The 117,624-nt window shown below is 46.2% G+C and overlaps 2 protein-coding genes across 9 annotated transcripts; one reads left to right on the top strand and one right to left on the bottom strand.

The window, feature by feature from the left end:
• Positions 1-23,978: 23,978 nt before the first annotated feature.
• On the bottom strand, positions 23,979-115,629 carry NHSL2 (NHS like 2). Of its 7 annotated transcripts, none has more exons than XM_032619508.1 (8): positions 103,114-103,629; positions 45,122-45,277; positions 42,135-42,262; positions 41,633-41,828; positions 39,647-39,778; positions 36,074-38,401; positions 34,464-34,596; positions 23,979-33,601 (listed from the first exon to the last, which is right to left on the bottom strand). In XM_032619508.1, the coding sequence occupies exons 1-8, from the start codon at positions 103,154-103,156 to the stop codon at positions 33,277-33,279; spliced, it is 3,441 nt and encodes a 1,146-aa protein (XP_032475399.1). In that variant the 5' UTR covers positions 103,157-103,629; the 3' UTR covers positions 23,979-33,276. The 7 variants fall into 7 exon arrangements, with proteins under 7 accessions (XP_032475399.1, XP_032475400.1, XP_032475401.1 ...); XM_032619509.1 differs by lacking the exon at positions 103,114-103,629 and adding an exon at positions 77,086-77,911; XM_032619510.1 differs by lacking the exon at positions 103,114-103,629 and adding an exon at positions 69,289-69,313.
• Positions 45,317-50,336, top strand: RTL5 (retrotransposon Gag like 5). Of its 2 annotated transcripts, none has more exons than XM_032619516.1 (2): positions 45,317-49,072; positions 49,760-50,336. In XM_032619516.1, exon 1 carries the CDS (start codon positions 45,731-45,733, stop codon positions 47,447-47,449), a length of 1,719 nt encoding a protein of 572 aa, XP_032475407.1. In that variant the 5' UTR covers positions 45,317-45,730; the 3' UTR covers positions 47,450-49,072; positions 49,760-50,336. The 2 variants fall into 2 exon arrangements, with proteins under 2 accessions (XP_032475407.1, XP_032475408.1); XM_032619517.1 differs by lacking the exon at positions 49,760-50,336 and adding an exon at positions 49,361-49,418.
• Positions 115,630-117,624: the final 1,995 nt, after the last annotated feature.

Below are 117,624 nucleotides of genomic sequence, written 5' to 3'. Positions count from 1 at the left end.
TTTGGCGGTATGCGGGCCTCTCACTGCTGTGGCCTCTCCCGCTACGGAGCACAGGCTCCGGACGCGCAGGCTCAGTGGCCATGGCTCACGGGCCCAGCCGCTCCACGGCATGTGGGATCTTCCCGGACCGGGGCACGAACCCGTGTCCCCTGCATCGGCAGGCGGACCCTCAACCACTGCGCCACCAGGGAAGCCCAAGAAGCTTTTTGAGAAGAAAAAAAGCTCAAGAGTACCAAGTGCTTCAGAGGTATAAGATAGTACTGAAAGCATCGCTGGATTTAAAAAATTTTTTTGGCTGCATTGGGTCTTTGTTGCTGCACGCAGGCTTTTCTCTAGTTGCGGCAAGCGGGGGCTACTCTTCGTTGCAGTGCACGGGCTTCTCATTGCGGTGGCTTCTCTTGTTGTGGAGCACGGCCTTTAGGTGCGCGGGCTTCAGCAGTTGTGGCACGTGGGCTCAGCAGTTGTGGCTTGCAGGCTCTATAGCACAGCCTCAGTAGTTGTGGCGCACGGGCTTAGTTGCTCTGCAGCATGTGGGATCTTACCAGGTCCCTGTGGGACCAGGGCTTGAACCTGTGTCTTCTGCACTGGCCGGCGGACGCTCAACCACTTGCCACCAGGGAAGTCCCGATTTTTTTTTTTTTGACATGGAGGTCCTTAGTGGTCCTCAGGATGGCGTGTGTACGTGGTAGAGGGAACTCAGATCAGAGAGAGTTGTGAGCGGGTGGCACATGAAGGACAGAGCTGGACAGTGCTGACAATTCTTTCATGATGTTAATTTTTTTTCTTGTTCAATACCTACTGGTCTTATATTTGTTATTTTGGTATTGAGCACAGCCAGAGAATAGATAACTTTCCTTAGGAGAATTTGACTGAGGTATTATAATTTTAAAATATGTAAAAAAAGTGGCTTCTCATAAGTTGCAAATATTCACAAAATATTATTTTACACAGCAGTGCACAGTTGAGACTTTCACTCATGAGAGATCAAAAATCCAAATTTGTTTTCATTATCAACCCTTGAAAGAAATAAATTAGTCATAAATGTAGTTAATATTAAAGATTTTCCTATCCTAACTGATTTTTTAAAAAATCAAAGTATAGTTGATTTACAATGTTGTGTTAGTTTCAGGTGTACAGCACAGTGATTCAGTTATGCATACATACATATATAGATTCTTTTTCAGATTTGTTTCCATTATAGGTTATTACAAGGTATTGAATGCAGTTCCCTGTACTATACAGTAGGACCTTGTTGTTTTATCTATTTTACATATAGTAGTGTGTATCTGTTAATCCCAAACTCCTAATTTATCCCCTCTCCCCCTTTCCCCTTTGGTAGCCATAAGTTTGTATGTCTGAGTCTGTTTCTGTTTTGTAAAAAAGTTCATTTGTATCATGATGTTAATTTTTTTTTTTTTTTTTTTTTCGGTACGTGGGCCTCTCACTGTTGTGGCCTCTCCCGTTGCGGAGCACAGGCTCCGGACGCGCAGGCTCAGCGGCCATGGCTCACGGGCCCAGCCGCTCCGCGGCATGTGGGATCTTCCCGGACCGGGGCACGAACCCGTGTCCCCTGCATCGGCAGGCGGACTCTCAACCACTGCGCCACCAGGGAAGCCCCATGATGTTAATTTTAATGAAAGGAGATGAGGCACAGGATGGTAGCCGGAAAGTGATGTGATGTCCAAGAAGAGTTATTTTTAGGATAGAGAGATGTGGCTGTTTCCATTCCAAACAGAAAGAGTTAGGAGAAAGGGATCCCAGGTCACTGTTTGACCTCCACATTGCCTTGTTATTTCCAGAGAGAGTGACCCCTCCCCTCAAAAGGCCACACCATCTCAGCTGATGGCTCTGCTTCCTATTTCACTGAGAAACTTGAAGCAGCCAAAAATGAACTTCCTCAGGCTCCTATATCCACACCAGTCCGTGCAACCGTGGCTGTGCCCAAATACTCTTCCTTCTGTCCTGTTACTATGGAAGAACTGTCCTCACGCCTATAAAAAGTCAACCAACTCTTCCTCCTGTGTTCAGGGTATTATTCACTCTCACCTTTTCTTTCTTTTTTAAAAACGTAATTGACATATTGTTGATTTACAATGTAGCGTTAGTTTCAGCTGTACAGCAAAGTGATTCAGTTATACTTATATATACGTTCCTTTTTAGATTCTTTTCCATTATAGATTATTACAAGATTAAAAAAAATTTTATTGGAGTATAGTTGCTTTTCAATATTGTGTTAGTTTCTACTGCACAGCAAAGTGAATCAGCTATACATATACATATATCCCCTCTTTTTTGGATTTCCTTCCCTTTTAGGTCACCACAGAGCATTGAGTAGAGTTCCCTGTGCTATACAGTAGGTTCTCATTAGTTATCTATTTAATACATAGTATCAATAGTGTATCTATGTCAATCCCAATCTCCCAATTCATCCCACCCCCCCTCCTTTTCTCCCTTGGTATCCATACGTTTGTTCTCTACGTCTGAGTCTCTATTTCTGCTTTGTAAATAAGATCGTCTATACCAGTGATTCCACATATATGCATTAATATACGATATTGGTTTTTCTCTTTCTGACTTACTTCACTCTGTATGACAGTCTCTAGGTCGATCCACGTCTTTACAAATGACCCAATTTCTTTCCGTTTTAAGGCTGAGTAGGGCTTCCCTGGTGGCGCAGTGCTTAAGAATCCACCTGCCCCTAAGTTCTTCATGACCTTTTTTTTTTTCTTAGATTCCATATATATGTGTTAGCATACGGTATTTGTTTTTCTGTTTCTGACTTACTTCACTCTGTATGACAGACTCTAGGTCCATCCATGAAGAACCTAGGGGTAAGACGGGAATAAAGACACAGACCTGCTAGAGAATGGATTTGAGGATATGCGGAGGGGGAAGGGTAAGCTGTGACAAAGTAAGAGAGTGGCATGGACATATATACCAAATGTAAAATAGATAGCTAGTGGGAATCAGCCGCATAACACAGGGAGATCAGCTCGGTGGTTTGTGACCACCTAGAGGGATGGGGTAGGGAGGGTGGGAGGGAGGGAGAAGCAAAAGGGAAGAGATATGGGAACATATGTATATGTATAACTGATTCACTTTGTTATAAAGCAGAAACTAACACACCATTGTAAAGCAATTATACTCCAATAAAGATGTTAAAAAAAAAGAATCTGCCCGCCAATGCAGGGGACACGGGTTCAAACCCTGGTCCAGGAAGATCCCACATGCCTCAGAGCAACTAAGCCCGTGCGCCACAACTACTGAGCCCATGCGCCACAACTACTGAAGCCAACACACCTAGAGCCTGTACTCCACAACAACAGAAGCCACCGCAATGAGAAGCCTGCACACTGCAATGAAGAGTAGCCCCTGCTCACCACAGCTAAAGAAAGCCCATGTGCAGCAACGAGGACCCAATGCAGCCATAAATAAATAAATAATTTTTTAAAAAAAAAAAAAGCCTGAGTAATATTCCATTGTATATGTGTACTACATCTTCTTTATCCATTTCTCTGTTGATGGACATTTAGATTGTTTCCATGTCCTGACTATTGTAAATAGTGCTGCAGTGAACATTTGTCTTTTTGAATTATGGTTGTATCTTTTTGAATTATGGTTTTCTCTGGGTGTATGCCCAGTAGTGGGATTGCTGGGTCACATGGTAGTTCTATTTTTAGTTTTTTAAGGAACCTCCATACTGTCCTCCATAGTGGCTGTATCAATTTACATTCCAGCCAACAGTGTAAGAGGTTCCCTTTTCTCCACACCTTCTCCAGCATTTATTGTTTATAGATTTTCTGATGATGGCTATTCTGACAGATGTGAGGTGATATCTCATTGTAGTTTTCATTTGCATTTCTCTAATAATTAGTGATGTTGAGCACTTTTTACTGTGTTTGTTGGCCATCTGTATGTCTTCTTTGGAGAAATGTCTGTTTAGGTCTTCTGCCAATTTTTTGATTCGGTTGTCTGTTTTTTTTGATATTGAGCTGCATGAGCCATTTGTGTATTTTGGAGATTAATCCTTTGTTGCTTCGTTTGCAAATATTTTCTCCCATTCTGAGTGTTGTCTTTTCGTCTTGGTTATGGTTTCCTTTGCTATGCAAAAGCTTTTAAATTTAATTAGGTCCCATTTGTTTATTTTTGTTTTTATTCTCATTACACTAGGAGGTGGGTCAAAAGAGATCTTCCTGTGATTTATGTCAAAGAGTGTTCTGCCTATGTTTTCCTCTAAGAGTTTTATAGTGTCTGGCCTTACATTTAGGTCTTTAATCCATTTTGAGTTTATCTTTGTGTATTGTGTTAGGGAGTGTTCTAATTTCATTCTTTTACATGTAGCTGTCCAGTTTTCCCAGCACCACTTATTGAAGAGGCTGTCTTTGCACCATTGTATATTCTGGCCTCCTTTGTCATAGATTAGGTGACCATAGCTGTGTGGGTTTATCTCTGGGATTTCTATCCTGTTCCAGTGATCTATATTTCTGTTTTTGTGCCAGTACCTTACTGTCTTTTTTTTAAACCTTTTTATTTTATATTGGAGAATAGTCAATTAACAATGTTGTAATAGTTTCAGGTGCACAGCAAAGCGACTCAGCCATACATATACATGTATCCATTCTCCCCAGGCTCCCCTCCCATCCAGGCTGCCATATAACATTGAGCAGAGTTCCCTGTGCTATACAGTAGGTTCTTGTTGGTTATCTTTTTGCATACTGTCTTGATTACTCTAGCCCTGTAGTATAGTCTGAATTCAGGGAACCTGATTCCTCCAGCTTCTTTTTTCTTTTTTCCACAAGATTGCTTTTACTATTCGAGGTATTTTCTGTTTCCGTACAAATTGTAAAATTTTTTGTACTAGTTCTGTGAAAAGGGCCATTGGTAATTTGATAGGGATTGCATTGAATCTGTAGATTGCTTTGGGTTGTATAGTCATTTTCACAGTGTTGATTCTTCCAATCCAAGAACATGGTATATCTCTCCATCTGTTTGTGTCATCTTTTATTTCTTTCATCAGTGTCTTACAGTTTTCTGTGTACAGGTCTTTTGCCTTCTTAGCTAGGGTTTATCCCTAGGTATTTTATTCTTTTTGTTGCAATGGTAAATGGGATTGTTTCCCATTTACCACTGAAAGATCAGAAATCTCTTTCTGATCTTTTGTTGTTAGTGTATAGGAATGCAAGAGATTTCTGTGTATTAATTTTGCATCCTGCGACTTTACTAAATTCATCGATTAGCTCTAGTAGCTTTCTGGTGGCATCTTTAGGATTTTCTATGTATAGTATGTCATCTGCAAACAGTGACAGTTTTACTTCTTCTTTGCCAATTTGGATTCTTTTATTTGTTTTTCTTCTCTGATTGCCATGGCTAGGACTTCCAAAACTATGTTGAATAATAGTGGTGAGAGTAGGCACCCTTGTCTTGTTCCTGATTTTAGAGGAAATGGTTTCAGTTTTTCACCATTGAGAATAATGTTTGCTATGGGTTTGTCATATATGGCCTTTATTTTGTTGAGGTAGGTTCCCTCTATGTCCACTTTTTGGAGAGTTTTTATCATAAATCGGTGTTGAATTTTGTCAAAAGCTTTTTCTGCATCTATTGAGTTGATCATATGGTTTTTATTCTTCAGCTTGTTAATGTGGTGTATCACATTGACTGATTTGTGTATACTGAAGAATTCTTTCATCTGTGGGATAAATCCCACTTGATCATGGTGTATGATCCTTTTAATGTGTTGTTGGATTCTGTTTGCTAGTATTTTGTTGAGGATTTTTGCATCTATGTTCATCAGTGATATTGACCTGTAATTTTATTTTCTTGTGATATCTTGGTCTGGTTTTGGTATCAGGGTAATGGTGGCCTCATAGAATGAGTTTGGGGGTGTTCATCCCTCTGCAGTTTTTTGGAAGAATTTGAGAAGGATAGGTGTTAGCTCTTCTCTTAATGTTTGATAGAATTCGCCTGTGAAGCCATTTGGTCCTGGACTTTTTTGTTTGTTGGAAGATTTTTAATCACAGTTCAAATTTCATTACTTGTGACTAGTCTGTTCATATTTTCTGTTTCTTCCTGTTTCAGTCTTAGAAGGTTGTGCATTTCTAAGAATTTGTCCATTTCTTCCAGGTTGTCCATTTTATTGGCATATAGTTGCTTGTAGTAATCTCTTATGATCCTTTGTATTTCTGCAGTATCAGTTGTAACTTCTCCTTTTTCATTTCTAATTTTATTGATTTGAGTCCTCTCCCTTTTCTTCTTGATGAATCTGGCTAAAAGTTTATCAATTTTGTTTATCTTCTCCAAGAACCAGCTTTTAGTTTTATTGATGTTTGCTATTGTTTTTTAAAATTTCTACTTCATTATTTGTGCTCTGATCTTTATGATTTCTTTCCTTCTGCTGACTTTGGGTTTTCTTTGTTCTCCTTTCTCTAGTTGCTTTAGGTGTAAGGTTAGGTTGTTTATCTGAGATTTTTCTTGTTTCCTGAGGTAGGATTGTATTGCTATAAAATTCCCTCTCAGAACTGCTTTTGCTGCAACCCATAGGTTTTGGGTTGTCGTGTTTTCATTGTCATTTGTTTCTAGGTATTGTTTGATTTCTTCAGTGATCACTTGGTAGCATATTGTTTAGCCTCCATGTGTTTGTGTTTTTTACAGTTTTTTTTCCTGTAATTGATTTCTATTCTCATAGCATTGTGGTCAGAAAAGATGCTTGATATGATTTTATTTTTCTTAAATTTACCAAGGCTTGATTTGTGACCCAAGATGTGATCTATCCTGGAGAATGTTCCGTGTGCATTTGAGAAGAAAGTGCATTCTGCTGCTTTCAGATGGAATGTCCTATAAATATTGATTAAGTCTATCTGGTCTGATGTGTCATTTAAGACTTCTGGTTCCTTATTAATTTTCTTCCTGGATGATCTGTCCATTGGTGTAAGTGGAGTGTTAAAGTCCCCCACTATTATTGTGTTACTGTCATCTTCCCCTTTCATGGCTGTTTGAATTTGCCGTATGTATTGAGGTGCTCCTTTGATGGGTGAATAAATATTTACAACTGTTATATCTTCTTTTTCGTTTGATGTCTTTATATATATATATAAATTTATTTATTTTTGCCTGTGTTGCTGTGCGTGCACTTTCTCTAGTTGCGGCGAGCGGGGGCTTATTTATTTTTTGCTGCATTGCTGTGCACGGGCTTTCTCTAGTTGCGGCAATCGAGGGCTACTCTTTGTTGCAGTGTGTGGGCTTCTCATTAAGGTGGCTTCTCTTGTTGCGGAGCACAGGCTCTAGAGTACAGGTTCAGTAGTTGTGGCACACGGGCTTAGTTACTCCGTGGCATGTGGGATCTTCCTGGACCACGGCTCGAACCTGTGTCCCCTGCATTGGCAGGCAGATTCTTAACCACTGTGCCACCCGGGAAGTCCCTTGGCTTGATCTCTTGATCATTTTGTAGTGTCCTTCCTTGTCTCTTATGACAGTCTTTATTTTAAAGTCTGTTTTGTCTGATATGAGTATTGCTACTCCAACTTTCTTTTGATTTCCATTTGCGTGGAATATCTTTTTCCATCCCTCACTTTCAGTCTGTATGTGCCCCTAGGTCTGAAGTGGGTGTCTTGTAGACAACATATATATGGGTCTTGTTTTTGTATCCATTCAGCCAGTCTGTGTCTTTTGGTTAGAGCACTTAATCTTTTTACATTTAAGGTAATTATTGATATGTATGTTCCTATTACCGTTTTCTTAATTGTTTTGGGTTTGTTTTTGTAGGTCTTTTTCTTCTCTTGTGTTTCCTGCCTAGAGAAGTTCTTTTAGCATTTGTTGCAAAGCTGGTCTGGTGGTACTGAATTCTCTTAGCTTTTGCTTGTCTGTAAGGCTTTTGATTTCTCCGTCAAATCTGAATGAGAGCCTTGCTGGGTAGAGTAATCTTGGTTGTAGGTTCTTCCCTTTCATCACTTTGATGCCACTCCCTTCTGGCCTGTAGAGTTTTTGCTGAAAGATCAGCTGATAACCTTATTGGGATTCCCTTTTATGTTATTTGTTGTTTTCCCTTGCTACTTTTAATATTTTTTCTTTGTGTTTAATTTTTTATGGTTTGATTAATATGTGTCTCAGCATGTTTCTCCTTGGGTTTATCCTGTATGGGGCTCTCTGTGCTTCCTGGACTTGGGTGGCTATTTCCTTTCCCATGTTGGGAAGTTTTTGACTATAACCTCTTCAAATATTTTCTCAGGCCCTCTCTCTTTCTCTTCTTCTTCTGGGACCCCTATAATTTAAATGCTGGGGCATTTAATGTTGTCTCAGGGTCTCTGAGACTGTCCTCATTTCTTTTCATTCTTTTTTCTTTATTCTCCTCCTTGGCAGTTATTTCCTCCATTCTGTCTTCCAGCTCATTTATTTGTTCTTCTGCCTCAGTTATTCTGCTATTGATTCCTTCTAGTGTATTTTTTTTTTTTTTTTTTTTTGCGGTACGCGGGCCTCTCACTGTTGTGGCCCCTCCCGCTGCGGAGCACAGGCTCCAGACGCGCAGGCCCAGCGGCCATGGCTCACGGGCCCAGCCGCTCCGCGGCATGTGGGATCCTCCCGGACCGGGGCACGAACCCGTGTCCCCTGCATTGGTAGGCGGGCTCTCAACCACTGCGCCACCAGGGAAGCCCCCTTCTAGTGTATTTTTAAAAATTATTTATTTATTTATTTTGGCTCTGCCCATTCTTAGTTGCTGCATACAGGATCTCCATTGCAGCATGTGGGATCTTTTGGTTGTGGCATGTGGGCTTCTTAGTTGTGGCATGTGGTCTTCTTAGTTGCGGCATGTGGACTTGTTAGTTGTGGTGTGTGGGCTCTTAGTTGTGGCATGCATGCGGGATCTAGTTCCCCGACCAGGGATTGAACCCAGGCCCCCTGCATTGGGAGTGTGGAGTGTTACCCACTGGACCACCAGGGAAGTCCCCCTTCTAGTGTATTTTTAATTTCAGTTATTGTGTTGTTCATCATTGTTTGTTTGTTCTTTTGTTCTTCTAGGTCCTTGTTAAACGTTTCTTGTATTTTCTCCATTCTATTTCTGATATTTGGGATCATCTTTACTATCATTACTCTGAATACTTTTTCAGGTAGATTGCCTATTTCCTCCTCATTTATTTGGCCTTGTGGGTTTTTACCTTGCTCCTTGGTCTGCAACATGTATTTTCATTTTTTCTGACTTACTGTGTTTGAGGTCTCCTTTCTGCAGGCTGCAGGGTCATAGTTCCTCTTGCTTCTGGTGTCTGCCCCCAGTGGGTGAGGTTTCTTCAGTGGCTTGTGTAGGCTTCCTGGTGGGAGGGACTGGTGCCTGCATTCTGGTGGGTGGAGCTGGATCTTTTCCCTCTGATGGGCAGGGCCGCATCAGGTGGTGTGTTTTTGGGTGTCTGTGGGCTTAGTATGACTTTAGGCATCCTGTCTACTGATGGATGGGTTTGTGTTCCTGTCTTGCTTGTTGTTTGGCATGGGGTGTTCAGCACTGGAGCCTGCACGCAGTTGGGTGGAGCCGGGTCTTGGAGTTGAAATGCAGACCTCCAGGAGGCTCACAGATTCTCTGGCGTTCCAGGATCCTGGACTCAGAGCTCCCACCCCAGAGGATCAGGCCCAACTCCCAGCCTGGAAACCAAGACCCCGCAGGGGGAAAAAAAAGAAAAGGAAGAAGAAAGAGCAAAGGAAAAAGGGCGGGAAGAAAACAAATGAAAACAAACAGACATACAAAACCCAAGACAAACAGCAAAGGCAAAAACAAGCAAACAGCAACAGCAACAATTAAAAACAAACAAGCAAACAAATGGACAAACAAAACCACAGACAAATGGTAAAAGCAAAACCAAACAAACAAAAATAAAACAAAACAAAACTCAAAGAAACATACACATACAAAATAAGAAGCATAAAACAGAGAAAACAAAAAAACAAGAGAACAGCCAGACAAAGAAAAGAATCCCAAAATGAAATCAAAGAATTAAAAACAAAACTAACAAAAACAAAAAATAAAAAACAAAACAAAAGCAGAATTCAAACTGAAGGAAAAATCAAACAAAGCAAACACACAAAAATGATAAAAAAAAGATAAGAACAAATAGAACAAAGGAAAAAAGATAAAAACAAAATAGAACAACGGAAAGGAAAAAAGGAAAAAGAAAAAAGTAACAGAAACATTAAAAAAATACATTCAAAAATTTAAAAACTAAATAAAAACATAATAAAAAATAACAGAACAAAACAAAACATTAAGAAAATAGTAATAATTATATTTTCTGGGGTCTCAGCTGTCATTGTCATTGCCCCTACTGTGAGTCACAGCCACCCTCCGCCTCCCCAGGAGGCCCTCTGAGACCTCTAGGTAGGTCTCTGGTCCCTCTGTGGGCACTGTGCGAGCAGCTTAGACTCTGACCTGGCCCAACTCCTACGTGTAGTAGTCCCCAAATCCACAGCTCCTAGAGCTAGGCCACTTTCAGTTTTGGGAACACTCGTCCATTCAGATACTCCATAGATGCAGGGTTTACCAAGCAGATCACGGAGATTTAATCTGTGGTTTGTGCAGCTGCATGGAAAGATTTTTTACCTCTTCCTTAGTTGCCCCACACTTGGGGCTCAGCTGTGGTTTTAGCCCCATCTCTGGTGTGGGCCTCCCACAGGAGGCTGCCCTAGAGCACTCAGGTTTGTCCCCACGGAGACAGGGCGTGGAGATGGCACGACTGCCTGGGTCATGGGGGCCCCAGTGACGACAGGTGTGTGGGAAAGCTGGCGGCCACCAGTGCGAGAGGTCCGGCCCTAGTAGGTGCGTTTCTTAGCACTTGGCGGCTGATGTGCAAAGATCAGTCCTGGTGGGGGCTTTTCCTAATACCTGGTGGCAGTTGCAAAAAGGCCAGACCTGGTGGGGGCTTTTCCTAGCACCTGGCAGGGGAGGGGGCTGGCGTGTGGGGAGAGAGAGGCTGCAATGGTGGCTCTCCCCCATGCATCACTCAGCTGTGGAGCCTTGCTTCTATGGCAGTCTGGGTTTCCTCCACAAGCATTCCTGTATGTGGATTTCCTCCCTCCCATCCCCTCAGGCTGTCTCCTCACAGCCAACAGCAGTCCTCCCACTGGGTTTGCTCTCCAATCCCCACCCCACGTTCCAGCTCTCAGCCTCCGTGTGGGCCGGCGGACACATGTCCCAGTCTGGGGTGCGCAGGGCTGTGGCACAGCCTGTCTGTGTAGGTCTCACTCTCTCCTGTCTGCTACAGACTGGCCGTTTCACCCTCCTCTGACTCCCGTTCTGTCCCAACAGATTTCCCCGTCAGTGACGGGGCTACCCCAGATGTGGGAGCCTCTCCTTTGCTTCAGCTCTCCCGCAGGGGTGCATATCCCATCCCACTTCTTCTCCTCTTCTTTTTCCCTTCTTTCCTTCAGCCTACCCGGTTATGTGGGGATCATTCTTGTCCGTTCTGGTGGCCAAGGTCTTCTGCTAGTGTTCAGGCAGTGTTCTGTGAGAATTGTTCCATCTGTAGATGTATTCTTCTTTTTTAACATCTTTATTGGAGTATAATTACTTTACAATGGTGTGTTCGTTTCTGCTTTATAACAAAGTGAATCAGTTATACATATACATATATCCCCATATCTCTTCCCTCTTCCATCTCCCTCCCTCCCACCCTCCCTAACCCACCACTCTAGTTGGTCACAAAGCACCGAGCTGATCTCCCTGTGCTATGTGGCTGCTTCCCACTACCTATCTATTTTACATTTGGTAGTGTATATATGTCCATGTCACTCTCTCACTTTGTCCCAGCTTACCTTTCGCCTCCCTATATCCTCGAGTCCATTCTCTAGTTGGTCTGCATCTTTGTTCCCGACTTGCCCCTAGGTTCTTCATGACCATTTTTTTTTTAGATTCCATATATATGTGTTAGCATACGGTATTTGTTTTTCTCTTTCTGACTTACTTCACTCTGTATGACAGACTCTAGGTCCATCCACCTCACTACAAATAACTCAATTTCGTTTCTTTATATGGCTGAGTAATATTCCATTGTATATATGTGCCACATCTTATTTATCCATTCATCTGTTAATGGACATTTAGGTTGCTTCCATGTCCTGGCTATTGTAGATAGAACTGCAATGAACATTGTGGTACATGACTCTTTCTTAATTATGGTTTTCTCAGGGTATATGCCCAGTAGTGGGATTGCTGGGTCGTATGGTAGTTCTATTTTTAGTTTTTTAGGGAACCTCCATACTGTTCTCCATAGTGGCTGTATCAGTTTACATTCCCACCAACAGTGTATGAGGGTTCCCTTTTCTTCACACCCTCTCCAGCATTTATTGTTTGTAGATTTTTTGATGATGGCCATTCTGACCGGTGTGAGATGGTATTGCATTGTAGTTTTGATTTACATTTCTCTAATGATTAATGATGTTGAGCGTTCTTTCATGTGTTTGTTGGCAATCTTTATATCTTCTTTGGAGAAATGTCTATTTAGGTCTTTTGCCCATTTTTGGATTAGGTTGTTTGTTTTTTTGATATTGAGCTGCATGAGCTTCATGTAAATTTTGGAGATTAATCCTTTGTCAGTTGCTTCATTTGCAAATATTTTCTCCCATTCTGAGGGTTGTCTTTTCATCTTGTTTATGGTTTCCTTTGCTGTACAAAAGCTTTTAAGCTTCATTAGGTTCCATTTGTTTATTTTTGTTTTATTTCCATTTCTCTAGGAGGTGGGTCAAAAAGGATCTTGCTGTGATTTATGTCATGGAGTGTTCTGCCTATGTTTTCCTCTAAGAGTTTAATAGTGTCTGGCCTTACATTTAGGTCTTTAATCCATTTTGAGTTTATTTTTGTGTATGGTTTTAGGGAGTGTTCTAATTTCATTCTTTTACAGCTGTCCCGTTTTCCCAGCACCACTTACTGAAGAGGCTGTCTTTTCTCCACTGTATATTCTTGCCTCCTTTATCAAAGATAAGATGACCATATGTGCGTGGGTTTATCTCTGGGCTTTCTAACCTGTTCCATTGATCTATATTTCTGTTTTGGTGCCAGTACCGTACTGTCTTGATTACTGTAGCTTTGTAGTATAGTCTGAAGTCAGGGAGCCTGATTCCTCCAGCTCCGTTTTTCGTTCTCAAGATTGCTTTGGCTATTCGGGGTCTTTTGTGTTTCCATACAAATTGTGAGATTTTTTGTTCTAGTTCTGTGATAAATGCCATTGGGAGTTTGGTACGGATTGCACTGAATCTGTAGATTGCTTTGGGTAGTAGAATCATTTTCACAATGTTGATTCTTCCACTCCAAGAACATGGTATATCTCTCCATCTATTTGTATCATCTTTAATTTCTTTCATCAGTGTCTTATAAATGACTGCATACAGGTCTTTTGTCTCCTTAGGTAGGTTTATTCCTAGATATTTTATTCTTTTTGTTGCAATGGTAAATGGGAGTGTTTTCTTGATTTCACTTTCAGATTTTTCATCATGAGTGTATAGGAATGCCAGAGATTTCTGTGCATTAATTTTGTATCCTGCTACTTTACCAAATTCATTGATTAGCTCTAATCGTTTTCTGGTAGCAACTTTAGGATTCTCTATGTATAGTATCATGTCGTCTGCAAACAGTGACAGCTTTGCTTCTTCTTTTCCGATTTGGATTCCTTTTATTTCATTTTCTTCTCTGATTGCTATGGCTAAAACTTCCAAAACTATGTTGAATAATAGTAGTGAGAGTGGGTAACCTTTTCTTGTTCCTGATCTTAGTGGAAATGGTTTCAGTTTTTCACCATTGAATACGATGTTGGCTGTGGGTTTGTCATATATGGCCTTTGTTATGTTGAGGTAAGTTCCCTCTATGCCTACTTTCTGGAAGGTTTTTCTCATAAATGGGTGTTGAATTTTGTGAAAAGCTTTCTCTGCATCTATTGAGATGATTATATGGTTTTTCTCCTTCAATTTGTTAATATGGTGTATCACATTGATTGATTTGCGTATATTTAAGAATCCTTGCATTCCTGGGATAAACCCCACTTGATCATGGTGTATGATCCTTTTAATGTGCTGTTGGATTCTGTTTGCTAGTATTTTGTTGAGGGTTTTCATCTATGTTCATCAGTGATATTGGCCTGTAGTTTTCATTCTTTGTGACATCTTTGTCTGGTTTTGGTATCAGGGTGATGGTGGCTTTGTGGAGTGAGTTTGGGAGTGTTCGTCCCTCTGCTATATTTTGGAAGAGATTGAGAAGGATAGGTGTTAGCTCTTCTCTAAATGTTTGATAGAATTCGCCTGTGAAGCCATCTGGTCCTGGGGTCTTGTTTGTTGGAAGATGTTGTTTTTTAAATAAATGTATTTATTTATTTTTGGCCGCATTGGGTCTTTGTTGCTGCGCATGGGCTTTCCTCTAGTTGCAGTGAGCAGGGGGCAACTCTTCGTTGCGGCGCGCAGTCTTATCCTGGTGGCTTCTCTTGTTGTGGAGCACTGGCTCTAGGTACGCAGGCTCAGTAGTTGTGGTGCGGGCTCTAGAGTGCAAGCTCAGTAGTTGTGGCGCTCAGGCTTAGTTTTTCTGCACCATGTGGTATCTTCCTGGACCAGGGCTTGAATCCGCGACCCCTGCATTGGCAGGCAGATTCTTAACCACTGTGCCACCGGGGAAGCCCTGTTGGAAGTTTTTGGGGTTTTTTTCCCATACGCTGGCCTCTCACTGTTGTGGCCTCTCCCGTTGTGGAGCACAGGCTCCGGACGCGCAGGCTCAGTAGCCATGGCTCACGGGCCCAGCCGCTCCGCGGCATATGGGATCTTCCCGGACCAGCGCACGAACTCGTGTCCCCTGCATTGGCAGGCGGACTCTTAACCACTGCACCACCAGGGAAGCCCCCTGTTGGAAGATTTTTGATCACAGTTTCAGTGTTTGTGATTGGTCTGTTCATATTTTCTATTTCTTCCTGGTTCAGTCTCGGAAGGTTGTGCATTTCTAAGAATTTGTCCATTTCTTCCAGGTTGTCCATTTTATTGGCATAGAGTTGATTGTAGTAATCTCTCATGATCCTTTGTATTTCTGCAGTGTCAGTTGTTACTTCTCCTTTTTCATTTCTAATTCTATTGATTTGAGTCTTCTCCCTTCTTTATGATTTCTTTCCTTCTGCTAACTTTGGGGGGGTTTTTTGGTTCTTCTTTCTCTAAGTGCTTTAGGTGTAAGGTTCGGTTGTTCATTTTAGATGTTTCTTGTTTCTTAAGGTAGGATTGTATTGCTATAAACTTCCCTCTTAGACCTGCTTTTGCTGCATCCCATAGGTTTTGGGTCGTCGTGTTTTTATTGTCATTTGTTTCTAGGTACTTTTTATTTCCTCTGTGATTTCTTCAGTGATCTCTTGGTTATTAAGTAGTGTATTGTTTAGCCTCCATGTGTTTGTATTTTTTACAGTTTTTCCTGTAATTGATATGTAGTCTCATAGCGTTGTGGTCGGAAAAGATTCTTGATACAATTTCCATTTACTTAAATTTACCAAGGCTTGATTTGTAACCCAAGATATGATCTATCCTGGGAAACATTCCACAAGCACTTGAGAAGAAAGTATATTCTGTTGTTTTTGGATGGAATGTCCTATAAATATCAATTAAGTCCATCTTGTTTAATGTATCATTTAAAGCTTGTGTTTCCTTATTTATTTTCATTTTGGATGATCTGTCCATTGGTGAAAGTGGGGTGTTAAAGTCCCCTACTATGATTGTATTACTGTGAATTTCCCCTTCTATGGCTCTTAGTATTTGCCTTATGTATTGAGGTGCTCCTATGTTCGGTGCATAAATATTTACAATTATTATATCTTCTTCTTGTATTGATCCCTTGATCATTATGTAGTGTCCTTCTTTGTCTCTTGTAATAGTCTTTGCTTTAAAGTCTATTTTGTCTGATATGAGAATTGCTACTTCAGCTTTCTTTTGATTTCCATTTGCATGGAATATCTTTTTCCATCCCCTCACTTTTTTTTTTTTTTAAACATCTTTATTGGGGTATAATTGCTTTACAATGGTGTGTTAGTTTCTGCTTTATAACAAAGTGAATCAGCTATACATATACATATGTTCCCATATGTCTTCCCTCTTGCGTCTCCCTCCCTCATCCCCTCACTTTTAGTGTGTATGCGTCCCTAGGCCTGAAATGGGTCTCTTGTAGACCGCATATATACGGGTCTTGTTTCTGTATCCATTCAGCCAGTCTGTGTCTTTTGGTTGGAACATTTAATCCATTTACACTTATGGTAATTATTGATATGTATGTTCCTATTCCCATTTTCTTAATTGTTTTGGATTTGTTATTGTAGGTCTTTTCAGTCTCTTGTGTTTCCTTCCTAGAGAAGTTCCTTTAGCATTTGTTGTAAAGCTGGTTTGGTGGTGCTGAATTCTCTTAGCTTTTGCTTGTCTGTAAAGGTTTTAATTTCTCCATCAAATCTGAATGAGATCCTTGCTGGGTAGAGTAATCTTGGTTGTAGGTTTTTCTCCTTCATCACTTTAAATATGTCCTGCCACTCCCTTCTGGCTTGGAGAGTTTCTGCTGAAAGATCAGCTGTTAACCCTATGGGGATTCCCTTGTATGCTATTTGTTGTTTTTCACTTGCTGCTTTTAATATTTTTTCTTTGTATTTAATTTTTGATAGTTTGATTAATATGTGTCTTGGCATGTTTCTCCTTTGTTTTATCCTGTATGGGACTCTCTGTGCTTCCTGGACTTGACTATTTCCTTTCCCATATTAGGGAAGTTTTCAACTATAATCTCTTCAAATATTTTCTCTATCCCTTTCTTTTTCTCTTCTTCTTCTGGGACCCCTATTTGAATGTTGGTGCATTTAATGTTGTTCCAGAGGTCTCTGAGACTGTCCTCAATTCTTTTCATTTTTATAAAATTCTGCTCTGCAGTAGTTATTTCCACTATTTTATCTTCCAGGTCACTTATCCGTTCTTCTGCCTCAGTTATTATGCTATTGATCCCTTCTAGAGAATTTTAAATTTCATTTATTGTGTTGTTCATCCCTGTTTGCTCTTTAATTCTTCTAGGTCCTTGTTAAACGTTTCTTGTATTTTCTCCATTCTATTTCCAAGATTTTGGATCATCTTTACTATCATTATTCTGAATTCTTTTTCAGGTAGACTGCCTATTTCCTCTTCATTTCTTAGGTCTGGTGGGTTTTTACCTTGCTCCTTCATCTGTTGTGTGTTTCTCTGTCTTCTCATTTTGCTTAACTTACTGTATTTGGGGTCTCCTTTTGTCACGCTGCAGGTTCGTAGTTCCTGTTGTTTTTGGTGTCTGCCCCCAGTGGCTAAGGTTGGTTCAGTGGGTTGTGTAGGCTTCCTGATGGAGGGGACTAGTGCTTGTGTTCTGGTGGATGAGGCTGGATATTGTCTTTCTGGTGGGCAGGTCCATGTCTGGTGGTGTGTTTTGGGGTGTCTGTGGCCTTATTATGATTTTAGGCTGCCTCTCTGCTCTTGGGTGGGGTTGTGATCCTGTCTTGCTAGTTGTTTGGCATAGGGTGTCCAGCACTGGAGCTTGCTGGTCTTTAGTGGAGCTGGTCTTGACGTTGAGATGGAGATCTCTGGGAGCTTTTCACCATTTGATATTACATGGAGCTGGGAGGTCTCTTGTGGACCAATATCCTGAACTTGGCTCTCCCACCTCAGAGGCGGAGCCCTGACGCCTGGCTTGGGCACCAAGAGCCTGTCAACCACACGGCTCAGAATAAAAGGGAGAAAAAAAAAGAAAGAAAGAAAGAAGAAGATAAAGTAAAATAAAATAAAATTAAAAAGTTATTAAAATAAAAAATAATTATTAAAAAATATTTTAAGTCATAAAAGAAGAAAGAAGGAAAGAAGAGAGCAACCAAACCAAAAAACAAATCCACCAATGATAAGAAGACCTAACACCTGTACTAAAACAAGCAAACAAACAAACAAAAATGGAGAGACAGAACCCTAGGACAATTGGTAAAAGCAAAGCTATACAGGTAAAATCACACACAGAAGCATACACATACACACTCACAAAAAAAGAAAAAGGGAAAAAAAATATATATCGTTGCTCCCAAATTCTACCTCCTCAATTTGGGATGATTTGTTGTCTATTCAGGTATTCCACAGATGCAGGGTACATCAAGTTGATTGTGGAGATTTAAGCCGCTGCTCTTGAGGCTGCTGGGAGAGATTTTCCTTTCTCTTCTTTGTATGCACAGCTCCTGGGGTTCACCTTTGGATCTGGCCCTGCCGCTTTGTGTAGGTCACCTGAGGGCATCTGTTCTTCGCTCAGACAGGACGGGGTTAAAGGAGCAGCTGATTCGGGGGCTCTGGCTCACTCAGGCCGGGGAGAGGGAGGGGTACCGAATGCGGGGCATGCCTGCGGTGGCAGAGGCTGGGGTGAAGTTGCACCAGCCTGAGGCGCGCCAGCCATGTGTTCTGCTGGGGAAGCTGTCCCTGGATCACGGGACCCTGGCAGTGGCGGGCTGCACAGGCTCCCGGGAGGGGAGGTGTAGAGAGTGACCTGTGCTTGCACACTGGCTTCTTGGTGGCTGCAGTAGCAGCCTTAGCGTGTCATGCCCATCTCTGGAGTCTGCGCTGATAGCCGCGGTTTGCGCCCGTCTCTGGAGCTCCTTTACGCGGTGCTCTTAATCCCCTCTCCTTGCGCACCAGGAAACAAAGACGCAAGAAAAAGTCTCTTGCCTCTTCAGCAGCTCCAGACATTTTCCCGGACTCCCTCCCGGCTAGCTGTGGCGTACTAGCCCCCTTCAGGCTGTGTTTACACAGCCAACCCCAGTCCTCTCCCTGGGATCTGACCTCCGAAGCCCGAGCCTCAGCTCCCAGACCCCGCCCGTCCCAGCGGGTGAGCAGACAAGCCTCTCAGGCTGGCGAGTGCTGGTCGGTACCGATCCTCTGTGCAGGAATGTCTCCGCTTTGCCCTCTGCACCCCTGTTGCTGCACTCTCCTCCGTGGCTCCGAAGCTTTCCCCCTCCGCCACCTGCAGTCTCTGCCCACGAAGGGGCTTCCAAGCGTGTGGAAACTTTTCCACCTTCACAGCTTCCTCGCACTGGTGCGTGTTCCATCCGTATTCTTTTGTCTCTGTTTTTTTTTTTTTTCTTCTGCCCTACCCAGGTACGTGAGGAGTTTCTTGCCTTTTGGGAGATCTGAGGTCTTCTGCCAACGTTCAGTAGGTGTTCTGTAGGGGTTGTTCCACGTGTGGATGTATTTCTGATGTATTTGTGGGGAGGAAGGTTATCTCCATGTCTTACTCTTCCGCCATCTTGAAGCTCCTCCTGTAGATGTATTCTTTTTATTTATTTATTTATTTATTTATTTATGGCTGCGTTAGATTCTCGTCACTGCATGTGGGCTTTCTCTTGTTTCGGCAAGCAGGGGCTACTCTTTGCGATGCACAGGCTTCTCATTGCTGTGGCTTTTCGTTGGGGAGCATGGGCTCTAGGCGTGCGGGCTCAGTTGCTCCGTGGCATGTGGGATCTTCCCGGACCAGGGCTCGAACCCGTGTCCCCTGCATTGGCAGGCGCACTCTCAACCACTGCGCCACCAGGGGAGTCCCTGTAGATGTATTCTTGATGCATTTGTGGAGAGAGATGAACTCCACGTCCTCCTACTCCTCCGCCATCTTGGTTTTTCCCTATTGCAAGATATTGAATATAGTTCCCTGTGCTATACAGTAGGTCCTTGTTGACATCTATTTTGTATATAGTAGTATGTATCTTTTAATCCCAAACTCTTAATTTATCCCTCCCCCCTTTCCCTTTGGTAACCATAAGTTTGTTTTCTATGTCTATGAGTCTATTTCTGTTTTGTATCATATTACTTGATCTCTCAGCAGCACTCGATGCAGTTGGTCATTCCTTACTTCTTATAAAACCTTCCTTTTTGGCTTTCATGACACCACATTCTCTGGGTTTTCTCCTTCTGCTGCTCTGTCTCAATTTTCTTTGCTGATCTTCTTCTTCCACTCAGTTTCTAAGTATTCGAGGCTTCCCACAGTTCTGTCTTGATTCTCTCCGCTATCTACATTCTCTCCCTATGTCAGCTCATTCAGTACCATGGCACCAAATATACCTATATGTTCATGGCTCCAAATTTATATCTCTTGCCCTGACTTCTCTCCTAAGCTCCAGCTTCACATAATCTGCTCTCTACTTGGTATTTCCACTTGTATAACTAATAAGGATCTCAAACTTCATGTGTTTAAAACACAAATTGTTCCCTTCAGCTCAAACATCACCTCCTGACAAATGCCTTCCCTGACCACCTTATCCAAAATAGTTCTCCCCTATTACTTTCTATCATAACATCCTATTGTATTTCCTTAATAATCTAAAATCATCTCGCTTGTTTGTTTACCAGTGTGTTGTCTGTTCCCTCACACTAGAATGTAAGCTCCTTAAAGACAGGAACCTTGATTGTTTTGCTTACTATTATAGTCCCAGCTCCTAGACGAGTGCCTCTCATATAGTAGGTGCTCAGTTAATATTTGTTGACTGAATGTTCATTGAAAAGGAGATGTTGGAGATACAGGATAGAGGGGGGATAAGGAAGTGAGTGCACACAGGTGGGATTGTGGACTTGATGTTACTAAGGTAGAGGACTTGCCCTCTGATGGCTTCTAATTCCTCTGAGAAGCAGGTGGCAACATCATCTGCTGGAGAGGAAGCAGGGAGGGGAGACTAGTGGAAGGTTTTGACTCTGAGGAAAGTGGATGTTTGAAGTTGTGATGAATAGGAGAGCTGATTATGGAATGAGAGAGATCGATTTTTTTTTTTTTTGAGTAGAGCCAAAGGCCCCTTTTCGGTAAGAGAACACCAGTTTGCATGACTGTGCGTGGTCTTCTCCAGCAGCCTGGGTGTGAGAACAGAGAATGTAGACAGTTGGATTGATCCAGGGGGCTTGTACCTCATGGGTGGGAGGAAGGACAATGGAACTAAGGAAGTCGAGGATGTTTGCAAGAGAGTGGTCAAAATGATAGACCTGAACTAACTGGGGAAGAAGTTAGAAGAGAGGGAAGGGCTATAATATAAGGGAAAAGTACACTGAGCTCCATGAGAGCAGGGATGATGTTTGTCATATTCAAAGCTGTATCTCCAGTACTTAATACAGTGTCGGGTGTGTTAGATGCCTACTAAATATTGGATGAATTAATGTGTTAAGTTATTGGAGGTCTCAATTAACTTGAACAGTGTCATGGAGTAATTGAATGAGAGAGCTGGAAAGCTAGGAGGTTGTGGAAGACTAAAGTTAAGATTTCAGTGATATAGCAATTCTGGAGGATGACAAGATTCATTTGTGACCTTGAGAGTGGGTGACTGGAGCAGGAGAGGAGGCCATAAGAGGAGAGCAGGAAAGGAGGAAGAAGCCAGGGATTTGCAATGGGTCTTCCACAGGAAGGTTGAAGTGACCCCAGATTTTGGCAAGTCTACGGGTGGAGAGGAAGACTGAATGAAGGGGAGTGACTGAGAGGTTCAGCAATCATGGTCTAGAAGGTACAGTGGGGAGTAAGTAAGGGACCCACTCCACCTCCATATGCAGAAGTATTTGGGGAGGGAAGGAATCTCTGGGGAGAGTCCTATAGGAGAAGTGGAGTTCTTAGGGGAGAGTGAGATCTCAGTTAAGGAATGCATAGGGATGCTTTATGTTGGAGCTGTAGGGGTAATTATTAATCCCTAGAATTGAGGTTCCAGTGGGCACAGTTGAAAATGATGGGAGGGAGTGGGGCAATGGAAGGTTGGGTAGGAGAGTGGAAGCTTAGAGCACAGTGAAATCAGTATTGAGAGAAAAGGGATGACCAAGGGAGTTCATATCCAGGGTGGTGACTCCCAGATAACAGGAACGTGTGGCCCATTGGTCCTGGTCCCCAGGGCTGCAGACTGAACTAGTCTCAGCAGTGGCCCCACTCGCCTGTAAGCTCCATGAGGGATGGGCATGGTGTCTGTGTCCGTCACTACTCTACCCTCAGCATCTAGCACCCTGCCAGGCAGGTAGAAGGAGCTTATTACATTTTTGCTGACTGGATGAATAAAAGAAGTGGCTGGAGGAGCACGAAATGCCTGGCCCACTGCAGGTGCTTGATAGATGCTGGCGCCATTTTACTCCTGGTATCTTATGATGGCTCTACTTATCCATTTGCATCTGTGACATGCCCTTGGAGAAGGTTTGTTAATGGGCATGAATGAGGCTTGTGAAACGCCAAAGGCCAATTAAGGCTACTGGTATCTATCCCGACATGGTGACTACAATTTGAGGAAGGTATGAACCTCATCAAACAAACTGTAATCTTTCTGAGGTAAGGAGTAGGAACCAGAAAATAAGAATTTGTAAGTGTTTAACCTGCGCTGTGCTTGGGAGAAAGACACCTGTAATGGACACAAAACTGTGTTGCCCAGATCCCCCTTCAGGGGCAGATATTGCCCCAGCTGCTCGGAGTGCTGTCAGCCGAGAACCGTCTTTAGCTGTCAACTCCTTCGGAGATTGCCTCTGCTGCAGAAAGCCACCTCACCCAGGGACTGACTGAAGCAGGGGTGTGAAAGCCTGCCTTTGGCCCATGCGGGACAACTCTGATGGGTCACGTTAGTGCCTGAGCTCTCTGTTGAGTCAGCTGAGGCTTTGTGGCACCTGCGTTGCTGCCTTTTCCTTCTTCAGCCTAAGCTTATTTCCTTCCCTTCTCTCCCACAGATGTCAATCCCTGAGACATTTCCTAATAAACATCCCGTGCACCAAACTCCATTCCCGAGTCTGCTTCCCAGGGAACCGAACCCACAACAAGGCTCAAATGCCTTCAGGAGCCTGGCACATGATATAAATGAATGAAGCTGGTTGGGCTTCATAAACAGGGAGTGGTGGGAAACTAGGTAAAGTGGAAAGTTTGTGCCCCATCTACATTTTGAAAAATTAAAAACCAATGTTGTGTACTCCTGGCAATGTATGAGAACTCAATTCAGTTTGCAGGCCTCCTGTTTAGGACTTGTGCTTTAAAGGTGTACTCTCTCTTTGGTTAATATACCAGCCCCTGGCTTTGACATGCCTTTTATGAGTTTGGTCAGTGTGGGTCAATCCCTCAAAGCTCCCCCAGCTCATGGTGGGGGGGCACAAGCAGGCCCAGACCCTGCCGGGGTCAACACCAGCCCCTGAACCACAGGGTCTCACTGAGGTACTGCTTGCTGTGAGGCCCACCTCGAGCCAGTCTTCTTCTCTGATCTTGGTCTTAAGTCTTGACACCTGCTATTGTCTGAGAGTAGCCCTGGCCCCTCTCCCTTCCCTTGTAAGCTTTCTAGGTTGTTTCAGGCTCTGTGGTGTCTTTTTGAAAGATCAGCCCAGTGGTGTCAGGGGACGTGAGCTAGCACGGGGCCTGGGGAGACAAGGATACTGGCCGCAAGGGCCTCAGCCTTAGAGGCCTGAGCCAGTTGGCACCAGAGAACAAAGCTCCTTTTGGATGGGACTTGACCCTTGAATATAGCTGTCATCACCTGCATGGTGGGACCATACCCTTCTTGAGGGATGGAAGTGATCTGGGCCACATCTGGTCTGTGTTTTTTGCTCCCAGCCCTGACTCACTCTGGTCTTCCCTGCTGGGTGGCTTCATTGAGCCAGAGAACAAAGAGGGAGTGCATGCCCTGAGCACAGTTGCTATGGCAACCTCCTCTCCTTAGGAGCCTGGTGACCGGTGCCTACTTCACCAGAGCTGTGCCTGTCTGAGGCGCCTTGTTGCTTCTAGGAGCAGTTGAACTAGAATCCCTGAGACAAAGTCCTCAAAGACATATTCCCTGCCCCTATAACTTAGGTTCACAGCTCGGTGGGCCAGGTTTCTGCAAGACACTGTGTCCCGCGTATCTGTTTTGGGCTCTCAGGGGTTTGTGAGAATCAAAGCTCATGTTTGTGGGTCCCACACTTGTGTGGTCTGGAAAACATACTCACAAACTGGGCTTAGTGTCTGGATAAAGTCATCATTGCTACAATGAGAATCAGAGGGTGAAACAAAATGATTTTAACAGAAAAAGTTTATTTTAAGAAGACACAAACAGCTCTAGCTATATAAAGAATACAGTTCAATTGCTGGTAGCAAGCCAGTAAGGAATGCTTTTTCTTTTAAAGAAAAAAAAGAAAAAGAAAGAAAGACAAGAAAAACCTTTGTAATATCACCCCACAGAGGGCTCCCTTCCATTTTGTGTTGGAATTCTAAAAAGACCGGGATGACAATCTCTCTTGCTGCTTCTTGATATTTTTATCCAGGGACACATTCTCATCACTTGAGGGAATTGCCTTATCTCTGCCTTCCAGTTTAGGATCTCGGTCTGCAAATTCCTGTCTCCCTTATTTTTCTTGAGTGCACCGTTGGCATTCAGTAAGCATTGAATGGTGAGCGCTAACATAACAAAAGTCCTTCTCCTGACTATGCAGAGTAGGCCTAGCCAATCCTCCTTCCTCATTTTGCTTTTGGCAAGCGTGGTACTTTTGCTGTTTTAGAGTCCAAGGTGCAAGCCTGGTTTCCTTCTTAAGGCTGGAAATCCTAAACAAAAGGCAGAAAGAAACTGTTTCATGGATGCTTTCAAATAAGGAAATCCTAAAGTTACTCGTGTCTTGAGTTTTTAAAATCTAGATTTCAGTAAGTGGGTAAATCCCTGGGCTCAAATGACAGAAAGCAAACTAAAGGTCCCAAGAAGCAATGTTCTTAGTTTTAAAAAATCCTGCAGCCTGAGAGGTATGTCTAAGTGACAGAGTTCATATGGAATTAAAGTCCTAGCTCTTTGTATGTTGGCCTGTCCAGAATTGCCCCAGAGGAGTTTCTTCAAATGGCTTCCAGCACAAGCCAGTGGAAAGAAGGTTTCAAGAGACAAGAAAAGGGAAATGCCTCAGGAGCCCCACCATCCCTCCTCCTTGACCAGCCCCATCAGACCTGGAACTGGACCAGAGAATTGATGACAGAACTGGATGGGGTGTGTGTGTGTGTTTGTGTGTGTGTGTGTGTGTGTGTGTGTGTGAGATACACGAGTAAATGGGACCTTCATAGTCCAGGTGGAGAAGCCACGCATACACACACAGGCACACACCTTGTCATTCAGCCGTATCCCCCAATATTTATACGATCAAATGTGAAAATGTGAAACTGAGCTTTACACCCCCCAAGTAGCATGAAAGGTAGAGATGGGAGTGAGATGAGAGAGATGTGAAGAAGCTTTAAGGAACCCTCTTAGGGGTTCAGAAAACAGGAGGTGTGGTGTGCTGAATGACCGCTGGCTGAGGTGCTGCATGGAGCATCCCAAGGAGCCGATCCCCAAGGCTGGGGGTCTAGGAGGCCGGGGGTTAAGGTGGGGAAAAACTGTGGGCACAAAACACCTTCCATACCTCATTGATTTCATTGCTGGGGCTGAGTCTAGAACAGGTCCAAATCACATTAAAATGGACACATGGACATTTTGGGTTTTAAAACCAGCCATTGTAACCAAGAGAGCTAGTGATTCCCCTAGGAAACAATAGACTGAACTGGAATTTCATGGCCTGGGCCACCAGACTTTCCAGAGATGGCCCTGAACACGTGATGGCAGTATAGGGCAGAGTGGGACAGATGATCCAGGGCAGGGGTCCCCGACCACAGTTTGGGACAAACGAAATAAGAAACCTCAGATATCCATTCTTTCCTGCCAGCTCACCCCACACTCGAGGAAGCAGAGGCACATTGGATAACCAGTACAGGAGATCTAAAGAAAAGAATGAGGGTTTCTACACCGAGGTAGTTAGAGAGTGAGACACAGAGACAGAGACAGATGAGAGAGTCCATCTATCAGAGAGTACTAGTTGGCAAATGCAGCCCCTTTCCACTCCCCTCTGCACAGGCCGGCCTGATAGCTCGGGAGATAGGAGGGCAGTGAGCCACATCACCCAGCACACAACTCAGTCATCATGTGGGTCACAGAAATGCCCATCCCAGGGGTCAGCAAACTATGACAAGCAGGCAAAATCCAATATGCAGCTTCGTATGGCCCAAGAGCTAGGAATAGTATTTACATTTTTGAAGTGTTGTCAAGCAAGAAAGCAAGCAAGCAAACAGTAACAAAGAAGAAGACCATGCTACAGAGACCATCTGTGGCCCACAAAGCCTAAAAGAGTTACTATCTGGTCCTTTATAGAAAAACTTTGTCAAACCTTGGTCTAGATGATGAGGAAAATCCCACCAATCTCTGAGCGTTCCTGTAAAGGGAAACCAGGGGAGGTCCAGGAGAAGGACTGGAACAATGGGATAATTGGAAATACCACTCCATCTGACGAGCACTGCCTGCAACTCTACTAAACCAGACTAATGAGGTACACAGGAGCTATGGAAGAAAGCCTGAGAATAGCTAAAGAGAGAGTCATACTAAGGAGCATTAGGCAAAGAATGTTCTGGAAATGAAACTGCATGCAGAGCTCAGTACTGATTAGGAAATTTGGTTATCGTTTGATAAGATTGAGATAGAGTTTGAGCCCAGGGATTGTTAAAATATCAAGAAGTTTCTAGAATACAACTAAGTATCTCACGAGCACCTAACAGTCTGAAACTATCTTGTAAAGTTTAAGAAGGGGAGGATAAAGTAGATTCTAGGAAAGCCTACATTGGTTTGCCCTACTTTAAATAAATGCCACTTACAAAAGTTCACACTGAAAAAAAAAAAGTAGAGGCATTAGGGGACATTGACAAGAGGATTTTTCATTTTTCCAAAGAAGTCACCAGAAGACTCCCTTCCATAGGAAACTTCTCTACTAAAAAAATGAAATTTAATCTATAAAAATTCATTTTTCAAATAACTTTTAGGGAAAGCATCCACTGTATAGAGTAGGGCACATACATTGAAATTGGAGGGAAATGAAAGTTTCTAAACTGAAAATCAGATTTGTCTTTGGATTCATCAGCTAAAGAACTCGAACATTTTCCTTAAAGCATATATATTGCTCGCTGAAATACCTGGGAAATTCATGTGTCATAAAAGTAGAAGCCAGCTGTGGCTCTTCCATAAATGCAGTGCTTTGGATGAAAAAACACTGGGCCCAGAGGCAGGAGAACTGGGATTGAGGCTGGGCCCTGCCACTGTGTGACCTTGTGTAAGTTTTTTTTTTTTTGTTTGTTTGTTTGTGGTACGCGGGCCTCTCACCGCTGTGGCCTCTCCCGCTGCGGAGCACAGGCTCCGGACGCGCAGGCTCAGCGGCCATGGCTCACGGGCCCAGCCGCTCTGCTGCATGTGGGATCTTCCTGGACCGGGGCACGAACCCGCGTCCCCTGCGTCGGCAGGCAGACTCCCAACCACTGTGCCACCAGGGAAGTCCTTGTGTAAGTTTTTTGACTTTCTGGGCCTCAGTTTCCTCCTCTGTAAAAGGAGAGGTTGGTCTCTTTCAGCTCTAACATACCATGACTACAGATAAATATAGAAATAAGATCAATACAGCAATCTAGAAATAAGAAATAGTCCCCAAAGTAAGCTCTGGAGTCAGTAGAAAAAAGTAGCAATGAAATATAATAAAAAGAATAAAATTTTAACTACTAGCCAGAGTAAATATATCTCATTTAAAAATTAATGAAAAGATTTGTAATTTACAATTGATTCAGGAGAGGTAAGAACATACATGTTGCTGTTTCTTCACCATCACACATATGGAGGAGGAGATGAGTGTCAGGTGACTTGTACAATGAGCACGATGCTGCGTTTGCATGCAGAACATTTTATAAAATTGAACATTAAAAAGAGCTCAACACCACATAAGGAATACATTTTCATAAAGCTTGGAATTAGAGAGGAGTTAACTGGTTGTTCCAGTTCAGATTTTGTTTACATATTTGTTGATATCAAATTCCACAAATATGCAAAATCTTAAAATCAAATCTATTTCTGCCAGAGCCCTCCTAGAGAACAGCCACCACAGGAAAGACAGACATTTAAGGGTTGGCAATACCAAATGAATGCAACACATTTTCCTCTTTCCTATTTGTGAATTACAAAATTGTTTTTAAACCAAAAACTGGCCAGATGTGCTGGCTAAGTCAAATCAAAGGTTTTTCAGGTTGAGCAAGTAATTGATTCTGATAATTTCTTAACAGCAAATAAAAATGTATCCGAGCAACATGACAATATAAATCACATGGCCAGAGACTGATCACATAATGTAACGAGAGTAGAAAAGATGGGAAAGGCTGGAATCGTTTGGAGAGTCGTGGCTACAGTGACTCAGGGGCTTGAAGAAGTAACGTCACTGGAACGAACACACACACACACACACACACACACACACACACACACACACACTATAGGGATGCTGCTGCTGGTCCTGGGACCACGCTTTGAGAACCACTGGCCTAGGTTTTGGGCTTTACTGAGCAAAAGTAGATACCTATTTCACATAACCCATTACTTATGCAAATTTCTTGTTTTGTTAAACTTATTAAAAGTGCCTTAAATGTGTGCCTATAACCATTTCCTACTGTATTCCTCTACAAATATTTCAGAGTATTCAAAAATTTGTTTATTTCATATCCTTGTTAAAATCCTCATCATTTTTTCTGCCCTTTGACAAATGTAGCTCTTTTGTACCTCTTTCCCAGTCATCCGTTTAAATCCCAAATAGTTTAGTCAAGTACAGCTGAAATACACGCAAAGGCTTTGGAGGGACTGGGTGCTCTGGAATAGATCTGGTCTCATTCTCACACCAAGGGGAAGTAGTAGCACGAAACACAGATAAGCGTTGGGGGGCAGCCAAGGCTGCATGCAGTAAATTTGCGCCTCGAGGAAGTTCAATAATCTGGTACCAGAGATACCAGACAGCTGACATTGATCTGACACTGATTAGACAGTTTCACCTTTCATAGACAGGACACATTTTCACAAACTCTTTAAATCCTTGTGTTCTTTACTCAAATAATAAGTAGTATTAATTCCATTTGTGTAAAAATGTTAAGGTATAATAATTATCTGGGCCTTCTCAGTGGCTTTAGTAGCCATTTCTGAGAGTCCCTTGGTAGTAACCATACTGAACAGCACTGAGAATCAGGAGAATTTAATCGACCATCAGCAATTTACTTAGTTCCAGGAGATTAAGGTTTTTTCTATATTCGGGAGTTAGTCATCAGGGAATTTGACCTTTCCATGGTGAAAAATACACTTCTGCAACTGATTGATGCCTAAAATTCTACAAGTAGAACGTCATTCCTTTGGCTTAAGGCTTTTTCCCTGTTAAAATGCAAGTGACCCTCCAAAGAGGTATCATTAAGCCTTATAATCTCAAAGTAAAGGAATTTATCCCTTTCCTGAGAGCATGCTTTCCTTAGCAAGAAGGAGGACAAACGAGGACGCACTCAGAGTTGGTGCTAAGAAGCAAGGTCGGGGGGAATGGAGCAGACAGAGGAGACGGAGGATCCCAATGACAGACCTCCAACTCATTCACTATTTTGCTGAAGGGCTGTCCCTGTCAGCATCCCTATTGAAATGGGCGCTAACTTGCCACTTGGAGTAGGTTACTTAGAAATCGGCCATGTTTTCTGATAATATTGAAGAGTCTTTGATGTGTAGGCATACAAAGGTTTAGAGCAGTGGAAAAATAGATGGCAATAAAACATTTGGTGCAACAACAGATGGGGAGTTACCCCCCGAAATCGGAAGAACCATACATGTCCATAGAAAGAAGATAAACCAATATTACTTTATAGAGTGCAAATCGCAAGGCCGGGACGAGGGTAAGGCACTAACATGGCCCTGAGAGTGGGTGCCTCCTTAAATTTTGCACCCCAGGCACCTCACTCACCCCACTCTAGTCCTGGCCCTGGCAAATCATATTAAAGTGAAGCCTGGCCATTGTCACAGACTTGATGATAACGGAAGGTTCTCTGGAGGAACAGAGCACTGACTGTGAACTTGTTTTTTTAATAAGTAGTTTGTTGATGAGGAAGAGAGCAGGTGGCATGGACATATCTGCTCAGACTGATGGGTCCAGCGGGATCACAATCTGACCCACGTTGTCGGAGAGTTAAAATGGGTGTCCGGTGACGTGCTTGTTGTGAGAGCCTTGCAGACTCTCCTCTGTCTCTGCACATTCAAAGTAATGATTCCAGATCAACTGGTCAATCTGTGGTCAGTATGCTAATGCAAGCTATTTTGCTGCCTGCGGTCTTGCGTCCTTAAAGGGTGAGCTGTCGGCTAGGGATGCAGTTCAAAGAAATAGGGACTGAGGGGCAAGTTGGGGCCATGTGGGAGGCCCAGGTGAGAGACTGAGACAGGCAAAGGACAGGAGACAGCAGCGAAGCTTCCTGTTGTGCTGAGAACGACTTGCTCCCTACCCTCAATGTTGGAACCACAAATACATAATGAACACCCACCAAGGGCAAAGTGCTCTTAGCTACCGATTAACCTCCTCCCCTGGGGATGACTGCATCTACTTCTGCCTAGGCAGAAGTCAGTCCAGTAGAGCCACCTGCTGCTATTGGTTAGAATCAGAGGAAACAAAGGGACAGAAACAACTTGAATTGGAACCTGACTTCCTGGGGCCAACTTCATTTCACCTGTATCCCTTCTGTATTCCACCTTCAAAAATTGTTATCACTCTTCACACTAGTAATAGCGGCAACAGTCGCTTCTCTGAAAGGCCTCCTGGAAGGGGCTTTCAGCCTCTCTTCTCCAGCCTTGGCAGAGTAGGTGCACAAGGCAGCAGACACTGTGGCTTGTGCCTGCGTGGAAGACAGAGTTGGTGCTATGATACCCAAGGGGAGGCGAGATGTTGAGTGTGAGGACTAGGAGAGTTGTCTGGTATTATGTTAATCAGAGATTGGTAGAAATTCTACAATTTGGTTGGTTGTTTGGGACTAGGTCCACCTGTTGCAAAATATTAAATAAATATTACCAGTACTCAGTGTTACCTCTGCCCACATCATCTCTGCCCTGAATCCTCTTATGCTAATGGCAACACCACTGGGCATTGGAGGGCCATAGTGAAGATGTAGAAGACCTTCTAAAAAATTCCAGGCATACGGAGTATTGCAGGGGAAAACAAGACTCAAGGTAATTGAAAGACATCAAGGTGTCTGGATATTCAGCTTTAGAATCTTTCTGGAAAACCACCAGAGGTGGCAAGGTGAGGGGAGAGGCAAAACCCACTAGAAGTACCAAACAAGCTTCCAGAAAAGTTGGCGGAAGTAACAAGTCCTATACTGTGTGAGTCTCATACTCTGCTTTAGAGCTCATAATGGTTCTGGAGTAGAGGGCCCCGGCAGCCTTTCACTTTTGTTAGGCAAAAGCACAAACACTCCTTCATTTCCCGACAGAGGAAAATGTTTCCATCCTTTGGGATTCTGAGTCCGGGGCAGACAAGTGTGTGGCATTCATATATAAATTAAGGCCAGGAATGAATCTTATTTTATTTCAGGCAAAGCCTCTGAAATTTGGTCAGGACCCTTGAACTAAATAGTTGGTTCACTTTCAAAAGCAACTGGGCTTTCAAGAACTGTCTATTATTTGAGGTGGCTTCTGTCTAAATCAGGGGGAGGTGCTGGGCCTGGCCTGTACTCAGAAGTCTAGAATTCAGAACTGTACCAACCAAGGGCCCAGGCCTAGGGGTTCTATGTGAGAGGCCCAAGTCCCCTCAGCACTCAGTGTGGTTTTCCAGCTGCTCTTCCGCTGTGTGGGCAGTTGGGCTAAAGAGCTTGCTTCTTATTGAGACCTGCCAAAATCAAGATCTTCTTGTCTCTGGGAGCAGTTTCCACATCCTCCAAGAGGCTGACCAATGAATCTGTTGGGTGGGGGGGGTGAAGGAGGAAGAGGTCAGGGGACTCTCTTTGTGAAGCAGGCTACAATTTCATTTGACTTTCCTTTTTCCCTCTTGGGAATGGTGGACAATTAATCCTCCATTATTAGTCAGCCAGTTTTCTTTGTTCAGTGCTATTTTTTCCCCCCAACCTCCCAGAAACCAGACATATGAAAATCAAATGAATCACGGCTCTTGCTTTGCTTAGAAAATTGAACTGACAAGGAAAGTTAGTGTCTATAAGCTTTGGCAGGGGGTGGGGAGAAGGGGTCACAATGACTGTCCTGGGACTCTGTCAGCATCCAGTATCCCATTTACCCCAGTCCTTACATTCTCCCCCAGAAGGTTAATTGAAAATTGGTCAAACAGCAGAAAGTAAATGGCAAAAAGTAGCCCTGTTTTTGGGTTATGGGCCATAGCAACTTGTAAGGCTGCCTTTCAGATTTTGGATCTATCCTTTTAGTCTATACGTTCTCGGTTTGGAAACAGAGGAAGATTTCCTTTAAACAAGACCAAACCAACCACAAACCACAATCTGAAGTGAATGGTGGTGGGCAAGTTACACTTACTTTCTCTCCTCCTTGGGACTTTGAGGATGCTGCTCCTTCAGCTAAAGACTTCCTGTAATGAATACTATAAGCAAATGAAGCGAGAGTTCTTCGAATGCAGCATGAGCTGGGCACAGACACTAGCTACCGTTGTTGGCAGACATTTGAAGGATCTCAAGGCGCACATGTGAGTTACCTTGGATAGATCTGAGTGAACAAACGGCTGCCTTGTTTGTTGGCCAAGCTTGGTTCATCCAAAGCAACCCAGTTCTGACCTTTTCTAGCAAAGGGGGGTGGGGAGGGGGGGGTCTATATGTTTACTAAAACTCATCACCCTGATCTCCGTGTAGACAATCAAACTGAAAAAGGTGTGAAGTTCAGGACAGAGTCACATTCATATTTTGCACGACAAAAGCCATCCAATCAACCTCATGCCGAAACAAGTGCACACCTGCAAACCTCTTGTGACGGAGAATTATACTGTGGCTGAAGAGGCATCAGGGTCCTTCTGTTTCTCCATGCAGGGCCATCAGGGCCTTGCTGGGAAAGTGAATAATCAGCAATGGCACCCTGTGTCCCCTGGGTTTGGCAGCCCCCAATCTGCTCTCTCACTGTGCCCCTCAGTGATAGGAGCCAGGGATGGAGCAGCCTGGTCATTGATTTAAAAGATGGCATATGTGCCCTTGCATCTGAGAATTTCTTCTGAGTGCATACCACGTGGGGGAAATAAGGAGAAAATCGGTAGTTAGTAATGGCAAGATTGTAAGTATGAGAACATAAAATGTCTGAAGATGATTAAAGTGCCTGATGATTTTAGTTCTGGATGTGGCCTCTCTCCTGTTGTCCAGAGTGTGAGTTAATGTAAAAGAAATGCAGGCTCTTTTGTTATTTCCATGGTTCCTTTTTAAAACCTTTTTTCTCTTCCCCCTTTTCTACTCAAGCTTAGTAACTCAACCTTGCTTGCTGAACCCAGGGCTTAGGTACTGGGGTTATCAGGGGTTTCGTAGTCTTTTGAAAATTGTGCAATAATTCGCCGAGCCAGTGGGTTAGTGGTCTTCAGCAGTTCTGCTGCTGAGGGGCGGGACCTTGGAGTTGCCTTGCTTCCCTTCTTCTGTAGCAAGGCCTTGAAATCATCATTTCTGCCAGCATCTAGGCTGGCACTGCCGCTTGACCCTGCAGAGGCAGCCAACTCACTGATAGGAGACTCAGCCGTGTTCCTTATTGGTGAGTGGGAGGTTGGTCTGCTGCCACCAGCAAAGGCCTCACCAGGCTCCTTCCAGCCAAGCAGCTTTCTTTTGGACCTAAATGAGAGAAAGTTTACTTTGAGTGAATTTGTGCGGCAGACATTTCCTAATGCTTCATATAACTTCACGAATGCCAGTGACACAATCTGGGAACTTCTATGCAACAGCCTTGTGAGCAGTCATACTTACCAGCTTTCTTTCTCTCCACTAAGTCCTCAGAGTCCCTTGTCTGGCCCCCTGTCCCTACATTCCTTTCAATGCCCACAGCTAGAGTCACTTGGCCTATGCCTGCAGGCTCAGTCCTGCCCAGGTTCTGGTACCAAGGAAGAATTTAAGGAGTCAAAGCTAGTAGCTCAATGACTCTGAATCAAGACAGCCCATGAGCTGATCCTGTTCTGAACTGGTGCTCCAACTCCAATAACTGGGCTCTTTCCCATTTCCTCATCATGGAGCCCGTGCTTTGTGCTTCTGTCCAATAACGGGGTCCCCGTCTGGTCCCCCTTTGCCTAAGCTCCTGCTTTGATGCTCGGCCTGGTGCCCCACTTCACTTCTTGATGAGATTTTTTGGTACAAGGAATTCTGTGAAGGGTTAAATGTCTCTGACTCTAGGCAGAGCTGTGAGAAAGCAGATGGAGCCACAATAGGCCCTGGGGTTGCTAGGAGACGAGGGGCCTCTCACTCTGCACCTGGTCCTCCCTTCCCCGCCTGCCTCTCTTCCATTTCACCCAAAGATGTCAATGAATTGGAGGTGGTGAGGCCCTGGACTGGGTTCACTACGTGGGTATCTGAACTTAGTCTCCAGTTATCTGAACTTAGTCTCCAGTTTCCATTCTAAGCATTCTGCTTAGAGGTAGCAGTTTTTCTTCTGGTATAAGAAGGAAAGGCAATTATAATAGGAATTTAGGAAATTGGTCCAGACCTGTGGATCACAGTAAATAAATCTTCAGTTGTTCGTGAAGCCACAAACACATCATCATCATCTTCCGCAATCCATTCGGCTGTTTTATCACTGATTACACTTTTTTCTTCGGTTCTTGGTTCCATCGAGCTCCCTAGGCATAAGAACCAGAAGGAATGACTTTGACCACGATTGTTAGGACAAAGCACATTCTCATATGTATTTCATGTGATGTTCAAAGCAGCTCCAGGAGGGCAGCAGGGCAGAGACTTGCTGTCTCCATTTTGCAGGGGAACAAAATGTTCCTAAGGTTAGTGATTTGGCCAACAAAACATGGAGGGGAGTGATGAAGATCAGCCTGGGTCCCTGTTCTCTCGTGCCTTTTCCATTACAACAGGTTGCCTGAGCAATCTCTCGTTTTAAATGCATCATTTTTAAAGCTCAAGGAGCTGAGAGCAATCTAAAACAATGACTCAACCGGTGGGTGGGAGTGGGACCTATCTGAATCTCAGATGGAGCCTGTGGAGTTTGAGGAAGCAGATTCTAAAATTACCTGTGGCTTTGATTTGTTTGCTTGTTTTAGTTGCAATGATTTAACTTACGTTGAAAGTCCAAATCAGCTTAAGGAAGGCCATAAGATTTTGATGTTTGGTGTTAAGGGTTTCAAAAAGGATGAGAAACATGGATGAACCTAGAGGACATTATGCTAAGTGAAATAAGCCAGTCACCAAAAGACAAATACTGTATGATTCCACTTATATGAGGTCCCTAGAGGAGTCAAATTCATAGAGACAGAAAGTAGACGAGTGGTTGCCAGGGCCTGGGGGGAGAGGGTGATGGGGAGTTATTGTTGACTGGGTACAGACTTCAGTTTTGCAAGATGAAGAGAGTTGTGGAGATGGATGGTAGTGATAGTTGCACAACATCGTGAATGTGCTTAACACCTACTGAATTATACCCTTAAAAATGGTTAAGATGGTAAGCTTTACGTTATATGTATTTTACCACAATTAAAACAAAGAGAGACGAGAAAAACCCCCAAAAGGATGAGAAACATTTTCTAGCCTGGTCTTAAGGTTCCAGGAAGAACAAGGCTCAAACCATCCAAGAAAATGAGCTCCCTTTCCTCTAGAAAACACTAAGAGAAGCTGCTGCTGGTAACATATTCCACTGCTTGAAGCCTTCCAGCCTGCCATAGCACTTGAAACTCAGGCTGGGAGGGTACTGAGTCCCGCGCATGAAACTAAATTCAGTGTGGCTGGTGAAAAGTGCCATACGGTGACGTGGAGAGACAGTGCCTAGGGCAGGAGATGCCTGCCTGAGGAGGAAGATAAGCTCCTAAGGTCCTAGGGTGCTAAGACCTAGTTTGATTTCACTAGCTCAGCACTGGCGGTTTCAGAGTAGTCTGGCCCAGGCTGGGCCTTGGAGATCCACCCCTGGGTTGGTCCCGATCCCAAGGGCAGTGAGACGGATTTAGAGTAACTCAAACCCTCAAGAGGTGTACCCTACTGATTTGGTCGCCCTGGGATCAGGATCATTATCTGGGGGCATTTGCTTCTGCCCCTGGCACTCTGTCCTCACCCTCACCTCTCCTGGGATTGAAAGGAAAAGCCAGCAGACACTTTACTAACCCAGAGGGCTTGCCTCCCTTTCACTGTCAGCCTGTGGAGTGGAGGTTGTCCTTGTACCCGCCGATGGCAGGTGGTTGCTAGTTGGTAGACACTTGGCATCTTCCTCCAGGGTGATGATGGGACTGAGAGGCAGCCTTGGTTCAGCCGTGTAGGCCTCCATTTGAGTTGCAGGTGAGGTGAGAGGCAGGTACAGCACGCTGGGCTTTTTTGGTACAGGAGGTGGAATCTTGCCTTTCTTTTTCTCAGCTTCTTCTTGGCTCTGGAGGCTAATTCTTTCAGGTAGGGCTTTCCCCTTGGGGCCCTCATACTCCGTACTTCCCTGGGGGGGTTGCTGTGTTCCTGAGAAGAAAGCACCAGAGGAACTGGAAAAAGGTGTGAAAACAAGAGATGAGGGTGCTGTTGACTCCCCCAGGGTTCTGCCCTCAGGGAAGCTGGAGGACTTTGGTTTCCGCACCACCGTGTATATATCTTGAGGGAGTGGCCTCATATGTTGAATTGAGGTCTTGGGGGTCATAGCCAAGGTAGGCGAAGTTAGTGGGTACTCCTCGGGGACAGACGGTGGCTTGTGGACCAAGCTTGGAGGCCTTCGGGCCAGTGGGGGCTTCTCGGCTATGGGAGGTTTTGCCTTTCTCTCTGGCAAGGTGAAGACTTCAGCTCCTGACTCCTCAGCATAGTCAGGGCTCTCAATATCATCTTCCGGTTCAGACTTGCTGACTGACCTCAGGCGAACAGAACGTAAGTCAGACTGAGTAACCATGGGCATGATTGGCTGGTTGGGGCTAGTTTTCTGGGCCAGCTTGGCCCCAAAATTTGTATCCGAGTGATGCCGGCTCACCTTGGTTTTGCTTCGGATGGAGATACTCATCCCAGACAGGTCCAGGTTGGTTGAAGAGGTCAACGGTAGGTCAAACGATAGCCGTGACTTGGACATTTTCTCCACTGGTGATGTTGGGGGTAGTGATGACTTCCTCTCAGGTACCACTGGACGCACCCGGACACTGCCACTTGGAGGGGGCAAGTGGCCCAGGGTCAAGGACATGGAGACAGTGGGTGTTGGTGTCTCTGACTGGCTGGAGTATCCACTGGAGGGTGACATCAGCCCAGTGGGCCTTCCTGGGGAGGATACCTCCCTGGCCTCCACCTCGATGGAAAGCTGAGAAGGCGTTGTGGCTCTGGAGGTGGAAGGGGAGGCGAGAGACTCTGAGCTGCCCTGAACTTGGGTGCACTCAATGACTGTGGTGCCAGTGGCAGTGCTGGAGCTGGACAAGGATTGGTAGGTGTCACCAGACTTCCAGTCAGTAAGATACCAGTGGTGGGCGAATTGTGTACCTTCTGGGTCTTTGAAGGTTGGCACAGCTGGGTGACCCTGAGTATCTGGGTGGGATGAGTGATGTCCTTGGTGTTCCAAGGAGAGGCAAAGGCTCCTGGGCCTCTGGTCCTTGGGTAGCGCTGACCCACCGTCTGGCAAGAGGACTGGTTCATCTTTGACCAGCGAGACACTGCGAGTCGGTGGGGAAGGCTTCTTCTTGGCCTTCTTGAGTGAGATGCTCTTGGACCTCTGCCTTCTTTGCTGGGCCTCCTGTTGGGCGCTAAGGGAGGCAATGTTGTCGGCACTGTTACTGCCCTCAGAACTTGTACTGGCATAAGGCAGGGCACAGGCTTCACTGGCCTTCTGCTCCTCGTCATAGTCCACATCCGTGGTGCCTGTGTCTGTGGGTACAGACAGTGACCGCTCCCGGAACCTGCTGGCCCCACCTGGGCCTGTCTCCAGCCTTGAGGTATCACCAGTCAGGAGGCCAATCTTGGAGGGTCGTTCTGATATGTGCCTTCGTTGAGTAGAATGCTCAGAGTAGCCAGCAGACCCACCGCATCCTGCTGGGGTATCACGAGTGACAAAGAAGGTAGCAGCCTCCTTAGGAACCAGAGGTGGCAATGTGTGCAGAGAGATCCAAGAATTCCCAGAGGAAGGACTTTTTCCATTTTCATTGTCTTGACTGCTCTGAGCAGTGGCGCTTGGAGTCACGTAGGTAAAAGCATCTCCCTTCCAGGAAGGGGAGAACGTTGATTCTGTTGGTCCATTGCAAGAACTGGGGACGCTGTACACCATCCCCATGCTCTCCATGCCAGGGACTTTTGTGCCACCACGTGCCTGGAGAGGTTCTTCCGGATCACTAGAAGGATTTCTCAATACTGGCGAGGTGAGATTTGGTAACTGAGCTTCCTGACTGATGGCAACTCTTCCGTGAACACCTCCTGGAACTGAATGGCTGGGCTTGATGTCTGAGGTGGTAGAGCAGGCCACACTGCCTGTGGGGCTGTTGCTGTGACCTGGGGGAGGTAAACACAGAACGTTAGTGGTGCAGCCAGGGATCCCCCAGCAGCAGCTGTCACTAAAGAGACGGGAGCACCAAAGTTTTGCCAAGAAGCATTTGCCAACAGCTTGGTCAGAATTCCTTGGTTCTTCCTTTCCATAGATGAGGATACTGGGGACATTGGGTCCTTGCCCATCACCACACAGTGAGTCACAGGGTGCCCTTGAATTGTCCAGATGGCTTCCAAAGACTTTCCAGCTTTGAATATGCCTTTCAGAGCTGGAGTGGCACGTGGGACTACCATGGGTTTTTTCTAGGCTTTCACCCCAGGCTCATGAAACGACCACAGACCTCAGCGTTCACCTCCTCTGAGATGAGAGCAGAGGCTTTCGAACTGATAAAGGACAGCAGTGTGAACTTCAGCTCCAGCAGTGCATTGGGAGTATGCCACAGCTGGAAAGTTCAGAGTCTGGTTGCACTTTTGACACCTGTCACTTTTTAACTTGGCAATAGGAAAAAGTGAGAATAACCTACAGATGTGAGGAAACGATTCAGATGTTGAAAATCCCCAAAGATTTTCTCATATACACAACAATTATTATATCATGATGATGTTATATGATGATGATGATGATGATGGCAACGATGACGACTACTCTTATGATAATTTATAATAACAGCCACCATTTGCTGAACACATACTATGTACCAGGCACATGGTAGGAAAATTACATACAATAACTCTGACCCTCAGGAACATTCCACCGGGTTGGAATCATCATCCTCAATTTACAGATGAAGAAGCTGAGGCTCAGAGAGGTTAGGGAACTTGGCTAAGGCCTCACAGTTAGTAAGTGGAGAGGCCAGAATTTGTATCCATATCTCTCCGGTCTGTGCTCTTTGGATGGCCTTCATTTAATGGCAGTAATGGTTTTGTGAAGATGGCACTTTTAGTGATGATTCCCCCCTTAGGCATCTATCTGCCTAAATTCGAGATACATAGTTATATTCCACTTATAATGGGAAATATATACATAACGAATTTATTAGCCTGGGAGACCTGCTCTCCATATTTGGTTGCTGCCCTTGACAAAAGGTCCTTGGTTATCCTTAATTACTATATTAGCTTTTTCAGGACATCCAAAGTCCCTCCTCCCCCCCAATCATTCCTGTTCCCTGTCACAGCAATACCACTTGGGTTGCAGAAATGGTGAGAGTGAGCAAGGGGAAGGGTTTGGGGGATCAGCTATGGTGGGGTCACCTTGGTCTCGCTGGGAATAGTTAGAGAATCCAATAATGGTCCGCCTCCGCCTCAGGGTGGACTTGGGGTTCACGGCTGTCTCTGTGTTAAACAACGAGTGTCGCAAACTTGCATGTTTATCAAACTGCTGCCCTGTAGCCAAAATAAAGACACTTGGGTGCATCCTGGTTTCTGTTTACAGTATGGCAGAAACTGGCCTGAGGTTGAGAGAAGGGATGATGGCAGTAGCGATGAGCATGAATAGCATCCAGGCAGGCGACCCTTCTTCCCCATCCCTCCCAACTTGGCCCTGGGCACCCACAGCTCCAAAGCACGCATGCTAGCTTTCAGAGGTCCACCCGATGTCACCTGTGAATCTTAGGTGGCCGAGAGCCATGGTTTTCAACCCTGGCTACATATCAAAATAAACTGGGCAGCTTTTCAAACTCTAATAACTAGACCCCATCTCAGAACACTTAATACTCTGGGAATAGGGCCCAAATAGAAGCATTTTCTCAAACTCCCCAGGTGATTGATTGTTCAGATGTACAGCCCGGGGTGAGAACCACTGGAGTGGAGAGACATGTTGAGACTAGATATTGCTTGATTGCAATCTCTTCTCAGATCAAAGCCTTTATTCAGGCCGATGAAGACAGTGTCTCCAAGAAGCTGCGCCATCCCTCCCCACTATCCAGGAAGCAGTCTGATAGTCTGCCCTCCAGGCACCTGATCACATTTGATCAAAGTTCGCCCCTGCGTGGTGATTGAGATCTATTTTTCTCAAAGCACCCGCTCAGTCTTTGCTCCTGTGGAATTGCTAGGGCAGGGGCAGGGCGGAGGCAGTGGGGTGAGGTTTGCTGCTCCCCTGCACTGTCTCTCATTCAGCGGCTGCCTAACCAAACCCTCCCCTCTCAGCCCCATGGCCACATAGGTACCCCCCTCCACAGAAAGTGGCTCTGTGGGCAAAACACAGGGCCAGCCTCGTTGAGAGTAAGGTAGAAGTTCAAAAACAAAGCACCCACCATCACTTTGTGAGTTTCTCCTCTCAGCCCTCACACCCCTTAGTACATCTCCCTAGGCTCTGGGCTCTATTTCCTGTCTCTAATTTCCTGAGATGACACCAGTGGCGCTGGATTACCCTATATCCAGGGAGCGTCACCGCCTGTGGCCAGAGCTGTCCTCAACATCTTCATCAACTTCTTCCAGCACACCATGGGCTGGCACTGGCTCACAGGGTGCCTCTGGTCCCCTTGGGTTAGGAGGTCTTGATTTCATCAGGCCGTTGGCCCTATCTCCTTCTGAAATGACTGACCCTCTTCCTCTTCCACTTACAGCCGGTGAAGTGTGGAGAGTGAATTAATAATGGGCATGGTACAGGGTGCCACATGTCCCCAGAGACACAACCAGCTGAGCTGCGTACATTATTTTCCCCATCTCAAGGTAGTACTGGATCCCTCTTTGGTCTCACACAAGTGCAAGAGGCCCACCTCACTAGGAGACTGAGTGATGACTCAAAGTGCCACAAGGCCCTTGGTCTGTACTCTGGGTCTGATCCTCCCGTTTAGTGCTCGCTTCGGCAGCACATGTACTGATCCTCCCGTTTACCACCAGCACTCTGAACCCCACACTTCCCCTGCAACTCCTATCTGTGTGCTCCAAACCCGGCTTCTGGCACAAGAAGTCTTCTTTCCCCAAACCAAACATAACTCATACACTCTAAGTTTCCACAGATGCTCCAAAGAGCACATGAATTCATAAGATTTTAGAGTTTTCTGTTAAGAGAGTTTCCTTTGCCATCAAATGGTCTCAGTTAGTGTGGCAGGGCCAGTAGAGAGTGAAGAAAGTGCATGCCTCCGTTCCCGGGCGAGAGCCATGACCTTGACAGTGCAGGGTGAGCCAGTAGCAAAGAAAGTCTCGCTCCCTCCCCCAGCACCCAGTGCATTTGGAGAGGATGATCTGTAGTTGGCATGGAGGGAAGCGAACAGAGGCGATGCTAAACAACTCTACCGGAGACATTGATGGGCACGATGTCAGAGTGCGTGGGACAAGGCTGAAGCCATCGCTTCTCCTCTAGGACGGGCAGAGGGAAGGGACTATTCCAGACAGCTTGCTTGTCGGCTGTGGTAGGCAGGCTCAGGGAGGCCTCAGGGGCCCTCACACCCTGCATGGTAGTCTCATCCTCGCTCAGCTGCCATTTTGTGGGCTGTTGGGAAAGAAGGTGATGGGAAAGGTGTGCTCCCGACTGGAGACGAGCCGTGCCCACAGAATGGCTGTCTAGGCAGGGTGGTTGGAGGCTTCATCTGGGAGGCAGGAAAGTGTGGACAGGCTGCCAGGCCGGACGCCTGCCGTGCAGGTCCCATCTCGGCAGGGCCTCAGGATGGCTCTGCTGGCGAGCAGAGATGAGCAGCAGCTTCCAGTGGGTAATGTAAGCAGTTCCAGGTTCCCCGTCAATGGGTGCGGAGCGAGCTCTGCATGCTGGCTCTCTCAGGTGGGGGAGGAGGCAACTCACCATCAGTACAAACTCCAGACGCCTGGCAGACTGGGGCCTTGGGCTGGGAGTGGGCTCAGGGGCCTCATCAGCAGAGCGGAAGGTCTGCCCCAGAAGTCTGGCCTCCGAGTACTGTTCCTCATATTCTTCTGAAAAACAGCACAGTGGATACACACTCTAGGGAGCCACGGCCAAGCGGTGGGCCAGGGAAGGACCATGAGCTTGGGGCTCCTGCTCTAGCTGCCAGGTCTGACTCTCATTGTTTCTTTAGGATAGTTCCCGGCGTCTGAGCCATTTGGGAATGGAAAAATGCCTACTTCCTATGAGGAGAAAAGAGAGTCAATGGATTTGAGTTGTGCAGGTTCGGGGACCAAGCCTTTGTCTCCATGGCCCCCACCTTAAGTGCTCAACTCAGGAAAGAGGCTCAGGATGCAGACGCCTTTTGCTACTCTCTGCTGCAAGATTCTCTCTTTGAAGTCCTGCATCTCTTCAGGTTTTCTGCAACCCTACCAGGGACATGACCTGTGTGAAGCACAAAGAAATTTGCGTTGGGAAGTCCAACATGGAATGCTCCCTTGGATGCTGAGAACTCTTACCTGAGCCTCTGAGGGCTCGGTTCCCTGCACCTTAGTCCCACTGTGGGGGGCATATCAGGTCCAGGAAGGAGAGGGAAGGTGGAGGTAGTGGCGGAGGAGGAAGGAGTAGTTCGGGGGCATCGTTGGGGAATAAGAAGGATGCAGAAGATTTGAATGGGTTTCATTTAAGTGATGAATTCAACGAGTGAAGGAAGTGAGACTAAAGAACAGTCAGGACTCTGCACATTTGAACAGAGATTTGAAGAATCATAGAAACTTGGGGTCAGGAGGGGCCTCGAGGGTTCTCTGGTCCAACATCCCATTCTGGGCTCCGGCTTCCTCAGCATCCCTTCCAGGTGTTTCTTCAGCCTCCACACACACCTGCCTGCAGAGGAGGGGAGAAGCCTTCCTCCCAAGGTGGCTCATTCCATCCAAGGACAGTTGGGGCTTTCAGGCGTGTCAGGAAAGTTCTTCCTTATCTTGAGGTAAATTGGCCTCCCCCTAGGTTTCCACCCACATGTCCTCATTTCTGCCCATGGTGGCAACACAGAGCACACTGACTCTTTCTTTCTGCATAGCAGCTCCTCTCTTATCTGAACACAAGGCTCATGGTGTCCCTTAGAATCTTGCTTCTCTAAGCTTGCCACTGCCCTGGCAGGGAGGTGGGGTCATGGCCGTTGTTCAGTTGGGTGGCCCCTCTGCAGTTTTCTGTTCTCCGTAAAAGTTACCCTTTGTTGGTATGGATAAATGACAGCTAATAAGACCTCTTTTCACTTTTAATGTTCACTCAGCAAATGTCCTCTTGGGGATCCAGCCCTGTGCCAGGTGCTTCTGGAAACCGGAGAGTAGTAAGAGATGTGATCCTTTACATTCAGAAGCCCAGTCTGGTTAGGTGGACAAAATATATACCTGGGACTAGTAGATGAATGAGTAAATGAATGAACAAATGAAAGAAAAATCAGTTCGGAACTATACAAGTCCTCTTGAGCTGGATGGTACAAAGGGCCTCGTGTGAGTGCTTAGGGAGGGAATGATGCAAAGTGCAGAACTAGTGTTAAAGGTCTTTTTCGATGTGGCAAGAATAGAACTTGGAAGAAAGTGTAAGGATTGGAGTGGGGAAGAGGGAGTAAGAGCTTTTAGGCTTGGAAAAGAGGCCCGAATGGGAGAGTGAGTGCCTGGAGGGTGTGAGGAGCTTGTGACTAGCACTGGGGTTTTATTTATATTATTTTCTCGAGATCTAACTTACCTAAAGTGCACAAATCTTAAGTGTGCAGCTCAGTGAATTCTGACATATTCATGCCCCTTGTAACTGCCATCCAGATATTTGTAGCACCCCAATAGTCTCTCTCATAGCACTGAGTTTTAATCCTATTGCCACTTACACTGGATAAATCCCTCTGGTCAATGTGTATGTTCTTCACATTGTAAGGTCCTATCGGGGACCACAACTGTTTTTTTCTTTTACATTAATTTTAATATTGTGTCTAAATCAGCCTATGTTCCAAAGGACACAGACTGGGAGTAGATGTTGCATCTTCTCTGGGTCTCTCCAGCTGCAAGATACTCTTGCTAATCAGTTTATGGACACCCTATTTTTAATTCTCACAAAATCATGCCATGTGGGGAAGTGGAATCCCCATTTTAAAGACGACTGACTAATCTGAAGCTCAGAGAGGTTGGGTAACCTGCATAATGTCACACAGCTAGTTAGGTGTGGGATTCAAATTAGATTCTGACTCTGTCTGATTTCAAAGTCTCGGTTTTCTCATTCTGCCTGGTGCAGGCAATCTGACTGCTCAGGCATTATGGCTGGGCTGTTTCTCTGGGTTGTGTGGACCCAGCTTTGTGTACAAGGTGCTCATCAGTATACTTCAGAGACATGGGGTTGGGAATTGGGGATGAGGTGAGCTCTGAGTGCTGTGTATTGGGCTTACTTTGGTGAGGCAGGAGCGACCCAGGAGATATGTGGACAAGGTTATTGCAAGAGCAGAGTGAGTGAAGCCCAGAGTGGGAGACCCTGCAGGTGCCTCTTTTGTCTTTGGGCGCCGGGATTCCAAAGACTTGGGCGATGTTGCAAGAGAAGGCCTGAGGGTATGCGGGCCCATATTGCGGTAGTCTCTCATCCAGCGCTCTTTGTAAATGACTTGACCCATGGCCCTGCCTCGGCCTCTGTCCCTTTTCCCCCAGAGACTACTGAACTGAAAAAAATGAGGGAGGGGGACCAGAGGGTGTAAACAGCCGTAGAATTAGGGCTTTCGGAGTCAGTAGTCTGGAAGGTGAGAGATGGAAAGTGTGTGTTTTGTTTCTCAATAGGCTTTCTACTATTCTCTCTCTTTATCTCGCGAGTCCCTGTCCTCTTTCTTCGTCGCCTCCCTCCGGACGCTATGCATCTGTCCCGTGGGCTCCGGCCGCAGCCCCCCTCCCTCTCAGTACCTTGCAACAGGCTCTGGAGATTGAGCTGCGCCTCGCGAAGCAGCTCCTCTACACTCGGGGGCCTGCCCGAGGAGAGGAACACGTTCACTGGCTGTCGCCATGACGACCTCGAGTGGGCAGTCGCTGTCGCATTTTCCCGACCCGAGTTAGCTGCAGCTAGGGAAGGAGAGAGGCAGTGAGAGGCGCCGCCGGCGAGGGGGGGGGGGCCGGGGGCGGCGCGCGGCGGCCAGTGGGCGCCCGCGGTTCCCCAAGACCCGCCCCGGCCGGGGGTTGGGGGGGTGGCGCGGGCCACGCTTAAAAGGCGGGGACGCGCCAGCCGCAAGATTTTTCCTCGACAGATCGTGCTGCAGTCCGTACTCTCCCTCGCCACCAGCCTCCGCCCGCCCGATCTTCGCCTCGCTGCCTCGCCGCCCGCCTCCTCCGCCCGGCGCCTCCTGGCTCCCGCCGCCGCCCGCCCTTTGCGCTCCCCGGGACGAGGTAACGCGCCCTGGGCCGAGCCGCCGGGCCCTTGCCCTGGTGGGTGTGGCTCGGCCTCCCGCGCGCCCCGCCGCGGCCCCCGGCTCCCCATCCCACCCCCGCCCGCAGCCCCAGGCCCCCAGACTAGTCCTGATGTCCGAAGCGGCCGGGAATCTCAATAGCCTCCGCATGGCGAACGTGGCCCTGCGAGAAGAATTAAATGCCCTTCGCGGGGAGAATGCCAATCTGGGCCTTCAGCTCGGCAGAGCCCTGGCCGAGGTCAATTCCTTGCGGGGCAATGTCTCGAGCTACATGCGTTGGCCGGTGCCCGTGGTGCCCGTCCTTTCCGAGGAGAACTTTGAGTTCCCGCTCAGTGAGATTGACGCCGTTCCTGAGGGAGAACTGCCCTTCCTGTGCTGGCCTCCCCCGCGCGCCGAGCCCGAGTACGCCCCAGACGAACTGTTGATTAGCGTGATCCAGGATTGCGGCACCTCCGGCGGGCCCGCCGGCCCACCCCCGCTGCCCAGCCCGCCCCCGCCGGCGCTGCCCCCACCCTCGGCCAAGGAGCTGCCCCCGCAGCCTCCTCTGCCGCCGCTGGAGCGGCCCGAGATAGAACCCTTCTCGGGCGACCCAGTCTACCTGGCTGAATTCCTGATGCAGCTAGAGACTTTCATAGCCGACCATGAGGATCATTTCCCCGGGGGCGCTGAGCGGGTGTCCTTTCTGATCTCCTTTTTCGCTGGTGAAGCCAAGGACTGGGCCGTCTCAGTCACCCAGGAAGGAAGCCCCCTGCATGCCAACTTCCCGCGCTTCCTGGATGAAATCCGTAAGGAATTCTGTGGCCCCATCCCCCCAAGTTTGGCAAAAAAAGCCATCCGCAAGCTCAAGCAGGGAGACTGTACCCTGGGCAGCTATGCAGATGCTTTTCAGTTCCTGGCTCAATTCTTGTCTTGGGATGACTGCCGCCTTCAAAACCAATTCCTCAAAGGCCTGTCAGAATTCTTCCGCAAGGAGCTCTTATGGTCAACTGAAATGGCCGACCTGGACGAGCTGATTCTCGAGTGCGTGGAGATAGAAAGAAAAGTGCGTGTCCCCAAGCCAATCCCACTCCCTGGGGTTCGCAATATTTTCTTCCCTTTTGCAGCAGACCGTAATCTTGAAGGTGAAGAGGGAGAAGAGTGCCACAGTGGGGATGAAGATGAAGAGGCATGCAGGCGCAGGCTCCAGGACAAGGACCAGGGGAGGCACGTGAGAGCTATTCAGCAAGAGACCAGGGGGGAGGAGAGGGGGAAGAGGGAGGAAGAGATGAGGAAGAAGGAGCTGAAACAAAAAGGGGAGGAGGACGAGGAGGAGGAAGAAGAAGAGGAGGAGGAAGAAGAGGAGGAGGAAGCAGAGGAGGAAGAGGAGGAGGGGATGAGGAAGAAGAGGAAGAAGGAGGAGGAAGATCAGAATAAGGATGAGAAAGACGATGAACATGAGGGTGGCCGCCAGGAACCGGAGCAGGAGCTCGAGCAGGAGCCAGAACAGGAGCAAGAGACAGAGGATGAGACCCAAGATGATGACCTGGATGAGCTGATGGAGATAGAGCCCACCTACGCCAATGCTTCATCCCAGACTTCTGGCTACTATCATGAAAATTTCCTAGATGTGTCACCTCCCATCATACAGCCCAGCAGACGGAGGAACCAGAATCGAGTCCCACTTCTGGAGGGCCTTCCAGGTACCAATTCACCATTCTACAGTTCGCCGCCACTGATTCGCCGGGCAGGTCGCCTGGGGCAACGCCAAATACGACGCCGTCCCCCGGTGCTATTCCGCCTCACTCCGAGGCAGGGGGGCCACCGGGCTGCGCGGGGCCGCATTCGCGTGTGAGAGCCGGGGCGAGCTGCCCCCACCCCGGAACACACCCTTCCACTGCGTCCCCTGCCCCTGCTTTCGCTGCCACACCTGCCCCGTTGACCGACCAGTACTTAAGGGAGTTCCAAACCTGCAGAACCCGAAGAAGACCTGGAGAACTCCAGACCTTCCTGCGACTGTGACCGGGGAGTGACACCAGGGAAAGGAGGGCTCAGCAGTAGCGGCCCTCTTGGTGTGCACTCTGCTCCGTCCTGCCGCGAGCTAGAGAGCAGGTGTCTGGGCCTGTTCCTGTAAATGAACTGGTCACCCTCTTGTATTTCCCCTCTAGTTGTTCCCAGCCCTCACCTCTCCTGCGTTTATTCACGCTGTGTTCTATGGTTTAATCCTCTGACTAGCTAACCAGGACTTCACCCAATGCCTCACTGCTCTGCCCCAGTGAGTGAAAGGACAGGCTCCACTGAACTCTTAAAGCCACTGCGGCCACTTACTAGGTATAATCAGTGGAGAGCAAATGCTATCAAGAAACGGTCCTGGAAGCCTACACTTGCTTCAGGTCACCCCTCCAGCAGGAGGGCCCTGAAGAACCCCCTCCATCTAGCCCAGTGAGAGTATGCAAAACCACGTGTCCAGTGGACCACCCAGCTGAGACCTGACCTTGACTGACTGAGCAAGCTGGTTCCACCTTCCCACAGACTACAGGCTCAGGGCCTCAGGGCTCTCCAGATCTGGGACCCTCTCCTCTTACTACATTACCCTCCTGGGCATCCCCAGTGGACAGAGCCCAATGTTCCATGCCCTACCCTTTTCCTTGATGTTGCCTAGAGGGTAGGCAGTTGGGTGGGGGAGCCGGAGGAGGAGAAAGCAGCAGCAACAACTCAGTTTGACCTTGTAAGGAGTGACTCTTTCCTTAGGGACGGTGGTCTCCTCCCCCGGCCAGGCCTTGGACTGCAGTCTCCAGCCAAAGGTCTTGGCAGAAGATTTGCCATCCTTGGGGTTCCAGAGGTGGCCTAATTGGCCTTCCCTTCCCAGACTGCCAGAGAGAGAGGCCCAAGGCCTGCTCTTCAACTCCAACTTAAAGGACTCCTTATTTCTGAGAGTAGAGAGGAAGGTCCTCTCTGCAGAGACTTCACCCACTGCAGCCTTGCAGTCGGGATGACCTTGTGTCTCTCACATTCGGGGCAAGCCATGGCCTGGCGCTGGGCATCGAGTAAGCGGTGAGGCCTAAGCGGTTGACTGCCTCCTAGTAACTCCTGGGGCTTCTGGGTCCTAACCTAGGGGCCCTCATAGAGACCTGCTGCTTGCCTTGGGTCCAGAAAACACTGCTTCTGCAGTGAAAAATACACAGTATGTCACTCTGGCCACAGAATGCCAGTCAGATCCACTGCTGGCCTGAACTGCCCTCCACACTGGGCTTCCTGCACGGGGCCTGGCAGCTGGGCAAGTGCAGCCGAAGTGTCTGCGGCCAAAGGGAGGAAACCATAGTAAATTAAGCCTCTGTTCCTCACCGGAGTCTGATAGGTAACCTCAGCCCAGCCTTAGGATTTTGAGCCCAGAGGCAAGAGGAAGGAGCTGGAGGAAGAGGAGTCATGGAGAAACCCAGTCCTCCGGCTGGTTTCTGGTGAGGTTCATCAGTGGGAGGTAAGAAGCCCTTTTGTTGCTCACACATTTCTCAGCCTGGGGATCGGTGGAGCCAAGTTCCTATAACCTGTTGCTATCTTTTTAAAAGGCTACTACCCCCCTCCTCCAAAGAGAAAAGTAATACATAATCATTATAGAAAAATTGGCAAATAGAGAAAACGATAAGAACCCCAAAGCCCCAAACATTCAGAATCCCACCACACAGACGCAAGCACTGTTGTTAACATTTTCTTTCTAGTGTGTTCTCACTGCGTCTTTTTTTTTTTTTTTTTTTTTTTTTTTTTTTAGCGGTACGCGGGCCTCTCACTGTTGTGGCCCCTCCCGCTGCGGAGCACAGGCTCCGGACGCGCAGGCTCAGCAGCCATGGCTCACGGACCCAGCCGCTCCACGGCACGTGGGATCCTCGCGGACCGGGACACGAACCCACGTCCCCCGCATCGGGAGGTGGACCCTCAACCACTGCGCCACCAGGGAAGCCCCCTCACTGCGTCTTTTCAAAGCCAAGATCATCCTGCGAGCTCTCGATCAGCAGGATTTAAAATGGCTGCCACCTATGCAGTCACACAGACTGAATCATTTATTTAAGCATTCTCCTAATGTGTTGGACATGTCAATCGCCTGGTTTCCCCCATCCCCACCAGTGCAGGAGTAAATAACCCTGTAAAGAAAAGTTTGTCTGTTTTTCAGCTATTTCCTCAGGAGAGAGTTCCAGAAGGGGAACCGCTGTTCTTCAAAGCTGTAGACCCTGTTTGCTGATGGTCGACACACTGGCCCTGCTGCCCACGTGCCTGCCAGAGAAGTGCAAAGGACAGGTGCCTTGCACGCCCATCTCCAGGGACCCCTCAGCACAGGCCCTGCCTGTTCCCATGGTGCTTCTCATCCTGAGCTCATGTAGCTTCAGCCGGGGAAAGGGCAGATGAGCAGTGAGCTGGTTTCTGGCCCTCTGGTGGCAAGGGGGCTTGGGCTCCCTTTGACCCTCTTCCCCCCTTTTCCCAGGTCTTCAATATTGTGATGTAACAGCCACAAGGGCTGTAAGAGGAACTATGGGCTTTGGGTGCTTTCTTGGGTTGAAAGAGGGGTGGGTGGGGATGGGGGGATGCATGCAGGGGTATGAAGGCTGCCCACGGATTCCCAGAGACCCGGGAAGAAATCGTTTGAAACCAATGTGTTATTGTATATTGTTGCATTACTGTGTTGTGAAGATGAGAAATCATTCTGTATGCTAAAGCTTTCTCCTCAATAAAAAAGATAGAGGGTGTGTAAAGACTGTGTCTCTCTGGGTTACTGAGCAAGCACAGAAGCCCACCTAGGAGGCATTAGGTACTTACCAGGCACTTCGCCTGGATCAACCCTAGCCTGAAGCCTTGACGTCCTTCGATGAGGAAACTAAGGGCCCTAGCCTACAGAGTTTGTGGATGGCAGAAGTTGTCAGGAGGGAAGTGGAGGGACTAGGTATCTTGAAAAACAGCATTAGTTCTCCACTAATATAAAGACATAAAGGTATGAGTGGTCTAGCCCTACCCTACCATCCTATAACAGTGCTGCCCCCCTGGCCCCCAAACACACACCCCCACACACACAGGACTTTGGAGGGAGGGAGGGGGCCCACATCGGGGAAGGGGGAGGGCCCTTCCACTTCTTGGCACTAGATGGTGCTATGGGACACCAGTGAGAAAGCTGGTGAAGATTTTTAAATACATCCCTAGAGCAGTCCACGCAGACACCCTCCAGCAAGATTTCACTGCTCCTCACAGATTGTGGGGGCAGAAGAAACTGAATCCCATTCTGGGATTTGCTCAAGTTTCCCAGCCATGAGTTGAAATTTCTTCCCCTGGGACAGTGGGTGAGAACGTTTATGGACTTATACCCCCTACCAGGTATAAGTGCCGTTCCAGGCACTACACATCCGTTATCTCATTTCATCTCACCCCCATCTTACAGATGAGGAAACTGGCTTAGAGAGGAGAAGTCACTGGCCCAAAGTTTACAGCTGCTAAGTGGCTCTATCACAGCACCGCAGCTACCCATTCGTCAGCTCCAGGGATGCTTCGCCCCTCTCTGCCTCCCCTCCAGTGGCCCTCCTGTTTCCCGGGTCTGCTCTGTCCTGCCCACCTGTCCTCTTGCCCTGCCACTGTACAGGCGTGCGGTGAGAAACGAAGCCAGGCATCAGAGTTGCACTTGCTTTGCCTCTTTATGGGGGAGGGAGGGAGGGAGGGAGGGAGGAAGCCAGCTTGTTTCTGACTGTGTGCCAGACACTTTCACGACATTTCATTCCCACACTCAGTGAGGCAGGTAATGGTGTTTTCTTTTAGAGCTGAGGGACCTGAATTTCAGAGATATTAGGTTGCATGGGGGACTTGGGTCTTTGTGACTCCCAGACCCGTACTCTCTCGACTCTGTTACTCCATGCCCTTTCCCAGGAAAGCCCCCTGACGAGCTCAGGCCTCAACCTGACTGGATTCTGGGTCTTTGCCAAAGCAACCAGGTATGCATCAGGTGCCCTCTCTCTGGAGGCTCCAGAACCAGTCAGTTCTGCCCTGCAGGGAAGTGCCTGCAGAGCAAGCCAGGCCAGTGGTAGGGCTGAGTTTACTGCGATGAGTATGCATGAGTGTGTGGCTGATTGCCCCTTCTGGGGAGGGACAGGGCTGTGGGGCTGTGAGCAGCATCAGTGAGCACTAGGGTTCCCCTTTCTGCTTCAGGGGGTCAGATAAAGTCTCCAGCACCCCCTGGAGTTTCTCACGCCATTGCAGGTAGGGAGTAGGTGATCCCAGATTGAGTGTGCGATGGCCCATCAGAGCAGGCGGGGGAAAGTAAGAGCAAGGTCAGCCTTGCCCACCCCTGCAGTGGGGAGCCCTATGAGTATAGGGGAAAAAACCCTGGATTCCAGTCCGGCCCCACCACTGACTGGATTTTGGACCCTGTGTGAGTCCCATTCCTGCTCAGAACACAGTTTCCTCATCTACCTAGTCCCTGGGGCCCAGCACATGGCTGGATACACAGTAGGATCGCAACCCCAGTTTGGTACGTAAACTAAGAAGTGAGTGAATAAATGGGCCGCTGGATGGAGACCTAGAGGTAGCTTGCCGAGGGCATCTGCAGATGGCATGAAGCTTGGAGGACCAGAGGATCCCCTCCAAAATGGAATCAGGAGCACCCCCGCAATCTCTCTAACTTGGAAGGATGTACTGAAATGACCTTTACTAGGTGCACTTGTGAGATCTTGCAGTTAAGTTCCGAAAACCATCTGCAGAAGCCCGAGTGGGGAAGATGTGGATGAGAAGAAACTTGTGAAAAAAAAATCTGAAAACCTGAGTTGATGGGGGCTCAGGATGAATCAGCAGACTGCCATGGCTGCCAGAAATGCTAATACCTTCTGGGGCTGCTGCAACAGTGAGTGCGAGACCCAGGAGATGGACAGGGCCCACCTGGGATCCTGGCTGCCCAATGGAGGGTGACCAGGTTGCATCTCACAGAAGCCCTTTTGCATGCCCAAAATAGGAAAATAGAGCAAAAGCCAGGAAGAAGGAAGGAAGGAAAGAGTGGGGGCAGTAGAAGGGTGACAAGGATGGCAAGAGTCATAAAAACTCTGTTCCCAAGGTATGGAGGAAGGCAGAGAAAAGCTTGCTGCCTGTGAAGCAGGCTTCACTGTTCCTCTCATTCATTTTGTGAGGAAACTGGCAGCTCAAGGTCACTTGCTCCATTTGCAGAGTTTGACTGTGAACTCCAGCGGTTAGACCTCCTTAACTCTTAACCTCCACCCTCCCTCCACTCACAACCCACGCTGGTAGAATCAGAATGTCCAGGAATTTCTATTTCTGAAAAGCTCCCTAGGCAATTCTAATGACCAGCTCAGCCCGGTGCAGAAAAGAGCATTGGGGACCAACTAGCCCGCATGATATTTAGCAGCCAGTTTGGTCCTGAGACTTCCCATAGAGTTCCCTGGAGCAGGAACCAGCCTGGAGATCCTGAACTACCACACAGTAAGTAATCGAGAAATATTTGTGCAATGATCCCCCAGCATGTACCATGATCTGGTGTGAGCTCGCCCCTCCAGGACACCTGCTTAGATTGCACCTCCTGAGAGAGGTGTGCCATCGGATCAGTGCAGAAATCTGACTTTGAGAAACCAGGTCCTAAGCCTTGACCCCTGACCGCCAGAACTGACTCCCCTGGGGCCTTGGCCCCTCCCAGGGGATGAGGACAGGCATTAACAAGGCAAGAGATTACCCCCAAATGGGGATGGGGGCTCTACCTCCGGCTAGCACTTCCTGCATCCTGCCCAGACAAGGGAAAGCTCCGCAGACCACTTCTCCCCAGGGACTCCACAGACACAGAAACACAAAGCCCAGGGTTCTCGGTTGCCCTGGTAACAGCGGGACCTACTTGGAAGAAAATAGTCTCTGAAAGGCTTAGGAGGGTGGATATTTCCTTTGACAGAGGGCAGGCTCTGACCTGTTCTTCACGGCCCCTGTGCCCTTCCTGCCTGCCACACAGAGGGGTACAGCTGGGGCCCCTCACCTCGGCTACTCTCCCAGGAGGGCAGGGCCAGAAAATAAGGCCCTGGCTTTTTATTCTGCTCTTGCTGTGTACTGTTAATACGAGAAAGAGGCTAAAGTGGAAGGTGTTAGTCTGTGAATTCATGGCGACTGTCCTCTGGCCCAAGGAAGCCTTTCCATCCACAACCAAACTGAGGAGGGCAAGTGCCCCGAGCAATTGCCGGTTTGGTCCTACCTCCTCCTCACCACTTAGTGCAGACACGTGAGCCAGAAGGAGTGTCACAAGTTCCAGACTCCTCCCCACCCAGTTTAGCGCCCCCCCCGCCCCCCCCCCCCCCCCCCCCCCCCCCCCCCCCCGCCATCTCTCCCCTGGACTGCTGAAGTAGCCTCCCTGCTGGTCTAACCAGCCTCCAGTCTCAACCCCTTCTAATCAATCCACCTTCTACACGCCTGCTTGTAGTGTGGGTGGGCATGGTCCTTTGAAGGCACAAATCTGCTCCTGTTGCTCCTATACAAAAACCCTTCAATGGCTTTCCTTCCTCTATTGGAAGACTTGTGGACTCGGTTCAGGCCTTCCTCACTAGCTGGTTATAAATAAACTACCTATGCCGTCTCATCTGCCCATGCCAACCTTCTTCCCTCTTCCATTCAGTCCAAACCCCAGACATCCTGAATTACTTTCTTCTTTCCTTACATCCCGGGCCCTTTTATGCCTCTGGCCCTTTGCGCACTCTATTCCCTCTGCTTTAAAAATTCATAAGCACTCCTGGCCCCACTCCAACTGGCGATCTCCTCCACTCCAAGACCACTTCCTCAACGATGCTGCCTTCACTCCCCAGACAAGCTCCTGCCTTTCTGAGTCCCCAATCACTCCCCTGCCCCTGACCTCAATGCTCCATAGCAGAGGCTTGAGCAGAGGCTGGTTCATGACCCCAAATGAGCTTGGTGCTCATTTGTCCCCTTTGCACATGGGGGCTGCACTGGCAGTAGCCTTTGGGAGGAGGACTGGCTTCCTGAGATCTGGATGAGGGCTGACGGTATGCAAGTGGAACTGGGAGCACCACCCCTCCCCCACCCCACCCCACCCCCCGCCATCAAGTTGGATGTGTGGACAGTAGGAATAAGTTGGGAAGGGAAAGCAGGAGGGTGCAGAGCTTGTTGTCCATTCCCAACTAAGCCCCCTGTTGATGGTCCCTGTCTCCTCTTTGGGGGGGCCATCACTCCCAATCTGTGATGTGGTGGAGAGCGACATCTGCTGGGCTTGTGAATCCCACAGACCTGGCTTTGAACTCTGGCTCTGCCATTTCCTTGTGTGTACCCTTGGGTCAGTCATTTCACCTTTCTAAGCCCCAGTTTCCTTTTTCTAAAAATGGAGATAATAATAGCAGATATTAGTGAGATAATTGATATGAAATGATAACAATAAAAAAAATAGCTAATACTTACAAGCACTTACTATTGGTTGGGCACTAAGCGCTTTACACTGATTAACTCATTGAATCATCACTACAACCCTATAAAAGTAGGTAGTGTTATTATTCCCCATTCTGAAGGTTAAGAAACAGCAGGGAAATTTTAACTTGCCCAATGTCACAGCACTAGCATGCTAATGCTTTCGAGCCCTCCAGTAAGACAGGGAAAGTTCTGTGGAGCAGAAATGAGGCCAGTGGAGCAGGAGAGTGCCAAGATCCAGGGCTGGGGTCTCAATCCCTTTTAGATCATGGGTCCCTCTAGCAGTTTGGTGAAACCTCTGGACTCCTTCTCAGAATAATGTTTTCAGATGCATAAAATATAATGCATAGAATTAAAAAGGAAATGAATCATATTGAAATAGTTATAAAATACTTTTAAGAAATTATGATCTAGTTATGTTACTACTTTAATAATGCATTAAGTTACAAGACTGAGTGGCAAGTCTACAGATTAGAAGTTTTGAAGTGATGATGAGCATAAGTAACTTTCTTGAGATACAATAACTGTAATCTGATACGAAAATATTTGTGATTTCTATTGGGGATAAAGTCACAGATACTATTAATACTATTATGCTGGCTGCCTACATTCCTAGTTTGAGGAAATGCTAAATTTCTGTTAGAGGTTAGTGGAAAATGATCAAAAAATTTTCCCATCCAAGTTCACAGACCCCCTAAATTCTCTCCACCCCTTGGAGGTCCACAGAGCTCAAGATGAGAAGCCCTGCCCTCGGGTGTCAGAGAAAAGACAATAGCTGGACTGTAAGCTCCCAGGAGAAGCTGGGGGCTGGCAGAAAGACAAGTGTGTGGTTTCTCTTTCAAGAACTGTTTACAGAAATCATGAAGTCTGGCAGCTCCCTCTTCCTCTTGGTCCTGAGTTAGCAGCCCAGGGTGGGGCTGAGGCTGTCACACTTGGTTTGAGTTTCAAGCTCACCACACACTCCTCCCTAAGAGTTGATTTGTTGCCACTTCCTTACCAGTGAAATCTTGGTGGGTTTTGCTCCATTTTAAAATTTGGACTTGCTTGCACACACAGATTTCCCATTAGTCTGGAAATAATCTTTAAGCGAACATTTTATTGGCTCGAAGACATTTTCTGAGCTAATGGATGCTTCTGCCCTAGCACCCCAGCCAGGCTTAAGTTTTGCAGAGAGAAGGGGAAAGATCACCAACTGTGCCCTGCACCCCAGAACACCAGTCAAAATGGGCAATTTCCCAAAATACCAACTGCTTTTTCCTGACTTCCTGACTTTGCCACCTGTCAGCTGAATCCCTGCCAAGCAGGGTAGCACAGTCTGGGTGCCATGGCCAAGGAGACAAATGGTCAGAACAGCAGTAGGCCTCTGCTCTTCTAACTTGCCTCTGCTCCCATTCAAGACTCAAAGAGCACTGTTCATCAAGACCAGGCCCCAGGCCTACTCACAATGCCTTGCTTGGGGGTCCCAGCTGGCCAGGGTCCGCTGCCTTCTGCTCTTCTCCAGGCCCCCATATTTACTCAGAAATGAGCAATACTTGGCTGATGGCTAATGTGCTAAAAGGGCTGCAGCTTAATTTTCAAAGTGAGAGGATGAGATTGTGATAGCTTTATGAGCTATAGCCAGGGGCTAATAAAGAGTCTGGTTCGCAATGAGTCTGCCTCAGTTAGTCGAGGGGACAGAATAGTATGCTTTGGGGGTTCAGATTGAGAGCTCCACATGCTGGAGTGTGAATAAGACCTATTTTCTTGACTATAAAAGAAATATATGTATGTTCTTAGGTTGGCCAATGCTCCCAAACATAGGCAGAAGGAGACTGAGGACCAAATGAGAATTCCAAAGAACTTCGATTAGCTAGATTGATCAAGAATAAAAGAGAGAAGACCCCAATTACTTAAATCAGAAATTTAAAAGGGGACATTACAATTAATCTTACAGAAATAAAAAAGATTATAAAGGAATACTATGAACAACTTAGATAGAATGCATAAAGTCTTAGAAAGACACAAACTATTGAAAAGACACAAAGAAGAAACAAAAACTCCAAATAAATCTAAGTAAAGAGATTGAATTAGTAATCAAAACTACTCATAAAGAGAAGCCCAGGGCTTCCCTGGTGGCGCAGTGGTTAAGAATCTGCCTGCCAATGCAGGGGACACGGGTTTGATCCCTGGTCCGGGAATATCCCACATGCCGCAGAGCAACTAAGCCCATGAGCCACAACTACTGAGCCTGCGCTCTAGAGCCCATGAGCCACAACTACTGAAGCCCGTGTGCCTGGAGCCCGTGCTCTGCAACAACAGAAGCCACCTCAATGAGAAGCCCACGCACAGCAATGAAGAGTAGCCCTCCTTGCTCGCTGCAGCTAGAGAAACCCCGCGTGCAGCAATGAAGACCTAACGCGGCCAAAAATAAATTAATTAATTAAATAAATTAATTTAAAAAAAAGATTGACTTAAAAAAAAAAAGAAAAGCCCAGACACAAATGGCTTCTTTGATGAATTCTATCAAATAATCAAAGAAGAATTAATGTCAATTCTTCACAAACTCTTTCAAAATATAGAAGAAGAGGTAACACTTTTCAACTCATTCTATGAGGCCCGTATTACCCTGATACCAAAACTAGACAAAAAGCATCACAAGAAAAGAAAACTACAAACCGATATCTCTTATGATTATGGACACAAAAATCCTCAACAATATACGAGCAAACCAAATCCAGCAACATATAAAAAGGATCATATACCATGGCCAAGTAGGATTTATCCAAGGAATGCACAGTTGTTTTAACATCTGAAAATCAATTTATGAAATAGAGTATATCAATAGAATGAAAAACAAAAACATAATTATCGCAATAGACACAGTAAAAGGATTTAACAAAATACAACACCCTTTCATGATTAAAAAAAAAAAAAACCTCTCAACAAACTAGAGATAGAAAGGAACTTCGTCAACCTAACAAAGGGCATCTGTGAAAAACCCACAAGAACATGACAATAGCAAAACGCTAGAAGATTTCCCTCTAAGGTCAGGAATGGACAAGGGTGTCCCCTCTCGCCACTTCTATTCAACGTTGTACTGGAGGTTCTAGCCATTGGTAAGAAAAAGAAATAAAAGGCACTGGAAAGATTGGAAAGGAAGAAGTAAACTATATTTACAGATGACATGATCTTGTATTATATATAGAAATCCTAAGGAATCTGCTAAAAAAACTATTTAAATTAATAGATGATTTCAACAAAGTTGTAGGATATGAAATCAATACAGAAATTGTACTGTAATACACTTGTAATGAACAATCTGAAATAAAATTAAGAAAATAATTCCATTTACAATATCATCAAAAGAATAAAACACTTAGAATAAATTAAACAAAAGTGGTGCCAGACTTGTACATTGAAAACTTACAAGACATGTTCAAAGAAAGTAAAGAAGATTGAAGCAAATGGAAAGACAGCCTATGTTCATGGATCAAAATACTTAATATTGTTAAGATGGCGGTGCTCTCCAAAATGATCTATAGATTCCAAGCAATCCCGATAAGAAGCCCTGCTGGATTCTTCGTATTAATAGACATTGACAAGCTGATCCTAAAATTCATATGGAAATTCCAAGGACCCAGAATGGCCAAAGCAAACTTAAAAAAGAACGAAGTTGGAGGACTTACACTTCCCACCAATTTCAAAACTTTATACAAAGCTACAGTAATTAAAATAATGTGCTGGGACTTCCCTGGTGGCGCAGTGGTTAAGAATCCGCCTGCCAATGCAGGGGACATGGGTTCAACCCCTGGTCCGGGAAGATCCCACATGCTGCAGAGCAACTAAGCCCATGCACCACGACTACTGAAGCCCACATGCCTAGAGCCCGTGCTCTGCAACAAAAGAAGTCACTGCAATGAGAAGCCTGCACCCTGCAACGAAGAGTAGCCCCCGCTCGCTGCAACTAGAGAAAGCCCACGCACAGCAACCAAGACCCAAGACAGCCAATAAATTAAAAAAAAATAAATTTATATAAAAAAATAATGTGCTGGGCTTCCCTGGTGGCGCAGTGGTTGAGAGTCCGCCTGCCGTTGCAGGGGACACGGGTTCGTGTCCCGGTCCGGGAGGATCCCACGTGCTGCGGAGCAGCTGGGCCCGTGAGCCGTGGCCGCTGGGCCTGCACGTCCGGAGCCTGTGCTCTGCAACAGGAGAGGCCGCAACAGTGAGAGGCCCGCGTACCGCATAAAAAAAAAAAAAAAAAAAAAAGTGCTGATAGCATAAGGATAGGCATATAGATCAATGGAACAGAACTGAGAATCCAGAAATAAACTCATACTCAAGGCCAGTTGATTTTTGACAAGAGTGCCAAATTCATTCAATGTGGAAAGAACAGTCTTTTCAACAAGTGGTTCTAGGACAACTGGATTTCCATATGTAGAAGAACGAAATTGGAATTCATTCTCACACTCATACAGAATTAAATTCAAATTGGATCAAAGACTTACACATAACAGCTAAAATTATAACACTGAGAAGGAAACATAGGTGTAAATCTTTGAGACCTTGGATTATGCAATAGTTGCTTAGATGTGACACAAATTGCACAAACAAAAGAAAAAATAGATAAACTGGAATTCATCAAAATTTTAAAAATTTGTGTTACAAATAACACCATCAAGAAAGTAAAAAGCCTACAGAATGCCAGAAAATATTTGCAAATCATATGTCTAATAAGAGACTTGTATCCAGAATATATAAACATCTCTTACAAATCAATAATAAAAGACAAATAAACCAAATCAAAAATGGGCAAAAGGCCTGAATAGACATTTCTCCAAGGAAGATATACAAATGGCCAATGAGCACATAAAAAGATGCTCAACATCATTATTCATTAGGGGAATGAAGATAAAAAACACAATGAGATCCCACTCCACACCTACTAGGATGGCTGGAATCAAAAAGTCAGACAAATGTTGATGAGGATGTAGAGAAACTGGTACTCTCACACATTGCTGGTGGGAACATAACATGGTGCAGCTGCTTTGGAAAATGGTAAGTTCCTCAAAATGTTAAATATGGAGTTGTCATACAACCCAGCCCTTCCACTTACTAGGCATACACCCAAGAGAAATGAAAACACACATCCACACAAAAACTTGTACATGAATATTCATAGCCACATTATTTACAGTAGCCAAAAGTGGAAACAACCCATGTGCATCAACTGGTGAATGGATAAATAAATACACAAAATGTGGTATAGCCATGCAATGGAATGTTATTCAGCCATAAAAAGGAATGAAGTAATGAGACATACTACAACATCAATGAACATTGAAAACATTATGCCACGTGAAAGAAGCCAGACACAATAGGCCGCATAGTGAATGATTCCATTTATATGACATGTCCAGAATAGGCAAATCCATAGAGACAGAAAGTAGATTAGTGTTTGCCTAGGGCTGGGGAGGGGGTTCAGGGTTTCTTTCAGGGGTGTTGAAAGTGTTCTAAGATTGTGGTGATGGCTGCACAACTCTTTAAATGTATTAAAACCCATGGAATTGTGCATTTTAAAATGAGTGAACTATATGGTATATGCATGCATTACGTCTCAATAAAGCTGTTGTATACATGAAAAATAACCTTGGTAAGTCAGAAATGTACCACAATATCATACTCAAGTATTAAAACAAAGGCCACAAGATGAGATCAGGGTAGTTTATGTGATAAACTGCAGAAATTCTAGTACGTCTTATTAGATTCCATTGTCACCATGTACCAACAGATATGCTACCATTTAAAAGTAAACAGGTTACCGAGGTACAAAGAAATACTCTGTAGAAACAAGCACTATACTCAGGTCTTAGTAAACTCTAATTGGAGTGTCCTTGTTCTAGGTACCAAAGTTTAAAAGAGGAAAGTGGAGCTGAGAGTAGCATACATGTTTGAAGTTTCAAGCTTACTACACACCTACCCCAATAATTTGACCTAGATCTTAATCTTGAAGTCAGCTATCCTGGCCCTATGCCAGGATTTTACAGCCCAATCAGGAGTCCCCTGATACCTAGATATATGTAGATGACAAGATGGAGATATAGACCCGCCGGCTAGCTGGAAGTATTCCTTTAGAGATGGAGATTTAATTGAAGCTCTCACCAAATATTCAGACTTTTATACAGCAATCATCAAGGTCTTAGAGCTCCCAAGGCCATGCTGACTCTCAGCTGGAATCTTTCTCCCTTCCTGAGGATGAATTCATTGCCCGGCCCTCAGGCCCACCTCCCAGCCATCCTTCATGCTATTATTGAGGTTCCTTAGTTGGACCAGACTCTGGCTCACACCTCTTCCCTTTTAATCTTGAGGGACCTCGTGTTTTGCTCTGATGTGACCTGATGAGCCCAAAACTGCTGTTCTGTCCCTGAGTGGAGACAGGGACCCACATGTGGCAGGCCTATATCTTGAGTGTTCTGGAGTAGTCTTCAACTCTGCCCATTGGTTATCTATGATCCAATACATTTTTCTCATCTAGTCAAATGTAGTTAATATTTTGATTCCAAAGGTATATTACATTTAACCACATGCAAACATTTGTGATTAGAGACAGAAATCACCCATAATTTTACCTTGTTCATATGCATACCCATTTTTACATAAGTACAATCACAGTAAAGAGAAAATGTTGTACCATACGGTTTTACTTATCAAATCATAGGAATTTTACGATCCTGTTTTTTACTTAGAGTCACTGTCATGCTGAAGGAGCAGACAGAAGCCCTAGGCTCCATTATTTCCAACAATAACAGCAGTTGTTAACATTTATAAATACAGCCCCTTACCATGTCCCAGACATTGCTCTAGGCACTTTGCAAACTTAATCTTCACAATAACTCTATAAGGCAGGTACTATTATAGCCCCATTTTACAGATGAAGAAACTGAGACACTGAGAGGTTAGGTGCTTTGTCCAAAGTCATATACTAGTAACCCAGGCTGCCTGGTGCCAGAGTTTGTGCTCATAACTCATCCACTGAGTCTCGAACTTTAGTGAGAATCAGAATGCCATGGAGGGCCTGTTAAAACACAGACTGCTGGGCCCCACTCCCAGACTTTCTAATCGAGTAGATCTGGGGTAGAGTCCAAGATTCTGCATTTCTCGCAAGTTCCCAAGGGATGCTGATCCTGCTGGTGCGAGGATCGCATTTGAGAACCACTGCCTCCCGACAGCAGCACGCAGCTTAGAGATACCTGAATCCCCAAACCAGTTATTACAGTGGTCAGGGAGGGGGCATCACTTGTCATCTGCCTTCTCTCCTCCTTCCCTCATCCTTCCCTCTGCAGGACACCCACCGAGGAGCACCACGTCACAAGGGGGTTGCCTGAAGAGAGGGCTTATTTATGCCAGTCTCAGACTCAATTAGCTAAATGCAATCCCATCCATTAAAAAGACTGATAAATCGGCCCCTGGCTGTCAGGCTGCCCTGGCCACTGCTGAATTAATGCCTGTGCTGTCACTTGTCTGGTGCCTGCAGCCAATAGATCTCACAGGTTAATAAGATTAACTCAAGATTAACTCAGCCAGACTGCCTGAAGCCTCTCATGTCCCCCCCAAACTGGGGAGGCTCAGGCTTGTCTTTGGTGCAAGAAAGCTCTGATCCCCTCCAAAGAGAGCAGCTTTCCAGAAGAGGAAGGGCCATTTTGTGTTGCAACCACTAAGTCAGATTTCACTTTGTAATTTGCAGGATTGAGATGGGCTCATCCGGAAATTGATTGATAGGTGCGGGGAACAAACCGGTTTAGCATTAATGAGGAGGAAGAGATTTGTCCATTTGATCACAAAACAAATCACTTGAAATTTTGGGCAGCTGTGTCACCAGGGAAAGAGGGTGGGACCTGGGGCTGGACAGAGCTGGCTCTGAGCCTACCTCATCACCACCTAGCTGTGTCTCCTCTCTGAACCCAGGATTCCTCACTAATAAAATGCACCCATAATATTTTCACCCTGTCTGTATTCCAAAGCCATGAAAGGATCCTAGGAGACAAAGTCTGGAGCAATGTTTTGGATCCTGGGAAGTACCTAAACTAAAGGCTGGCCCATCGGTGGCCCTCAAGGGTCACTGCCTGAGGAGACAAATCAGGAATAGAGATCAGAGCTCAGAATGATAGAGCAGCCAGGCATCTGAGTTCAAAAATGAGGTTTTTCTCTTTGAAACTGCCCCCTAATATCTGCCTATGGCCTTGCCCTTCATGAAGGTCACCTGCAAGGCAGTCCTCTTATAGCAGACACTGTGATGTGCTGCCCAGATCTCACCTCAGGGACAAACAACTTAGTCTCCTACGTGTCAGCAGAGCTGCCATAGGTAGCATTGCACTGCCAGCCCTCTTTGGGGATCGCTCGTCAAATGTCACACCTCCTTCCTGGGGTGGCTCCTTCATCCCAAGTCAGGCCAACTCTGAGGGGCTGGCTCAGAGACAGAGCCTCCCGCTTAGATTGACCGAGTGAGGCTGTTGTCAGGACTGCGGTGCAGTTTACTTTATCCCCTCTGCACGATCCTGCTTCCTTACCCACTTTCCACAGCTGTCGATCACAAGATCCTCCCTACTAAACTTCCCGCACGCTCATCTCCCTCTCAGAGTCCGTTTTCTGGGACACCCAACCTCGCTTGGCAGAGAGAGCACCTTGCATTTTGAAAGGTGCATAGAGGCGTGCTCCTTCCGGCCCTGACGGAGACTAGCTTTCCCTCTCCCTTTTCCTGTTAATGACCTCTAGGCAATCTCTCTCCAAAAAAAATTGTCAAATTTAGTTTCTTTCTCTTATGCCTTTCTTTTTTCCCCTTTTTACAAAAGCAAAACGTGTTTGTCACAGTGAAAAATCAGAACATACAAACAAACTGAAAGAGGAAAAGAATACACATAATCCTACACACTGCTGATACCTTGGGTGTATCTTTCCTGAAATTTTCCTATGCCAAACAAATTAAGGGATCATACTGTAACTATTGCTTTGTGATTTGTTTGCTTAAACTCTCTCTCTCACTCCCACAATAAATCTTTTCTGCCAGCCTTATTCAGCTACCCTGTGAGACTGGGGAGCTAAAGACCCAGAAGCCTGTGGGCAGCCAGAGACCCAAGTCCAGCCCCTCACATAATAGAGATGTGGAAACTGGGGCCAAGAAAGAGGAAAGGTGTCTTCTCAGGTCTCACATTGCGTTAGTGTGACAGGGGCTCCTCCCCACCACCCAAGGCCATCCATATCACTTCCTGAGCTTGTTTTCCAGATGTCTGAGGTGCCCAACCAGGTTCAAACCAGGAGAGGAGCAGGAAACAGGATTTGCATAAAAGAAAGGCAAGAAAACATGGACAGCATATCAGTGTTTGTGCGCGGGTCTGGGCCACTTTTCAGGCTTCAGTGCCCAGCCCTTAATCAGGAGGCCAAGGTTCTGCTCAGTACTCTAAGCAGAGTACTCAGAGCACCCCTCATGGCCACTGTCATCCTGCTTCTGCTCAGTACTCTGCAGCCCTGCCTCCCATCTGTTCCCAGCATGATGGCCAGAAGAGTCATTCTCAAAGTCAAGGGATAAGGAGATGGATTCTTAGATATGACACCAAAAGCACAAGCAACAGAAGAAAAAAATAAATTAAATTGGGCTTCATTAAAATTAAAAATTTTTGTGCTTCAAAGGACACCATCAAGAAAGTGAAAAGACAACTCACAAAACTTGAGAAAATATTTGCCAATCATCCACCTAAGGAACTTGTATCTAGAATATATAAAGAACTCTTACAACTCAATAATAAAATGATAAATAGTAATGTAATGCAAAAATGGGTAGACATTTCTCCAAAGAACATATACAAATGGCCAGTAAGTACATGAAAAGATGCTTGACATCTTTAGTCATCAGAGAAATGCAAACCGAAACCACAATGATATCCCACTTCACACTCACTAAGATGGCTAGAATCAGATAATCACAAGTGTTGGCAAGGATGTGGAGGAGTTGGCCCCAAATACACTGCTGGTGGGAATGTAAAATTGTGTAGCCACTATGGAAAACAGGCTGCAGTTTCTCAAATGATTAAACATAGAGTTACTACATGACCCAGCCATTCCATTTGTAGTTATCACCCAAGAAAATTGAAAACATATGTTCACACAAAATCTTGTACACAAATGCTTGTAGCAATACTATGCATAATAGCCAAAAGGTGGAAACAAGCCAAATGTCCATTAACGGATGAATGGATAAACAAAATGTGCCATATCCACACAATGGAACATTATTTGGCAATAAAAAGGAATGAAGCTCTGGTACATGCTATAACATGGATGAAACTTGGCAACATTATGCTAAGTGAAATAAGCTAGTCACAAAAGGTCACACATTGTATGATTCCATTCATATGACATGTCCAGACTAGGCAAATCCAAGAGACAGAAAGTAAATTAGTGACTACCAGTGGTCGGGGGTGGGTGTTGGTGGACGTGGGAAGTGACTGCTAATGGGTAAAGGGTTGCAAACGTTCTGGAATTAGACAGTGGTAATGGTTGCACAGATATGGGAGTATACTAAGAACCATCGAATTGTATGCTTTAAATGGGTGAATTGTAAAAAGATACATGTACCCCAGTGCTCACAATAGCCAAGACGTGGAAGTAACTTAAATGTCCATTGACAGATGAATGGATAAAGATGTGGTATATATACATACAATGGAATATTACTCAGCCATAAAAAAGAATGAAATAATACCATTTGCAGCAACATGGATGAACGTAGATAGAGATTATCATACTAAGTGAAGTAAGTCAGACAGAGAAAGACAAGTATCATATGATATCACTTATATGTGCAATCTAAAAAATGATACAAATGAACTTATTTACAAAACAGAAATAGACTCACAGACGTAGAAAACAGACTTATGGTTACCAAAGGGGAAAGGGTGGGGGAGGGATAAATTAGGAGTTTGGAATTAACAGATACAAACTACTATGTGTAAAATAGATAAACAACAAGAACCTACTGTATAGCACAGGGAACTATATTCAATGTCTTGTAATAAACTATAATGGAAAAGAATCTAGAAAAGAATATATACATATATATATGTATATATATAACTGAATCACTTTGCTGTATACCTGAAACTAACACAACATTGTAAATCAACTATACTTCAATTTAAATAAATAAACAAGTCAATAAATAAATAAATAAATGGGTGAATTATATGGCATGTGAATTATATCTCAATAAACCTCTTACTAAAGAAAAATGTAAATTATATTCTATTGTCCCTCACCACACCCTCCCATTGCTTCTCATCCCATTAGATGAAAATGCAAAGTCCTTACCATGATGTGGCCTCTGGCCCCCTCTCTGGCCTCATTGTTTACCACTCTCCTTGCTTGCTCTTTTTTGGTCTCTGCTGCCTTCTTGCTGCTTCTCAAACATGCCAGGCCCATTCCCACTTCAAGGCCTTGGTACTGGCTGCTCCCTCTGCCTAGAACACTCTTCTACCAGATAGTCACATGGTTCGCTTCCTTCTTTCATTTGGGTCTTTGCTCAAATATCACCTCCTCAGGTAGACCTTCTCTGATCCTGCAATCGTATGGTACCCAGATCCTAGTCGCCCTGGCCACATCTCTGCTTCCTTTCCTTCATAGGGCTTCCACCATTTGAAACTTTTCTGGTTTATTGATTTCATTGTTTCCTGTCTATTTGCCTTTCACTGGATGGTGAACTCCCTGAGGCCAGGGACTTTGTCTGTCTTGGTCACCAGCCTATCCACAGTGCCTGGCACATAGTAGGTGTTGGGTAAATGCATGTTGAGTGAATAAACGAGTGACTCTCACTCCAGCCAACTGTCCTTGCAAATATCTGCTCCTGATGCTGAGGGGGACTGAGTGTGAGTGTGTGGAGGATCAGTGCAGCCCTACCTCACTGCTAACATGCTACCTTGGAACTGCTACTGCGGCTATAACTCTTCTTTTTTTTTTTGGCCGCACAGCGCAGCTAGTGGGATCTTAGTTCTCAGACCAGGGATCGAACCCGCACCCTCGACAGTGGAAGTGCATAGTCCTAACCGCTGGACCGCCACGGAATTCCCTGTGAAAGTCTTGTCATTAGGTTGTTGCATGGTTTCTCTTTTTCTTTTTTTTTTTTTGCGGTACGCGGGCCTCTCACTGTTGTGGCCTCTCCCGTTGCGGAGCACAGGCTCCGGACGCACAGGCTCAGCGGCCATGGCTCACTGGCCCAGCTGCTCCACGGCATGTGGGATCTTCCCGGACCGGGGCACGAACCCGTGTCCCCTGCATCAGCAGGCAGACTCTCAACCACTGCGCCACCAGGGAAGCCCTCCCTGTGATTCTTTAATTTAGCTTTCGATGGCGCTTACCACCTGCTGTCAGCTGCTACCCAGTCCTGGTCCCAGCACCTGGCAGCTGTCCTGGCTGCTGTGGAATGTGGTTGCCTGGTGATCTCTGTCTTTTCCACTGGTTGGGAGCTCCTTGAAGAGAGGGGCCGTGGGTGTCATTCCTGGAATGTCACCTGTACCTTAGAACTATCTGGGGAACTTAAAAATACTAATCCCTGGACTCCACCCTCAGGGATTTTGATTTACTTGGTCTGGAGTAAGACTCCAACATGGGCTATTTTAAAAAACTCTCCAGATGATTCTTTTCTTTTTTAACCCTTTATTCAGTTCCTATTGTATGTCAGGCATTAGGTAAGCCCTGTACATATATTATCTCTAATTCCTACAACAAGCTTTCATTTAAAAAATGAGATTGAGAAGCTCTGTAAATCACCCAGCCAGTAAAGAGTAGCCCTACACTTAAATTCAGGTCTCTCTGACAGTTAATTTTCCAACCCAGCTTGCAGAAATAGATATGATTTCTTAATCATATATATCCCCAGTGATTCCAGTGGGCAGTGGCTTTGCTAACACTGAGCTGAATGTAAATAGTGCTTGGGGCTGCTGAGGCAGTCGACAGAGTCATAAGGCAGTTTTCTGGGGGGTTCTTCTAGCCCTGGAAGCAGTGAGAGATGAGAACTCTGTGGTTCTTAATCCCAGCTCTGTGACTTCCCAGCTGTGTGACCATGGGCATGTCACTAGCCCTCTGAGAGCCTGTGTTTTATCTTTTATAAAATGGGAAAAATAGCATCTACCTTACAGTGAGGATTAAATGGGGATGGGGATGTTTAACTTCTGGCAAATTTTATTCCCCTACTCAAAACTGCACAAGACCTGGTGTGTGTGTGTGTGTGTGTGTGTGTGTGCACGCACGTGTGTGTGTGTGCGTCTGCGTGTGAGGGCCCTCACTGGATCTCCGGAGTGCAGATGGACCCCCTTTGCGCTCCCTGCTGAGCACTGACTGTGGTGTGCTGGGGTGAGGGTGTACCCGCTTGGTCCTGGGCTGGTGATCCTCCAGGCAGGCTCTGAAGTCTTTGTCTTGGGCTGGGTGAGGGGCTGTTTCTTAGGCCCTTGTTATTCAGCTGGGCCCCAGTCCATGCTGACAGCTACATAACACCAAGCAAACCAACATACAACAGGCTGGTGATAATCTCACAACAGTAGCCTATTCAAGGCTAGAAAGAAAAGAGGGCAAAGGGCCTCAGCACTATTCATTTAATACTAAGTGGCAATTTCAAAAGCAGCAACAGATTTTGCTATGTATTAAGAAAAGCCTTGGTGCATAATGACTCAACTTAGCGGGATGGAGCCTGCTTTTTCTAATGGGCCCAGGACACCTCACAGCAGCCTCCTAACCTCCTCCACTGCCAAGGTTCACAGTGCATTGCCCAGCTTTGTAGGGAAGGAAGCAGAAAACTTGACCGAGGCTGGGCCCTCTGATTGGCCTCCTTTCCTGACCCTTGGAGTCTCAGGTGCTCCCACCCCTCTCTTGTTGGCTTGAGACCCTCAATCTCTCTTCTTCCCATCCCAAAGGCCAGTGTTTCCTGAGTCTGAGGAGCCCTTTGGAATATCTGAAAGGGAGAGGGAATCAAGAAGCGAGAGTAGGGCCCCTCTGAGGAGGGACCGATTTGCCATTCCTTCTGTGCAGGGCCCTCTGGCTCCCCACGCTGCCCAGCATCTTGCCTGGGGCTGCCTGTATTGGTACCCAACTTACTGCAACGTTTCCCCCCAACGCGTCCTTGGACCCCTTGAAGGCAAAAAGCAAATGTAATATGTCTATGCTCTTCTCAGGACCTGACACAGAGTAGGTGCTCCATAAATTATTTTTAACTGAATGAATGAATGAATGAATGAGGGCATAAGATAATACCTGGTTTCATGTTTCAGCTGATTAGTCCCTTGACTTTGCAGCAAAGGCCACAAGCGGTGACGAAGATTCCAATCCCAGCTCTGCACTTACTGTGTGACTTTTGACAAGTCACTCCACAGACCTAAGACTCAGTCTCCTTATTTGCAAAACTGAGGTAATAATAATGCCTGGCAGGGTTGTTGCGAGGATTGACTGTGAGAGTCAACTTAGCTCAGTGCCCAGCACATAGTTAGGACCCAATCAAGAGTAGCTACTGTGATTTTTCTTCAACTCTCCTGCCTTCCCCTTATTCCAGGAAGTTGTGGCGTTCCTCTGGCAGCAGAGTGGAGGGCTCGCTTGCACACGCAGTGCTGGACCTCTGGTCAGGACATCCTCTTCCCGGGTAGCTTCCTTTCCCACGTATCCTTTATGACCTCAGCCTGCATCACCACAGGCGGGTTCCCCGCGAGCGGCCCCCAGTCCCCCTGCACAAGCCCACCCAGGTGGGATGGCTTGATCCTCAACTGGCCCTCCTCCTCCTCCTCTTCTAGGCAGAACCAGGCGATGAGGAGATGAGCTCACAAATTGTTTTCCGCTCTTCTGAAAACTCTCAGTCCCAAAACATTGCACATAACCTCCTCGGCCAAGTTACTTTCCTAATCCCAGTTGCCATAACAACGTGACTTAATGAAGGAGCAATTTTTTTCTTAAAATAATTTGACCCGTTTCCATATCAACTGAGGTTTATTTTGGTTGCACGCTCAGCAAAGGCTTGGTAGCCAGCACCTGGCAGCACCCTGGAAGGGACCTGGATTTCCAGGGGGGGCATTTGAGAAGTGGCGTGGGGATGGCGGTGGTCACTGGTGCTGAGGAGGCCAGGCTCTCAGCGAAGAGAGCAAAAACCAGAGTGTGGCACCTCAGAAGTTCCTCCTTGGGGTTTTCGGGGTAGGAGGATGGAGGAAGCAAGCCTATTCAGCATCCTGTCCAAAGTCTAAGGCCTATAGAGACAAATTCCCTGGTGTTGGGCCTCCCTCACGGGACCATAGGCTAAGAAGGAGCCCCAGGACTGGGCCTCTGCCTTGGGCAGCTTGCAGAAGTGGGTGACAGGGGCGGGCAGGGCTGCACGATGTGCCCGGTACATGATTCTATCTGTGCCTAAGCTGGCTGTATGTGGCTAGATTTCTTCAGCAATATACTCATTCAACACGCATTACTAAGTACCCGCTACATGCCCGGCACTGTGCAAGGAACCTGGGGACACAACAAGACACAGCCCTGCCCTCAGAGAGCTCCGATCTGGTGAGGAGCTAGGTCACTCTCAGAGGCTGCCCCCTAGGTCAGTGCTTCTCAAACTTTTCATGCATATGAATCCCATGAAGATGTTGTTAAAATGAAGGTTTGAATCAGTAGGTGGGAAGAGGGTGTGTGCTGAGATGCTGTATTCCTAACTAGGTCCCAGGAGCTGCTATTGCTGCTGGTCCTCATATCACACTCTGATTAAGAAGAAGTTGGTAGAGAAAAGACACCTGGACCAGAGGGAGGCATCTCGCCCCTCTGTTCCTGCATCCTCCAGGGGATGTTCAGTCCTGTGAGTTTCAGCTGCATCTCCCACTGAGGTGAGATGACTTTCTCACTGAGTGGAAATTATGCTTTGCACTCTGAGGGGCAAATCTAACTTCTCTAAATATGTGGGTTTTTTAATAAACAAGAAAGAAATGGGACAACCTCAACCTTCTCAGTCGAGATCCTGTTTGAATGTACACTTTGGAGCAATGTGTTGTAGGGGAACCAGCATCAGTCAGGAGTCAAATCCCAGCTCTGTCTCTTCTGAAGCCCCATGGCCTTGGGCAAGTCTCTCCACCTCTCCATGCCTCATTTTCCTCATCTACAAAATGGGGATCATAAGCATACCTGGCTTATCCTCATGGGGATGTTTTAAAGATGAAATGAATTAATATTTGCAAAGTACCAGACACAAAGTAGGTGCCAGAAAAATAGTTCATTCATTCAACAAATACACTGGGTCCTTCCTGTGTACTGGGCACACAGGCATTCGGGGATACAGTGATGACCAGGATGGGCACAGTCCCTGCCCTCTTGGACTTTGCTTTGAAGCAAAGGATGGTTTGAGGAGACTATGCACTATGGCTAAGGTCAGGATGTGCCAGGGTGTCCGGAGGGATGCTAGGGAGCTCTTCAAGGAGCTGTTTGCCTTGTGGAAAGACAGTCCATTGGCTGTCTTTGGCTTTGAGGTTGGAGTGCATTAACGGATGGGCAAGTGTCGAACAAAGGGCACCCGCTCCTGTGGCCGCCAGCAGAGCTCAGCAATGCGCCATGGTGTGCAAGTTCCCACCCACCTTGAGGAATCAGGACGACCTGTTAGTCTGACCTCCTAAATCCCTCTTGAATCGCTTCCTTCCTCTACTCACTGGCACCTCCCCAAATCAAAGCCCTATTACTTCTCACCTAAACAGTGGCAGGAACCTCCTGCCTGTCCTCCCTGCCTGGGGTCTTGCCCTCCATGGGGCCACCAGAGTCATCTTCTAGTCGCACATGTCAGATCACCTCATGCCTCTGCCTCAAAACCTCTGGGATAAAAAGCCAGTTCCTCAGCCTGGCTGGCAAGGCCTCCTCCACCCCTCTCCACTACACACGTGCCACTTCCTTTAGAAGCGCCATCCTCTGGCATTCCTTTGTGCTGACACGCCTCTTTCCCCTACCCCTGCCCTCTTTTCCACCCAGTAGAAGTCTATCCATCCTCCTAGAATCTCTGTTAAGTTTCCCCAACTTCTCTTGACCACATTTGTGGCTCCTTCCCCAAGGCCCTGTCTGTTGGTACACAATGAGTCTGCAATGTCTAGGTCGGTGGGTCCAAGTCCCACCCTAGGTAGTGAGCGGAAGAGAGCAGAGACAGCCCTGTGAGCAAGAGCCATAACACCATCCAGCGTTGCAATCCTAGCATCCATCTTTTCTGGGTCTAGTGTTCATGAACACAAACGCTGACATGACAGGGCCCCTGCTGAGGAGAGCAGCAGGCTTGAATGGGGTCTGAGGTGAACTGGGGAGGCGGGGGACCCACGCCCATCCACAAGGGGGCAGCACTTAGTTCTTGCTGACGGGTTCATTGTGGTCAGATCTTACAATTTTTAAAAAAGTGATTTGGTTCCTAGGGTCTCCAGAACCTTTTTTTTTTCCCCTTAGATTCCATGAAGAACCTAGGGGCGGGACAGGAATAAAGTTGCAGACCTACTAGAGAATGGACGTGAGGACACGGGGAGGGGGAAGGGTAAGCTGGTATGAGGTGAGAGAGTGGCATGGACATATATACACTACCAAATGTAAACTAGATAGCTAGCGGGAGGCAGCCGCATAGCACAGGGAGATCAGCTCGGTGCTTTGTGTCCACCTAGAGGGGAGGGATAGGGAGGGTTGGAGGGAGACGCAAGAGGGTGGAGATAAAGGGATATATGTATACGTATAGCTGATTCACTTTGTTATACAGCAGAAACTAACACACCATTGTAAAGCAATTATACTCCAAAAAAGATGTTAAAATAAAAAGTGAATTGGCAACTGACTTAAATTATTTTTTAAAACTATGTACAACAACAAGCTGGTCTTCAGCCACATTTGGTCTGTCAGCCTATCATTTTGCAAACTCAGAACCTGTTATTTTTTCGTGGAATGAATGAATGGACGAATCAATTTTTCTGGATTTTAAAGTTTGGGGAGAGTTTGTGTCTAATCAGTTTGGTTGCTATTTGGTTTGCTTTTTTGGTCTTAGGACATAAATGTCAAAATCAAAAGTCAAGTTGGTACATTTGTTGCTTTCAAAATGAAGCCCAACCTCCTTTTATTTGGCAGCTCTAACGGTATCATTTCCTGGACAGACTGCAGGCCTTGTGAGCAGGGCTCTAACCTCAATTGTGGTGACATCCCCTTTTTGAGATGTGGGTCGCCCCAGAAGGAAGGGAGGGACACAGAGGCCACAGAACCTGTTTCTGCTGTGGTTGGTTTGCTTAGTTTGGTAACCTCTTAAAAACAAACTGCAGAGAATGGCAACGGCTCAGCTCTCTCCAACTTCCCCCCAGCTTAGTCCCAAATGGGAGAGGTTGGAGGAGATACTGAGGACCTGAATTACAGGCACTAAGGACTCAAATTCCTTTTAGGCCCTGACTCACTGTCCCTGGGACTCCTACAACTGGCTGTGGACGGCAGGGTGGGACTTGCTTAGAGGCCTGCGCAGGGTTGCGGGGTGGGGGGGGGGGCGTGTAGCCACTTGCACTTTCCCTGCGGCTGGGAGAACAGACTTTGAGCTTCCCCTCTTCCCCATTTAGGACCAAGGCACTCAATCCCCCAGCTGCCAGAGATGTTGGCTGATGGCTCACAGTTGAGTCCCTATCCAAGGTAATGCTCCTTCCCTGGGGGGAGGACAGCCTACATCCAAAGACTAGTCAATAGATGGGGGGCAAGGGTGGTGGGAGGAGAAAGGCCCAGCCGCCAGCCTCAGTTGGGACCCTCTGAAGGGACCATCCCAGCTCAGAGCTCCTCACGGGGTCAGCTAAGGTCTCCAGTGTGACTGTGTTTCGCAGTTCAGCTCCTGCCTTTGACCAATCCTGCTTCCCTTACTTCTTCACAGGTGCTGTTCTAGAAGCCAGTCCCATAAACCTGAACACAAATCTCTGTCTCAGAATCTATTTCCCAGAGAAGCCAGCCTATGACAGCCCCTTGCCTTGGCCTCTTTTCTCCCACTGTCCTTTTTCCACTGATGACTGCAATTACTCCAAATGCTTCCATGACCATCTTGAAGGATGACCCCCCCCCACTCAAATCTTTCCTGTTGCCATGGCCACTCTCCCAGTCTGCCCATTTGCATTTCCCAGAGCTGGGTGGACAACTTCACCTGGATGTCCATTTTTTTAGTCCCTAATTTAATATGTTTAAAACAAAACCCTTTCCCACTACCCCGATCAAACTTTCCTCCTGACTTCTCTATTTCTGTTAATGCTACAACCATCTCTGGAATCCCAGGCTGGAAACCTCAGCATCATCTTGTGTAGTCTCCTGCTTAGAAACCTTTAGCATCCTCCTGGTGCCTGCAGAGCACAAGCCCGTGCTGCCTCTTCTGGCATCCAGGCCTTCCCTGTTGACCCCAATCAGCCTGATTTCCTGCCAACTCTAGAACCCAGTAGTTCTTAACACATTTATGGCTTGGACTGTTTTGGGAGTCTGATGACACCTATGGACTCCTTGGAATGTTTCTATAAGCATAAAATAAGATACATAGGATTACAAGGGAAGCCAACCATATTTAAAGATGGTTATAAATATATATGTTTTAAAATTTGTGATATAGTAATAGACATTTCATTATTAGCACATTGAGTAACATGATCTAGTGGCAGGTCCAGTAACTAGCACACTTTTGAAGTAGCCATGAGTGTAATGTTATTTCAAAATACCTGCAGCAACGGTAATGAGATAGAAAAATCTCTGCAGTTCTAACTGGAGACAAAGTTGCAGGTAGTGCTAATATGACTTCAGTGTGCTGCTGCATTCATTAGGGGAGGAAAGGTGAAATTTCAGTTAGAGGTTAGTGAAGACAAAGTTGTAATTTTTTTTCCCATCCAAGTACGTGGACTCCTGGTCAGGCACCTCTGTGCTCTGGGAGTCAATGTCGTAGCTCAAGTCGGAGATTCATCACACTTCCCTGAACAAATTTCACACACGCCATCCTGCTTGATGCTGGGAAACTAGCACCTGGGCTGTGGGTCGAGTTGGCCTCACTCTCCATGTGGACTCTCTGGCACAGGCTGGCCAGGGCTTGGGGCCCTCAGCAGAGTGGTTCACTGCCTGCCAGTGGTACACACTCAATTTGGGCAGCTCCTGGGGGATGTCTTCCCTGGCTTTTCTCCCCTGAGGTCCCAGGCTGGGCCTGAGTGATTTTACATGTCTCCACTGGCCCAGGCAAGATTACCCAGGCACTAGGATCATGGGGTAGCTCACAGCCATCAGGCCAACACATAGTTGTGGAGCATCTAGTTAAAAAAGTCACCTTCAAGGTGCCATTCAGAATGGTGGAGAGGCTACCACTCTGCTGGGGCCCTTCTCCTGAGCCTCAGTGGCTGGGACTCACCCGGTTCTTAGGCTTATAATGTGCACCCTATCCTTATCTTGCTGCCACTGTGGCTCTTCCCCTGGGAAGGAAGGCCTGTCCTGGGCCATCTCTGCCTTGGAACTTGACCTAGGGAGTGGGAACTCTCACCCAGGTCAGGAGAAGGTGCCAACTCCTACTGTGCTCTTGTGGGTAAATCATTTCCAGGCAGTAGCTGCCACGAGTCACCCTGTTCCCAGGCCAAACTACTGCAGGAAATGCCTGCAGCCATGATTGGTGGAGAAGTGGTTGCTTCTATTAGTTTGACCTGTATTCTGATTAAAGGGATAAAACACTTTATATATTAGGTTGAACCGTACAAAATTGCTGGTGTTCAACTGTTTTGGGGCAATTTCTTAGGGTTCAACCTAATACATTTTCTCATTTATTCCTTACCATAATCCCAGATAGGTATTTTTAGCTCCATTTTACAGAGCAGAGTCCTAAGTCTTGGAGAGGAAAAATGACTTTTGACTAAGGTTACATAGATAGGAAAAAGCAGGCTTGAGACTTGAACCCAACCCCCATGCTCTTGATTCTCAAAGTAGGATGATTCACCCCAGAAGACCCTACAAGCAATAATGTGAGGAGAGACAAGGTTGTGAGACCATTCTCCAAGCCTACCCTCAGGAATCCTTGGGCTGGTTGTACTCAGGAATTTTTCTTAGTTACTAGAGATTAGTGTCAGCCTAGGTGCCTGGAGTAGAAGGCACTAAAGTGATGATGTGAGAGATTTTAGTTTGAGGGCTTTGGGAGCAAGTAGTACAGCAAAGACAAAATCTAGAGTATGTTCATCCATCCATCCATCCATCCATCCATCCATGGGAACTCTACTGGTTAGCTCCCATGTATGTACCAGGCTCTGCATTAGGTGCTGAGCTACTGACATTCAGGGATAAGTCTTAATCAACAGGGTTCCACCCTTTGGCCAGCTGGGGGAGGGAGCTGGCACAGTGGAACTGGGGTGAGGGCACCATGTGCATATGGGACTTTGTGAAGCTGCTCTGTCTTCCTAGTCCTTTTCCTCTGGCCCAGGCTCGACTTGTTGGGAGGGTCCAGCTTAGGTGACCAGGCAGAAAGCAGTTGGGTTTCTTCTGATCCCTCTGAGAGTCTGATCCCTCTGAGAGTTTCTAGGCTGCAGGGCTGGAGGAGGCAGCAGCAGGAGTGAAAGAGGAATGCTGGGCCTCCGCCCCCGCAAGGCAGCCGCGGGCAAACTGGGTGTGAGATAGGTGAAGAAGAGCTCCCTCCCAGCTGCCACAGGACGACATTCCTTTCTCCTGCTCCAGAGTCCCCTGTGAGACCTTGGCCCAGCCCGCCACCATGGGTTGGTTCTTGTGGCTGGCCAGGAGGGGAAGGGTAGGCTGGGGTAGGGCTGATTTGGAAATCAGTCAGGCAGTGGGCATGGGGCCACCACCGTTGCCCAGGGACAGCATGCTGCCCTGCAGGGGATAATCACATTTCTCAGCTTCCTGCCAACCCGGGGGCAAGCTCTCAAGCCTGCTGGGAAGTCCAAATGCTCCCCAAACCTGGCCTGGCTTCCCCATCCTCAGGGCCCTCCAGCCACCTGCCTCGTCGCGCACTGCCAGCACCCACCCAGGCGCCAACCCCCAACCTCAAACCCCACTGCAAATCCCCTCACAGTATGCAGTCGTGTTCATGCTCACCATTCCAGGTGCTAGGCTGGGCTGCCATGGCTGTCACCACTGACACCAAGGACCGCAGCAGCTCTGGGGGCCCCTGAGTTAAGATCTCACAGTTGAGTAAGCCACAGTGTGGGTTCCTCACACCACACCCTCCCCGATCCCAGTGCCAGGGCTTTCCTCAGAGCCCCATTGCCACACCACTCTGTTTTTGAAAAAAGGAAATGGAGCATTGGGTACAATGCTCATTAAGTACAATGAGAAGCTGTGAACAGAAGTACCTCTGGAAGCAAAGAAAGGGGAACCTGTGACAGGCCCCAGATGATCACTTCCTGAGCACTCGAGGTCCTTTCCTTATCTCTGTGGCCAGCAGAGCTAGAGCCCATGACGGGTAAGGAGCTGGGCTTTTCGTACTTGCGTTGGCTATTCTGCCCTGCACCAGGCCAGCGTGCAGCGAGTTTATGGGGGTCCACACACAAAGGACCCGAGAGGCCCCAGGAGTTGTCCCAAGCGGTGACGCTGAGGTTTTCATTCTCAGCTTCTGCCCTTCTAATCCATTCTCACCCACCACAGAGACACACAACTCAGGTGACATTTTGGCCTCTGCCTGCTAGACTTCCACTCTCCAGTACCACAGCCACCAGCCATGTACGGCTCTTGAGCACTTGAAATTGGCTACTCTGAATTGCAACGTGCTATAAGTGTAAAATTCACACCGGATTTTAAAACTTAGTATGAAAATAAGAGTGTTAAATGTCTTATTAATAATTTTTTTAATTGGAATTTTTTTATATTGAGTTGTGTGAGTTCTTTATATATTTTGGATATTAACCCCTTATTAGATACATGATTTGCAAATATTTTCTCCCATTCTGAAAGTTGCCTATTCATTCTGTTGATGGTTTCCTTTACCAAGAAAAGTGTTTTAGTTTGATGTAGTCCAATATGTTCATTTCCGCTTTCGTAGTCTTTTTTTTTTTAATTTTTGAACTTTATTTTATTTACTTCTTTATACAGCAGGTTCTTATTAGTTATCCATTTTATACATATTAGTGTATATATGTCAATCCCAATCTCCCATTCATTACACCACCACCCCCGTGCCACTTTCCCCCCTTGGTGTCCATACGTTTGTTCTCTACATTTGTGTCTCTATTTCCGCCCTGCAAACTGGTTCATCTGTACCATTTTTCTAGGTTCCACATATATGCATTAATATACGATATTTGTTTTCCTCTTTCTGACTTACTTCACTCTGTATGACAGTCCCTAGATCCATCCACGTCTCTACAAATGAGCCAATTTCGTTCCTTTTTATGGCTAAGTAATATTCCATTGTATATACATACCACATCTTCTTTATCCATTCGTCTGTCGATGGGCATTTAGGTTGATTCCATGACCTGGCTATTGTAAATAGTGCCACAATTAACATTGGGGTGCATGTGTCTTTTTTTTTTTTTTTTTTTTATAATCTTTTTTTTTTTTTTGCTGTACGCGGGCCTCTCACTGTTGTGGCCTCTCACTGTTGTGGCCTCTCCCGTTGCGGAGCACAGGCTCCGGACGCGCAGGCTCAGTGGCCATGGCTCACGGGCCTAGCCGCTCTGCAGCATGTGGGATCTTCCCGGACTGGGACATGAACCCGTGTTCCCTGCATCGGCAGGCGGACTCTCAACCACTGCGCCACCAGGGAAGCCCCATGTGTCTTTTTGAATTAAGGTTTTCTCTGGGTATATGTCCAGTAGTGGGATTGCTGGGTCATATGGTAATTCTATTTTTAGTTTTTTAAGGAACCTCCATACTGTTCTCCATAGTGGCTGTATCAATCTACATTCCCGCCAACAGTGCAAGAGGGTTCCCTTTTCTCCACATCCTCTCCAGCATTTGTTGTTTGTAGATTTTCTGATGATGACCATTCTAACTGGTGTGAGGTGATACCTCATTGTAGTTTTGATTTGCAGTTCTCTAATAATTAGTGATGTTGAGCAGCTTTTCATGTGCTTCTTGGCCATCTGTAGCTCTTCTTTGGATAAATGTCTATTTCGGTCTTCTGCCCATTTTTTGATTGGGTTGTTTGTTTTTTAATATTGAGCTGCATGCGCTGTTTATATATTTTGGAGATTAATCCTTTGTCTGTTGATTCATTTGCAAATATTTTCTCCCATTCTGAGGGTTGTCTTTTCGTCTTGTTTGTAGTTTCCTTCGCTTTGCAAAAGCTTTCAAGTTTCATTAGGTCCCATTTGTTTATTTTTGTTTTTATTTCCATTACTCTAGGAGGTGGATCAAAAAAGATCTTGCTGTGATTTATGTCAAAGAGTGTTCTGCCTATGTTTTCCTCTAAGAGTTTTATAGTGTCTGGCCTTACATTTAGGTCTCTAATCCATTTTGAGTTTATTTTTGTGTATGGTGTTAGGGAGTGTTCTAATTTCATTCTTTTACATGTAGCTGTCCAGTTTTCCCAGCACCACTTTTTGAAGAGACTGTCTTTTCTCCATTGTATATCCTTGCCTCCTTTGTCATAGATTAGTTGACCATAGGTGTGTGGGTTTATCTCTGGGCTTTCTATCCTGTTCCATTGATCTATATTTCCGTTTTTGTGCCACTACCATACTGTCTTGATTACTGTAGCTTTGTAGTGTTGTCTGAAGTCCGGGAGCCTGATTCCTCCAGCTCCGTTTTTCTTTCTCAAGATTGCTTTGGCTATTTGGGGTCTTTTGTGTTTCCATACAAATTGTGAAATTTTTGGCTCTAGCTCTGTGAAAAATGCCATTGGGAGTTTGGTAGGGATTGCACTGAATCTGTAGATTGCTTTGGGTAGTGTAGTCATTTTCACAATGTTGATTCTTCCAATCCAAGAAAATGGTATATCTCTCCAACTGTTTGTATCATCTTTAATTTCTTTCATCATTGTCTTACACTTTTCTGCATACAGGTCTTTGTCTCCCTAGGTAGGTTTATTCCTAGGTATTTTATTCTTTTTGTTGCAATGGTAAATGGGAGTGTTTCCTTAATTGCTCTTTCAGATTTTTAATCATTAGTGTATAGGAATGCAAGAGATTTCTGTGCATTAATTTTGTATCCTGCAACTTTACCAAATTCATTGATTACCTCTAGTAGTTTTCTGGTGGCATCTTTAGGATTCTTTATGTATAGTATTGTGTCATCTGCAAACAGTGGCAGTTTTACTTCTACTTTTCCCATTTGTATTCCTTTTATTTCTTTTTCTTCCCTGATTGCCATGGCTAGGACTTCCAAAACTATGTTGAATAATAGTGGCGAGAGTGGACATCCTTATCTTGTTCCTGATTTTAGAGGAAATGCTTTCAGTTTTTCACCATTGAGAATGATGGCTGCTGTGGGTTTGTCGTATATGGCCTTTATTACGTTGAGGTAGGTTCCCTCTATGCCCACTTTCTGGAGAGTTTTTATCATAAATGGGTGTTGAATTTTGTCAAAAGCTTTTTCTGCATCCATTGAGATGATCATATGGTTTTTATTCTTCAATTTGTTAATATGGTGTGTCACATTGATTGATTGTCATATATTGAAGAATCCTTGCACCCCTGGGATAAATCCCACTTGATCATGGTGTATGATCCTTTTAATGTGTTGTTGGATTCTGTTTGCTAGTCTTTTGTTGAGGATTTTTGCTTCTATATTCCTCAGGGATACTGGTCTGTAATTTTCTTTTTTTGTAGTATCTTTGTCTGGTTTTGGTATCAGGGTGATGGTGGCCTCATAAAATGAGTTTGGGAGTGTTCCTTCTTCTGCAATTTTTTGGAAGAGTTTAAGAAGGATGGGTGTTAGCTCTTCTCTAAACGTTTGATAGAATTCATCTGTGAAGCCATCTGGTCCTGGGCTTTTGTTTGTTGGAAGATTTTTAATCACAGTTTCAATTTCAGTGCTTGTGATTGGTCTGCTCATATTTTCTATTTCTTCCTGGTTCAGTCTTGGAAGGTTTAACCTTTCTAAGAATATGTCCATTTCTTCCAGGTTGTCCATTTTTTGGCACAGAGTTGCTTGTGGTAGTCTCTCAGGATGCTTTGTATTTCTGCAGTGTCTGTTGTAACTTCTTTTTCATTTCTAGTTTTATTGATTTGAGTCCTCTCCCTCTTTTTTTTTGATGAGTCTGGCTAAAGGTTATCAGTTTTGTTTATCTTCTCAAAGAACCAGCTTTTAGTTTTATTGATGTTTGCTATTGTTTTCTTTGCTTCTATTTCATTTATTTCTGCTCTGATCTTTATGATTTCTTTCCTTCTACTAACTTTGGGTTTTGTTTGTTCTTCTTTCTCTAGTTCTTTTAGGTGTAAAGTTAGATTGTTTATTTGAGATTTTTCTTGTTTCTTGAGGTAGGATTGTATTGCTATAATCTTCCCTCTTAGAACTGCTTTAGCTGCGTCCCATAGGTTTTGGATCATCGTGTTTTCATTGTAATTTGTCTCTAGGTAGTTTTTGATTTCTTCTTTGATTTTTTCAGTGATCTCTTGGTTATTTAGTAACGTATTGTTTAGCCTCCATGTGTTTGTGTTTTTTATGTTTTTTCCCCTGTAACTGATTTCTAATCTCATAGCGCTGTGCTCACAGAAGTTGCTGGATATGATTTCAATTTTCTTAAATTTGCTGAGGTTTGATTTGTGACCCAAGATGTGATCTCTCCTGGAGAATGTTCCGTGTGCACTTGAGAAGAAAGTGTAATCTGCCGTTTTTGGATGGAATGTCTTGTAAATATCAATTAAATCTATCTGGTCTATTGTGTCATTTAAAGCTTGTGTTTCCTTATTAATTTTCTGTTTGGATGATCTGTCCATTTGTGTACATGAGGTGTTAAAGTTCCTCACTATTACTGTGTTACTGTCGATTTCCTCTTTTATAGCTGTTAGCAGTTGCCTAATGTATTGAAGTGCTCCTATGTTGGGTGCGTATATATTTATAGTTGTTATATCTTCTTCTCGGATTGATCCCTTGATCATTATGTAGTGTCCTTCCTCGTCTCTTGTAACGTTCCTTAAAGTCTATTTTATCTGATATGAGTATTGTTACTCCAGCTTTCTTTTGATTTCCATCTGCATGGAATATCTTTTGCCATCCCCTCACTTTCAGTCTGTATGTGTCCCTAGGTTTGAAGTGGGTCTCTTGTAGATAGCATATATATGGGTCTTGTTTTTGTATCCATCCAGCGAGCCTGTGTCTTTTGGTTGGAGCATTTAATCCATTCACATTTAAGGTAATTATCGATATGTATGTTCCTATTACCATTTTCTTACTTGTTATGGGTTTGTTTTGTAGGTCTTTTTCTTCTCTTGTGTTTCCCACTTAGTGAAGTTCCTTTAGTATTTGTTGTAGAGCTGGTTTGCTGGTGCTGAATTCTCTTAGATTTTGCTTGTCTGTACAGCTTTTGCTTTCTCCATCCAATCTGAATGAGATGCTTGCCAGGTAGAGTAATCTTGGTTGTAGGTTCTTCCCTTTCATCACTTTAAATATATCATGCCACTCCCTTCTGGCTTGTAGAGTTTCTGCTGAGAAATCAGCTGTTATCCTTATGGGAATTCCCTTGTATGTTATTTGTCGTTTTTCCCTTGTTGCTTTCAATAATTTTTTTTGTCTTTAATTTTTGTCAATTTGATTTCTATGTGTCTCAGTGTGTTTCTCCTTGGGTTTATCCTGCCTGGAACTCTCTGAGATTCCTGGACTTGGGTGGCTATTTCCTTTCCCACGTTAGGGAAGTTTTTGACTATAATCTCTTCAAATATTTTCTCGGGTCCTTTCTCTCTCTCTCCTCCTTCTGGGACCCCTATAATGCGAATGTTGTTGTGTTTAATGTTGTCCCAGAGGTCTCTTAGGCTGTCTTCATTTCTTTTCATTCTTTTTTCTTTATTCTCTTCCACAGCAGTGAATTCCACCATTCTGTCTTCCAGGTCACTTAACCGTTCTTCTACCTCAGTTATTCTGCTATTGATTCCTGCTAGTGTACCTTTCATTTCAGTTACTGTATTGTTCATCTTTGTTTGTTTGTTCTTTAATTCTTCTAGGTGTTTGTTCTTTAATTCTTCTAGGTCTTTGTGAAACATTTCTTGCATCTTCTCAGTCTTTGCCTCCATTCTTTTTCCAAGGTCCTGGATCATCTTCACTGTCATTATTCTGAATTCTTTTTCTCGAAGGTTGCCTATCTCCACTTCATTTAGTTGTTTTTCTGGGGTTTCATCTTGTTCCTTCATCTGGTACAAAGTCTTCTGCCTTTTCATTTTGTCTATCTTTCTGTGAATGTGGTTTTCCTTCCACAGGCTGCAGAACTGTAGTTCTTCTTGCTTCTGCTGTCTGCCCTCTGGTGGATCTGTCTTATTAATAATTTTTAATATTGATTTCATGTTGAAAAATATTTTTGATAATTGGAGTCAATGAAGTATTTTCTCAAGATTAATTTCACCTCTTTCTTTTTATTTTATTTTTTAGTATGGAAATGAGTTGAAACAAGATATATAATGGAAAAAACTGACTATGTCAAAAATCGTTTCTAGAATCTCTTTTTTTTTTTTTTTTTACTTTTTAAATGTGGCTACTGGAAATGGGGGATACTGGTGTAGAAAGTGGCAAATTGGTGAATGAAATAAGATAGTCCAAGAGAGGTTCATGTGTATATGAGTGTTTAGAGTATCATAAAAGTGACATCTCAAATCAGCAGGGAGAAAATGTGGCTACTACCAGGAAAGTCAAAATTCCATAGGTGGCTTGCATTTGTGCTTCACATTCTATTTCTATTGGATGGTGCTGTGCTGGGCTTCCTATTTTACTTAAATGTCAATCAACAGGGTTCCGCACACCACAGGGTGTCCATACAATGGGATGCCATGCAGTCATTGAGAAGAATGAAGTAGATATCTATGAGTAGAAACGGGAAAACTTCAAACATTGTAAATGAACTCACTTCAATGAAAATAAATCAGTAAGAAGATGTGGTACATATATACAATGGAATACTACTCAGCCATTAAAAATAATGAAATAATGACATTTGCAGCAACATGGATGGACCTAGAGATTATCATACTAAGTGAAGTAAGTCAGACAAAGACAAATATCATATGATAGCATTTACATGTGGAGTATAAAAAATGATATAAATGAACTTATTTAGAAAACAGAAATAGACTCACAGACATAGAAAACAGACTTATGGTTACCAAAGGGGAAGGGAGGGGGAGGGATAAATTAGGAGTTTGGGATTAGCAGATATAAACTACTATATATAAAATAGATAAACAACAGGGTCCTACTGTATAGCACAGGGAACTATATTCAGTATCTTGTAATAAACTATAATGGAAAAAAGATGAAAAAGAATATATATGTGAATAACTGAATCACTTTACTGTACACCAGAAACTAACACAACATTGGAAATGAACTATACTTCAATTAAAAAAAAACTTTGTTTTAAAACTACCAAAAAATTAAATTAAAAAAAGCAATGGGAAAATTTCAGAGAGTTATTGTTAATTTTAAGGGAAAAAGGATAAGGAATGGGCCAGCATGTATAATATGATCTCATTTGTGCATCTAGAAAGCACACATAAGTTTGTATATGAACAATACAATATATTGTATTGTATAATTTTATATTGTATAATATACAATATATAATTGTATATTGTATAATATATCGTATTGTAAGCAAGTCTGCCAAGGACACACAAGGACTGTTATCATCAACGGCCTTTTGGGGGCGTGAGGAGGGCTTTGAGAGGGAGGGAGAAGGACTCTGACCCGGATTTTTCACTTTAAACCCTTCAGTGCTATTTGAAGTTTTAACAACAAATGTGATGTTTTTACAGTAATGAACCCATTGCATATATTTAAATTTTAAATGTTGGAAAATAATTTATTATAATAGTTTATATAATAGTATAAAAGTATTAACATTTTTCAACCCCAAAATCAGAGGTTCTATTATTCTTTTCATAGCTTTATTTCTACTTGCAAACACCCCTCTTGTCTTACTCTTTCTTGTTCCTCCTTTTCTGCCCTTGTCTTTCCTCACCTTCTCTTTCCTCTCACCTTCAAAATCCTGTGCATGGGGAGCCATTCCACTTCTGTTGGCTCTTTGCTCAGCTTGAACCTGAGGTCCCTTCTGTCTTTCCATAGAAAAGGAAGGCATCATGCTGGATAAAGCTTAACTATCCACAGCATTATCAAAGACGGCCAGGAGACTTCCCCTGTGGTCCAGTGGTAAAGAATCCACCTTACAATGCAGGGGACACGGGTTCGACCCCTGGTCAGGGAACTAAGACCCCACGTGCCGCGGAGCAACTAAGCCTGCACACCACAACTACTGAGCTTGTGCGCCTCAACTAGAGCCTGCATGCCGCAAACTATAGAGCCCACGTGCTCTGGAACCTGTGCACCACAACTAGAGAAGAGAAAACCCGCACGCCACAACTAGAGAGAAGCCCGCGTGCCACAACGAAGAGCCCACGTGCTGCAACTACGACCCGACACAGCCAAAAATAAATAAAATTTAAAAATAAATAAATAAGTCTTAAAAAACAACAACAACAACAAAAAAGACAAAGACCGCCAGGTCAGCCCCATCCACTGTGGAGAGAAAAACCTACCCAGTGGAGATACACCCTACCATTTCTCCCTAGGAGTTTGCCACATTCATGTTAAGATGAGACTGCTTAGAAAAGAGAAAAATAACAACTTAGGGAAACGTGTGTGTGGTTTTTTCTTTCCTAGTTCAGGGATGGGTGGAGGCAGGCTAAAAGCAGTGGGCTTTGGAGAGGCTTGGTCCAAGTTTGGGAAACCAATTTCATGTGCCATCTGCAGTTCAAAATCACTAAGAGGTTCAAGTGTTTTGAAAAGAGAACTATAGAAGTTGGAGAAAGGAAAAAAGCTCTCTAGCTACTGGGAAACAGGTATAACAAAAGGTTTGTTTGCTCCAGGGCAGATGGAACCTCAGTCCTTAGTGTTTAATTGAGAGAGGAAAGAAGACAAGAGGTCTCAGCGACTGTCAAGCAGATAATAGCTTCTGAAGGGTAGGCCTGCAAGGATTGAGAAATAAAAGCCCTGTTGATGTGTAGAGGGGACAATTGGTGTGGGAAAATACCAAATTTTCTTTTAACAATCATTCTCAGTGCAAATGAAATAAATTGCTTCAATAAAGAAGGGTCTTGAATGTCTATTGGGACTTTTTGTTTTTCATGGAGAGACCTGCCCCTCCCCCACCCCCCAAAGTTAAGGACCTGGCAGTGCTGTAAGTAGCAAAAGCACTGGACTGGGAGTCAGGACATAACTCTGGTCCTGAATTTGCAAAATATGACAATAAATAATTGGTGTGAAATTCCTTTGGAAACTATAAAGTGTGGTTCACTATTGTTATGAAACTCAAACTTGTCTTTGGCCCTTCCTGTCTCTCCCTCCCCTTTCAGACCTCTTCTCTCCCAGCCTCTTGGAACAAAAAATACTGAGCCAGAGGTTTGAAAGGAATCCAGTTTAAAGAACATATGCTGGTCCCTGAGGAGATCACCTAGACTGAAGATTTTTTTCAGCATCCTAAATCAATGGAAACTATGTTGTTTTTAAAGTAACATTCCATTTGAAATTTGGAAGCAAAGGATTTCCCTTTAAGGGGAAATATGCATTCATTGTAAAGCCGGAATGCTGTATATTTGCCTTTATTATCTACCTCAAAGCAAAATTTTAAATACTAAACGATTAAGATCAAGTCCAGCAAACCGATTTGACTGGAATTGCACCGTTCTACAGAAGGGAGAAGAGAAGAAACGCAACCTCCACATGGAATCCCTCAGCAGCCTTGGGACTGACTCTGTGGCTCCAGTGGCTCCAGTCCTTGGGACACAGCTAGCTAAGATACCTCCTTGCCTCTTCCCCACTCCCAAATGTCAGTCCATCATCCAGTTCTGTTGCTTCTACCTTCAAAATAGATCCAGAATCTGACCCTTTCTCACCGTCACTGCCACCACCCTAGTCCACGCTACCACGGCTGGCAGAAGCCTCCTAAGTGGCCTCCAGCCCCTTCTCTAGCCCTTTCACTCTACAAAACAGCCAGAGCCATCATTTAGAAAGAACAGCTCTACCTCTGTGTGAACTTTGGATGGGTAATTCTTTGGCTACTGTCTGCCATCTGCCTTGGGCTGAAAGCTCCATGCTAGCAGGGACCTTGTCTGTTTTGCTCACGTCTGTATCCCCAGGACTGGCTTCGTGCCTGGCATGTAGTGGACACTTACTGGTTGAATGTAGGGATAAATTTTAACAACTAACACTTGTACGAGCTTTAAAGGTAAACATCTCATTTGATGTTTGCTTGAAATAACCCTGTATCGTAGATATTATTGTTCTCACTTTACAGATGAGGCAACTGGGGCTCAGAGCATTGCCCAAGCTGACAGAATTAATGCAGAGAATATTGAAACCCAGGCCAGTGGGGGTCAAAACCTATGCCTTTCTGGCTACACGCCCCCTGGAGAGCTACAGTGGTGTGGAGGGCAAGGAGTCTAGAGGCACTTTGATGTTTCCTGGCAGTATAAGAGGCCACCTTGCTCAGGCCTTTAGTGCCCGGGGGCAGGCACTGTGGGGATTCCCTGCCGCCCAGTGGGGCAGAGTGAATTCTAATGAGCTTTTCCTGGCTGACTTAGAGAGCTACTATAACTACAGTGACCTTATTTTCTGAATCTCAAATCAGGATCCTTGGTCTGACAAACAGAACCCAATACTTGAAACTGGGACTTTTCTGGAAAATCTAGGGCACAGAGTTGCTATACTTGAAACGCATGACAGCTGCATAATGGGCACTTCTCAGCTAATTCTGACCCAGCCATCTTGGTCCATCACATCTCAAGAAGATTCCTTAAATGTACCTGTTTTCTGGGCCTTGTGTTTCTATACACCAAATTCTTTCTACCCACTCTTTTTGTTTGTTTAATTACTTCCCTACTTTCTCTTATCTTTTCTGTTAACCACTTTCTCCCTGGTCTGCCTCAAAGAGCTTCTAGGTCCTGCTTGCTGATGGATGCCATGAACGGCTGAAAGAAATAATAAGCAAAAGCCCTTGGGGACTATGGCAACAGGGGCCATGGCAACAGGGCCAAGCACTGAGGACTGCCCTTCCTACCCCTCCTAGTTTCTGTTTTAGACCAAGTGCTGCTGATAAGACCTGATGGTTCCATTGTGTCACCGGATCAGGGCAATGCTGCTTGCAGGAGGCATTGTTGCAAAATTTCAGTTCTGGGAAGAGCTTTGCAATACTCTTGCTTCCCTGCACCCATGCTGCAATGGTGGGCTCATGGTAAAGGCTCTTGACAAATCAGGACTGGATCTAATATTTGCCCTAAGCCTTCATCACACTCGGTTTGAGTACACACAGAATCCTTAGATGGGCGGGCAGGCGGACTCCACCATTTGGGTGACAATAGCAAAAATTAGGTGGCCATCCTCTTGGGTCGGGAAGCCAAGAATCATGACGTTATTACCCAAGCAGTCCACGCCAAGGATTTATACTGGAGTCTGGGACAGAAGGGGGTTCTCAGTGAATCAGGGTGCGAGGTCCCTTCTCATAGAGGATATTGGTCTCTCTGATGTACTGGGTGCTCCTGGACAAAAGGGTCGGCTCCAGAGAGGCTGTGAACCTGTCTGAGCCTCAGTTTCCTCATCTGCAAAAAAGGAGCAGAGGGAATCTTTGCTCTACTTCTATTTTCTTCTTTTTTGAAGATGATGAACTATTTTAAGCATACAGAAAAGTATTAGGAACAAACACATTTCCTAGTATTTACCCCAGAACCTTTTCCTTAAAGAAATAAAATATTCAGTTGAAGCCGCTTGTGTCCTTCCCCAGTCGCACATTCATCCCCCCAGAGACAGCCATCCTCCTGAATGGACAGCCTATGATTCACATGCATGTTTTAAAATATACTCTGCATATGCTCGTAAACAATGACAATATACAGTATTGTTTTGCATGTCCTTAAACTTTGTACAAATTATATTGAACCGTATATATCTTTCTGCAATTTGCTTTCTTTGCTCAACATTAGATTTGTGAGAAATATCACATTGATGTCGGTTCAGACATTTCTATGCCGTGTAGTATTCCACTGTTTGAATTTGCAGTGATTTTATTTATCTATCTGTACTCCTGTTGTTTCTCAAGTTTTTGCTCTTTTAAACAACGCTGTCATGAACATCTATGGTATATGTGCCAGTGTCCACCTGTGTGAGAGTTTCTCTAGGATATACACCTAGGCATGCAATAATTGAGGTAAAGGGTGGAAGTGTAAATTTTCAAGCCTTATATGAGGGCAATATTCTTTTTTTTTATTTTTTTAAAAATTTTTGGCTGCGTTGGGTCTTCGTTGCTGTGCGTGGGCTTTCTCTAGTTGTGGTGAGTTGGGGCTACTCTTGTTGCAGAGCACAGGCTCTAGGCACACGGGCTTCAGTAGTTGCAGCACGCAGGCTCAGTAGTTGTGGCTCGCGGGCTCAGTAGTTGTGTCTCGTGGGCTTAGTTGCTCCGCAGCATGTGGGATCCTCCTGGATCAGGGATCGAACCCATGTCCCCTGCACTGGCAGGTGGATTCCTAACCACTGTGCTGCCAGGGAAGTCCCTGGCAGGTGGATTCTTTTTTTTAATTTTGTTTTTTTAAATTATTTATTTATTTTTAACATTTTTATTGGAGTCTAATTGCTCTACAATGGTGTGTTAGCCTCTGCTCTACAACAAAGTGAATCAGCTATACATATACATATATCCTTACGTCTCCTCCCTCTTGCGCCTCCCTCCCACACCCCCATCCCACCCCTCTAGGTGGTCACAAAGCACCGAGCTGATCCCCCTGTGCTATGCGGCTGCTTCCCACTAGCCATCTACTTTACATTTGGTAGTGTATATATGTTCATGCCACTCTCTCACTTTGTCCCAGCTTACCCTTCCCCCTCCCCGTGTCCTCAGGTCCATTCTCTATGTATGCGTCTTTATTCCTGTCCTGCCCCTAGGTTCTTCAGAACCATTTTTTTTTTTTAGATTCTATATATATGTGTTATCATATGGTATTTGTTTTTCTCTTTCTGACTTACTTCACTCTGTGTGACAGACTCTAGGTCCATCCACCTCACTACAAATAACTCAATTTTGTTTCTTTTTATGGCTGAGTAATATTCCATTGTATATATGTGCCACATCTCCTTTATCCATTCATCTGTCGATGGACACTCAGGTTGCTTCCATGTCCTGGCGATTGTAAATAGAGCTGGCAAGTGGATTCTTAACCACTGAGCCACCAGGGAAGTCCCAAGTGCGATATTCTGATATTTATCCAAAGTAACTATTCATACTCTGTTTGATCCAGTAACTGCACTTTCATAAAGATGGACTAGGGAAGTAGTCATACATGTACACACACATCTATGTACAAGAACACTCATTGCCCCGTTATCAGCAATTGTGTGAAACTGGAAACATTCTCAACATCCATCAGTGCAGAGTGGGGCAGATGAACAACTTATGGAACCCCCACCCTAGAGAATGCCTGGACTCTGGAAGAAAGCAGTGTTAAGCAGTCCCTTTCTCACCTACCGCCTTGACTCCTGGACTGAAGAAATAATGTTGCTCACAGCACAGGGCCAGGTACCCAGGAGGTGACTTGTAACTGCTGGTGTATTAGATAGAGATACCCTCACTTCTGCCATGTGGAGACCTGGCCAGAGTCCCATGTCTGCAGGGAAGGTGCCTTTCCTGGCAATCAATTTCAATAAAAATAGGGAAATCATCCAAGGAATAAATTAGAACTCAGGTTGTGGAACTATCAGAGGGAGACAGAATTCATAAGTGTTTGAAAGGAACATTTGCAAATTGATGAGGTGCCTTGCTCAGTCTCAAAGCTAAATGGCCAGCAGAAAAAAAGGCAGAAAAGGCTTTTTCCTTTGGTAATGGACATCAATAAGAGGAAATGTTTGTGGTGCCTGGCGGTATCTGACTTGAGACATTCAAGCATATCTCTAGAACTGCAAGCACACTCTCATTTACTGGGAGCTTAATAGATAAAGCCAGAAGGTTTAACTTTTAAAAATGACTTTAATAATCACAATAGATAATACCTCTTGAACATCTTTAAGTACCAGGCACTGCATTCTTTGTCTAGACTAGTTTTCCTAATGACACAACAAGATAGATATATTATGAGATATATATATATAATATAATATAATATATATATATATATATATATATATATATATATATATATTACCAAGTTATTGGTAAGGACAGGGAGAGGTCAAGGAACCTGCCCAAAGCTGCAGCGTTAGTGATAGTCAGGATTTGAACTCAGGTCTATCTGGTGACAAAGCCTGCATTCTTCTCCTTATAACATGCTGCACCTTTACATTGGAGACAGAAGTATATCAGAAATCCAGGTAATTCATTTGCTAAGTGTGGCCTTAGAGAGGGCTCCCACAATGCTTTGCGTGCCTGCCTCACCCATAGCCCCTTCTGAACAAAGTGTACAGAAGTGATTCCTTGATTCTGGATTATTATTTACTCATTCAATCAATATTTTGTTGAGTGGCTACTCTGTGCCAGGCACTGTTCTTTTGGCCATGACTGAATGAACTGGGGAACCTGTGCCTGAGTCAAGGGTAGCCATCTGCCAGCTGGCTCTGAGGGCGCCCAGTGGCCTGTGAGTGTTCTGCAGTGAGGACCCAGACAGACAGGTGTTCCAGAAAGCAGAATGACCAGCTGACCCGATGAGACTCCTTCCCTAGGTAATGTGATGTGAGACATACAGACAGAAGAGCACATGCAGTGGGGGAGGCTCAGAAGCCAGGAGATGCCCACAGAGACAGCAGTAAGCAGAAGACACGGGAAGTGGGTAAAGCAAGACCACAGGGAGCAGCAGGAGAAGCAATGGCAGAGAGCAGCTGAGTGGGAGAAGTGGTAGGCACTTTGCTTTCTTGTAAAGCACTGCTGAGGCATCAGTTGTGAAGAGTAGTGGCTGCCGGAGACGACTTCCTGTCCTTCACTTACACATGAATCCTTACACTCACGCCCTGCCACCCAGGAAACCAAGACACACCCTTGTTCTTGCAACCAACTAACCTGAAGTGTCTGGGAACCCAGACCGCGCATGAGCTGTGCTTCCCAAGGCCTGGGCTTGCATTTCTGAACCTGGGTCTTGAGTTCTACATTCAGTCCTTTTGGGGTGTGTGTGTGTGTGTGTGTGTGTGTGTGTGTGTGTGTGTGTGTGTATGTGTGTGAATTAGGGAACAGTGGGTGAAAATACTTTTTGCTGGAGATCCCGCTCTCTAGCAGAATGCCATCCAGGCTTCCTGGTCCTGGCTGGTGATGCACATAAGTAGGTCCAGAAGAGGTTCTGTGTGAAGCTGGAAGAGGGTGGCAAGAACCAAAAGGGTCTCTTTGGGCAGTCCAGGACCTGCACCACATGGGTTTGTGGAACATGGGTAATTCCTGGGTGCCACTAGATACCTAAGGTCTTGGGGACACAATTTTGTGGGTTAAACGCACCATCGGGCTGTTATGAGAGTCTCAACCATACCCATGGGGAACAAGTGGGCCATCTGTGCCTTCCCTGACTACACTCCCACCCCACCACTTCAGGTTTTCATCCTCTTCCTCTGGCACAGATGAAAAAATTTTGTTACCCACTGTGATGGGGAGAGAGGGTATGGAGGGACAGGACTCTCGTGGCTAATGGGAGGGTCAACTGGAACAACTCCTTTGGAGGACAGTTTGGCATTATCTGTCAAATGCACATTCCTCTTATCCAACAATGCCACTTCTAGGAATTTACACTAGAGACAAAGTACACACGAAGACACATGAACAAAGATATACATTGTAGTACTATATGCAATAGCAAACTACCGGCAATAACCCCGTCAGTAGAAGATAGGTTAAACAGTGGTTCAGCCACACGATGGCATACTCTGCAGCCATTAAGAAGAATCATGTAGCTGAAATATGTGCTGATATGGAATGTTGTCTCTTCCTCTGCCCCCTCCCTCCCTCTTTCCCCCCCCCCCACACACATACTCTCACACATAGAAGTGATCTATGTATACCCGTAGATCACTTCTGGAAGGACACACAAGCAACTTGGTCTCTGTGGTTTCCTCTTGAGAGGAGAGCTATTAAAGTGGGGGCGGGGGTTAGGGGTAGGCAGGAGAATTACTTTTTCGCTAAATACTCCTTTTTACTGTTGCATTTCTTTTGCCACATGCATATATTACTTCAAAGACATGAAAGAGAAAGCAAAATTAATTGCAGAATTCTTTACCAATAGGGTGTTGGTTAAATAAGTTGCAGCATATTTTTACTAAGGAATGCTATATAGCCATTCAGAAGAAGAGATTCTGCCATAGAAAAATGTCCACAGACAGATTAGGTTAAAAACATCAAGGCTCTGTACAAGATGTATAAGAGAATCTCACTTATATAAAAAGATATGTATACACATACACGGACATATTCATAGGAAAAGATCTGGAATGAGTCACGACATGCAAATAACAGATGTAGTCTCTGAAAGTGACTGGGATTGACTAGGGGGAGGGGGAGGAGAGGTTAGAGGGGAACTTTTGTTTTTTTCTCTAAATGCTTGTTGATTTACTTGTGATTTTTTTGGCATAATGACTGTATTTTATCTCATAATAAAAATATATAAATGGTAAATAAATGATGAGGAAAACAAGAAGTCTGATCTTAGAGGAATCTGCATTCTAAAGCTTGGTTTCCTCACATGCTCCTCTGTTCAAAAGCTGCCCAGTGACCTCACAGCGGGAAGGTCCAGCACCTCAGTCTGGCACTGGAGGCCTCCAGGTCTGGATCACCTCCCCTTTTCTTCCACTGCCCCTTCACTTTCCTCTGTGCAGCTCAATTGGCCTCCTCACTCCTCACCAGGCCCAAGCAGGTGTCCATCTTTCTTCCCTATTCAATTTGCTTCCCTCATGCTCCACAGCTGGCTCTGCTGCCCTTCCCCACCCCCACTCCCTATTGACCTTCTGCTCGTGCTTCATGGCCCATCTCAAGCAAGTCTCCTGGAACCCTTTCGCCCATTAGTAACTGAGCACCACAGGGACTCATTTGGAGCTTGGGAAACTGCCTTGTGACATTATTTGGCCATCTTGTATTGTTATGGAAGCTTTATGGAAACATTTAACTAAAATATGGATATCATGTTCTTGTTTACAAAGCACTTACACGACTATCACTTCATTGGAGCCTCCCGTCCATTCTATGAAGGAGGCAAGGCAGGTATTATGATTATTATTCTCATTTTATTGATGAGGAAACTGAGGGGCAGGGAGGCTTCTTCTTCAAGGTAACATACATAGAAAGTGGCCAAGAGGGAGCTAGGTCTGCCGGACTCACCAAGAACACCTGCTTTTGTTTTCCCAGCCAGAGTATAAGTCCCTGGAGGTACATTTTCAACGTTTCTGTGCGCACTAAAGGGACAGAGGGAAAGCCAGCAGTGTTCTTATGAGAAGCATACCAAAGGAGACTGACAGTCAACCAAAGGGCACGTGGTGGGGACCTGCCAAGGGCTTAGGCCAGTGCTGCATGCTGAGGGACACCAGAACCATAGTACCTGTCCTCGAGGAGCTTACCATCTTCCACTGAGGCCAAACGTGCTGAACAATTAGAATACAGCCAAGTATGAAATAAATGTGATTTGAGGTGGTACACCAATGAACTTTTTTCTTTACATAGCCTAGCAAACCTGCAGCTTTGGGCAAGTAAAATCTTTTAAAAGAGAGTCAATTTTTTAAAAATTAGAAAATAGTACAGATAGCAAACAAAATTTGTGACAGAGGTACGTGGATGACTGAAATTTGGGAAACTGCCATAAGCCCGTTAGGATAAGAGATGGGCCAGGGACATAAAGTGGGAGCTCTGCCTGAGTGAAGCTCAGAAACTCAGCAGGGAGTTGGGAGAAGCCAACCTGGCTGGGACTGAGGGCACTGAGACTTGAAAGCTCTTTTTCAAATTTTGAGCCAGGCTAGATTCCAGAGGCTTCTGCTAACCAGTCTGGGAAGTGTGGGCTAGATCAGGAGTCATTTCAGTTCTGTGTGTGGGAGGAACAGTGAAAGCGGTGTTTTGAAAGACCAGTCTGGTGGATTCATACTGGATTTAGTATGGACTGAAGTGAGCCTGACAAGTGGCCCAGGTCTGTACTTGCTGGGTGCCCCTCAGAAGATGTCACCAAGATGTTAATGCCATGAGAGTCAGGCCTTGAAGCTAAAGTTGTTTCTTTCATGGAGACCCATATGGTAGTTGTGATTTGTCATGTATTATTTGAGGTGTTAAGAAAAATTATCTGCAGCTTGACACAGGGCAAAAAATATTACTGAGTGCCCTTTCAAGAACATAGGAGAGTATCATCTATGTGGTTGTTTGACTATTCACTATTTAAAAAAATTTTTTTAGTTGAAGTATAGTTGGTTTACAATGTTGTGTTAGTTTCAGGTGTACAGCAAAGTGATTTGGTTATACATATATATTTGTATCTATCTATCTATCTGTCTATCTATCTATATAGTCTTTTTTCCCCATTCTTTTCCATTATAGGTTATTACAAGGTATTGAATATAATTCCCTGTTCTGTACAGTAAATCCTTGTTGTTTGACTATTCACTGTTAATTAAGGCCCACTCTGTAAAGTTAAACGTTAGCTTGTAAAAGATTGATAAGTTGCAAATGATTTTTGCCTGGTAGAAATGAAAATTATTTCTGTCTAGTAGGAAAGATAGCCCCAAGAGTTAAAGTTTTATTATCCTGTATAACTAACCAGTTTTGTATCCAGCTTTTTGATCTTATTCCAGCCTCCTTTTGAAGTCCCTCAAATCTTTTGGTCTCTCATACATTTTTTTTAAATGTGGTAAAATATATATAACACGAAATTTGCCATTTAAATCATTTAAAGTATATAGTTCAGTGGCACTAATTATATTCACGATGTTGTACAACCATCATCACTATCCATTTCCAAAATTTTTCATCACCCCAAACAGGAACGTTGAGCAGTAATTTCCCTTCCCCCCTCTTCCCAACCCCTGGTAACTTCCAGCCTACCTTCTGTCCCTATGAATTTACCTATTCTAGGCATTTCATATAAATGGAATCATACAATATTTCTTTTGTGTTTGGCTTCTTTCACGTAGCGTGATGTCTTCAAGGTTCATCCATACTGTGGTATGGATTAGAACTTCACTCCCTTTTATGGATGGATAATATTCCACTGTATGGATATACCGTATTTTGTTTATGCATTCATCCATTGATGGACACTTGGGCTGTGAATAATGGACATTTTGGCTATTGTGAATAATGCTGCTATGAACATGAACATACAGGTATCTGTTCAAGTCCCTATTTTCAATTCTTTTGGTCATATACCTAGAAGTGGAATTGCTGGTTCATATGGTACTTCTATATTTAACTTTGAGGAACTGCCAAACTCTCATATCTTTTTTAAAAACAGCTTTACCACAATGTTGGTTCCTTCATCAACGAGTTCAATACATTTTTGATACGTGATCACTATATATTTCAATGAGAGTCATGTTTTTAGTTCTTTGAAAGTTACACTTTGATAAGGGCAATTTATCTACCTTGCTAATCTTTAAAGCGTAAAATTGACTCCTGCACCCCACTTCGGCCCCTACTGCCTATTGCAAGCTCCCTACAAGGAAGTCAAGGAAATGAGTAGAAATGAGGGCTCCCTTGCCGTGAGGCCAGCATGGTGTTTTGGTAGTTATAACAAGAGGGGAAACTTTAATTATGATCCCGTAATAGTGATGGCAAATGAAATCACGCAGGGCTAGGCATGGACACAGAGCGTGTACATCTTTATTTTCACTGGGAACGTATGGAGACTTTTCTCCTTCGGAACATAGAGCAACTGTTGGTTCTCTACAGTGTGACAGCTTCGGCTAGGAAAACTCTAGAGAAAAGTTTTGCTTTAGGTGAGCTCTGGGACCAGAGAGGCCACAGAAATGAATCCACTGGGAGAGATTCTAGTATTCTTTGGGGGCAGCTTCAAACTTTGCCCTCATCATCATTTGACAGAAAATCTTTAAGGTAGGGAATGAAGAGAAGAAAGAAACTCAGCCTGCAGTTTGAGGAGGAGGGTGGGCACAAAGGTAGGGAGAGGGCACAGACTTGGGTGGGTCGGGGAGCAAGGAACAGCAACCCTGCCCAAGACACAGCTTCTCAATGGGGATTTTCAGTTGCTCCTGAGCGGTCTTTTATTCAAACTATACAATCTCCCCCATAGAACATCTCTCCTAGAGTATTAATCACACATAGAATCAGAGGTATTCTTGCTTTCATACATTTTTAATGTCTCAAGCCAAGAAAGTTTTGCCTTTTTGAGTAAGGCTGAAATAAAAAAAAACACACATATTTTCCCCCCTCACAGCTCAAAAGGAACGAATTGGATTTTGATCACAATTTTCTCACTTTTGAGACAAGATATGGAAGAACAGATGAGTGTAATGGAAGAATTTCACAGGTGGTTAAGAATGTGTAGGAAAAAGAAAACCAGAATAAAAAAGAATGTCACTGTTATAAATATGATCAGAATATATCTATATCTGAAAGCATACCAGGCAAGTTAAGAAAATAAAGGTAAAAGTCTACTTTCCTCTGACACCCTTATTTTACTCCCTCACAGGGCTGTGACAAGATGGAACATACGTAATAAGCAGTTTGCAAAGGACTGCACGTGGCTTGGAGAGGGGCTGGGTGTTTAGGCTCACCCGCTTGGGGGATCTAAGCGGCAGTGAGTTCTAGAGAAAATCCCTGCATCTCAATTTTCACATGTGAGGAGTGAAGACAAGAATTCATGCCTTAGAGGGTTGTCAGAAGGGTGGTAAGATAAGGCTTCCAAGAGAAGAAATAACGAGATGCTGTGGCAGCCATGGTCTGTAGGACACATTGTAGCCCCTACACACATTGTTCTGGAATAGTTCTTCTTCCATATCTGTCACCCCAATTATACCAGAAGTTCCCTGTGACTTGTTTGCCTCTGTATCCTCCTTGCCTCTAAGCACGTTGCCTTGAACCTCATACGCAGCCATTCATTTTTTAACAAACATTTACTAGGCTCTTCCAGCCACCAACTCTTGACAGCTACATTCTGCCCTTCAAACCACTGCTCTATTCTCCCTGCCCTCCCAGCACTGAAGTCCCAGGGGGCAAGACAAAGCTCTTTTCATGGACACAGCGATGTCCCCCCACAGACTCCCCCAGGACTGAGCACTGTTGGCTGACAGTGCTCTTCGAGGATTGCCCAGCCGCCTCCTCAGACCAGTGCTGCATCGCCCGAGACCGTGCTCCTTCCCTGGGACCAGCCTGCATCTGATAACTGGTCCATATGGGCTGGTGTCAACGCCTGGGCCCCTCACCCTAACTCAGAACAACTCTGAAGGGCCAACCCAGTTCCAGAGCTCCTCACAGGGTCAGCTGAGGCTGTTATGAGCTGTCCCAGCCCAACCTTCTCCCTCGAACCAATCCTGCTTCCTTCTCTTAGATCCCAGGTGTTGATCCCAAAGGCACCCAGTAAACTTCTTACATGCAGCCTGCATCCGTCCCCCAGAGGCAGCTCCTGGGCCAGCTTTGTGGCCTGTGTAGGCTCTGGCTCAGCATCTGGAAAGTCTCAATTCCAAGTGATCCCAGGAGCTGTAACAGTCCCCAAGGCCCAATCACTGTGCCCAGGCCTTACTCACAGTTACATTTTTATTCCTTTCTCTCTCTCTCTCTTTCTTATAAAATGCATTTGGAACCAATAGGGTGGAAGATATCAGCCTGGAAGCACATAATTATAGCCATGGGAAAGACTATAATAGAGAAACAAATGAACCTAGTGCTTAGCTGAAGAAAAGCTCCCTAGAGGAGGTACCATTTAAACTGAGTTTTGAAGGCTGAGTTAGGGTTTGATGGGTGGACAAGGGATGTGGGAGAGGCACTCCAGACACAGGGTACAGCATGTGCAAAGGCTGGCAGGCGTGAAAGGGTGTAGGGTATGGGAGGGAGAGGAGTAAGGAACAACAAATTCTGCGACACTAGTGGGTGTAGACTGTGCAGGGCGCTATGGGTCACACTGAGGAACCTGGTGCTGAACGGATGCCACCTTCCAGTGTTGCCTAAGCTTCAGCCATTTAGGAACCACTTTGACAAGTTTTGCCATATCTGCGCACTGCTGGTTCTGTTTACTATTCACTTCATCTTTTTCTCGCCATGAATTTTTTTTTTTTACTTAAAGAAATATATATTAAAAAAATTTTATATGGCACCCAAGAACCAAAACAAAAAAGAGGATCTTTTGCCAGAAATAGAAAGTAACTGTAAAAATAAATACAATGGGAACAGAACAGAGTAATTAAATTCTATGTAGATATCATTGCCTGTCTTTGTCTTTGAGCCTGAGGCCTGCTCTAGCTCTGTTCCGAAAGAAGATTAGCAAGCATTACACAGGGTGAAGAATAGGATCACACTGAGACTTTCTCCTTGATGTAATCAGAAAGCTGGAAAGAGAATGAAGCGAGAATCATTTTCTCACCATGTAATTTAATGTTTTTTAAAGATGCACCGTGTACCATTAAGATCACCTTGGCGTCCCCCTCCCTAGCGCTCGGCTGGCTATGAGAACAGTTGGTAGACAACAAAGTGCCCTACAAATGTGGTTGTTATTACCACTTGATTGCTTTGTCCATTGGCTCTGGGGCAGTCATTCTGGTGTAGCTGCCCTTTCATTGGCTTAGTGAAGGTTTCCAAACCAGTGCCTGTGGCGACCATCATTCTCCATATTGTGCGAGAGAAAGCAGAAAGGGTGGGGCTGGGAGAGGGGCAGGACCCTGGGCATCCCAGGTTCTTAGAACTGTGAGGGCCTTAACAGAGCACCCTACCTTCCCAATTTACAGGTGGGGAAACTGGGACCAGAGGAGGGACACAATTTGTCTAAGGCCACAGAGGGTGTTAGCGTTAGTGGTCTAGTGGGCAGACATGGAAGAAAGAATCGTATAGCCTATTGTTTGAGACTCCTGGTCCTAGTAGCTGCTATCTGTGAGGCAGAAGAGAACAGAATGTGGAAGCAGAGATAGGGGGAAGTCAGCCCATCAGGCCTGAGAGCACGGGGGCACCATCAAAAGACCTCCTGGGCTGGGCTCCACAGCTAGGGGCAGAGGTTGAGGTGGGCCTGGGGCCTGCAGAGTGGGCAGTGTGGACAGAGCCTGCAAGGGGCTCGAGCATTTGCAAAAGATACCCAAAGAAATGAGGGAGAACTGCCCCAAAGGGCAGTACCGACACAGCCAGAGGTGTCCCGGGACTGGGCAAAGCCACCGGGCTTTCTTGTTTTTGAATTTTATTTTATTTTATTTATTTTTGTATACAGCAGGTTCTTATTAGTTATCTATTTTATGCATATTAGTGTATATATGTCAATCCAAATCTCCCAATTAATCCCACCACCAGCCCCCCGCCACTTTCCCCCCTTGGTGTCCATATGTTTGTTCTCTACATCTGTGTCTCTGTTTCTGCCCTGCAAACTGGTTCGTCTGTACCATTTTCCTAGGTTCCACATATATGCGTTAATATATGATATTTGTTCTTCTCTTTCTGACTTACTTCACTCTGTATGACAGCCTCTAGATCCATCCACGTCTCTACAAATGACCCAATTTCGTTCCTTTTTATGGCTGCGTAATATTGCATTGTATATATGTACCACATCTTCTTTATCCATTCTTCTGTCAATGGGCATTTAGGTTGCTTCCATGACCTGGCTATTGTAAATAGTGCCACAATAAACATTGGGGTGCACGTGTCTTTTTGAATTATGGTTTTCTCTGGGTATATGCCCAGTAGTGGGATTGCTGGGTCATATGGTAATTCTATTTTTAGTTTTTTAAGGAACCTCCATACTGTTCACCATCGGGCTTTGGAGTTTGACAGGCCTGGGCTCAATCCCAGTTCTGTCACTTTCTAGCTGTGTCTGACTTTGGGTAAAGTCACTGAAGTGCTCTGAGCCCATCCACTCTCTGGAGATGATGTGGGTACTATTAGCACCTACCTCCTAGGAATGCTGTGAGGATCGCACAAGGCAATGTATGCAAAGTATCATATACAGGGTCCAGCACGTCACTCAGCATTACTCCCTTTCCCCCTTCTATGGCCACAGCCAGACCCTTGACAAGACATTTTCTTCTCTCCTGGCTCCCTCCCTTAGCCCAGCCCTTAGCCTTGCAGCTGTCCTCTGATCTATTCTTGTGCTCACCTGCTGTCCCACTTATTGGGCTATGGGGTTCATAAGCAGTCTTTCAGGTATTTGCAGATAAGAAAGCTGAGGGGGCACACTGCAGGGGTTGGGACAGGGACCTCTCTCACCGAAAGACAGAGGGGATGGTGGGTGCTCTGGGGCAAGTGGCCTGCACCCGCTGGAGGGAAAGGCTGGCTGTGGCTTCACAGAGAACAAAGAAAAGGCTCTAGGCTCCTGTGGCGGCGTTAGAAGGCAGTGCCTTAAGCAAGTCCCTCCATTATAAACTACAAGGCGGAAGGTTAAATATAGCCCTTTCCAGCTGTCTAGGACATAGATTTATGAAATGTCAGAGTTGCGTTAGAGTGAGAAACGATCTTATCTCTGCTCTGTTTTTAGAGAGTAGAAAGGAGGCAATAGAGAAGAGAAATAAATCTGGACTTGCACCAGTGGGCGGTGGGCGGCCACTGGAAGATTTTTAGCAGCCGGGGCTGTTTTATAAGGTCTCACTCTGGTTGCTGAGTGGAGAATGGGTTGGAGAGGGGCAAGAGTGGAAGCAGGGAGTCCAGCAGCAGGGAGGGAGATGGGAGTGCTGGACCAGAGGAATGGGATGAGAGAACCCAGTGCAGGATGGGGCCGGCCCTGCAGGCCAGGTGCCCCTGGTGCTTCCCTCCCTCCACCCCTCCCTCCTTGGAAGAAGAAGACCAGCTCTCACTTGCCCTTGTCTTCTCTAGGGCTCGCTCTGTTACTTCCCAAAGACACCCAGACTCCTTACTCCTTTGCAAGGCAGCCCATGGAGAGTCTGTTAGAGAGTTCCTCCTTGTCCACAGGTCACACAGCTCTGCCTCCTGAGCCCCCCTCAGCCCCCATCTATTCCCTTCACCCTTTGACAGACCCTCAAAGACCTGAAGACCAAAGACCACTTTCCTCTGCTTCTTCTCCATGCCAAACAGCACGTAGTCCTCACAGTATTCAGTTCTCAGTGCCATCACTCTGCTTTTCAAACTCCTTTAGCTCATAAACTCCTTTTGAGCCTACCACAGAGGACCAACCCTTGCTCCTGCCAGCTACCTCCGCGGCCGTAACTAGAGCTTCCAGTACATTGTCAAGGGCAGGCAACATCTTCTTCACACAAACCAAAGAGGGGTCCCCTGGTGTGGCTCAGTACCCTGAACTTGATTCCACCCTACTGCCAGGAGGTCTGGCTTGAACTACGCTTAGAAAGCACTTGGTCCCTTGGCAGTAACCTGTGTTGACAGATGACCAGTGATAGGCACCCCTTTCCTGCCCCCTCCCATCCGCATCCTTTGGTAGTGCAAAAAACCCAGCATTTTAGCAGGACTCCGGGAGGTGGGTAAAGCCCCGAGATTGACTGAAAAGGCATTTTCCACAATGCAAGGGACAAGGCTTCAGAGAGCATGTTAAGTCGATTTATAGAAAATGAGAGATAGTATTTCTGACACATACACTTATAATTCTTCAGTCACTTTTCTTATCCCTCTAGAATCTCAGATTATCAGGGTTGGGATGTGATCACATCCACCCTCTCCTCCTCCAGAGCCACCCAATTTTGAATTCCTTTTATAGCCCCTCTGCCAAGCGGTTACCTGCCCCTCCTCGCATGCCTCTAGCACTAAAGGAACCCATCTTCCCCCCAAGAGGCCCAGGCTGCCTCAGGACAGCTCTGAGTGCACGACCCTCCCCCTCAGTGAGCCCCGATTCCTCCCCACGCCCCCTCTTCTGAGCATGCGACCCTGCTCCTCCTCCGACTCACCTCCCCGGCTCCAGAAGAGGGTGATAGCCTCGGCTCTCTCCATCCTAGCGGTATGGACGACCAAGACTCCACATCCAGCAACTCCTCATGCAAGGGAGAAGCGTGTGGTGAGCCCACACTGAGGGCAGGGAGCCGAGGGGCTCCACGCTGTTCTGAACCCCGTCCCCAGGCTCCTCAGCGGACACCCAGGGACTCTTCCTGAACCCCGTTTCCCAGCACCCTGGCTGGGTCAGTTTGGCCCTATCGGTCACATGCTCTGTTGCCCGTAAAGTTGTTCCCAGGCTGCCCAGCCCAGGGAAAGCGAAGCAGGATTCAAAGAGTTTCCTCTCTCTCCTTTTCCACTCCCCGCTGCCCCCACTTGCCTGCCCACAGCCACAGTGATCCAGTCCGTCCCGTCACAGCGAGACCTGTCTGTGAGTTGGTCTTGTCTTTCTCTAGGAAAGGTTCTCGGCCAAAAGCCCGAATCAGAGCCACACAGAGGGCTGACCTCCCGCTCGGCTGCTGTCCTACAGTGAGGGGAAATGAGCAGGAACTGGCTGTCTGAGTCAGCGCCCCTGGTCTATTGTCACCGTGCGGGCCCCTTCCTTCCCAGAGGAGAAACGTGCAGAGAGATAGGCCTTGTTTTTTGCAAGCCTGTCTTGCACACACACACTTTCTCTCTTGGCCTGGAACAAGGCTGTGCACTATGGCCGAACACAATTCAATTCAGTTTCCCCAACTCCTAGCGAGTGCCTACTCTGGCAGAGGATCACGCCTCCAGCACATAAGGGTCATGTCCCAGCATCCTCGACACAGACCGAGGAGCTAATGATTATGAGCCCCAGTAACTGGGGAGGAAACTGAGGCTCCAAGAGGGAAAGGGGCTTTCACAAGGTCCAACAGCCAGAGAATAGTGAGACTCAGAGTCCAACTTTGCTCTCCATAGCATCAAGTGGAGAACCCTGCTGCCCTTCCTCACTGCTTCTCCCACCTCCACCCTGCCAGCATTCTAGAATCAGCATTGCAAATTCTAGCAAAGCCTATTTCCCAGGACACAAAGTAGGAGAGAATGGCTGGCTTTAAAACATATCTTGTTCAAATTTGTTTCTGTGTGTTTAGAAAGACAAGGTCCTGGGAAATAAGCCATGCGTGCCAGAAGCTCATTGCAGAGGGACTCCATGACCATACCTGGCAAAAAGAGCACAGGCGGACGGACGGCGCCCTGTCCCAGTAACCGGCTTTTAACTGGAAGAGAGGCATCATGGGTTCTTGCTCACAGAGTGAAGACCTAGCCGGAGCTTTGTTCTCTTTCTCATTTTTGCCAGAGGTGCAAAGAGGCAGGGAAGCAGCTTGAGGGAGGGAGTTGGGGGCCTCCACTGGAGGAGCCACCTTATTGCCTCAAGTACAAGGATGCTGAGCCCCCCTTGTGCTGACAAAACTCTCAACTCCTCGAAGGCAGGGCTGTGGGTCTCTGGAGGCCCCACCCTCAGAACATATTTGTGTGGCTTGGGACAAAAACCCATCTAAAAAGACTGACATGAAATTTCCAGGCAAGGACGATGCGTTATGCCCCCAAGGTTGGGAGAAGGTTAGCTTCTAGGAGCAAGGACCTATTGACATCATCAATTGCATTCAAGAATTTAAGTAGGCTGAGGACCAAGCAGTGAACATGCACTGTTGCAACACCAAAAGGTTAGGGAGGGAAACGGCAGGGAAGGGGAGACCCCTCAGGGAATCTGGCTGTGGTTAGAGAGGAAAGAGAGCCATAGTTAGAGGGAGAGGCAGAGCTACGGCTGGGAGTTGGATGTTTGTCAAGATGGGAGAGATGGTGTGTGTGTGTGTGTGTGTGTTTTATATATAAATATATATGTTCGTTTATTATTTTTGTGTCAAGATTGCTGGGTTTTTAAAATAAATTTATTTATTTTTCTTTTATTTATTTTTGGCTGCATTCGGTCCTCATTGCTGCGTGCGGGCTTTCTCTAGTTGCGGCGAGGGGAGCTACTCTTCGTTGCGTTGCATGGGCTTCTCATTGCGGTGGCTTCTCTTATTGTGGAGCATGGGCTCCAGGCACGCGGGCTTCAGTAGTTGTGGCACGTGGGCTCAGTAATTGTGGCTCACGGGCTCTAGAGAGCAGGCTAAGTAGTTGTGGCGCATGGGCTTAGTTGCTCCGTGGCATGTGGGATCTTCCCAGACCAGGGCTCAAACCCATGTCCCCTGCATTGGCAGGCGTATTCTTAACCACCGTGCCGCCAGGGAAGCCCATGCTGTGTGTTTTTAAGTCGAGGAGCTTCCATCAAAATTGCCTCTCATCCTACCCTCCACACCCCCTGAAGGCTGGACTTCATCTCAGACCAATTAAACCAGAATTTCTCAGGGGTGGTGCCCAGGAGTTGATAGTGTTTTAAATCTCCCCAGGCTGAGAATCATCACACTAGTTCTTGGTAGAGACTGAAGTCCAGTCTTAGCCCAGCTAGTAGGTAGAGGGGACTCTCTTAGCTCCCCTATGTTGGCAGCTTAGCAGAGTAGTTAAGAAGACAGACTTGGGAGCCCTACTGCCTGGACTTGAATCCCAGTCTCACTTGTGCGCCCTTGGACAAGTTACTTACTCTCTCTGAGCCTCAGTTTCTAATCTATAGATTAGTTATATAATCTACAGTTTCTAAACTATACATCCCTTTAAAAGATAATAAAAGTACCTATACCATCAGGTCGTTGTGTGGATCAAATGAGTTAATGTCTGCAAAGTGCTCAGGTTGCTGCCTAGTTTGATCGAAACTATGCTGGGGCTGGCCCGTGTCTTCTAGTATCTCTCCTGGAAGTCCACCTAAGGCTCAGGAGAGCCTCCCTTCAAAAATGTTGGTGGTCCTGCGCTCGGCTTGGTCTCCCATCAGCTATCATCCCTGGCCTGCCTTGCACAGGCTGGATTCTGTCATCCCCCTTGGGCAGCTGCTTCTCACCTGGGCTCCTCTAGGCTGGAGCTGGCTGCTGTTGCTGTGATAGGAACCACCACCACGTATGAGCAGAGCCACATTGTTTGGAGCGGGAAGACTCCACAGTTAGAGTCTCGGCCGATATCTGCCTTTTGTTTCTCAACTCATGTTTCTGAGTTCTTCTGGCTGGAATCAGAGCAAACTATTGTCCCTGGGTGGAGAAATGATCGGTGTGTGTCAGTTTCCACAACACAGACTTCATTTTGGGGGTGTTGGAGGCCTGATGATGGTGGGGAAAGGGGCTGTCTTCATCCTCAGAACAAGCAGTGTGACCTTGGGCTCTCTGGATCAGGACTCTGGCTTGGGTGGCCACTGAAAGAGATCTCAAACTTTCCCCTTTTGCCCTTCACCTTGTGTAGACATCTCCTGTCCCCCAAGCCAGGCCCTGAAGCATCCAAAGAATAGGAAAGAGCTGGTGACAGAACCAAAGTTTGGGGTAGATGTCCAGGAAGACAGCCATGGTACAGAGGCAGGGGTAGTCAAGAGTCTGGAAAAGGAGGTGGGGTAAGCATCTGTGTTCCGCAACAAAAGTAAGGGCAGAAGTGTGAGGAGCTAAGCCATGAAAGTCAGAAATCCCAGAAGCCAGGCCCCCAAGCCAAGTCCCCAAAGCAAGAGCAAGGTTTCAGGCTGCTGGGTGGGTAAGAATATTTCAAAGGAGCAGTATGCTAGACATGGTATGTGCCTTTTATCTCCTGTGTGGCACAGGAGAGGGGCACATCTTCTCCAAGGCAAGCCTAAAGGGGCTAACCAGCAAACCGTGCCCCCGGCCCCACCCCCCCCCCCCAACCTCCAGGTCTACAAATTCCACAAAAGGATTTCACAGAGGTGGCTCTGTGCCACCTTCCCCAATGCCAGAAACGAGAGGCAGAGAACACACTCCACTCGGATGGCAGGGAGAAATTGGGAGCCTCAGCCCGCTTCTGGGACCCCACAGCCCTCCATGTGTGCTCTTGGAGAATTTGACAGGAGACTGTTAAATAGAAAATCTGCTGCTGGGAGAGATGAAGGCTTCATTAAAGACCATTTACTCGACAGGGATGCAGATGGCACTTAGGAGGCCATGTCAGCCCAGATTGTTTGGAAGTACTACCCAGGGGTGATGCAGAGCTGACCTGTCAGCATGCAGGACCCCCTTCCAGGGACATCTTTCCTTGCCATCTCAAGCATCGTTTTTGCCTCTTCTCCATGCCAGAGCCTTGTCTATTTTCTCCCAGTTTGGTCACGTGGCCAATGTGGCACAGTGTGTCTCCACCAGAGTGATGAGGAAATCCCAGAGGCCACAAGGACATCTCTTGGGCACTGGTAACAGTGGTGGGTGGGGGGAGCGGGGGTGGAGAGCAGCTGGACTGTGATCCACATCAATCTCATCTCTGTAGCTAGGTAACTGTGGGCACAGCACCGCACTTGTGTGGGTCTATAAAATGAAAGGTTTGTCGGAGATAAGTGGTTTCCAAAAGCATATCTCACCTTCTAAAATACCTGGGTCCCACCATGATAGACAAAATGTCTGCTTTCCCCAGGGAAGACTTTTTAACATTGACATGCAAAAATCATAATATATACACACTGTGCTCCCCCGGGACTCCCTCCACACCCCTCTTGGCACCTGTTGAGAAGCTCAGAATCAGGTGATCCCTAGAGGCCCCTCCTACTCTGACAGTTTTAGGCAGTAATGATGGCAGCACACCCATGCTCCTTGCTTACCACGTGCCAGGGGCTTTGCACGCAGCACCTGGTTTCATCCTCACAACCACTCTACGAGGTAGACACTGTGAATCCTACCAGACCAAGGAGGCAACGGAGACTCCGAGAGCTTAGGTCACTTGCCTAAAGGCCTACAGCTAGTACGTGGCCAAGTCTGGCTGAGAATCCAAGCAGCTGTGGAACTCTTCGCCATGTTCTGTATCAATGATTCTAATCTCTCCACGAATTTTAAGCATTTTAGAGGAGAAGAATCTACAACATTGCCCCAGTTATTCCCCAACCATAGGTAAAACCGGAAAGCTTCACTTGCTTAATCAAATTTCAATGGCATCCTGCAATCAGAGAAGAAACCTGAAACTACCCAGCAGCACAGGCCCAGCCTGGCTTTGTTGTCAAGAGAGGTGGGACAGTGGCAAACAGTACCTATAACTTTTGTTTCCAAGTCTTTTTTTGTTTGTTTGTTTGTTTTTGTTTTTTTTTTTGTTTCCAAGTCTTTGTACCTCTACCATGATGAGGCTTTACACTGTGTGGCATTTTTACACCTCACACAAAAAGCCCTTTAAAACATCCTATGCCATCTTCTCCTCACCACAGCCCTGTAAGGTGGTGGTGGTGATCATCATTATCCTCTCGTGACAGATGAAGAAACTGAGGCTACAGGAGTAAAATAACTTCCTCCAAAGACCCTAAGCAAGGGTCAGAGCTTGGATTCGAACCTGAGGTTTCCCACACTAAGTCCACACATTTCCACGTTCCCTGTGGCTGCTTCTCTCCAGAAAAAGAGACACCAACTTTTGCATTTATGTCTTTCAAGTATACTTGCTGGCTCAGGGATGTGATATGATTCGGTCTCTCAGTTTGACAGGATGATTTGTCAGGGTAACTGTTCTATATGTTAATGGTTTTTATTTTTCTTTGCACAAACATTATAACAACATTAATGGAAGTCTAAGGGAAAAGAAAAATTCACCAATAAGCCTGCCACCCACAATAAATCAAGTTTTGCTTTTTCCACAAATTCCCTTCCAGCCCTCGCTCGTGTGTAGACACGCTTTTTTGCAGGGTTTGTAAAGCTCAGCCTAGATAAAATTTGGTATCGTGCCTTTTGTATGTTATACTTTACTAAGAGCATTGTCTGTGTTGCTAAACTATCTTCATAATTAGCTCTTTAGTGGCTCCACCTCACTTCAGTGAGGTTGGCTGCATCAGGTTCACTTAGCCATTCCCCTATTATTTGGCAGTAGGGTGGTCACTGTACATTTTTTATACCCGCTTTTTGCTTCCTTCTAGTTCTGGCCCAAGGAATGTAGGAGTGTCACGACTGGCCTCAAGCCCTGGGCCCATGCCTCTACCTTCAACATGTCTCTCAGCTGTGGGAGGTGAGGAGCACCAGGAAATATTTTGTTTGGTGGCCTAGGGTTTCAACTTCCTCCATACCTTCCAATGGGCTCATTAAGTTGGCTTAGGAATTATGCCTTTGGGAAGAAGGTCCCCCGGGGGATAGACACCACTTGGCTCCCTTATAAGTCTCTGCCACTTCAGCATCCATCATACTGAAATCAAGGATTGTGAGAGTTCCATAAGCTTGTGACTATGAAAGGGCCAGGTCAACTATGAAAATGCCTGGCAAACGCAATGAGATGATTTCACTGTGTTTAGGTACAGAGGAGAGAATGGTGGACTCATTTTCATCTTGAAGCACAGATCACCTTGCTTACAGTGCCGGCGTGGCTGCTTGGTGAGGTGGAGAGGGGTTGGAAAGAAGCATGATACCAGTTGTCTCTGCATCGGAGGCCCCTCTCAACACCTGGTTTGGGCTTAAATTCAAGAATCCCCCACTTTCTCACTATCTCAGGAATCCTCAGCTATAGCTTCTGGACCCAACATGGAGCCTCAAATGAGTTCAATTATTCCAACAACACAAACGTGTCATCAGACACACATATTGTGGGACTTCTACAAGGCTGGGAATTGCAGTCCTTGTTGCTGTAGAGATCTGCTAGCCCTAACAGCACAGAACCATAAAACCCTCTTTTCACCATACCTGGTCCCCAGGGTTACTAACTCCTGTCACAGATGCAAAGATGCTGAAAAGCACATGGCATGGCACAATGGGCACAAGCTCGATAGTCAGACAGACTTGGCCTCAAATCCTGGCTCTGCAACTTCCTTGTTATCAGACCATGAGGGAGCTCACCCCCTGGCGTCTCAGTTTTCTCCTCTGTAAAATGGCATCAACAGTCCCTGCCTGACCAGCACAGACAAGACTACCCATGAGCAGAGGTTACCCCCAGCAGGTACAGGTCAGGGGCATTCTGGGAGAGAAGGGGAGAAGGGGGCAGATGGGAAGCGAGGGGTACATGGAGAAGGAGGGGAGTGGGGGGGAAGGGAGCAGTGAAAATTGGTGTGGATCATTTACCAGGAGAGATTCATCAAGTCCAAGACTGTGACTTGGTCATCTCACCTCCAGGCAAACCATTCTTGAAAACTGTTTCACAGAACAAATAGGAGCTATACTAATGGGAAGTTGAATGCAATATGTGCTAATTATTAAAATAAATGAAACGTTTCTCTATCGTTTTCCAAAAAACAATTCCCCCACCCCCCAAAAAAAACCACTCCCTGCCTGGAGGTTGTTCTGAGGGTTAAGTAAAGTTGTGGATGAAATGTGCTGGCATTTATATACAGGATGGATAAACAACAAGGTCCTACTGTAGAGCACAGAGAACTATATTCAGTATCCTATGATAAACCATAATGGAAAATAATATTAAAAAAGAATGCATATATATGTATAACTGAATCACTTTGCTGTACAGCAGTAATTAACACAACATTGTAAATCAACCATACTTCAATTTTTAAAAGTGCTGGCAGGGCTTCCCTGGTGGCGCAGTGGTTGAGAGTCCGCCTGCCGATGCAGGGGACACGGGTTCGTGCCCCGGTCCGGGAAGATCCCACAAGCCGCGGAGCGGCTGGGCCCATAAGTCACGGCCGCTGAGCATGTGCGTCCGGAGCCCGTGCTCCGCAACGGGAGAGGCCACAACAGTGAGAGGCCCGTGTACCGCAAAAAAAAAAAAAAAAAAAAAAAAGTGCTGGCGTACAGTAGGTGTGTGATATTGGTTCCCTGTCTCTTCTCTGTGGGATACTGGCTCACATAGATGGTTCATATGTGCACAGGTATGCACATGCTGTGTAGTTAGGGTGGCACTAGCATGTATCTTCCCTCACCCCATACAGATTCACAGGGCAACAGGGCTACACTTACTCAAGAGGTGAAAGGGGGTGTGAAAGTTGATGAGAAATCAATTCCAACTCACAAGCCTGGTAGACAAGTCTTTCCAGGGTCAAAGCAACCTATGCTCCATGGTCATGTTGGGCTTCCACACACTGTGACTACCCTGCCCCCACCCCCCACCTCCACCTGCTTTGTAGCTGCACTGGCTGCTCCCCACGGTCCCCCACACATGCCAAGCTCACTTCTGCTTCCATTCTCAGGGAAAGACCCATGGTGTTCCCCCATCTGCAATCATAATCACTTGTTTCATTTGAAAAGCAATCCCAACTTTCTAAAAGCTTCCTAGCATCTCATGCCACATCTTCCCAAGCCCCCTTGGCAGGGGTGGGGTGGGGTGTGTGTGCGCTAAGGATCACCTTTAAGGATTTATAGCTTTTATAGCTGAAGGATGGAGGTAACAGAGGTGAATGACTTGCCTAAGATCACCCTGCTGGTTCACAGGCAAGAGAGATGAGAACCCAAGCCTTCCAAGGCCCGGTCAACAGCTTTTCTCCACCCTCCGGTAAACAAATTTTAGCCCTTGCCTTAGAAAAGCTCACATTTTACTAGGGCAGACAAGCATGTAATAACAACCATAAAGATGACAATGCCTGAAGGAAACCAATCTGAAAAGGCTACATACTGCATGATTCCAACTATATGACATTCTGGAAAAGTCAAAGCTATGTTAATATTATAATGATCAGTGGTTGCTAGAATGATTGGCAGTGGTGGTGGTGGAGGGGAGATGGAGGTGGAGCACGGAGGATTTTTAGGGCAGTGAAAATACTCTGTATGATACCATGACGATGGATACGTGTCATTATACATTTGTCCAAACCCATAGAATGTACAACACCAAGAGTGAACCGTAATGTAAACTATGGACTTAGGGTGATTATGATGTGTCAGTGTAGGTTCATCGATTATAACAAATGTACTACTCTGGTGGGGGATGCTGATCATGCAGGAGACTATGCATGTGCGGGGGTAGGGGGGATATGGGAAATCTCTATACCTTCTCTTTAATTTTTCTGTGAACCTAAAACTGCTCTTAAAAATAAAAGGCTTTATTTTTCAAGAGACAGATGAAAAGCACATTGAAAAAAAAAAGACAATGCCAGCAACGATAAAATTATGTACAAGTTCCCAAATTAGTACAGAGGAGGGAAGGATGAACTCTGTTAATTAATTTTGTATGGAGGAAGGAGGTCGGTCAGGTAAGGCTTTAAAGAAGAGGTGACACCCAATCAGGGTTTTGAAGGATGACTAGGAAATTGCCAAGAGAAGATAGGTGGTTAGAGGCAGGGGTCCAGACAGAGGAAAGTGCACTTGTGAAAGCATGGACGTGTTGAGTGGGCATGTTGTATTTGGGAAACCACAAGTTATTCAAGATGGCTGGATCATCAAGTTCAACAGGAAGTGACAGGAGGGAAGGCCAGAGAAGTAGGTGGGGTCCAATCATGGAAGGTCTCTAAGTTGTGCTAAGGAACATATAATTTACCCTAGAAACTGGTGCTTCCCAAACCTTAGGCAATCCTGTTTTACATTCTCAAATTTTTCAATGCACCTATACTACTATTTACTTAGCCATTTTATTTAAAAAGATTCACTTTAAAAACACTTAATCTTGCCCTAATAAAAAATATATGAGAAACCACAGGTTGGATTTGCTAGTTATATTTTTTCCTAATACACATTAAAATATATCCAGAACTCTGAAAGGTGAAAAAAAGTTTTGTCTATACCACCTGCAAATGATTCTCTGGGCCACCTGGGACATGCAGGGTACATGTTGGGAGCAATCCTGATCTCCCTTCTGCAAATTAGCAAGGCTTGGCTTCATAGCAGGGGAGTGCAGGGGAAGCTCATTCTGGGGGCTGTGCTATGCACGGCCAGGAGAAGGGCAAATATGGAGGCAGGGAGCCTAGTTCTGGAACGGGCCAGAGATAACAAAGGTCTGGACTCAGACATTGACACTGGGATAAGAGGAGGGGCTGCCAGGTCTCAGAGGAAGACTCAACAATAAAGATTCGTTGAATGAACGGATGGATGGGTGGGTGGATGAGTGAAAATTGTAAGTGTGAGGTGAGGGAGAAAGAGGAGATGACTCCCAGGTTTCTAGTTTGGGTTCCTGGAGAGATGGTGGTGTCACCAAGAGAAAACGGAAAAGAGAAAGGGGGGCTTCTCTGCAGGGGCAGAGGGCGGTACAAGAAGATGTGCTCAGCTGAGTGTGAGGTCCTCGTGTGATATTCAGGTGGAGATGGAGCAGTTGACTATGTTAGTCTGAGCTGGAGGTAGAGATTTGGAGGCCAAGCCTCTGGAGGTGGTCTCTGGGTGTGGCCTTGACCGCCAGGGGAGAGGGTGCAGAGTAGGAGGAGACACAGGCTGAGACAGCGCTCTGAGGAAAGGAATTTGCAGTAAGGGTGGGCAATGGAAGTGGTACTTTCTTTCTCCACAAAGCCTTTCCTCATGACCTCAGGACAAACTGCTTCCCATGGCCAGGGCCTCGCTTCCTTCCTTAGGCCACTAGCCAACTTTCTCCTGTGTTTCCCTCCTCTCCTTGACCAGTCTGTGGGCAGCCTGGGGCTAGGAAGCTAACCAGGCTTTCTCTAGTTAGCCCAGTGGGCATGAATGTTCAACCAAGGCTTCTGGGACTGCCTAGGGATGCTGAGGGTGAAGGTACAGTGCCGGAGTAAGGCAAGAGCCAGGAGGTGAAGCGGGGCAGGAGGTAGAGTGAGGGGTGGGGGGAGAAGTGGTCATGAGACCACCTCCTCAGGCAGCCAGAAGCTACTCCCATAGCTACTGCCTCCAGGATGTTCCTGGATTGGAGCTGTCATTGAAGATGTAGAGCAATTTTTAAGAGATGAAATGGCAGCCAGTAACTGTCCCAAGCTGTAGCACCAGCAGTTATGTGGGAAGTTACCCTCAAGCTCCTGTACTGGCCTATACAAGGCATCTCCATTTAATACCAGCAGGTCCTGAGCCTCCAGCTCTGTGGCAGAGAAGCAGGAGGCGGTGGTTGGGCCATTCACTTAGCGGTGTCCTTAGAAGAGTGTGTCCCCAGAAGGTTCCAAAGAAACTTCAATGCCCAGAACCTTTGCCGCTGGCTCATTCCACCACAGGGTCCCCAGTTCAGCCCATCCAGGAGGCCAAACCAGGACCTGCTCTGACAGGTGGGCCCCCGTGGCAGTCACCCTGCCTGGCAGCACATCCCAAGTCACTTGTTTTGTAGCTTCCCTCCTCACTACACCCTGCAAGACTCCCGTTTTAGGGCTGCCCCTAGGACTGGCTGGCCCTGGACAACTCCCCTCAACCAGACGGCCAGCTGAGTCCCCAGGAAAAGGCAGAGGCAACCCTCTGGGCCTGAGCATGGCAGATTTTCAGCAAGACACCTATCTATTTGTTGCTTTCTTATGGTAAACTTGAATTAAATTTAGCGAAAACTTTTTCTTCCTTCCCGCTGGCCTGAATGGTAGTTGAGGGCCTCCCCAACAGGTACAGATGAAAACCACTGGCTTCTCTGTGAGGAGGGATACTGAGAAGGGAGAGGAGGGGGCACCGTCAAGACAGAGAGAGGAGGGCAGGGAAGGTACCCCTGACCCTAGTGCGCGCGGCCTGATCTGAAGCAGCAGTGGAAGGTGCTTTCCAGTGACCGAGGGAAAAGCAGGAGGGAAAAGAGTTGGTGGGGGGTGAACGGGACAAGAGAAGTTGCGTCCACGTTGCTCTTGCACTGCCTGGGATGGCGGGCTAGGAAAAGTTGTCTCCAGATCCTGTGCCCCTGATTTCCACACTGTTAGCATCCAGGAAGGGGGTGTTGGGGGGGAGCTACGCCAGCACCCTTGAGTCTTTGTTTGGAGAGGGCCCAGGGGCGAAGCAGGTCACGCCCAGGGTAGGAAGGCAACAAGCTCAAAGCTGGCATGGGCTCCTCTCGCCCTTGTGGTGAGGAGAGCTCCCTGCCGGGGCTGGGGCAGAAGGTGGGGGCAGGGCATTACACAGCAAGAAACAGATTCATCTGGATCATTCGGTGCATGCAGCATAGGAGGTAGAGCCAGGAGAGGTGTAGGTGTACAGTGCGGGGGTGGGGGCCGCTGGGGGAGATGAAGGTTTGAATAACAAAGGAGGCTCATAAAGGATAAGCCATGCATGGTTCCAGGTCTCTGCCTACTGATGCAGACAGAAAGCACAGTCCTAGCAATAAACTTCAGTCCACAGCACGTTGCTCACTTCCCTGACGCTCCAGCTACCCTCCAGAGGCTACATGGGGTTGCTGACGAAGAGGCCGGCCCCTACCAGCTCGGGGGAGCTCTGACTTATGCAATTCAGGCTGGCGCGGGAGCAAGGGAGCTGGGAGTTCACCGGCATCTCCCTCGGGCTCTCTCGCCGCCCCCTGCCAGCCCCTGAAAGTCACGCCAAGGGTCAGGGGCTCCCGCGCGGCTGCAGCTGGGGAGGCCCTGGTTGGAGGGGCCCCGGAAAAAGGAGGGAAGGGAAGAGAGTACCTGTTGCTGAATGCATCCTGCTTTGGCTCTTACTCCTCGGTTGCTTGTGGTGAGAGTTGCCCATCATTCTGTTCTGGACTGGCAGCCGCCCCGTGGCTGCCGCCGCCGCCTCCTCCTCCTCCTCCTTTTCCTCCTCCTCCTCCTCCTCCCTCTCCTCCCCCCTCCTCCTCCTCCTCTGCCTGTGCTCCTCCCCAGGTGCTTACATCACCTCAGCTTTGCTTCTCACACACATGGCTCATCAAAATCCCACTTGTGCCCCTGGCACACAATTGTCCAGATCTGACGCTCTCACTTGGACTAGAGCCTGCTAGGAGCTTCTCTCAGCCTCTCTCTATCTCTCTCCCTCTCTCCCTCCCTCTCTCCCTCCCTTCCTCTCTCTCTCTCCCCCTCCCTCCCCCCCTCCCCCTTGCTTGGTGCTCCACTCAGGTTGAGCAGCCCAGGTTCCAGGAGAACCCTAGTGAGCCTCGAGTTTGGCCCCCGCCACATCTGCCTCTGCAGACGGGGCCAGCACGGGAGCCCTCGGGGACCCGTCTCGCCAGCCCTCACTGTCCCTGGCTGCCTCTGTTCCTAGTGCTGTCATTTCTGCTGCCGCTAGCTTGCGGCTCTGTCTGCAGAAGCTTGCAGGAGCGAGGGGCCAATAACAGAGCCTAATCTGGGAGTGTGACAGGGACCAGTGAAGGAATGTGCTACCCAGGAATTCTAAGTGACACAGTTCCCTGCTCCACTGGGGGACGGATCCAGTTCTGTAAGTGACAGCTGCCAATGGACTCTGGGCTCCAGTCTTGACTGAGGAAATCTGGGCAGAGCACGAGGCTGCCAGGCTGCAGACTGGGAACGAACACAGCCAGATGCCTCTCGCATGCCCAGTGTGGCCACTAGGTGTACCTGCCTCCTTGTCAGACACACCTGAAGTCTCACTCCACTCTCCCCTCCTTCGCCTGCCTTGTCTTCCCAGGGGACGGTAGTGCTGGCAGCCCAGAGATTCACAGACAGGAGCCGGGACCCTTGGCAGCCAATGAGAAGGCTCCTTCCATGAGTCCCACTGTAAATCCTCTTCCTCTCTTTCTCTCCTCTCTCTCTCTCTCTCTCTCTGTCTCTCTCTCTCTGTCTCTCTCTCTCTCTGTCTCTCTCCCTCTCTCTCTCTCTGTCACACACACACACACACACACACACGCGCGCGCGCGCGAAGCTGTTCACTGCAAGCGTTGCAGCCCTGCGGGATAAATGACATGGGGCAGGTTGTGCTGGCTTAGCAGCTCATTCCAGCCGCAATAGCCTGGCAGCGAGGAAGGGCCATGACTCCTGGAATCAACTCTGCCAGAGCCAGACAGCCTTGAGTGACTTCACTTACTTAGCAGAGTTGTCGTAGTGCCCAACGCTGATGTCATCAGACTCATGCTCACAGAGACAGGGAGCCTGTCTGTCACAATCACGGCCACAGAGCACTGTGGATGCAGGTCCAGCTACAGCCTCAGCCTGGCAGACTTGGGGCTCTGTGCCACCCAGAAAGCAGAGCTTTCTGACTTTGGGGCAAGAGGTCTAAAGTGGGATCCATCTGTCCATCCATCCATCCATCCATCCACCCACTCACTCTCCCATTCAGTCATTTAGTCATTTTTTCAACAGTTTCCAGGGATCTGCTCTGGCCAGGCAGGCCTTGTGCTAAGTGTTGGGGACACAGCGGTATAAGTCACCATGTAGGAGGGGTGACTGACGTATCCACAGACCATGACAGTACAGTGTGATCACTGCTATACCAGGGAAAGGATCACATGCTGGGGGAACACCAAAGAGAAACTTCTTTGGTCTGGAAAGGTTGGAGATACCTTCCCAGAGGAGGTAACTCTTGCAGTGGGTCGAGAAGGATGAAGAAGAATTGGCCAGACCCAGAAAGGGAAAGGGTAGATTGTTAAATATTTGGAATAGTACCTGTGCTAGGAACATCTCCTGCCAGGCCCCCAGATGTCAAGGGTCTGTTCAGGTTTCTTCAATAATTCCACACGCATCCCTTCAGCTCCACCTCTGTGCCAGAACAAGGCTACAGAGGGAGGCAGACACT

Source organism: Phocoena sinus, chromosome X (genome assembly GCF_008692025.1).
Source record: "Phocoena sinus isolate mPhoSin1 chromosome X, mPhoSin1.pri, whole genome shotgun sequence".
NCBI lineage: Eukaryota > Metazoa > Chordata > Mammalia > Artiodactyla > Phocoenidae > Phocoena > Phocoena sinus.
This window is presented reverse-complemented; position numbering and strand designations above follow the sequence as displayed.

Coding starts and splice junctions, on each gene's coding strand:
- RTL5 (XM_032619516.1), top strand. CDS start 45,731: ATGTCCGAAGCGGCCGGGAATCTCAATAGCCTCCGCATGGCGAACGTG.
- NHSL2 (XM_032619508.1), bottom strand. CDS start 103,156: ATGGAGAGAGCCGAGGCTATCACCCTCTTCTGGAGCCGGGGAG. Junction 39,779..41,632: donor CGTGCCCATCAATGTCTCCG/GTAGAGTTGTTT, acceptor TTTTGGCTACAG/GGCAGCAGTTTGATAAACAT. Junction 33,602..34,463: donor TTATTTACTGTGATCCACAG/GTCTGGACCAAT, acceptor TCTCTCATTTAG/GTCCAAAAGAAAGCTGCTTG.